At 39.7% G+C, this 121896-nt stretch overlaps 22 protein-coding genes across 34 annotated transcripts; 9 read left to right on the forward strand and 13 right to left on the reverse strand.

Moving 5' to 3' along the window:
- Positions 1 to 17544: 17544 nt before the first annotated feature.
- On the forward strand, positions 17545 to 43149 carry LOC6562836 (probable chitinase 10). The gene is given in 12 exon segments (XM_043214390.1): positions 17545 to 17570; positions 22889 to 23381; positions 25651 to 26221; positions 26940 to 27420; positions 27474 to 27559; positions 27657 to 28972; positions 35409 to 39230; positions 39291 to 39476; positions 39547 to 39826; positions 39906 to 41354; positions 41420 to 41615; positions 41769 to 43149. Coding segments are annotated over 12 exon segments (10287 nt in total).
- Positions 29594 to 30959, reverse strand: LOC6561825 (caltractin). 2 transcript variants are annotated; one of them, XM_032735892.1, is made up of 2 exons: positions 30602 to 30959; positions 29594 to 30472 (listed from the first exon to the last, which is right to left on the reverse strand). In XM_032735892.1, the coding sequence occupies exon 2, from the start codon at positions 30450 to 30452 to the stop codon at positions 29880 to 29882; it is 573 nt and encodes a 190-aa protein (XP_032591783.1). In that variant the 5' UTR covers positions 30453 to 30472; positions 30602 to 30959; the 3' UTR covers positions 29594 to 29879. The 2 variants fall into 2 exon arrangements, with proteins under 2 accessions (XP_032591783.1, XP_001988088.1); XM_001988052.3 differs by having other exon boundaries at positions 29594 to 30465; positions 30602 to 30920.
- Positions 43150 to 43602: 453 nt separating the features above from the next.
- On the forward strand, positions 43603 to 55074 carry LOC116805352 (transmembrane protein 65). Of its 2 annotated transcripts, XM_032736727.2 has the most exons (6): positions 43603 to 44411; positions 53194 to 53313; positions 53435 to 53476; positions 53540 to 53607; positions 53767 to 53970; positions 54039 to 55074. In XM_032736727.2, the coding sequence occupies exons 1-6, from the start codon at positions 44084 to 44086 to the stop codon at positions 54129 to 54131; spliced, it is 855 nt and encodes a 284-aa protein (XP_032592618.1). In that variant the 5' UTR covers positions 43603 to 44083; the 3' UTR covers positions 54132 to 55074. The 2 variants fall into 2 exon arrangements, with proteins under 2 accessions (XP_032592618.1, XP_032592619.1); XM_032736728.2 differs by lacking the exon at positions 53194 to 53313 and having other exon boundaries at positions 43946 to 44411.
- LOC6562837 (general odorant-binding protein 28a) lies at positions 44576 to 45216 on the reverse strand. Its single transcript, XM_001988051.2, has one exon. The coding sequence runs from the start codon at positions 45200 to 45202 to the stop codon at positions 44771 to 44773; it is 432 nt and encodes a 143-aa protein (XP_001988087.1). The 5' UTR covers positions 45203 to 45216; the 3' UTR covers positions 44576 to 44770.
- A 43-nt stretch (positions 55075 to 55117) lies between the features above and the next one.
- Positions 55118 to 57353, reverse strand: LOC6561930 (protein CNPPD1). 2 transcript variants are annotated; one of them, XM_032736726.2, is made up of 4 exons: positions 57191 to 57353; positions 56823 to 57122; positions 56104 to 56241; positions 55118 to 56033 (listed from the first exon to the last, which is right to left on the reverse strand). In XM_032736726.2, exons 1-4 carry the CDS (start codon positions 57230 to 57232, stop codon positions 55296 to 55298), a joined length of 1218 nt encoding a protein of 405 aa, XP_032592617.1. In that variant the 5' UTR covers positions 57233 to 57353; the 3' UTR covers positions 55118 to 55295. The 2 variants fall into 2 exon arrangements, with proteins under 2 accessions (XP_032592617.1, XP_001988085.1); XM_001988049.3 differs by having other exon boundaries at positions 55119 to 56033; positions 56823 to 57125.
- Positions 57354 to 57545: 192 nt separating this feature from the next.
- LOC6561929 (probable cytosolic Fe-S cluster assembly factor GH10760) lies at positions 57546 to 59356 on the forward strand. The gene is made up of 4 exons (XM_001988048.3): positions 57546 to 57684; positions 57747 to 57839; positions 57902 to 58559; positions 58627 to 59356. The coding sequence occupies exons 1-4, from the start codon at positions 57622 to 57624 to the stop codon at positions 59241 to 59243; spliced, it is 1431 nt and encodes a 476-aa protein (XP_001988084.1). The 5' UTR covers positions 57546 to 57621; the 3' UTR covers positions 59244 to 59356.
- A 369-nt stretch (positions 59357 to 59725) lies between these two features.
- On the forward strand, positions 59726 to 60829 carry LOC6562346 (60S ribosomal protein L9). The gene is made up of 3 exons (XM_001988047.3): positions 59726 to 59764; positions 60125 to 60375; positions 60444 to 60829. The coding sequence occupies exons 2-3, from the start codon at positions 60135 to 60137 to the stop codon at positions 60773 to 60775; spliced, it is 573 nt and encodes a 190-aa protein (XP_001988083.1). The 5' UTR covers positions 59726 to 59764; positions 60125 to 60134; the 3' UTR covers positions 60776 to 60829.
- Positions 60830 to 60841: 12 nt separating this feature from the next.
- Positions 60842 to 65486, reverse strand: LOC6562729 (protein aubergine). Its single transcript, XM_001988046.2, has 9 exons — positions 65296 to 65486; positions 64600 to 64684; positions 63404 to 63906; positions 63154 to 63346; positions 62954 to 63081; positions 62736 to 62890; positions 62285 to 62674; positions 62102 to 62212; positions 60842 to 62026 (listed from the first exon to the last, which is right to left on the reverse strand). The coding sequence occupies exons 1-9, from the start codon at positions 65389 to 65391 to the stop codon at positions 61126 to 61128; spliced, it is 2562 nt and encodes an 853-aa protein (XP_001988082.1). The 5' UTR covers positions 65392 to 65486; the 3' UTR covers positions 60842 to 61125.
- Positions 65487 to 65948: 462 nt separating this feature from the next.
- LOC6561583 (tubulin polyglutamylase TTLL4) lies at positions 65949 to 75302 on the reverse strand. Of its 5 annotated transcripts, XM_032736267.2 has the most exons (12): positions 74831 to 75300; positions 73728 to 74421; positions 72793 to 73475; positions 72625 to 72735; positions 72197 to 72550; positions 71782 to 72139; positions 71608 to 71732; positions 71112 to 71551; positions 70888 to 71058; positions 70546 to 70824; positions 66265 to 66419; positions 65949 to 66193 (listed from the first exon to the last, which is right to left on the reverse strand). In XM_032736267.2, the coding sequence occupies exons 2-11, from the start codon at positions 74369 to 74371 to the stop codon at positions 66345 to 66347; spliced, it is 3240 nt and encodes a 1079-aa protein (XP_032592158.1). In that variant the 5' UTR covers positions 74372 to 74421; positions 74831 to 75300; the 3' UTR covers positions 65949 to 66193; positions 66265 to 66344. The 5 variants fall into 5 exon arrangements, with proteins under 5 accessions (XP_032592158.1, XP_032592156.1, XP_043070509.1 ...); XM_032736265.2 differs by having other exon boundaries at positions 72625 to 73475; XM_043214574.1 differs by lacking the exon at positions 74831 to 75300 and having other exon boundaries at positions 72625 to 73475; positions 73728 to 74424.
- A 391-nt stretch (positions 75303 to 75693) lies between these two features.
- LOC6561582 (putative nuclease HARBI1) lies at positions 75694 to 77255 on the reverse strand. Of its 2 annotated transcripts, none has more exons than XM_001988044.2 (3): positions 76896 to 77253; positions 76073 to 76781; positions 75694 to 75999 (listed from the first exon to the last, which is right to left on the reverse strand). In XM_001988044.2, exons 1-3 carry the CDS (start codon positions 77223 to 77225, stop codon positions 75878 to 75880), a joined length of 1161 nt encoding a protein of 386 aa, XP_001988080.1. In that variant the 5' UTR covers positions 77226 to 77253; the 3' UTR covers positions 75694 to 75877. The 2 variants fall into 2 exon arrangements, with proteins under 2 accessions (XP_001988080.1, XP_032592159.1); XM_032736268.2 differs by having other exon boundaries at positions 75931 to 76012; positions 76896 to 77255.
- A 198-nt stretch (positions 77256 to 77453) lies between these two features.
- On the forward strand, positions 77454 to 82468 carry LOC6562039 (protein piwi). Its single transcript, XM_001988043.3, has 8 exons — positions 77454 to 77597; positions 79172 to 79882; positions 79946 to 80266; positions 80337 to 80491; positions 80569 to 80769; positions 80836 to 81027; positions 81094 to 81204; positions 81260 to 82468. The coding sequence occupies exons 1-8, from the start codon at positions 77532 to 77534 to the stop codon at positions 82137 to 82139; spliced, it is 2637 nt and encodes an 878-aa protein (XP_001988079.1). The 5' UTR covers positions 77454 to 77531; the 3' UTR covers positions 82140 to 82468.
- A 406-nt stretch (positions 82469 to 82874) lies between these two features.
- Positions 82875 to 83373, reverse strand: LOC6562038 (ATP synthase subunit g, mitochondrial). The gene is made up of 2 exons (XM_001988042.3): positions 83323 to 83373; positions 82875 to 83241 (listed from the first exon to the last, which is right to left on the reverse strand). Exons 1-2 carry the CDS (start codon positions 83360 to 83362, stop codon positions 82982 to 82984), a joined length of 300 nt encoding a protein of 99 aa, XP_001988078.1. The 5' UTR covers positions 83363 to 83373; the 3' UTR covers positions 82875 to 82981.
- A 346-nt stretch (positions 83374 to 83719) lies between these two features.
- On the forward strand, positions 83720 to 91047 carry LOC6561827 (wiskott-Aldrich syndrome protein family member 3). 3 transcript variants are annotated; one of them, XM_032736507.1, is made up of 6 exons: positions 83720 to 83938; positions 84993 to 85798; positions 87504 to 87584; positions 89217 to 89935; positions 90014 to 90257; positions 90325 to 91047. In XM_032736507.1, the coding sequence occupies exons 2-6, from the start codon at positions 85063 to 85065 to the stop codon at positions 90501 to 90503; spliced, it is 1959 nt and encodes a 652-aa protein (XP_032592398.1). In that variant the 5' UTR covers positions 83720 to 83938; positions 84993 to 85062; the 3' UTR covers positions 90504 to 91047. The 3 variants fall into 3 exon arrangements, with proteins under 3 accessions (XP_032592398.1, XP_032592397.1, XP_032592399.1); XM_032736506.2 differs by having other exon boundaries at positions 83787 to 83943; XM_032736508.2 differs by lacking the exon at positions 87504 to 87584 and having other exon boundaries at positions 83788 to 83943.
- A 403-nt stretch (positions 91048 to 91450) lies between these two features.
- On the reverse strand, positions 91451 to 92918 carry LOC6561826 (dynein axonemal assembly factor 4). The gene has a single exon (XM_001988040.3). It carries the CDS (start codon positions 92436 to 92438, stop codon positions 91665 to 91667), a length of 774 nt encoding a protein of 257 aa, XP_001988076.1. The 5' UTR covers positions 92439 to 92918; the 3' UTR covers positions 91451 to 91664.
- A 124-nt stretch (positions 92919 to 93042) lies between these two features.
- On the reverse strand, positions 93043 to 93892 carry LOC6561626 (exosome complex component CSL4). The gene is made up of 2 exons (XM_001988039.3): positions 93588 to 93892; positions 93043 to 93526 (listed from the first exon to the last, which is right to left on the reverse strand). Exons 1-2 carry the CDS (start codon positions 93822 to 93824, stop codon positions 93071 to 93073), a joined length of 693 nt encoding a protein of 230 aa, XP_001988075.2. The 5' UTR covers positions 93825 to 93892; the 3' UTR covers positions 93043 to 93070.
- A 417-nt stretch (positions 93893 to 94309) lies between these two features.
- On the forward strand, positions 94310 to 99593 carry LOC6562181 (nuclear pore complex protein Nup160 homolog). Its single transcript, XM_001988038.2, has 14 exons — positions 94310 to 94497; positions 94576 to 94678; positions 94743 to 95237; positions 95300 to 95469; positions 95553 to 95968; positions 96026 to 96698; positions 96775 to 96883; positions 96946 to 97107; positions 97184 to 97414; positions 97471 to 97589; positions 97664 to 98284; positions 98354 to 98854; positions 98926 to 99323; positions 99384 to 99593. The coding sequence occupies exons 1-14, from the start codon at positions 94410 to 94412 to the stop codon at positions 99513 to 99515; spliced, it is 4218 nt and encodes a 1405-aa protein (XP_001988074.1). The 5' UTR covers positions 94310 to 94409; the 3' UTR covers positions 99516 to 99593.
- LOC6562180 (replication factor C subunit 3) lies at positions 99592 to 100810 on the reverse strand. The gene is made up of 2 exons (XM_001988037.3): positions 100669 to 100810; positions 99592 to 100602 (listed from the first exon to the last, which is right to left on the reverse strand). The coding sequence occupies exons 1-2, from the start codon at positions 100726 to 100728 to the stop codon at positions 99592 to 99594; spliced, it is 1071 nt and encodes a 356-aa protein (XP_001988073.1). The 5' UTR covers positions 100729 to 100810.
- A 119-nt stretch (positions 100811 to 100929) lies between these two features.
- Positions 100930 to 102512, reverse strand: LOC6562617 (zinc finger protein 16). Of its 2 annotated transcripts, XM_032736509.2 has the most exons (3): positions 102054 to 102512; positions 101889 to 101996; positions 100930 to 101830 (listed from the first exon to the last, which is right to left on the reverse strand). In XM_032736509.2, the coding sequence occupies exons 1-3, from the start codon at positions 102492 to 102494 to the stop codon at positions 101015 to 101017; spliced, it is 1365 nt and encodes a 454-aa protein (XP_032592400.1). In that variant the 5' UTR covers positions 102495 to 102512; the 3' UTR covers positions 100930 to 101014. The 2 variants fall into 2 exon arrangements, with proteins under 2 accessions (XP_032592400.1, XP_001988072.2); XM_001988036.3 differs by having other exon boundaries at positions 101889 to 102504.
- A 474-nt stretch (positions 102513 to 102986) lies between these two features.
- LOC6562922 (MPN domain-containing protein CG4751) lies at positions 102987 to 108345 on the forward strand. The gene is made up of 6 exons (XM_001988035.3): positions 102987 to 103386; positions 103471 to 103828; positions 103994 to 104081; positions 104147 to 104316; positions 104388 to 104636; positions 104702 to 108345. The coding sequence occupies exons 1-6, from the start codon at positions 103048 to 103050 to the stop codon at positions 107830 to 107832; spliced, it is 4335 nt and encodes a 1444-aa protein (XP_001988071.1). The 5' UTR covers positions 102987 to 103047; the 3' UTR covers positions 107833 to 108345.
- Positions 108346 to 109275: 930 nt separating this feature from the next.
- Positions 109276 to 111306, forward strand: LOC6562846 (homogentisate 1,2-dioxygenase). The gene is made up of 8 exons (XM_001988034.2): positions 109276 to 109327; positions 109458 to 109727; positions 109787 to 109973; positions 110054 to 110174; positions 110341 to 110471; positions 110533 to 110814; positions 110883 to 111064; positions 111136 to 111306. Exons 1-8 carry the CDS (start codon positions 109313 to 109315, stop codon positions 111262 to 111264), a joined length of 1317 nt encoding a protein of 438 aa, XP_001988070.2. The 5' UTR covers positions 109276 to 109312; the 3' UTR covers positions 111265 to 111306.
- LOC6562011 (guanylate cyclase 32E) lies at positions 111295 to 120469 on the reverse strand. Of its 2 annotated transcripts, XM_032736332.2 has the most exons (23): positions 119672 to 120469; positions 116823 to 116956; positions 116630 to 116741; positions 116489 to 116563; positions 116328 to 116435; positions 116134 to 116257; positions 115900 to 116049; positions 115725 to 115833; positions 115450 to 115534; positions 115229 to 115381; positions 114848 to 114997; positions 114600 to 114781; positions 114428 to 114536; positions 114302 to 114368; positions 114135 to 114232; positions 113590 to 113900; positions 113355 to 113524; positions 113096 to 113279; positions 112884 to 113024; positions 112630 to 112822; positions 112365 to 112571; positions 111839 to 111997; positions 111295 to 111775 (listed from the first exon to the last, which is right to left on the reverse strand). In XM_032736332.2, exons 1-23 carry the CDS (start codon positions 119813 to 119815, stop codon positions 111410 to 111412), a joined length of 3531 nt encoding a protein of 1176 aa, XP_032592223.1. In that variant the 5' UTR covers positions 119816 to 120469; the 3' UTR covers positions 111295 to 111409. The 2 variants fall into 2 exon arrangements, with proteins under 2 accessions (XP_032592223.1, XP_032592225.1); XM_032736334.1 differs by lacking the exons at positions 115900 to 116049; positions 116134 to 116257; positions 116328 to 116435; ... (2 more) ...; positions 116823 to 116956; positions 119672 to 120469 and having other exon boundaries at positions 115446 to 115534; positions 115725 to 115772.
- On the reverse strand, positions 117056 to 117676 carry LOC116805281. The gene has a single exon (XM_032736335.2). The coding sequence runs from the start codon at positions 117657 to 117659 to the stop codon at positions 117090 to 117092; it is 570 nt and encodes a 189-aa protein (XP_032592226.1). The 5' UTR covers positions 117660 to 117676; the 3' UTR covers positions 117056 to 117089.
- Positions 120470 to 121896: the final 1427 nt, after the last annotated feature.

Below are 121896 nucleotides of genomic sequence, written 5' to 3' on the forward strand. Positions count from 1 at the left end.
GCCAAGCAGAACTCAGGAGAACTGGCAAAGGCAACAGTAGAAAAGTTGGTAGGGCTGCCGAAGCGAATCTTTGAGCAAACTGTGAAGAAGCCGGCCCAACACTGAGAGAGTGAGAGAGGGAGAGAGAGAGATATAGAGAGAGAGACACACACAACATCCGAAAAGGAGGCGCAACAGAAGCTGCTCGCTCGAACTCGCAGCTGGAGAGAGAGAGAGTCGATAAAGCAGATCTCGAAAAAAATAAGCGCAAAAGAACCAAAATTAACCAAAAAAAATTGAGAAAAAGAACCCAAATAAAATTAAGCAGCAAACGAAGTTTTTTGTTGAGACTAGGAAACTGAAAACTGAAGGGAGCCGGCAATGGCAACAGCATTGCACTTGTGCAAACAGACGCATCAGTCAAAAAACACAAACACACACAAAAATATCTATTTCAAGGCGAACACCTTCGGAAACAACCCAACCAACCCAACCCCCCTTTGTCTATCTATTTGCACAGCAGTCACTTCAATTTCACAAATCATATTATTGTTATTGTTGTTGATGTTATCTGAGCTGGCACAGCTTTAGATACGAGCGTGCGAGCGGCAGCGCCAGATAAGCGAGATAAGCTCAAAGAAAGGCCCAAAAAAAGAAGAGATGATAAATACAAAAAACACGACAAAAAGCCGACCGACCAACACCTGCCGCATGCAGCCAAAAAGCCGAACCCCAAGGGAATGACGAATGGAAGGTTCACATACATATGTATACGCATGTGTGTGTGTGTGTGTGTATTGGTGAATCCCTGGCGAGTTCTTGGCTCTGCTGGACCTTTTTCCTTGTGCGGCCTCTTTTGGGATTTGTTCATTCATGCATTTCGTGTCCGTTTCATTTGTGGTGCTCTTCTTTGTCTTGCATGCAAATTTTTTGCGTTTCATTTTCTTTCGGACGAGACCCAACATAACTACATACATACATACATAAATACACATGTTGTATGCACATACATGCATACATACATAAATAAGTGTAGGTAGAATTACGTTGAGTGTGCATGACAGAAATACATAAACCAAAAACCAAAAAATAAATAAATAAATAAAAATGTAAGAGAAAAAAATCAGACATACAAATAAAACACAAACCGCACAAAGCTCTTCGAACAATTCCTGAAAATGTCTGCCGTGTTGCCGTGTTGCCCAGGGTCAGGCCAAGTCACAAGCCAAGCGAGCAACTTTCATTAAAGCCAAACCCACAAAAGCATACTGAACCATTATTATATGTATGCTTATGCACTTACCAGCTTGTATATCTATATCTATATATATATATACATATATTTGTTACTCTGGCCGATCTATGGCACAGCGTTCAATCAAAGCCAATGTGAGCGAGCGTGTCAAAGATCAGAGTGGCAACAAACAATTTATGATTATAATGAAGCCCATATCCCAGCCACAACTTGGCCATTATGCAATTCAAAGAGTTTTTTATGCTCTGAAACGATTAGCAGTTTGTTCTAACTTAGCCGCTCCCTAACAAATAATTCGAGTTGGATAAATTAATGTCATTCATTTAGATTCATAGAACATAGTCTCAACTTTCAGTTTTCAATTCTCAAATCGTTTGAGACGGACTTCTGGCATATAATATATATGATATTGCTTTAACGGATTCTGTAAATTTCATACAGCTCGAAATTTAGTTGCTGTTTAGAAACTACTAAATGTATATTACAGAAAACTAGTTGTTGAAATAATAGATTTTTTTGTTTAACATTTTCATATATTTTGCCTTACATTTCGTTTCTGAATACAGTTTTCCACGGATTTAAAGTCTGAAATGTAGTGTATACTCGTATTTTCTTTTGTAGAAGAAAAAATAATACATTTTAAATACTAAGAACGAAACTTTTACGTTTGAATTTTACATTTGTTTGAGTAAGAAATAGTTATGGAGTTAAATCATCTCATATTTCTTAAGCCTCACATTTCATTTATTTTTTAAGAACATTGTGACTTTAGTTAATGTTACTGTTGTATTTGATTTTTTTTTTTTAACTTCTGTTGATTTTAATTTTTGTCTATTGCTTTTTGTTTAGTGGCCTTGACAGCGCCCGCATAAGCGTTAACCCGTAATTAACTGTCATTGGTTTGCAGTTTGTTTCTTGGCTTTTGGCTCATCGCCTAATTAATCATTTGTTCAAAATGCCAATTTGTTTTTTTTAGTAAATTTTTGCTTTTTTTTGGCATTTTTTGTTTTCTTACAAATAAGCAACTTTTGTGCAATTGTATAATAAAATTGTGGTCGTGTGTCTTTTGATACTCCTATCACAAAATTGCTGGCGCTTTGTGTTTTTTTTTTTTGGCTTATCCACGACGAGGTTAAACTTTGACCTAGTTATTCAATTTGAATTGTTGCGTCGCCGTGTGCCGCCAATTCATCATGTTGCAAAAGCCATTAAAGATTGTGCAAACATTTGCATAGCATGTCAAATTGGCAACACCAGCAATTAAATTGAGTCTACATATCGGAGTCGCCTCCCTTCTGTGTGAAAACTAAAAGTTGCCGGCGTATTCTATTGGAAAGAACTTGACCAGGTAAGAACTTGGCTATAAATAGCCAAGTTGGGCTTACACTTGGCATATAACAACAACAAACCGAAAATAAAGTTATTAATATATTAGTTATTTAAACAATGTGCAGAGCACAAAAGCCAAAACGAAATTAATAATAGCTATGAAGAGTTCTCAAGAGACACTCAAAGCTGTCAACGATCAGATTGTGTGTGGTGTGCGAAGCGGTGTGTGACGTGGGTGTGTGTGAAACTAGGTATGGCAGCTCGAATATCGATAACTATCGCATTGCAATCGATTAGGTAACTAAATTCGTACATCCTTTATTTATTTTTTTCATTTTATATCTTTATTTAATTACTCTCTCTTAATTGTAATTGTACCAACATAACATAAAATAAATGAATTCATTAAAATATTAGTTTCAGTTGAGATTTCTAGAATGATTATTTCTTAGCGGATTTATTATTCTATAGTAAATAACATTCTAATAATTTATTTGACTTTCTAATTGGCTTTTATAATGACCAAACAATAGCTGTTGTCAGATAAAATGTGTATAGGAAACTTTAAAATTCGATTTATTATACTTTGGACTTTAATTTATATGCACGTTCGACACATGTCTAAACAGAAATAGTTATTGTGCTTTTTACGCTGAAAATCAACCCAGTTGGTGGTGTCCAAGTTCTCTATTCATTCATAAATTTAGCTCTACTTTAGATATACGATATCATTAATCATTTGTTGAGTTCACACACTATATAGATCATCGCTGTGATGCCCCGAAATCCGTGGCTCGAATCGAATGGCACTTGTCAGGCAGTTTTCTTGAGGGCGTCGTTGGATCATTATGCCAAATTGGGCTAACCTCATATGGATGTTATTATACTTTATGCATGCACTCGTATTTCGGAGCACGTATTATTGTCGACCATTTGCGGAAGCAGCAATCAACAATATATAATAGTATATAACATAATACAATTTCACGCTTGAGACCAGGGCCAAGTTTTGTGTTGGCTACTGGTTATAGACCGGACAATTAGCCACCAAAATAAAATGTTTTGATTTGTTTTGTTTGCAACGGCACTTAATAGATCAAACTGGAAATAGTTGGCAACAGCAGATGTTGTGGACATAGATGGTCAACCATATATGAAAGAGAGAGAGAGAGAGAGAGAGAGATCCATGTTAGAGGTCAACTTGGCTAAGAATACAAAAGCCACAGTCAAGGCAATAAACTGTAACAACTTCTGAGCAATGAAGTGAAGTGTATCTAATTGGATTTACCAGCTAACTGCTCATAGTCGCCATACTTGGCTTAAACTGAGTTACGGGCGGACTGCAATTGGGTCAGTTTAGCTGGGCCGTTGTTCCGTTGTGACCATGTGAATGTCATGTGGAAATTATGTCACAAAAAAAAAATACTTTTGACAACTTGAGGAAATGGTGCTCCAATAAAATAAATAATAAAAACAAAAAAAAAAACAAAATAAAAACGCAACAACAAGTTTCAACTCTTCAATTCATTTGCGGTCATGTTGCAAACGGAAAACCTCGCTCTGTTATAATCACAAAATAATAACCAAAAACTCGGCAATCCAATGGCGTTACATAGACACAGACAATCCCCACCTACCCGCTACCGCTCCCTCATTCCATCCACGAAAATTGGGCACCAGCTGCGGAAATAGCGGCCAATAGCGGGATTTGGGGCTTTTGGGTTTCCAGACTGTGAGATATATGTACCTAAAGTGCCATCATAAACGTCATTTAATTGTACGAGTAGCAGCCAAAGCCAAGGGAATTTTGTCAGCGATAAGCCAACAGACGTTGGACAATTGCCTGACCTGGTTTCCATTCGTCTGTTTGTTGTTGTTGTTGTTGTTGAGGAGGAGCTGGAGATGGAGCTGGAGGTGACGGAGGAGTAGGGGGCGGTTGCAGAGTTAGGGTTATGTAAATGACTGCATTCGTGAGTGCACTTACCAAAATTAGTTCACAGCTTTGAGTTTTGGTTTCAATTTGATTTCATTTTACACTTACTAAGGGTATACACACTTTGCAAGATCACAAGCACAAAAAAGAGAAGAGCTGGTGTGGAAGCAAGGACGTATGCAGGTGGAAATATGCTGGGAAGGGGCAAGTCCACCCCCATATCTCATCTTTGCATGGATACAAAGTGACTTAGACTCAAATTTGTAAGAAAAATATGATTATAAAAATTAACAATAATGCATGATAAATTAAAATATCATAAATATTCATTTTTGAAGCTTAAAAATCATTATAAATTATTTATATTAAAATTTAGCAAACCCTAAAAGCGACTCAAGGCAAATATAATTTGTTTGATTTTATTCCATCTTCGATTTAAAGAGTATATGAAATTTGTTATGTTTACTGAAGTTTGTTGTCTCTTTAACGATTTGTTTTTGTTGATGTTTAAATTGATTGTTGTTATTGTTATTGTTTTTAGTCAAAAAGTTTGACTGTTTTACATGCGGCACACACACATTGCCTGAGCTCCAAATGGGTCAGCTTGGCACGATTTTCGGTGTAGTTCTTAAACGCAATGTCGTGCTATGAAATGCAAACATATAAAACATATAAAAAGCGATTTAAAATCGTGCTGCAATGCTACAAATATTTGGTAAATAAACCAAAGCCACTCAATGCCAAAGCGGAACCTGCTCAAAGATCCAAATGAGACAAGAGACAGAGAGACAGAGATATATATATAGATGGAGATTGAGATGAATGTTGAACGTTGAACGTTGAACAGCCTCAACCTGTGCCACTTCCCAGAGTCGCGTTGCTAATCAAACAGACGGCCGAGAAAAGACAATGCGCCAATGATGACGACAATGAGAAGCAGGCAATAAAATACAAATTGACAGCCAAGAATGAAAGTGGTGAAATTTATTTATTTCTTTGCTTTTTTCTTCTGTTTGGCCACGGTCCGGTCCGATCGCTGTCTCTGTCTCCGTCTCCGGCTGAAAGTGAGCGACAAATGACAAGCCACGGTGAACAGATAGCAGACCAGACCAGACCAGACAAGACCAGTCCAGATCCGATCCGATTCGAAGCGACCAGTCCAGACCAATTCAAAAGACATCATTCTTACAAAAAGCAAAACCGAAACCGAAACGTGAGAGAGTCGCCATGGCGACTTTCGTTGAGCGCGTTTTCAGACGCGCACAAAACGCACGCGGATCGCAACAGCTGCAGAAAGCGCGTCTAATTATGACAACACGAACCCGGCTCTAACTTCAACCCGGCAAGCGACAAGCGGCACGCGGCTCTTTTTCTAATGAGCTTTGTTCCAAACTGAATTCTAAACGGCAGTTGACAGGAGCAAATTGGGGCCAAATAGCTGACCAACCGCATGGTTCATACTACCGTTACCACCACCTGCCCCCCCTCGTCCTCGTCCCAATCGCGACGTCACAGGTCGCACTTTGTCCGAAGCTGTAATTAAATATTTTGTGACTCGTCATGAGCATATTTGTCACAGTTACAGTGCTGTAAGCTGACACTTGCTTCAGATTGGAGAGGGTTAGAGGTTGTTTTAGCAGTGATTTGGCAAAAGCTTGTTTACAGCTATAATTCAGCTTACAGCGCTTTACAGCAGTTTATTTTTAAGTCTGAGACATAAGTGCAAACAGTCTCTTATGGCAATTCTTTGAGAATCTGTATGTGATTCAAGAATTTTATGAATTTTTTATGATTTAATTAAAATAATTGCTTCTATTCTTAATTCAAAAGTAATTATATTTTGTCTATCGTTAAATATCGCAATTAAGCACGTCATTTGTTTTATTGATTATAATAAAATGAAATTAAGTATCAACTATTGCTCAATAAATATAATTAAGAATTATATGGCAAATTTTAACAGTAAAAAATACACATTTTTAAAGCTGTAATAAACTGAGTATAAGTTTATAAAAAACTAAAAATATTTGTAACTTCCAGGACTATAACAGTTGCCAAATAATGATATGCAATACTTAATGAATCTTTGAATCACTGAGTTTATTGCATCATATGAAAATAATATTATTGAATTTTTAATACTTACTTTTAATACTTAACTAATTTATTATTATTAAATACTACTGCTTGTATTTCTTAAACTGTTTATGACTACGCCACTGAACTCAATAACCGCTGTACTGTATTAGTTTATTTTTTTTTCAGTTTTATTTATTCAGACAATTTCGTGCCGCTAATTAGCAGCTAAGTTGTTTGGCCAGCCTTTATTTGATGGCTTTCCCGTGCAGGCCAAACTTGTGCGGAATGGCCCAGAACATGGGCCAAGAGCTCGTAGTGAGTGCGACAATAACTATGCTAAGTTATGCAGAAACGTGCAGTTTTTATTTGGTTATTTTATTTACTTGCTTTTTTTGTTTTTTGGTCATAAACCTTTTCACGAGCATTGCCATGCAAAAGCTGGCTGACACATAGCGGTGAACAGTGGATGGGGCAACTTGGTTGTTTCGCCGTTGTTTTCAGTTGGTTTTTTTTTTTACAACTGCCGGTTGTTTTTGTTTTACCGTTGTTGTTGTTGTTGTAGTGTTTGTTGTGTTTGTGTTTCAATTGTTTCCCTTTTTTTTTTTTATTCGTGCCGTGGCGACTTTAATGGCTTCTGTATGGCGACGTCGTCGAAGAATTGGTAGTCGGCTTGGAAAGCGTGGGTAATTTTCATTTCGCCTGACAATAAAAATATAATTATGACTGCGTTGTTTATGTTGCACAAACTTGTACTTCACAACCTATCTTGCATATGCAAATAAGAGTATATATATATATATATATGTATATGCTTAAAATGCTGTTTGGCAATTCGCCAGTTTTGTGAGAATGATGTCGAGTCACAGCACGTTGTGGCAGGGAAGTTGTGCAATTTATCTGGCCATTACAATAACCAAGTTGCCACATATATATATATATACATATATATCCTCGCTAAGAAAATATCTACGCATGACTGGCGAATAATTTCAATGTGAACAAAAGACTTTTAGTTTCCAATTGCTTTTGTTCCACATTTCTTTCTTTTCAATATACATGTGTATATATATAGACTTTTTTGTTATTGCATCCTGTTGCTTCCTTTCTTTTGGTTTTGGGGGTTTTTTTTTGTGTCTGTCTGGTTCCTCCTTCAGTTTGTATTTGTGGGCTCGCAAAACTCGTTTAATGTCAGGCAGTCGCCTTGCTAATTAGGTGATTTTTATTTCTTATACATTTGCCAAGGGTAATCGTATTTTGTTGTGAAGTTTGTAATGCATTGAAGCAGTTGTTGCCGGTTTTTATTAATTAATGTTAACCAAAAGCAGTCAATGATTTTAAAATGATTTCTAAATAAGAATTTAAAATTCAAATTGAGAAATTAAATTTAAAATTTGTAAATCAAAGAAAAAATATTACAAAATCAAGAATACAATAAACAAATGTTTATTGGAGAAAACCAGAAAAAACCCAATCAGACTTTAAAAAAAATTAAGCGTTAGCAGCAGAAGAAGAAAGATAAAGATCATCATCAATAACCGTTTGTCTGTTTGTCCCTAAACAAACATTTTCTTCTAGTTCTGAATTTTGAATATCCATTTTTCTTTTCTAGATACTATCAGTCTGCTTTTGAGCCTCCACAATATCTTTACCAAATACCATCTTTCAATTAATAATTCAATTTAGATGTGAGCCGCTGGACTTCTACAAGAGTATTTATTTTTCGGTGTGCCTAAACTGGCTGTTCTTACTTGTTTTCCTCCTTTTGCCTCAGTTTGAGCAAGTTCGAGCGAGTCTTATTTATTATGATTTTTATACGTATGTGGTACTTTACTTCGGGTGGGCGCTCACTTCTCGTCGTCGCCGTCTCGAAGCAATTACAATAAAATCAGCTTCAGTTCGTGCTCTTGCATTTTCAGTTTCCTGTTACCAAAAATAAAATAAATTGCGACGACTGATGTAGCACTTAATGAATTGCGCCAGCACCACGTCGAAACTCTTTAAACCAACGGCACGTCTTGGGCTCTTTACTGATTAATTGTGATAAAAACATACACACTCAGTCAGAGCAAGCGAGAGAGAGAGAGAGAGAGAGAGAGAGAGGCAGAGGTACTTTGGTGATGTTATAAATATTATATTACAACTGCCTGCTAAATGAAGTTGCCTTCCTTGTAAGGCACTAAATGCCTATGTCCAAAAAGAGACTACAGCTCAGCAGTTCCGAGGATCGGGATTCGCTGTGCTTCTGAGCGCCTTTCGAAAATGTCAAAATGCGCATTGGGCAATGAAAATCGTTGAATTTAATGGATGTTTGCTGCACCATTATGTAATCAACAAAATTAGCTGTAAAAATACAATTATAATAGCTACAAAATCGCAGAAATGCTTCACAATCGATCGTATTCAAAATAATTGACAACCTATCGAAGACTGCATAACATTTATCCATCTGCTTGAAAGCAGAAGCCTTTGATACCAACTTAACGATACTGCCGTCTACAGTATTAACGCATTACACAAATTTATACATAACTTAAATTTGCAAATCTTATTAAGTCATCAATTCGGGTCGAAGGGTATATTAAGTACATATTTAGTACTTCTAGCCAAGTCATCATTTTCTACATAAAATAACTTAAATCAAAGATATGCCTGTTCTGTAAAACTAAAAGCGATCTGTTTGAAAATTCATTCATATTTTTTTATTATTCGATCATTATGTTTAATTTGTTAATTCTGATAATTTTGAACACACCTGCAGGACAAATTTAAATTGTTTTTCTGGTCTGGTCAATAAATGATGCTTGGCCAACTGCAATGCACTAACTGGTTAAGTTGGCTACAAGCTGATTTGTAGCCTATCGTAAACAAAGCAAAAGTATTTCCGCCCAAAGCTATTCTATGACCAACTGCCAACAGCAGTGGAAAGAAGAAGAAGAAGAAGTAGAAGAAGAAGCAGAGATCGTTGGCAAACCGTAAACTCTTCAGTTGACGACAATCATTAGCTAGTTGTGGTATTTTACTCCGCCCATTTGAGACATATGCTTGTCTGGCTATTTGTTTGCCCTAAAGAAAGCCAGTTAACTTAACTCCCCATTTGTAAACCTTTTTCCGGTTCTAATGACACGACTTGAGGCCAAGCCCAAAAAGCTGCCCAACACAAACTGTTTGTGTGTGTGTGTGTGTGTGCGTGTGTATTTAGTGTGTACTCACATTACACTGCACAAACTCCATTAATTTCTGAATGCTATAGACAACTTTCAGCCATATATGGCTGGCAAGAACAACAAAGGCACCAAGAACCAAACACAAATAATTCTTATTGTTGTTTGTCTTGGCTGCGCTCTTAAAGAGGGTGGGGGAATGGGTGGGGAGGGGGGGAGCAAGTAAGCCTGGCTTGGCCACCCTAGTCTCGAGGCGCGTTGAGTCGCGTCTGAGTTGAGCCGCAATTGTGACTCATATGCACTTTGGTATTGTTCAATGAGGCACACAAAGCGGCACTAGCTTCATAAGTGGGCCGACAGAGACACGTGTGTGCTGTATGCCCCTCGCCCCCTCCCCCCTCTCCCTTCCCTTCTCTATCTCCCTCCCTCTCTCTCTCTCTCTGTGTGTAGCTGCCTGGCTGCACAGCAGCCCACATTGGTCTTGTGAGTTTTAGAAGGCAGTCAGTCGCATTCAAAATAGACTTGCAGTTCATTAATTTTCATTGTCAGCCATTTTCGGGGCGGCTATGCAAATGTCAAAAACTTTTAACGCTCAAGAAAAATGTCACAAGCCGATGACTCAGAGACCAGATGCGATACCCGGACTAGCCACAATATAGTCTCTCCCTTTCTGTCTCTGTCTCTGTTGCTGTCAGAGTGAACTGCATTTTTTTGTACAAGTTTTTATGGGTCGATTACATAAGTCGCTCAAGTTTCAGGCCCCTGTCTCTGTAGTCTCTGATCTGGGCATAAGTTTTAAATAAATTATGTAAATGTCGTTTAGCCTGCTTTTGTGTTGTTGTGCCACATGCGGCATAGTTCTAAGTCAGCACACTGTGTTGGCTCTTCAATGTGTATCTACCACAGATATTTGATAGTATTTCCCCCGTTTTCAAAGTTTTGGTTTTTGGTTTTTGTGTATCCCGCTGAGTTTTTCACTTAAATTGTTTGCTTATGCTTGTCTTCGTTTGCTTGCTCAATGAAAAATTCCTTAGTTTTTTTTTTCTTTTTTTTTTCGGTTGTCGTTTCTTAATTAGAGAGGTTCACAAAATATAACCATCAAGCACGACGGGCTGTCAGCGCATTTCTTCCAGACACTTTCTAAGCAAACTTTTCTCTCAGATAACAAGTCAATTTGGTCTGGACACGATTCGAGCATTATGTGTTAAACTGAGCATATGATAATCATAATAGTGTTGTCATTATGTTTGGTTTTTGTCAGAATATATTTTCAGATAATGTTTATTAGCATAGCTGAAATGTTGGTATTTGTTTAGCGTATTTAGGATAACAAAATATTTGGTATCAACAAATAATTCACACTTCACACAAAAGCTTACAGCTTTTCAAATGGTAACACGCATACCTGAAAGTAAACTTTAAGTTAGTAAGACCGACGCAAAAGCCTCTTTTGAGTATTATTTCGATTAATTGAGATTGAAAGTAAACTTTTAGTTGGCAGTATTGCTGCAAAAGCCCTTTTCGATTATGATTTCAAGAAGATTTTCAAGTTATCTTTGAGGTCAGTGGTAAAACTACTTTTTCTAGCATTACTCAAGCATTTTTTTCTTATCCAGCTTTCTAACAACTCTTTGGCCCTTTCAACAACATTTACCCATATTCTCGCTGCGCAGCTCATCCAAAACTCAATTAGCTGCATACATGCGGCGGGGGCAGAGATGTTTAGTGAAAAATTGCTTTAAATTAAGGCACAAACATACAAAAAAAAACGCACACAGAAAATGTTTTGAAAAACGCACAGAAACAAAAGTGAAAACTTTCACTTTTGATATCTGTGTAGAGCGCAACATTTATGTTTAGTCAGTTATTGTTGTTATTGTTGTTGTTGTTGTTGTTGTTTTGTATATGCTCTCGTACCACACGATTTAAAATCTGACTGGGCTGTGACTGTTATTTCTTTGATATTACCATAAATTTGAATATCGTTTACATCATCAACGAGTCGAGCGACGAGGCTACGTCGACCTCTCTAAAGAATAGTCGATGCGAGAGCGGGGAATGCGGAGCGAAGCCTCGGAGTAGGGGGGAACTGAGACTGGGTCTTTCTTTAGGCCGGGCCGGGCCAGGCCAGGCCACGCCATAACAGTAACACACACACTAGCACACACACACACACACACTGGCACAACAAGACGACACGTCGGGCATTGTGTGCGTTTTAATGCGATAATTTAAAACTTTTTCGCTTTCATTTCGTTTAAGCTTTAGCTATTAATCAGTTATGAGTCGACTCTTCCACTCTCGATACAACCCGACAATCTTTTTCCGAATGCCGCCAACGCCTGAAGAATCTCCCCCCAATGATACAAATGATTGCGCAAGTGAAAAAAAAAAAAAACTGATGGCGTGGGGGAGGAGGGAGTAGGGAGCGGGACCTCACAGCAGGCCCCATTTATCATAGAGTTTTTCAATTAAACTTTGCTTATTTGAAATGCTTCGTTCGTTACATGTTTGTTGCTCTCTGCATAGATAACATTTTAATATTTGCGCCCTGGCCGGGCTAACATGCATGCCAAATTGTTCAGATAAAAAGCACATTAAGTTGAAAACTATTTTGCGGAAATACAAATACAAAAAATGTGGACCTAGGGCTCTACATGAACACGTCGACACAGAACAAAGGAACATGTACATTAAAATTCTCTAGAAATCAACACTAAGATCTTTAACAGAGTGGTAGAGGTATTGTCAGTGACATGAAGCTGATGGATCAAAAGAAAATTACTTTAAATGAATGCTTAAGCAATCGTTTAGGAAAGCGAGTTTTTTCTAGCGCTTTTAGATTTGCATAGGTCGGTGATGATCGAATCGCATCACTATATAATATATCTGCTGTCGAAAGAGTAATTTAAAGTGACATATATGTCTACGCTTATATCTATCAGTTATCGACTGGCATCTACATTTTTGTTTGAGGTTCGAAATAGTAAGTTTTTGTAATGAAATTTATAGAATCTCAGAATTATACCTCTACCATTCAGAAAATTATCTATGCTTAAATAATACTTTATACAAATTTTCAACAAATCGCAATTTTATTAATTGTTTGTTAATCATTTTAATTGCTGTAAAAATTACTAAAATATTTAGTATACAAGGGTTCGATATCTGCCAAAAAAAAACCTTTCTTTGTCTTATATGTACTTTTATTTAATAAGTCAGCAAGTATTTAAAGCTAGTAACCTTCGTTTCTTGACTTGTCAGTTATCTATAGAACACAGCTGCCATTCTTTGGCGAATGTGAACGAACTCTGGGCAGATCCACTAGCAAAATACCCTTTTAACCCAGTTACAACAAAAGGCGACCACCAATGATACGCTGCATACAAAGACTATTTTTATAGCTTGGCCGACAGACAGTTGGCAATTTTTTCCAACCACTTTGAACATTTTTCAATGGAATTTCTTTCGGAACGACACCTTCACAGAGCTACACTCAGCTCAGCTCAGCTCGGCAGCCAGTCAACAATAATAGCCCTGAACTTTCGTTGAGTTGTTAATTTGCTGCTGATGTTGTTGTGTTGGTTGTTGTTGCTGTTGCTGTTGCTGTTGCTGTTGCTGCTGCTGCTGCTGTTGCTTTTGTGTTTTGTGTTGCACTCGCTCCACATGTGTACAGCTGTTTTTAATTTAAAACTTTATTTCGAACTGAAATGAAACTTGTTTTCCAGCATTTTGTTGTATCTTTTTGCAGTGGGTGCAGTTGTCACTCCGACTGCTACCAATATACATTTATATATATATATATATGAATATTGTTTTCTGTTACCGTTTTACGCTTTACGTATAAAATATAAAATATCCAAATATATAAAGTGAAATACATATATAAATAAGCAGCGACATTGTCGGCATTCATTTAACATGGTTTCGCATTTTTAATGCATTTTCCTTTGTCAATATTTTAATTTGTCGGAATTTTGAGTTCCCGACATATCCTAAGTGATCACTGTCTGTGTTTCTCTCTGTCTCAGTATCTGCCTCTTTCTTTCTCTCTCTATCTGTCTCTCTCCATCTGTCTGCTGTGTGATTGCCATTACTTGCCTTAATTTATGTGATTTGAATATGTTTTCGTTGGCTTTTTGGCTTTTTGGCTTTTATTTATTTTGCACCTTTTGTTTTTGTTGATTGTTTTTTTTGTTTTTTCATTAATTATGGTATTTATTTACTTATTAACGCATTTATTTGCTGCTATGTATAAATATTGAAAGATTGAAAGTGCTTATTGCAGCTTTTTCGTTATTTGCCATATTCGTTGAGCAGCGAAAGAATTTCAAAGTTGTGTAATCACAATTTCATTGAAGTTTTGCTTTTGGCTGGGAAATTTCAGTGGAATGCAAAACAACCAAAATGAACGTATAACGAAAAGACTTGCTAATAAAGCAAGTTTATTTGAGTTAAAATAACTTAAGCTATATATATATATATGGCTTATATGCTTACTAATTTAATTAATTAACAAAATATTCACAGCTTGTATTTATTTTTGAAGAAAATGTACGCAAACAAAAAAGCTAGGTACGCCCTTGAAGCATATTTCTGACATTTAATTTTATTTGTGCTTACTCGGCTTATTTTAGATTATATTAAAGGCAATTATTTTTACTTTTCCAAAAAGTATTAACTTTAGAAAAATACTTGTTGTACAAGTTAATAGGGGGTTGGTGTGGAAGTTTCATTTGAACTTTGTCTGCCTAATTTTCAGTCGTCACATTCTAAATTCTCGTTTCAAATGCTAAACGTCTGTGTCTACCTTTATGGCACAGTTCAGGCAAAGCGTATACATGTCTGGGCCAACAAAGTGCAGGAAGTATTATTTGTATTTGCCCAAACACTTGTCAAGACCAGTCCCAATGCCCCACCCCAGGCGAGGTTCGAGCCCCGATCTGTTGTTGTGGCAAGTGTGTGGTGTGGTGCGATATTGCATTGGGTTACCTGTGTGTGATTTTGTTGTTGTTGTTGTTGTTGCATTTCTTGTTGCTTGGCTTCGACTATATTTAAATAGGAAATTAGGGTCGACTATTGGTGTCTGTCTCTTTGCCGTTTGTCGACAGTCTGCTGTCTTTTCTGTCTGCTGTCTGTTGTCTGCTGTCTGCGCTTGGCTTCCGCTGCCAGCAACGCCCTGGGGACGGGGCTCCAAACTGTTGGTAAGACGAGCCCGAGGCGCTTTCACAAGGTTTCCCGCTTCGGCTTGGTTAGAACAGAGATTGCAGATGTGTCTGACTATTCGTGTTTTTTTTTTTTTTCAACCATGCTAATTAACAACAAACTTGTGTGCACATATTTATTTATTGCCCCGGTCCGTTGTAATTAACAGATTTTTACAGTTAGAGCTAAACTGGTGCAGTTAGTTGGCGCCTTGGCACATTAAAGGATGCTCGTCTTCTTGGCTAATGTTTACTATTTTTCCATTTTAATTGCAGCTCAGCAACGGCAATTATCGGTTCATGTGTGTGCGTGTGTGTGTGTGTATCTGTGTGGACAAGGAAGCTCATGTTAGAAGGTAAGCGATTCAGCTTGGCCAATGCAATGTTGACGCACTTGGCCAACAAGTTCTCGTCTTAATAACCGCAACCGTTGGCTCAGTTGCTGGTCATTTCAACATTTTGTGCAATCATCATGTGAAAACATATTTCACAATAAATATTCATAGATTGCCGAAAGTGCGAAAAACCCCAATTTGGTAGATGACACCATTAAGTAAATGTTGTCAGCATGACTAAGAACTGACAACGCATTCGGCTTGCAGGCAATATTCATCGAATTAAATCAAATTGTCCAAATTGCGAAAATTACAATGTTCAACTAAATGACAGTTGCCAGCAGCCTGCGGTGGAGAAAGACAAATGGGTGGGGCTGTGAACGATAAAGAAAAACAAAAAAAAAAAAAAGGAGTTCAGTTTTGGCTTCATTTGCATGGGAGTTGGAGTTTGAGTTGAGTAGGCCCGCTTTGAATACCGGTTAATGGAAAGTTACATTAACCGGTTTGCTAATCGTTCTGGCCACCGTCTTTTTGTCTTTCACTTAAATTGGCTAATCTCTTGCGGCTTACGCAAGGGTCGAACGTGAGTTCAACGTACCCCAGATGATTTCAGCTGTTATCTGGTGTCGTGGCCAAAGTTATCTGTCAATGCTTCTTTGTTGTGATGAGCAAATGGCAATGATTCATAGTTATTCATAGCAAAATTCATAATATCTAAATAAAAGCTCACAATAATGGACTTAATAACTTTAATAACATCTGTTAACATTTTTATATTATTGCTAAAACAATTTCCGAATTTCTGAGAGTTTCTTATTTATCATGGCCATTAATTTTTATGGCATATTTATTGTTTATTTTGTACAAATTTAATATTTACAATAAAGTTAGCTGATAGATCAACATAACTAAAAAGCCCGTATCGAGTTTACAATCACTTTAAATTCTTAGTTAAATTCTTAAATTCTACTCTCGTCATATATATATAAATATTTTTTTTAATATTTAACACTAAAGATAAAGTGTGTGATACAAATGATATTAATTACATTGTATTTTTTTGGCAGTCTACAATTTTTAATTATAATAATAAGAAACTTCTAATTCTCGCTTTGAAAGTCGAATAATAAACAGCCTTCTGCCAAAATAAAATCCATTAATTCTTTGGCCAAAGCATATCAATTACATTCCGTGCAAGATAGCTCCAATTTTCAGTGCGATGACTCGGCAATTTCTGTATTGCCAGCCGTATTTTGATTTGCAGTTATGTACTTTTAGCCAACATGCCAAAATGGCCAAGTTTTGTAAGGTTACCGCAATGCTCTTTAATTGGATTAGAAAAAGGGAAGAACGAAACAAAATGCGCATAATACCCGTTGCTGTTTTCGCAACGTTCTTGGGCTTTAATTAAATTAAAAGGTCAACGTACCTCGTCGTCGGCGTCGCTTCCAAGCCAAACACTTTATAACAAAAATATGTTGCGTATAACAGATATTTTTTCTTAGCCAAGAAATTAACAATTAGTTGGTCAGGAGGCGTATAGGAAAAAAAAATGTTGTAGATCAAGTTTTCGTATTTGAGATCTGGCGGGCATTTTGACTGAACTGTTGTCAGTTTGTCTGTTTTCTTTCAACCGATTTTGTTAATTCAAAAATTAATTTGCATTTTTGAAAATCATTAATTCGCCTGCTATTAAAAATTGCTAGCAACGAAATCTTGCGCTCTTTTATTTGTTTTTGTTTTTGTTTTTCTCTCTTTTTTTTTACAACAAATTAGCCGACGTGTGCGCAACTTATTTGCATTTTAACTTTTTTTTTTAAAAGTATTTGTATCGCATGTTTTTGGGCTGAGTTTTCGTAGTTTTAATGCAGCTAACAGCTCGTAAACTTTACACTACACGAAATTGGTGAAATTTGTAACGCCACAATGCATTCAACTTTCGTTTCTATGGCTATCCCTCAGTGGGCAAAAGAAAGTTGCTCAAAAAGGGATGAAAGCGCTTGAAAAGAAATTTCCTATTTTTAAATATAGAATTCAGGACACAAGCATTTAACTTGAGTTGTCCGAATTTGCATCAGATTGATGTGATAGAAACACAGTAGGCATTTGTAAGTTCTGGCTTTCGATGGGTTTACAACGATCGTCTTTACCCAGTGCGCATCTATATTGTATCCGTTATCAGCTCATCATAGCTCATCCAATCTGCGGGCTGGATGAAATTTGAATTTTCTTGAAGTTTAATGCTCGAAAGGGGACAAAGTCCATTGCGATGCACAATGAGCCGACATGGCTCAAGTATGTCGACGGAGGCTACTTCGCCCCGATGGCCGCCCGAAGCTAACCTAGCCTAACCTTGTTCCCCTTATCTCGAAAGATTTCTTTGCATTCTCATCTCCAAAGCAACTGTAAAAGGCATGGAAAGTAATGTTCTAAAGATGTTGATTTAGAATGAAAAGAATTACATATCAAGTAGTAAACGCCAAGATCTTATACCAAGACGTATCATCGGGCAAGTTTAGTTATGCCTCTGAGATAGCAGATCTGGAGACATGCGGAAGTCGCGTGGTTGGCCTGGCTGGCATCTTAACATATATGGTACCCGCCCAGTGCGAACACGCGTCACACTCAGCTCTCTTGGGCTAATCAATCAAGCGGCAAGCATTCACAAGTCTTGCGGCTTGAATGAAAGTAATTTGAATAGCGTTTGTCGGCGTGGGTCTCTCCTGGTCTCTTCGTATGTCGATTATGCTTGGCGATATTTACCTGTCTCTGTCTCTGTGACAGGTAGTTTTACAAACGCATTCACACTTTGCGAACGCTCGTCAATCAGTCAATCAGTTTGTCAATAGTTTTGTGCCGATCGCTGCACGTGTCAACTGTAAAAAAAAAATAATATCGAAGTTGTTTAAAGTTGCTCTCTCTTTCTCAACTTATGCCTATGGATAGTCGTCAGTACCTTTTGCACACTTGAGTTTTATGAGTTTTCCCAGTGGGACGACGAGTGTATTTCGGGCAAACTCAGCGGTCAGTCGCTCAGTGGGTCTCGGGGCAATAAACCGTTATGCAAGATGATGGAAGGTCTAGAAAAAGACGTTTTTGTATTTCTATTTTTCTTTCAGCTTTGTCACTCGACGTGATTATGTTTTTTTTTTTTTTGGTTTTTTTTTGTCAGTTTTCTTTTCGGCTTGCCCCAGAAAATCAGGTCAGAACTGTCAGACCCACTGACAATTTGTTAGCGCATTTTCCTGCCGCATTTCGAGCGCCCCCTTCGTTTTCACATAAAGATCGATGAATGTCTTGAAAAGCTGACAATTTAATTGCCATCTATGCTTGACCCATTTTCATAGCATTTACCGTTCATTGCATCATTTCGAGAACATTCAAAGTTTCTTTTAAGTATTCTTGTACATATAAGTATAGAGTATGTATATATCTATATAGAGGGGGTCACTCCCGCATACGGAGTTTTGTGTTGTGTTGTTTTTCTTTTGTTGTGCCTGGTGAGTTTCATTCGTTTGGGATCATTAGAGTCTGCGATCGTTGACTTTGATTACAGACTGTGTGCTGCTGCCGCTGCTGCTGCTGCTTGCCTCATTTACATTTTGACCCGAGGCTGTGTGACTAGGATTTCATTGAGTTTGCTTCATTTTTTTGTAATTCCCAACATCAATGGTCACTAATTAATGCCAACACATCAAAGTGTCAAACCTTGAAATTTGACTAGGTATAACTAGGTACCTGCTGCCAATGTGTGTGTGTGTGTGTGCTTGTGACCAGGCTAGAAACTACCAAGACTACTTCCAAGTAAATACAAACACTTATATATGTATGTATATACATATATATCTATATACACACTTATTTACAACTCAGGTAGTTTGTGCGCACATTGGAGTGTTATCATCATCGTTGGTTTTCGGTTTTCTTCTTTTCTTGATTTCTTTGGGTCCTTTTGTGTCCATATTTATGCAATGCTGGCATTCGGTCTCTTTGTTGTTAGACCTGCTCCTGCTACGCTCAAATATTTTTGCGTTTTTTGATTTATTTCGGACGGAGACAAAGACCACAAGCGGGCTTTGGTTGTTGCAATTGAAATTTGTCGGTTTCTTCGGTCTACGTCAGACGCCACCCAAGGCGAACGATTTTGAATTTGGAAAACTGTAGCACTCCACAACCACCCCCGAAGCGGCTTAGACGAAGCTGTCAAGCGTTGGCACGTCCACGTCCCGCATGGTGACAATAAGCCCCTATCCTTAAGGCATCGCCTCTGGCCATTAGCCTTTCACTTTTTATCAAACGCAGCTGGATGCAACTCAGTTTCAGGCTCGCCTGTAGGTGGTCACAGATTACAGAATTACTGAAATACCTGTACGGTAAAACCCAGACTCAGTTCGCCGTACCTGTTTATATTGCCGTAGTAGTAGTAGTAGTCAAAGCCAAAGCTAATCTTGAACAAATGTTTGGGCTTAGTGCTCACTTCAGTTAGTAAGTAGTCGAGGAGGCGTAGCTGGTGCAATATTTACTTTGTGCAAATCCGGCAGATTTGTGGCATTAAAGAGATTTTAATATTTCAATGCAAACGTTTTTACCTCCAGTCAGTCACCCGAAATCCGTTTTGGTAAACACAAAATTTGATTAGAGCATGGAACAAACAAACATTTTGTCGTCGCCGTCGGCAATTTGGCGTCGCAGCGTTTCGAGCCTAAAAAGGCTGGCCAACTCATTCGTCTTAGCCAATTAAGACAATTTGTTTAGACTGGCTCGCATGGCCGGTTAGTTGATCGCTTTGCCTGTCAGTCAGCGCTCGCATTTCTAATAAATCTTTGCAACCGTATGTTGAATCTATTTGTTCGATTATTGTGGCATAAATATTGTCTACACAAATATGGTAAATTCCAGTTAGACAAATGATTAGATGGACCCCCGACCCGTGCAAAAACTGTCCAGTCTATGGTCATATTGCGATTTAAAAATGCGATAATTGAGAGCCTCAAGTTAATATGTGAGCTTGCCTATTCACAATCACACAAAACTGTCCAACCAACTTGTATTTATAATAAACGATCTCTGGCTAAGATAAACTTCGAATAAATTATGCATAATTCTTTGCTTAAAATGGTAGCAAATGGAAATTTGTTGTAAGCCAAATGCTGAAATTAACATAAACCCAATTAGGAAAATTAACTATTTTTTTTAAGGGTTCTCAACAAAAAGTTTACTTAAATGCAGATTTTATTACAAGTGGATACCTGTTAATATACGACTTTCTTAAGAGAAATATTCAACATAAGTAATCTTAGAAATGTAATTCTTTTTATGCTTCTTTCTATCTAAAGATCTTATGAGAAAGTGCAATTCTTTAGTACTTAATGACTAGTCAATATTTGTTTTAAAAAAATATTTTTTAATCATTCATATATCGGCAACTTTCTAAATAGAATATTCCAACCTGCGTCTGAAACTCGTCTCGCATATCAAAAGACACTGGCTATCAGTTTCAGTCGAAGAGGATTTCATTTGAACATATAAAATTATGATTAACAGCATGATTTTGTGAAAAAAATTATACCCAACTTTCTAACACTCAAAACATTTGAAACAAACATAAAAAAGATAATAACAAAATCAAATATATTGTTACTTATGATACTTTGAATTTGGAAATGATTTCTGATATTACATTTTGTTGAATTTCTTTTGCATTGCATTATCATTATCGTCATCATCATCGTCATTGCTTTGCTTTTAATTGGCTTCAAGCACGCGCAGAAAAGGAAAAGCGACTCCGCTGCCAACTTCAATGAGTGAGCATGCGCAGCGTCGCAGTCGCAGTCGAAGCTCACGCTGACGCTGATGTCGACGTCGGCGTCGTCGTCGTCGTCGTCGTTGCGCTTGCTGAGCATTTTCTTGGCGATTTTTAATTGCCTTACTTTACAGTTCATAAATTTGTTATGGTAGCGTAACAAACCCTCAAAAATTGAGTAGCCAAAAAGAAGAGCGACAGTTATTGTTATTTAAGCAATTGCTCAATAATACAAGATTAGAGGGAGCCAGTCTATATTTATAACTATTATTATTGATTATAACACTTTTGAACTTGTTACAAATCTAATTATGTTTATGGCTTGCAAGCACTGCAACGATAAATCGGGGCCATAAAAGTTTACTACAAGAACCTTCGCTTGAGGTGCCACATATAATTTAACTCAAACTCACATTTCAAGGTTACGCTTACAACAAAGAGCCTCCGGCCTGCTACATACAACATCTATCAAATAAACACACAATAAACAACTTCTTTTTTTTCGTTGCTTTTTTTTTTTGGTAGCAACCAGAAAATCCCACCTTGTCGTCGACAATGAAACAAATTTTTCGGCTTGTTTGTTCAGAAATTAATAAATAAATGAGCTATTGTTACAAATTAATGTTGACTCCGACAACAAAAGACCAAAGCGAAAGCTGCAAATTGATAATTGATAAGAAAATTCAAATAGCAATGGACTTTAAATTAAGCAAAGTGGGATTAAAACAAATTCATAGGGTATTTGAGAGTTGAAGTTTGTCTTTCTACGATGATTTGGCTGAATTTAAGTCAGTATCTTACATCATTTATCAGAATACTAGCAAATCAATATGAGGCATCATAAATACTTATTTTTCATTAATATTTATTAATTTTGCGACAGATTGTTGGCATAAAATGATAAATGATAACAACATGTTCTGAATAAACCCAATAAATACAAATACCAAAACGTCTGTTATCAATTATTTATTTAATCTTAATCATATTTATGCCAGTCTTGTATCTGTCGGATAAGATACACCTGCAACTAACGAACAAATTATTATCTGATGTGCCTATATTCAACATTTAATAAAGAAATAATAAATGCCTTAAAATATATTCTCATCTATGCAAACAACTGGCATGCTTATTGATAATAACATCAAGTTAACAAATCAATCGAAAACCCGTGAAATATCTCCACATTGTGGACGTGGGTAAAAGTAATGCGATAAATATGTCAAATTGCTGTGACAATTTCATGATTGCCACATATCAAACAGTTGACACATTATAGGTAGCTAATTGACTTGGTTATAACACATACACATGTTTATCTCCGAGATACATATGTAACTATCTATCCACTTAGTTGAGCATAACTAATAATGCAAAGGAATTTGTATTGCACGATCGTTGCACACATTATAATTGAATTATTTTTAGATATGCTCGGCATGTATATAAGTTAGCTAATCTTTTCACTCTTTCTTTTGCTCATTTCAGTGCTTTTTTCAAGCCAACATCGCAAGCCATGAAGTTGCCGTTAATGAGCGTCTAATAGCAAAACTAGCCAGCCAGCAGCAGTCCCAAAAAAAAAAAAACAAAACAAAAGCAACAAAAACAATATGTTTAGTCTGTTAAGCAGCTCCCAGATCTATGGCCTGCCACAAACAACGACAGCGGAACAAACGACATCCCCGGATGAGAGCAGCAGTGGCCAGAAGAAGAGCAACAGTCTGCCACATAAGACTCAGAAGCAACAACAGCAGCAGCAACAACAACAACAACAACAACAACAGCAACATCGACGTTCGACGAGCAGCCTCAGCGATACGGGCGGCAAGTTCTTTGCCAATCTGAGCGCCAAGTCACCCAGCCAGTTCATCGAGAAGTTCATCAAGAGCGAATTGCTCAACGGCTACGATACACTCAAGTGCCAGGGCAGCGGCGGCGGTAAATCGCCAACGGAGAAGGACAAATCATCGGCGGAGAACAGTCCTCTATATAGCAATCTGCAAACGGATTGGGGCAGCTTCAGCTGTCTACAAGGCAGCTATCGCAGTCACGGCGACGGCGAGTTCTATGAGGCCGTGAAAGTTAAATCCTCCAGCCCTAACAACAACAACTCCAATACTAACAACAACGAACTAAATATGCGCTCCAAGTCCACAACGGGTGCGGCAACGCTGCAACATTACCAGAAACTGCCGGAGCCCAGTTTGGAGTCACACTTCAATACACAAGCAGCTGGACATACGCCTGCATATAAGAAACTTGGATTCGGTGCGAGACTGCAAAAGCAGAGTGCAGAGCATGTAAGTAATTCAAGGAATAGGAAGTGGGAGTGCTAAATAAGCTACTTGGTTGACTGCCACAATAATAATAAAGCTAACATTTCAAAGTTCCCTACAACAATTAGTTTGCAAATATAAAGATTTGTTTGCTTAAATATTTTATATTTACAATTTGAATAAGACTTTCGTTGGCTATGTCAGAGGTTTTTTATTATATCTATATATTGTAGGAAAAGGATATAAAAGATACACAAGAATATTTACAAAGAACAAACATCTCAAGTAGCAAACAAGTAAACAATCAAGTAGATTTTATTTAGTTATATTTAAGATGTGATTAGATACAGAATACTTTATCAATCAATTTACACTGTGGCGAAGTGAATTTAATGCAGTTATTTTTAGATATTGATAGAAGTAATTCAGCTATATTTAAAGATATATGTGACACACTATATATTTTGGGCTATCTCCAAGACTGATATATCATACGATACTTGGATTCTTCATTCAATATTTGAAGAGCACAAAGAAGATTTTCTTTGGTTATATTTAAGTAGTGATTAGATACAGAATTCATGATCAAACAATTTGCACTGTAGCGAAGTGAATTTAATATACGTATTTTTAGACACTGATAAACTAACTCAGCCATATTTACATTTATAAATGTATACACTTTCACATATTTAGTGTAGCCTTGTGACTAACCCAGAGTTTGCAGTAATCTTTTACTTTGTACATCATTTTTGCAACAAAGCAAAGCCACAACAAACAACTACTTAGTCAGCACTTAGTCTGCATCTTAAAGATACAACATGCAGTTAAAATACTTCAGAGCGTGCAACGTTGCCAAAAATGAGTTTTTATCAGCACGCGGCACGAGCACGCGGCTGGGCTTTGCTTATCAGCGAAATGTTTAAGTCAGCTGATAGATAGATAGTTGGCTGGCCGTGATTGCTTTCTTAGCTTTCTAATTGTGGTGATAAGCCCATTGTCTAATGCGCTGGCCAATTCGCCTTGGCACCAATTGTTTTGTCTTTTAATTTTGTTCTTTTTCATCGCCCATAAGCGAATCGCGAATTGCTTGTCGCATGTTTCGAATTTTTTGAGCTCACGCTGTCCAAGAATCTGTATCTGTTGGAACGTGTCATCATCGGAGCTGTACAGCTGCTGTCACAATTTCCATAGTTGGTCAATAGCACGCAGATGCCAACTGACTGTGCCAATGGCCTTCGATGGGGGTGGCTTGGCATGTGGCAAGTGGCATGTGGTGTATGATTCGGATTTTTGCAAAACAACAAAACGTCATAAATCTAAACTCATTGACGGATACATTAAATACGCTTCGGACACTTTTATTATTTGTTTGACAATAAGCCCAAACAGTTGATAAGATAGAACACACGCCAAAGCTGTTTGTGGTTTGTGCACAACTGAATGCTCTTTAAAAGCTAAACACCATTGATTGATGATAGGCTAATTGGGGTCTATTATAATATTTAGGTCAAGGTTTAACCAGGCAACCAAACTGAACGTGAATATAGACATTTATTGAAAGTGAAAAATCTAGCAAACCTAGGAAAAAGGATTGTATTCAATTAAAGAACACAGTCACTTCCATTCGATGCTCAATAAAATAAATAAAAAAGAATATTCTCATATATTTTATAGCCAATTTGAGTTTTTATAGCATACTCGTAGGGATATTTAAAAAATTCACCACTTTCTTATATTCCACATCGTACAAGTTTGTATTACAAGTTTTTTTTTTGAGAATTTTGAAATGATTCTTATATTTGAATAGTGTAGAAGATCGTTAGAGAATCTATACACGTTCTTAAATAAATTTCTCTTCTAAATGAGTACTTTTTGAAGCTTCAAGATCTAAATTAGGCTTAAAATTTAAACATGTCAGCTTAAAAAAGAGCAGATAATGTTATTCGTCAAATTTGATTTCAGTTATTACAAGTCATCGATCGCATTTTCCCAAAACACATACCAGATAACTACACTTAGCGACTAGCAGAATAGTTAGTGTGCGTCATGAGAATAAGAACCCACTCAGATAAGAGAATCGCACCACATTATCAGTTAGCCACAGGTGTCAGGGACAGTTGTCATTTGGAGCTGTCCAAGCAAAGTGCACAATCCACAACAATGGTGGGCAAATGGAAATTCGGGGGTCATTTTCATGTGCTGGGACATCCAAAGGTCTGCTGAGGCATCAACGATATGCTGCACATGAGCAACAATCACAACTAATTGATTTATTCGATTTCGCTTGCAGAACTCAGACAACTCGCAATCCTCGAGAAAAACGCATAGCAGCGGCGCCAGCAGCAGCAGCGAAGTGCAACGCAGCTCATCCGGCTCCAGTTCGTCGGGAGCACCTGTCGTGCCAGCGGCAGCCAACTCGCCGGAGCGACTGCAGCGTCGCCGTCTGCTGCAAATGATCTCCAACTATGATCAGCAGAACAAGCAGCTGCATCGCGAACTGGCCAAGGAGAAGCGGCGACGCAGCGAGGAGCTGGCCTGTGTGGTCAAATCGCTGCTCTGCTTCGAGTCCAAGCTGAAGAACGATATGAAGACGGTCAATCAGCGTCTGTTGGATCGGGATGCTGAGATCTGTCGTCTGTTGCGTCAGAATCGTGCGCTGCGCAAGCGTCTGGTCGATCATCAGCGGGATGAGGGCATGGTCGCCGATCAGGATCCAAATGCTGACGAGGAGGAGCACGTGGAGGAGTGCCTGGTGCTCGAGGCTTTGCAATGCAACAATTGCCGCAAGCAATTCTATGACATTGAGCTGAGAGCCAGCGGCACCCAGACCTGTGGCAAGGAGTTGGGCATCAGCGTCAAAGGTAAGAAGAAACAAAGTTCTCCAATTTGAAGTGTTTAAAGTTAGCAAGAGAAATGGCAGGGAAATCCCAAAAATACGACTCAGAAATAATTATTGTAATTATTTTCTTGATTACTTTATTCTATGCTTATTTTTGAGTTTGGGACTTTGCAAAGGCAGCAGTGGGATTTATGTTTCTAGATTGATTTAAATTTTACTTATCTGTCTTCTGCGTGTGTTCAGAGTTTACAATCAAGATAATCAAGTTTTATTTAAGTGTTGTATTTTTTTACGAACTGCTTTAAATTATTTGCATAGACAAACTGCTGTTTTTTTTATGATGATAGAATTTGAACTTGATAGATAATATGCTTTCGCTTCAGCTGAATCATCATGAAAGCTCAACAATATATGCGTGAAGGATAGGATATTTATTCTATCATACAAATATAATATATAATAAATATACGTAACTAAATTTGAGTTCAATTAAAAATACGGGAATTTATTCACTCTTTTTAATCAGTGTTTTAAAATAGGTTTGCTGATAATGCTATCGATTCTCCTTTTTTTTGTAAAAATATATAAAATAAATGAAATTATTAAACAAAATTTAATAGCTGATAGTTATTACAAGACTATTAATAAGTCCCCAATTGTATTAGTTGATTTTCTGTGATTTTCTAATTGCCTTCATCAAATCTTTTGCAATCGTATTAATTGTCTTCCCTTTGTTGCAGCTGAGCACGGCTCTTCCAGCGATGACACCGTCTCATCGTCGTTTTATGGAGCGAGGCGCAGTGTGCGCTACACAAGCAAGCGAACGGCGGGCACGTTCCGGGATTATATGCGCTCCCGGGCGATGCATATTGATGATGCAGCGCTGGAGCAGCAGTCGGAGGAGAATACGAGCAGCATCAGTCGCGAGGACTCGCAGACCAGCTACGAGCAGCTGCACAACTATGCCAGAGCCATGGAACGTATGCATGGCGTGAAGGCAACAGCGCTCCAGGATGGTGACTACTCCGAGCACAGCAGCTTGGAGCTCGAACAGCAGCAGCAGCAGCAGCAGCGTAGACGCAACAGTTCCTCCAGTCGCAGCAGCAGCAAGACGGCTTCCTCCGTGGCCGCACAGCTGGAGGAGGACGATGGCATTTTTTCGCCGACGCAGGATGACGAGGATTTCGATGAATTGGATCCGGAGCAGGAGCAGCAGCTGATGTCGCGCGGCGCTATTAAAATTGTGCAGCGTCGCTGCGCCGATTTCTCGGAAGCGTCACCCAAGCAAATCTATGAGACAACCACCGATGATTGGTATGCCAGCGCCTCGGATCAGGAGGAGCTAAGTACAGCGCCAGCGGTGGCCAAACCAAACTATGGCCAAGGTGCCGTCAATCCCGTGCTGGAGTGTGTCAATCAAATCCTACTCCAGCAGTCCATGGAGGAAACATCGCGAGAACCTACAACGCCAACGCCCAAATCCTCGCTGGCGCCCAAAGCATCATCGAATCTGCCACGTCGTAGCTCGCTGAGCGGACGCAGTGGCACAAATGGACGCAAGCGTGTGCACTTCTCCACAAAGAACAGCATGGTGCACGTGCCACGGCACGAGGATGTGGAGGAAACCCAATCCGACCAATTGATCTCACACTATCATCCCAGCGTTGCTGCCCCGACTACCGTCCCAAGTGATACCCTCAACTACGAGAGCATCTATAGCAATGAGTACGAGCCCATTGGCTCCGAACGTGCCTCAAATCTCTATGTGGACATGGCAGCCGCTGCAGCGGATGCCAGCCTGGCCACCACCAAGACGCCACACAAATTGCCGCCGGCTCTGCCCCCGAAGCCAGCGAATCTGCTCAAGTTTAAGAAATCGCTGCAACAACTGGAGGAGCAGCTGGAGGATGAGGCCGATTGTGCAGTCTCAACGACAACGACCAGTGAGCCGGACTACTGCTCCATTGCCGAGGTGGGCGTCACATCCGTGCAAATTGTGGCCGTTGTCCACAAGGCGCCCGAATCGAGTACGACAACGGATGCGGAACTGAATCAGAATCGCAATTGTTTGGATAATGCCGCCTCGCACAAGACTGAGGAAATCGAAGAGATTTTCGCCGACATACCAAAGCTACCAAATGTGGCGGCCATTATAGCGCCCAAGCAATCCGCTGACTATTTAATAATGGCACCCAAGACGCAGTTGCGTCTACAACTACCTTCCAACGCGCAGACGATGCCTTCGCAGTACAAGCGCAAGCATGTACCCAATATACTGGCCGAGATTAACAAGCGCATGAGTTTGCCCAGTTCACCAACGACGCCCACCACGCCCAAGAGCTTGCCGACAACACTCACATCGAAATCACTGCTCCAGTTGGCCGACGCCAGCAGTGGTCTTCCACTTCAGGCCGAATTCGATTGGTATAATCTGGATGCTGAGTACGATAGCAGAAACAATGAGGCGCCGAAGAGCTCTCAAAGTGATGGCATGCTGGAGGAGATTAGCGAGGATAACGAGTGTTTAGTTACCGCAGCGGACGAATACAATCTGGATGAGGAGTTTCAGCTGCAGCCCGAGCAGGAAGAGGAGGCAGAGCAAAAGGAGAATGAGAATGAGCAGCAGTTGCCAGAGGTGCTGCTAAAACCCGAGCCCGCCAAGACCAAGCAAATGAAAAAGAATTTAGCAAGCTTCGAGAAATTCATCGAAGGATCGGGTCTGAGCACCAAACCCTTGCCGAGCAAACGCAAAATCTACTTTAATGCGCCCTTCGTTTAGTACGCCAGTTCCCTAGATGTACCCACTATAAATGTGTATATTTTTATATATACATTTATTTATCGGTATATCAACCAATACTATATTATGTGTATGACGAATTTAAGTTTTTGTATGTGGTCCGTCTTTTTGTTTAGTTTTTAAGTCGGCAAAGTATTAAAATGTTTAGAGAATTTTCACATGAATAAAAGCAGATAATAAACAATTGCAAAGAGAAAAATGTACATTATTTTATCTTCGTCTTATCAATAACCGATTAGCTGTGTGAACTTTTCGGCTTATCTTTAAATTTGATCATTTTATATCATATTCTTCGGTTCTTAGTTGATTTGCGCTCTTAAAATATGGAGCATACTTTTAGGCACACAAAGACGGTGTGCTAAATGGCTCTAGATCGACCAAATCCTTACAGGATTTTGAATGAGATTATGCGTTACAATCGCAAGGACTAACTCTATCGAACTGCTTTCAAGGAATGTGGGGTCATCTACGAAGACAAACACAAACAAATATTCCTTTGTTTCGATTTTCGGTAAGCGTCATCAACTAGTTCAACACTTTCGACAAAGTTATTATTGAGTGGGAAATTTATCAGAAGGCATAACAGGACAGGAATAATTGACAACGTTAAATAGCTGATGTTTTATTCATCATTGAGATTATAACTGTGCGAACATTCAGGCGGTGCATTAGCTTATGTTTTACAATTATGGAAAGGAACACACTTAACACTTACATAAAAAGCAGCTCAAGTTGAGCAAATGTAGCAATAACTTGGCAATAGAAATTAGCTACACAAAAGCTTAAACTTAAACTTATTAAATAACGGTTTAAATTAGACAATGTGAATGTGAATGCAGCTTAACACTATGAATTCAATTGGAATCCATTATATAATTGATTAATACAAGCTGGTTTTCTTCATAATACGCAGGAACTCCTCCTGATTGACTTCGCCATCGTTGTCCAGGTCCGCCTCATCAATCATCTCGCGCAACTCCTCGTCCGTCAGGGTTTCACCAAGTTCGCGTGCAACGCGCTTTAAATTTTTAAACGAAATTTTACCCGTTTCGTCGTCATCGAACAAGCGGAACGCCTTCAAAATCTCCTCTTTGGTATCTTTTTCGGCCATTTTCATTGTCATCAGGTGTAGAAAGTCATTGAACGCAATCCGTCCGCTGCCGTCCTTATCGATTTCCGCTATCATCCGTTTGATTTCCTCCTTCTTTGGCTCAAAGCCCAGCGCACGAATGGCAACCTTCAGTTCCTTGACCTCAATGTAGCCGGTGCACTCGTTATCGAATAGATCAAATGCCTCCTTGATGTCCGATTTTTGTGCCTCGGATAACTCAAATTTCGGTCCAGACTTTTTGCGTCCCTGCTGCGTGCCGCGTTTTGAATTTGCCGCTGTCGTTGGGCCTGGCGCTGGTGTGGAAGCCGTGGCAATGTTAGAAGCAGTTACGCTTTGCTCCATTTTGTTATTGTTTCTAAAATCTAAGATAAGTTAAATCAATTTCACAAATTTTGTTTTGGATTCTTGAGGACAGCCGCCAATAAATGTAATTTCATAACACACGCAAATGTCAAAAATGAAGACGTCACGCGGTCGCTCACGGCGCTCACCTTGACTCTGACGGGACGATAGGCCTGTGACGACAACAACAACTGTAACTGTAACTGTAAATCGCGTATCCTTGCACTTGCGGTTTCTGCCAATTATGCGACGCCTACTCACACAGCTCACAACTGGGGGTGGTTGGTGGTTTTTTTATTGTTGTTGTTATTATGTTACTATAAATAAACAGCTGCAGTTTCCCTAGTGGCTGTTTTGTGTTACTCTTGGCTACACAAGTAGTTTGCTAACACCTGCTTGACATCCGTCGTCATTGGTTTTGTCGCGGGACGCCTGTTTTCGTTGTATAAATTTTCAACAATATTTGTTTACCAGCCGCTGCACACAGGTTGCTTAGCAGCTATCGATAGACGCGATGCGATGGATGGCATTGTGGTGGTAAAACGATAATAGCTATCGCCCCATGCGTCTTGGTAATTTTTAGTACCCTTAGCGGCTCTGCTTTAATTGGCGCCTCTTTTAAATTTTAAACTTATTGAGAATGTGATATTCATGCGTTAATGTTATTATGATCTTCAGATATTTAATAAAGTTACACTCTCTTTAATTTAAGTGTATTGTGAGTGTGAGTTATTTGTGGAAATTCTTCAACTAACTTTTTTATAGTTTAGAAATTTCTATTCAAAAGGCATTATTCAAAATTTAAGAATAATATTAAAATCAAATAAATCATAAATTATAAACAGATAACATAGAAATTCATGGCAGTATTCAAATATTCAAAAAATTAAAGATCTGCTATATAATGAGCTACCAATATCAGTAGATTGTTAACAATGAAATGATTGAGAAATGTACTTCAGTAACTAATTAATATTATGTTTGAGAAAGTCTAACCCATTTATCAAAGATGCGGGCAGCAGATCGAAAAAGAAGAAGAAGCTAATTAATTACGCTGCTTGATTTTGCTTGACAAGACTGCCGAAGAACTGGACCAGCTTCTGTTGGACGTCGACATCGGTAACTTATGAGACATCGCGTCTCTCACTCACCGGTTGTCGCTTTTTTTGTTTTTATTCTCACATTCGCGCATTAACTTCACAATGGTCGGGCGGAGGAGAAACACGCAGAGGGCAGAAACTGGTAACGGATTTGTTTTGATTTTTGTATGAATATGTTACACATGCTAACAATTTGAATGTCTTTTGATTTTTTGCAGTCATTGAGTGTCAATGAGATTATTACACTGAAAATGAGGTGAAATGTGTAAATCTGAAATGAAAATGAATAAAGTTAATGTTTAAGTGATCTGAGCAGCACATGTTAAAATTTTGCATTTTAATTAGCACAAATAAAATTGTTTTCAAAAATGAACTTATTAAAAGCACAGTAATTAAAATTTAATTTTTGTGGAATACAAATGTCTCTTCGCTTTTTCTAAACGATGTGGAACTTAACTGAGAATTGATTTTAAAATATCTTCATTATGGTATAACGAGTAGTTCTATATCATTTTAAAATATTTGTTTCATTTACTTTAAATATATTTTTATGGAATTTAAATGTCTCTTCGCATTTTCAATGTGAAATGTGACTTTAATAAGAAATGAAAGAGTATTTGGCTTGCGACAATTCAAGCCAGCTTACCCCTCCTGTCACTTTAACATTTTAGAACGTTTCTTCGGGCGCTTTTTGGTTCTTTTTTGCAGCACGCTTAGTTTGCGTATAAATAGGAGCCTCCCCAGTGCGATCGGCAACAGTTTCGTTTCGGGCGCGCACGCGCAAAGGTTCTCGCGACATAGAATTGAAAGAGTGAATCTCCATTGGAATATAGCTACACCCCTTTGGAATATATACATACAGCCGTTAAGTAAGTGCGGATGGATGAGTCAAGTGAAGTGAGAACGTGGATACTTTCTTTAAGTAAACCTTTGTTGCTGCTGTTGTGTGTTATTGTGTCGATTGTTCCAACAGTAAATGGATATCAGAATGCATATGAAGTGGTATTTTTGTGTGTCTGTACGTGAAGTGCATAAGGAATTCTTTGTGTTCGCTGAGTAGAGACTGTCCCAAATCCCAGCTTGTGGCCAGGCTTATGGATTTTTAATAGTGGCACATTAAATGCTAAAACTTTGCATATAATAAACTTTATATGTGGATGAAACTGATTCACGGATATGCACATTTATTGTTTTGCTTATATTTCTACATAAAAAATTAAACTGCTTGTATCAAAAGTAACTAATTTTAAAAATTAAAATATTTCTACATGATTCTTGATTTTTTAACAAATCTGCATTCTAAGAGCTTTTTTTTAGTAAATCAAACATTAAAACTGAATAGCAATTCTGTATTTAATGCACAACTGCACAAAATTCAGAAATAATTATATAAAACATATACATAAATAATTGTATAAAACAAAGTTACCCTTATATAAAGTTATCTATATCTCTACTATGCAGAAGCAAAAGAGCTTGTGCATTCAATACAAAATTCTTTATACATATATGTGCATTTAAATTGGTTTGTAATAAAAGATGAAAGTTCCACGCAAGCAGATAAATTCTAGTGGCTGCCTTTCACTGATGCACAATCTTTCGTTTTGCCACATCTTTAATTTGCGAACTGGGAGCAGGATCAATGCGTGATGTTCTTGGCGTTCAATGAACCCCAAATGAAAACCTGCCCTGCTTTGCTGCTGCCAGCTTATGAAATTTAAGCGCAAAACTTGTTCAACATCTTTTCACAAATGGAATTACATTTCTTTTCGATTACCATACATAATGTCGTCCATATTACGTCGCATTTCATTATCGTTCATTAACCGCAACCAGAACAAAGTAAATCCCGCGAAAACCGGTCAACATCGAAAAGCTCTTAACCTAATTCGGAAAACGGATTTGCATATTAGCAAATATATATATATATATATAAATATTTAAAATATGTTGGCAAAACAGAGCAAGCTACGCAAATTTAAATGGGCCGAAGAGTTGTAAAGGAAGATAATTATTCAAAAGCTATGAGAAATATAAAAACTAGAAACGGCGAAAGAGAAACAAAGAATAAGCCAAAATACAAACAGGCAACGTTTGTGGGTCATCAAGCTGAAGACACCTTGACAAAAATGTTAATGAATCACAATGCCTATTATTATTATTATTATTACTATTATTAATCAGTGTTATTTACACATCTCAGATACTTCACAAATATTTTCTATATTAAAACGCCCATAGCATTTTAAATTGAAGTTGAAAGATAGCATCAAATAATTGTTTTTTTTTTTTACATTTTCGATTGGTGTTCGAAAATTTTATTCACTTAATTATTGTAATAAAATGAAGTTTATTGAGATGCAAGGGATGTGTCACAGCTCCTACTCAACGGAACTTGTGAGCTAAAAATATTCAGCGAAGATTAAAATCACAACCTAATTTATGACGACCAATTCAAACACAACACTTTAAATTAATTCAATGTTAACAAGCCGATTTATGAAATTCAATTAAAATTTCGCTTTGGTAAATGTCTTAAAAACATATTTATAACAATATTTAAAAAAAAAAAAAACTGTGTGAAAGAAAGCCAATTTTAGAAACCAAACCAGAAGTACAAATATGCACATTATATTTTTTTTATCTATAACCAATGCAATTTTATTTTTCATTTGTGGGCCTGTGTCGATTTCGTGACATGCCTGGCAAATTAATTAAAAGCCTAGAAGACATTAAGTTCAATAAGTTCCGGACAACACGCACAACACAAAAAATGAACAATTACTTCCCAATTTGTCAGCCAAGAAAACGCAGCTCAGCCTTAACTCATTTAAATGTGCCGCACATAATATGAGAGGACAAAGCTGACGTGATAATGCGTGCGACTGGCTGTCTTTATAAATCATATGCAAAGCTGATTCAATGGGAAGTATAACAGCAGGCAACAAATAAGAAAAATGTTTTTCGCGCTAAACTCACTGCAGACTCATACCATGACGTAAACAAAACCCAAAACAACATCAAATATTTGGCATACCCACTTAAACCAAAATGATTTTGTTTCTTTTTTGCAGCTAAAAAAAAGCGCCAAAATAGAAGAAGTGAAAGGGGGACAAGCGAAAGCTTTCAACATGCGTAGAAGAGCTACGCTCATGGGGCTGCTGGTAAGTCAACCAATCACAAGTCTAATACTACTACTACTACTATTACTACTACTACTAATACTACTACTACTAATACTACTACTATCATAGCATACTACTACTGCTACTTTTAGTAGAGAGGTCATCACGTCACGATCAAATGTTAGCTAGATACAATAAAATTAAAACTCCTATACGAAATCTGCATATTTCGTAGTAATATCAAAAAGTAAAATAGAAAACGTAAGAACTAATAACAAAACAATGTTCTCAAAATTGGATCAAGACTTTCCATAATACAGAAAGAATATGAAATTTGCAAAGCTTTGAATAAAAATGTTAAGCATTCAGATCAAATATAATTTTGCAACAAAATGAAATTTAAATTTTTTCAATAAAAAATAATAATTCTCTTATTTTACAGTTTCGTTTTCTATCATCAATAATTTTGTATTATTCTACAGTTAAACATTTTGTCTAAAAAATACAATTTTAAATGTATTAAAATGCTTTGTATTTAGACAATGGAATTGCGATTTCACTAATAGGAAAATGTCATAAATACAGTTTTAGATTTATTTAAATATTTTACATTTAGACAATTTGGAATTTATTTATATATTTTGTGCTCAGATTTTACTAATGGTACTAATAATATTTCGTACTAATACATTTTGTACTTAAAATAAAAGCTCATTATGTGCTCATTGCAGTTGCTGTGCCTGTGGGCAACAGCTACAACGGGGCACATTCGCATCGAGGCGCCCGAGGTGCATGAGGCGTACAGCTACAAGCCAGCCTTTGTGCGTTCCGCCGTAGAGAGCATGCCCCTCGAGGAGGACCCGATTGTAATGAGTCGGTTCAGCATACGACCCACATTCGGGGACACCTTCCTGCCGCTGCGCAGCGCCGTGGAGAGTGTGCCCACCATCAATGAGCGGAACGTGGCCCAGTTGCGTGAATCTTCGCCACTTCGTTCCTTTGTGCGGGACTCCGTCGAGGCAGAGCCCAGCGACGATGACGATGATTATATGAATGAGAGTGAAGGGGAGTCGGAACAATTTGGAGCATCGCCAGCCAGTTATGTGCGCGACGCGCCCGAGGAGGAGCAGCAGGGAAAGTTCAGTCACCTCGTAGAACCGGATGCGTGGTCGGTGTCTGATAAATATGCTGCCTTTATAGCACCTAGCTCAGATGATGACTATCAGCCGCAACCTTATCGCTCGGGCTCGCCACATCAGCAACTGCTGAAGTCGGTGGACATTGAGCAACTGGAGCGCATTGATGAGCTCGATAACTTTACGGAGCCGCAATTCTATGGAGCACTAGCCCAAGCGAATCTCCCGTCAAATGGCGCTGCCTATGGCGCCTTATCGCAGCTGAAGACTACAACGGAGAGGAAGAAGAACTACAATACGTCATCCAAGGTGCTCTGCTACATGTCCAATTGGGCCTTCTATCGCAAGGCCGATGGTCATTTTGTGCCCGAGCAACTGGATCCCAAGCTGTGCTCAGCTATTGTCTATTCTTTTGCCTCACTGGATCCGGATCATTTGACCATACGCGAATTTGATCCCTGGGTGGATATTGAGAACCAGTATTATAAGCGTGCTGTTGCCTCGGGTGTCCCGGTCCTGATTGCCATGGGCGGCTGGACAGATTCGAATGGGGATAAGTATTCGCGGTTGGCTGGCGATGAGATCAAGCGCAAGGTGTTTGCCTCCAGTGCGGCAGGTTTTCTGCAGCGACATGGCTTCAGTGGCATACACCTGGACTGGAACTATCCCAAGTGCTGGCATAGCGATTGCTCGAAGGGACCGGCAAGCGATAGGCCCAATCTGACCAAGCTACTCCGCGAGATTCGCTCACAGCTGAATCGAGTAAATCCCAAGATGCAGCTGGGTGTGGCCATATCGGGCTACAAGGAGATCATCAGCGAGGCCTACGAGCTAGCCCCGCTTTCGGATATCGTGGACTATATGACAGTGATGACCTATGACTATCATGGTCCATGGGAGCATCAAACTGGTCATGTGAGTCCGCTCTATGGACGGCAGCAGGATAAGTATCCGCAGTACAACACAGATTTCACAATGCAACTGCTGGTGAAGATGGGCGCGCGTCGCGAGAAGTTAATAATGAGTATACCCTTCTACGGGCAGAGCTTCACGCTCGAGCAGAGCAGTCAGAGATTGCTGGGTGAGGGTGCTCCAGCCAGTGGTCCCGGCGAGGCAGGCGAGCTGACCAAACAGCCCGGCATGCTGTCCTACTATGAGATCTGTCAGCGCATCCGCAAACAGAAGTGGCAAACGGGCCGAGATGCGGATCGCAAGAGTGGTCCATATGCCATGTTCCGGGATCAGTGGGTGGGCTATGAGGATGCGGCCAGTGTCGAGGCCAAGGCACGTTATGCGGTCAACAATGATTTTGGTGGTGTGGCCGCCTGGACCGTCGACTTGGATGACTTCCAAAATCGCTGCTGCAGTGAAGCGTATCCCCTATTAAAGGCTATCAATCGCGCATTGGGTCGCCTGGACTCGGAGCCGCCAACGAGAAGTAATTGTGAGCGTCCACCACAGCCAGTTACGCCACAACCACCAGAGATGACGACGGTCAGTAGTGATGGATCACAGGGTGGTAATCATAATCATAATCATAATCAGCAAACGACTGCCTGGCCCAGCTGGGACGAGACGAGCAAGTCAACCACTCGAAGACCCATCAGCAGCTCAACCACTCAAAGATCCACCACAACAACTACCGCCTGGTGGACCAATCCAACAACAACCACAACAGCGCCCACCTGGTGGACCAAACCAACAACAACTTCACCTAAAACTACAACTACGAGTCGTCCGAAGCCCAGACCGACACCCACTAAAACCACAGCAAGACCACCACACACCACTATACCAGTGCCCGCGTTAGTTTATCCCGTGGTGCAAGCCTCCAGCTGTGAGGCTGGTGAATTCTATCCGGATACAAAGAACTGCAATGCATATTACCAGTGCGTTCAGGCGGGTGAGCTGCGTCAGCAACATTGTCCGGGTGGTCTGCATTGGAATAACGAGGTCAAGGGCTGTGATTGGCCTTCTTCCGCTCAGTGTGCGGTGAAGAACCAACAGACTACTGCGAGCAAGCGCACTACCATAGCAACCAGCACCACACGACGACCAACCGGCACCACACGACGATCAACCAGCACCTCACGACGACCAACCAGCAGCAGCAGCACCACTAAGAAACCCAGACGCACCACAACCACAGGCAAGCCCAGTCGCAAACCACAACCAATCACAACTCGTAAGCCACATCGCACCACCACCAAGAGACCACGTCCACACAATTCCTCACGCTGCAACGAGGGAGAATACTATACGCATAGGAACTGTGGCCAATACTACATCTGTGTGAATGGAGTCCTTGTGCCCAATGAATGTGGCGCTGAACTCCACTGGGATGCCATCCGAAAGATCTGCGATTGGCCACAGAATGTGCAGTGCCTCACTAGCAAGACATATTTACGCATTGCGCAGTCCAAGTCCAGTGAGGAGGATCCCTGCAATGGGGAGGAGCGTGTTCCATATCCGGGTGATTGCACCAAATATTTGTTCTGTCTGTGGAATCGTCTCCAGGGTGCAGATTGTCCACCTGGACTGCACTACAACGAAGCCTTGGGCAATTGTGACTGGCCAGTGGCGGCTCAGTGCAAGGAAGAAGGTGCTGCACCAGGAGATGGCTCCAGACCCACATCCAATCCCAAGCCACCAGCTGTGGCGAAACCGGCGCCAACGACACAACGACCAAATACGACGCCCAGACCCACCTATCCCACAGATAAACCGCAATTGGAGCAACTTGATGGTTATTACAAGGTGGTTTGCTACTTTACCAACTGGGCGTGGTATCGCAAGGGCTTGGGTCGCTATACGCCCGACGACATCAACACGGATCTATGCACCCATGTCATCTATGGCTTCGCCGTCTTGGATTACTCGCAACTCACGATACGCACTCACGACTCCTGGGCGGACATTGATAACAATTTCTATACGCGCGTAAGTGCACTGAAGAGCAAGGGCGTCAAGGTGAGTCTGGCTCTGGGTGGCTGGAACGATTCTCAGGGTGACAAGTATAGTCGCCTCGTTAGAAATGCGGCGGCTCGTGCCAAATTTATAAAACATGCCTTGGACTTTATTGAGAAATACGGATTTGAGGGCCTCGACTTGGACTGGGAGTATCCGGTGTGCTGGCAAACAGAGTGCAGCAAGGGCTTCCCCGATGAAAAGGAGGCTTTCACTGCATGGGTTCGGGAACTTTCGGAGGCATTCAAGCCACGTGGTCTGCTCCTCTCCACTGCTGTCTCGCCAAGCAAGAAGATCATCGATGCTGGATACAACGTGCCTGAGCTCGCCGACTACTTTGACTGGATTGCTGTGATGACCTACGATTTCCACGGGCAGTGGGATAAGAAAACAGGTCATGTGGCGCCCTTGTACCATCATCCCGATGACGATTTCGATTACTTCAATGCCGTAAGTCTACAACGAATAATTTGCAATTCATTTATTATATTTTTGCCTCATAAATTTCAGAACTTCTCGCTCAACTATTGGATAGATCAGGGTGCTCCTTCCCGCAAGATTGTGATGGGCATGCCCTTGTATGGTCAGTCCTTTACACTTGAGAATGCCCACAACAATGGTCTGAATGCCAAAGCACCAGGACCAGGTCAGGCGGGTGAATTCACAAAAGCAGCGGGCTTCTTGGCCTACTACGAGGTGAGTCTACAAAGAGCAGCTTAGGGGACCAGTCATAAGAATATAAGATTATTATTTCAATTCCTTGCAGATATGCGAACGTGTCAAGCATCAGGGCTGGGAGGTGGTGCAGGATGAACGTGGTCGGATGGGTCCATATGCGCGCAAGGGCACCCAATGGGTTTCCTACGATGATCCGGCAATGATACGCAAGAAATCGCAGCTGGTGCGTGCCTTGGATTTGGGTGGCGGCATGGTCTGGGCACTAGATCTAGACGACTTCCGCAATCGCTGTGGTGATGGTGTGCATCCGTTGCTGCGTGAGATTCATGCGGTGCTAAAGGATCCACCAAGCGGCTATGAGCCGACACGTAAGTCTATAAACATCATAAAATACTCAACTTTAAATTAAACTAAAACCAACTGCAGCTGGCCTCATCCCAGCAGAAGCGGAATCTGTGGAGGAACAAGCCATATCTGGTGAAGTGGGAACTGCTTCAGTTGAAGTAGATGCCGAGCAAGAGTCACAAGGATCATCTGGCCAAGCAAGCAGCGAGGGTGAAGACGTTGAAAGCGAAGCCGTAGAGGAAACGGAAGAGGAAGTGGTGGTAGCTGCGCCGCCCGCAGAGTCCACCCCTCAGGAGGCGAGCAATGAGTACGAATACTCACAAGAAAACGAGATTGATCCCAATGGCGACATTGAAGAAGGTGATTTTGAAATGGAAGCTCCTGAATCCAATGAGTACAAGGTGGTCTGCTACTTCACTAACTGGGCGTGGTATCGTCAGGGCGGTGGCAAATTTCTGCCGGAGAACATCGATGAAAATCTCTGCACGCACATTGTCTACGGATTTGCGGTGCTCAATCGTGAGAAGCTCACCATACAACCACACGACTCCTGGGCAGACCTGGACAACAAGTTCTACGAGCGCGTCGTGGCCTACAAAAAGAAGGGTGTGAAGGTAACGGTGGCCATTGGTGGCTGGAATGACTCGGCTGGGGACAAGTACGCCAGATTGGTCCGAAGTGCTGCAGCGCGAGCGAAATTCATTCGGCACGTGATGGAGTTTATGGAGAAGTACGGATTCGAAGGCCTCGACCTGGACTGGGAGTATCCGGTGTGCTGGCAGGTGGACTGCAATAAGGGCACCGCCGATGAGAAGCAGGGATTCACTGATTTGGTTCGGGAACTCTCGCTGGCTTTCAGGCCAAAGGGTCTGCTGCTCTCCGCTGCCGTCTCGCCGAATAAAAAGGTCGTCGATGCTGGCTACGATGTGCCGGAGCTCTCAAACTACTTTGATTGGATAGCGGTGATGGCCTATGATTACCATGGACAGTGGGATAAGAAGACGGGTCATGTGGCGCCCATGTATAATCATCCCGAGGGCACCGATACTTTCAATGCCAACTTCTCGATCAACTATTGGCTTGACAGTGGGGCGGACCGTAAGAAAATTATCATGGGCATGCCCATGTATGGACAATCCTTCTCACTGGCCCAGACCAGCGACATTCAGCTAAATTCACCCACCTATGGTGGCGGAGAGGCAGGCGAGGCAACGCGTGCCCGAGGATTCCTGGCGTATTACGAGATCTGCTCGTATATTCAGAAACGGGGCTGGAATGTGGTGCGAGATGCAAGGGGTCGCATGGGTCCCTATGCCTATTCGCGGGATCAGTGGGTCTCCTTCGATGATGCGCCCATGATAAGGCACAAGAGCGAGTATGTGCGTGCCATGGGTCTGGGTGGGGCGATGATCTGGGCCCTGGACTTGGACGATTTCAAGAACGACTGCGGCTGCGAATCGTATCCGTTGCTTAAGACCATAAATCGAGTACTACGCAATTATCCGGGACCGCATCCCAAGTGTGCCCTGGAGTCGCGCGACAAAACAATGAGTAAGTGAGGTGGCAACTGAAATTGAAACTCAAATTTAAACTTGTTATTGTCTGTGATTTTGCAGTTGCTGGCGAAAATGGCCACTTGACGTCGACCAAACCCACCATAAACACAGCAACAGCAGCCACCTTCATAGCAAGTACTCCAGCCAAGCCAGATTATGGAACTCCGCCGGATTGCAACGGTCGCAATTATGTACCACACGATCGTGACTGCAACAAGTACTATATATGTCAATATGGCGAGCTAATCGAACAAAGGTATGAGCCATGTTCTCTATCATATAATCCATTAAGTTCTCTTGCCAAACAATTTAATTAACTCTCTTTCAAAGCCTTACTAATTAGCTAACTTTTCAATCAATTTTTTAACTTGATTCCCCCAATTTTTAACCACATCTTTCACTCCGTCAGGTGTCCGGCTGGCCTGCATTGGAACGAGAACTTCTGCGACTGGCCCAACAATGCGCATTGCTCAGTTCGAGCTGATAAAACCACCCAGGCACCACTAGTGCAGCGGCCCAAGCCCACCAGCACGGCAGCACCACCCACCAAACCCCCAACAAAGCCCACAAAGAAACCGTGGACGCCACCCAAGAACCCCATAACACGTCCAAAACCAACACCATCTCCACCACTGGGTAGCAATGAGGATTACAAGGTGGTTTGCTATTTCACAAACTGGGCATGGTATCGTCCCGGTCAGGGCAAGTATGTGCCCGAGGATATCGATGAAAATCTCTGCACCCACATCGTCTACGGCTTTGCGGTGCTCAACAGCAATACGCTGACCATAAAGACGCACGATTCTTGGGCCGATATTGACAATAGGTTCTACGAACGTGTCGTTGAATATAAGAAGAAGGGATTGCGAGTAACTGTCGCCATTGGTGGCTGGAATGATTCACTGGGCAGCAAGTATGCACGCCTGGTTCTCGATCCTCAGGCACGGGCACGTTTCATCGAAAGCATTTTGACTTTTGTGGAGAAGTATGGATTTGAAGGCTTGGATCTGGACTGGGAGTATCCGGTGTGCTGGCAGGTGGACTGTACCAAGGGCTCAGCAGCGGAGAAGCAAGGATTTGCCGCACTCGTCCGCGAGCTATCCGAGGCATTTAAGCCACGTGGCCTGCTCCTCTCCGCAGCCGTTTCCCCGAGTAAAACGGTCATCGATGCTGGCTATGATGTGCCCAAGCTCGCCCGCTACTTTGACTGGATTGCCGTGATGACGTACGACTTCCATGGACACTGGGACAAGCAGACGGGTCACGTGGCGCCACTGTATTATGTTGAGGGCGATTCGAATCCGTATTTCAATGGCAACTTTAGCATACACTATTGGCTGGATCAGGGCACACCGGCTAGCAAACTTATCATGGGCATGCCACTTTACGGCCAGTCCTTCTCGCTGGCGAATCCAAATGCTCGCTCGCTCAATGATAAGTCCATTGGACCTGGTCAGGCGGGCACCTTCACCCGAGCCGGTGGCTTCTTGGCTTACTATGAAATATGCGAGAAGGTCAGCGGTGGCGGCTGGAGTGTGGTGCGTGACGAGGAGGGACGAATTGGCCCATATGCGTACAGTGGCAATCAGTGGGTCTCATATGATGATGTCGCCGACATACGACGCAAGGCGCAATTTGTACGCAATTTGCGTTTGGGTGGGGGCATGGTCTGGGCTCTGGATTTGGATGATTTCCGTGGTCGCTGCGGCTGCGGTAAGCATCCACTGCTGCGCACTCTCAACCAGGAGCTGCGGGGAATTCCCGGCCAGCGGGCCAACGATTGCACATAGTAATATACAGAGTATATATTTATTATATATATTTTATCTTATACATTTATGCCAATATCATTGCTGCTGACTAGGCTCGCAATCTGTTCTCAAGATTTTTGCCAATTAGTTGTAAGCATATACACATACAAACACACATACAAACTATAAAATACAAATAAAATACACATTTAAAATTTTACATACGTTTTTTTTTTAGCGCGCACTACTCTAAAAATACCAGCAAAAAATACACACAATTAAGTGTGACCATGCTCCTCAAATCGCTGCCAATTAGTCTGACACGTAGCGACATAATAAATATATTTTTTGGTTTTTTTTTTACGAACATGTATTAAATTAATATGTTAAAATTAAATGGATATTTACAGTTTATTGTAAACTTTCGGTGATTTTACTGCATGACAAGCAACAATATATTTGTCCAATTTGTAACGTGTGTGGGACGTGAAGACGCTGTTCATTGTCGATTTGCCATCAAAACAGCTGTTGCCTGCTAGAATTTTAGTCGCTAAAAAGTACTTGCGAACTTTGGCGAGCGCACGAGAGAATTTTGCGAACAAAGCTCTATTTTTTAAGCTCGACAACGGTGGGCCTGTCGTCATCGGTAGCGTCGCTGGTCGTCTCAGTCGAACGGGCAACGAAGTTGCATACGCAACACATTTATTGGTCTGTGGGTCGCGGCTGCTCTTGTTTTGTGTGGCTGCGGTTTTGTTTTTGTGCGTGGCAGACGGAAGAGGCCAAAGTAAAGCTTGTGTTTTTGTTTATATACACACGGACGCGCGCGCGCACACAAACACAACACACACATACGAAAAACGAAAATTAATGCATACACAAGCACACACCTGAGTGACGTCACAGGTTTTGATCGTGTCTCTGCAACTCAGCAGCAGAATATAATTGTATAATAAGTGAAATAAAAATAGCAAAAATGAGACAACAATGGCGCGACACCTTCAGGCATTTAGTGCGTCAATACCACACACAGTCAAAGCGGGCGCCACTTTTGGCCAACAGCAACAGTCGCAGACTCGCCTGCAACAACAACAGCAGCAGACACAACAATCTGAGGCAGCAACAGCTGCAACAGCAGCAGCTGATATTGTTCGCCAATAGCCGCAACTACTCCAAGTTCGGTACACACCTGAGCAGCGAGCGTGCCATGGAGCTGCTGTGCAACCTGGACGAGGACGAGCGCCACAATCTGCGGGATGCGATGTTCAAGCTGGAGGCCGACAAGGTGAAGAAACAGTTCGAAAGTAAGTGTTCAAATTTTACATACCAACAAAGCAAACTTCAACCACAAATTATCATCTAAAATGAACATAATAATAATAATATTAAAATTAATAATATTAATAAAAATAAAGAACAACGAAATCTGAAACATTTTTCTTGCCACTTTTAATAAAGAAATTTGTAGTTTCTGTTCTAATACTTTATTTTCCCATTTTTAAAAACTAGATTTTTCACATTCACACAAGTTGGCAGCACTGTAAACTGCATAAACATAAACTATTTTAAGCATAGATATTTAACTACAAAATTGATTGGGTCTGCGAGTTAAGCCTGGGGGATTTGTGCCTGTGTCCTTTTTTGCGTTCATCCTTTGAGCCATTTACTTGAGGCCACGTTTTTTGGCCTCCGTCGAGAAGCACATGCTGTATGCCTCGGCAGCGTCGCAGTGATCCGCTGGAACAGTAAGCGCCGCACAGATATCGCCAATCTCGATTGCCAACTTTAGCTTTTCGGGATTATCGCCGGTGTACTGCTTGGCCTTCTCGCGGCCGGCATCCACATCCAGTTTGCCATTGTCATCCATTATGTGGAAGCTCTTCATGACACAGGCACGCAGGCATTTGCCCTCATGCGTTGTGGAAGGCTCATGTTTGATGGCATTCTCCATATCACCATCCGATGCACCCACCTCGCCTTTGCACTTCTCGCCCGCCTCCATGAACTTGGCCATGGCAGCCTTTTCGTCAAAGGCTCGAACCAAAGCTGCGCCGAGCAGGGCGACAATTACCAGCGAGTAAACCAAACGTTGCATGTTGAAAACCTGAATGAATTCCAAAACCAAACTGATGAAATTTACGGCGAAACAGGCGCGTTTTATAGCTGCCAACTGTAGTCTGTCAGCTGTGAAATTACAGAGTTCAATCCGTTTAGCAATTTAACAAATTATGCAATTAATAGTCCAAATCTCTAATTAGTATAATTTACCAGTTTTTGTTTATTTTCCACAGACCTATTCCAATTTAATTGTTAGTAGGAGCGACTCCCACAGCAAATAAAAATAATCTGCAAGTCAACTCAGTCTAAACACATGTTTGTGCCTGTTTCCAAGGCAGCGCACAGCTTTTACTACGTACGTGACTCCAAACAAGACGAGAGACATCAACAAATCACCGCACAGATTTCCCATTTCCTGTGAGCTCATCCTGCTGGGATCTCTCTTTATCCTTATCTCGCTCTACCAATCGACCTGTGCAACATGTGCCGTTGGCGCATCATTTATTCAATTGATGCATATCGCAGTGATTTCGCTTTCGGCAAGCAAATCGATGGGCAACATTTACATATCTTATAGAACTAATTTCAACCTAAGCTATAACTTTTGTCGGTCCTTGCCAATATGGCTGGATAATGTTTATTTTAGCGCTACTCTTTTGTATATTTTACTGGCAGAGTTTGCACATTTTTAAATTATATATTTATAAATACATTTGACGAAAATTAAAGCTTTTGGGAAACTTCCTTTTTTGCTAAACTTCCTGCGCCAAAGGCTCATTGTTGACATAATTTGATGTTCGATGCTAAAAATGCAGAGTTCTCAAATTTGAGCAGCAGAAACATATTGCCAGGCAGTGGCAACATTTGATGTTTGATTGGGAGCAACTTGCTTGCTGCCTCATATCATTGATCGATAAAAATCCGAGCTTATAAATGTTGCAAGCAACCCAAGCGTTCCAGTGATTTGTCATTTGGCAAAATTGTAACTATAACAACTTAACGCTGCTAACTTAAATACAATTACTCTTCGTTTAACTAAGCATTCCAACAAGCTCTTTAAATATGCGCATTTAGTTATACATTAATGCGTATCTGTTTGCATATGGCATATACATATTCGAAATTCAGGCAGCCCATTTCGGGCTTTTTTTTTCTTTGTTTTTCGTTTGTGGCTGATGCTCATTAAAATTTCATCGTACAACAACAAACAAAATAGACAACTTTGCGCTGCCTGCTGCTGGTTGAAACTGCTTTACGCACTGAGCATTTCGCTGCTGCCGGCGTAGAAACTTTCGCTCTTGTTGCTCTTGTTGACAACACTCTTTATTTTGCAAAAAGTTTGTTGATTAGTTTATTGACGCGTAAGTTTGTCGTTGCTCTTGACTTCTGTAAAATTGGCTTATAACAATAAAAAAAAAGAACAAAAACTGCACTTGCCAAACGGTTGACGCCAATTTGCCACGATTGACTTAATCAGCTGAAGAAGTTTCACGAGTTTGCACACGTAATTATTTGTTTCGCGATAAGAGCGTGTTGAGTGATTTGATAAATATTTAAGCAACACAACTATTATGTGAAGCAAAACTTTTAATCACGTTGCTGATTAGTGTCTGACTAGTTCTTATTAAGGTAAAGAAAACTAAAGCGTAAACATTAGTTTCTGGATGGAATGCCAAATAAAAATTTAGAAACAAAATGGGAAAATAATAACTAAAGAAGTAAAGAAAGAAAGAAGGGAAAGGACATAATGTTATAAAAGTCTATTATGGACATAAGAAGAGTTAAGACAAACCACAATGCATAAACTTTCATAAGTTCGTAATAATTTTCCTGAGGTCTTCGTAACCTAGAAAGTCGATAAATCAAATATGTAGTATTCAGCATCAAGTATAAAAGTTAAACCAAAAATGTTTTAACTGTTGCATTTATGTTGGCCAAGAGCAATAAACAAAGCTTTGCGTTATGGACATTCGCCTCTAAAGCTTATGGTACTTGAATAAAAAAGCCAAGTTAATCAAATTAGCGGTTGGTGGGCACTCAAAATGCCAGCAGCAGTCATGAGAAATATCAGTTAAGTAAAATGTACAACAATATCTGCACCAACCACCCTGCACAAAAGGCAGAAAACTCAGAAACAGGCAATTCGTTTGCCATTAAGGGTGGTCATGCCTTCTGCTTATATACACACCTCCAAATATATATCTAACCACACCCACCGCCCACTTGTCTGCCCTGAGCGACCAAGAGCCCGAGCACATTGAATGATGTTCATTGTACTGTACGAAAAAGTCATCAGCCTTGAAGCGAACATCTGCTCAAGGAGCCTTACCTCTCTCAACACTCGCACTCGCACTCCCTCTCTCTCTCTCTCTCTCTCTCTTTCTATCACTCTAACTTACTCTCTCTCTCTCTCTCTCGCCATTCCCTTTCACTGCGTAAATATATAAGGAAACCTCCTATTTGACCCAATTTCTGTCTTAACAACACATTGTATCCTGTATAGAGTTTACATTTATCTGGGGCTCCATTTGTCACAATTAGCAAAGCACACACAAGGGCAAAGAGTCGAGCACATCTGCATCCCTCTTAACAGCTGCATCATTACTAAACTAACCACTGGATTTATGGGCTGCAAATGCATCACTCGATTATACGTCAAACTGAAAAACTTCCCACTACAAACAAGCAGCCAAAAGGGTATATATTAAGAGTTAAAATATTTTGTAGTGAAACATTGAAGCAGCAGTTAAACTGTTATACCGGTTATAAAAAACAAAAACTTTATAAATTCAGGAAATTAAAAATCTTTAAGGCAGTTGCAAAAAAATTCAAAATAAATTAAACAAAAACATTAAATGTACTTTACTTTCAAGTAGAAAGAGCAACAGCTGTCTAGGCAAATAAAAAATCCCTTATGCCATTATACATGAACCATAATCCGGCCATAAATAAAAAAGAAGCCGTGCTATAAAACTCAATTTAAGTATCAAGCATAAAATTGCTTTTTCTCTTGCATATTTTAAGTGCCCACAAAATTCACAAGACGCATTTTATATTGGCATTTTATACACGTGTATTTATTAATTAAATTGTAGAACAAACTGCAAACTGCGTTTTAATTTAAAGTTTAAATAACTCTCGTTAGAAAAAGTTTGCTAAACGCGCCGGAAGAAATTCAGAGTATAACTTGGTTGAAAAATGTGGAAGCAGCTTAAATATGATGACCCAACAGAAGTGTGAGTTGAGTATCTACATGGCTTATATATACATACATTTACAGATGGCTGCCAACTTTTATGACAGCATTTCGAAAGCAATGCCAATGCCCCCGTCCTTGCCCCTAATGGAAATAATTCAACAGTAAATGAGCCATTGATGACATAGCGCTGCAAAGTATGCAACATTAAGCGAAGCTGCGAGTTGCCCTTTGCAATTTAAATCAATTTAGCTACTGTTGCTGCTGTTGGCTTTGCTGAAGCACGTGCCGATTTCTTTGACAGCAACACAAATTTACCAGGCACCTGCGCCAGCCCAGAGATGCCAGTGAAAGTTTCTCAGGCTCCCAGGCAACAGGCTGCTGCTGCTGTGTATATACGTGCGTGTGTGTGTGCGTGTGTGTGTGCGTGTGTGTGCGTGTGTCTGTATGTGTGCGCTTGAAAGTCATAAAACAAAGCACTCATCGCTCGCAGAAAATGAAACAGACAAACAGACAGCACGTCAGTGTTAGCCAACAAATTGGAAGTAGCATAAGGAAAATAAAAGCGAAACAGAGCAAGAGAATGAGACAGATAGAGAAAGAAAGAGAGAGAGAGAGAGAGAGAGAGCATGGAAAGGCAAAGCGATAAATTGAAAAATGTGTACGTTGAGCTCTCGCTGAAGCTGAAACCTAAGCCCAGGCAGGTGTACATGACTAAATACGTGTATACACACACACACACACACACACACAGACGCACACCATTTGCAGCATATCTGACAGCTTAGTTTTTACGTTCTGTTTTGTGACCTCCTTGATTGTAACACATTGTTGCCGCAGGATTAATTGTGTTTACACATCAAACAAGCAACTACCAAAATGTTTTCAATTACCAACCATTAGCAGAATACGGTAAGGCAAAGAACGTATTTAAGCCACTTGGCGGAAAGTTAAATGAATTTTATAATTAAGTAAAAGAGTTATAATTGCAATTCTGGTGTAATAAATTACTAAACTGAAGACAAACGCGTCGAAAGTATACGTTCAGATACGAAAAAGTTGGTATTAAGAATATATGTAGAGAATTCGGTATATTTATTTAGATTCCATTCCGATATGTATGTGTTTATATACATAAATTCACATTTAATTATGAAGATATTCTCTTTTAATCAGAAGATATGTAAAAACGAATATAATTGAATTCTTGTTGAACCCATTTATGAAACACATAACACTTTAAAAAGATTTACATCTAACTGCAAATAGGAAAATACCATCAAATTTAGAAGTACTTTTCTACAACTATAATTGTAAATTGTTTTGCCATGCGAGACTCTTGTAATTTGCAAGCAATACAAAGGAATACTTAAGGGACACAAGGCACATTCAAGACAACAACGATGATAATTATAGTGCTGCCAGAAACGTAACCTTTTTGAAGTCAATTACATACAGCTCTTTTGACTAAAGCAACACACACTCGCATTTACATATTCCTACCCATTCCACTCACACACACCCCCTGCAAAAATGGGAAACAGTTTCCAAGGTCTTCAGTTCATGTTGCCCATTTTGTGTAGCGTGCTTTTGAGCTGACCTCAGAAACGACATTTTTTATTTTACATGCAAGCTAAATTTTCGGAGCTTCTACTGTGGTTAAATAAAGGAAAAGTGTATGCATACTCATAGTTTTAGTCTATTTAAATGTTAAACAGGAGTACACAGCCAATAAACGATACTAAATGTTATGCAAATTGTCTAAACACATCTTAAACGGCATATACAAACTCGTAGGTGAATTGTGCTGGAAAATGGAGTCTGTAGTGAAATTCTCGCTCGGCTGGCTTGTCAGCTAACACAGTACACAGACCCACAGACACTAATTCATGCATTCCTGTTGCTTCTTTTATGGCATCAGCTCCCAGCTGAAATTACCCTGGCCAAGATAGCAGCACGGTTTGTCATTTGTGGCCTTGCCTGTGGGTCTAGAGTAAAGCGAAAAGAAATAAAAGAGTAGGAGGCAAACCAGTAGAAAAGTTAACTTTCAGTGCGCCTCTCAGATTTCAGTTCAAGTAAAGTTCGAGTGCTGCCTACTCTCAGGCGCACTTTCAATTTACGCTCGCCACGCAAACCAAACCTGTAATTGTATGTGTGTGTGTGTGTGTGTGTGTGTGTGTGTGTGTGTTTGTATGTGTGGGCGTATGCACACATGTCGCAGAGTAAGGGAAAGCTCGCTCCAAAAATATATAAGAATGAGAGAAGCAAGGCCAGTTGATTGCCCTGTGGCCTCTTTATGTCAATACCCGCATTTGTGGTGTGCATTGGGCATATTCCCACGAGCATTTAAAAATACTTAGTATGTTTAAATTAAATTTTTCAAAACGGAATCTACGACTACTGAAAACTCTTCGGGCTCCCAAGATTTATAAATTTAACTGCAAACTTCTTAAAATTGCAGTATCGATTTACTTTGACTTCACAATTGAACTGAAGCCCAGATTTAAAAAACTCACAAACATTTTGTATTAAAATAACTTAAATTGAAAGAATATATTATAATAATATTGATAACCACATTTATTGTGTACGCCATAAGATAAGTTTTTTTTTTTTAACATACCAGATTTAGGGTATTTGCTAAGTCGAGTATTGACTATAAACTTAGCATCGCATGTTTTATGACATGTTTCTTGTGATTCGGTAAATCAAGTGAGAATTTCATGCTCAACACTTAACCGTCAGCTAAACGACATAATTGCCTCGAAAATTGCTCGGTAGCCATACATAAAACAAATGCTCAGCCAAACCATGGTTGGGATTTTTATGGCCAAAAGAACAACACATGCCCAAGTTCATATATACACACACATACATATATGTGCTTATCTATGTACATCTATCTGATGTGCGTCAGCCTGTGGCAAACAACTAAGTGCGTCCTTTATTATACCCCGTACTTAAGTTACAGCTTCTTAAATAACAACGTATAATGAAATTAACGACCACAAAACTATTGCAAACTCAGAAAGTCTTATAAGAAATTCATCTAGCAGTATTGATTAACTTCTTATAAGTATGCCAGTATGTAGTTGAGTTTATTATAAAATTGTATAAGACATATTTACCATTTAATACTGTCTATGGGGTATCTATACAGTACAGCATTTATTTGAATTTGCCGTCCACATGCAGGCAACACAACAACAATGTCTTTTAATGTCTCCCAATGTAATTGCTCTGCGAGTAGCTGTTAATTAATTGTGCTCTTTGGGAGCGATAACGAAAATTACATTAATGTTAATGAGCACTGTTTTGCTTAGGCAAGTGTTAAGCATTCTTGCTGTTGATTTTCGCTTTTCGCTTTTAAGCGTTATTGTAACTCGTGCAAAGTGCTGTGTAAACTAACGTCACCCAAAGTGGCGCTTACACGCTTAAACACACAGCCGTTGCACACTTTACACACACACACAGGCTGGAAAGTGAATGCATTTGCTGCGCGTGAAAGTATGCAGAGTTAAAAGGGCGACAACTGAGGCCATTGAAAAATGTTAATTGAGTTTCACTGCACTGTGCACTGTGGAGAAAATGACTCCTGTTGGGTCATAAATTCACAGAAAGGTCAACAAATATATATTTACTTTTAATATAAATCTATTTTGACTGCTTTTATTTATGTTTGCCACACATGCTCTATAATATAATCATGATTCGACTGACAACAGTCTACAATATGTAAATTATGTTACGTTAGTATGACAATATCAATGTCACAAACAGCTGACATTTCAATATAAGAGTCTTATTTAAATCAAGTAATACATTCGCCACTCACATGCTAACGTCCACTGAGACTCATAATGGGCGCTCGAAATGTTAGTGTTAATGGGAAAGTTTGAAATGTTGTTCATAGTGGAATCAGGCTACAACATTACACTATAATGTATTTTATTTTTTGCTGCTTCCCTTTTATCAAGTTATTTTTTTTTACGACCTATCTTAATTTCTCCACAGTTCGTGGAAAATTGCGCGCTTGCTCACACACATGTACAAACGGACACACACACAGATGTGCACAGGCATCCAGCTAAATTTAGAAATTTTACGAACTTTTTGTTTGGCCTTGCAATTTTAATGCAATTTTTCATGTGTAAATTGAACAGCAGTTGAGTTTGTCAGTGGGGGACAAAGTGCATATATACTACATATAATGCGAAACGTTGCTCTTATATTAAATGAATTTATTCCTTTTTCAATTGGCGTTGAGTGCGTATTGCATATAGAGATGCACTACAAAGTGCATATAAGTTTTAATTATTTTTTATCTGAATAAAATTGAAATACATTTTAACAAATTTTTATTATTCACTTAATAACACATACAAAATAATAGTTACACTTACCACCAGCTACTTGAAAATTCAGGAAAGACATAATGACATACTCTCTCTCTCTCTACATACCCTGTATTTTTCAAATACTCGATTATTTAATTAGTCATATCATCTGCAATCTTTATCAAAATGTCTATCATCGCAAGACTTTCAAATAAAACATAATATGATTTCACATTTTATTGAATTTAATTAGTTAGTTTATTTAGTATTAGCATGATCGCATAAGTAATTATAGAGTCGACGCATCTGTACTCTCATATTTAATAACTATAATCTCTTTTTTATTTGCATACGTAACTTCCTCCACATGTGTTTTGATTTTGAACAACAACAACAACGACACATTTAAACAACAACATACAACAACAAAATAATTACAACTTTAAATATATACCATAAACACCGAACAACACTCTGTCTGCCATCAAATTAAAGGTCAACTGGCTGTTGGCAGTTGGCGGACACGCTTCGGAAGACTCTCCACAAAGGTGGGCCAGGTGGATCCGAGCGGCACTTTTTGTGCGGTGCCCGATGAATGGCTGAAAAAGAAATTGGGTAAAAGCAACGGCAATAATTAAGGCTCGCTTGCTCAAACGAGGAACTAAAAGAAAACAACACTCCAATTCCAATTTAAGTTGAAAACTGATTCAGTTTGTCTTTGTTCTTCTCTTCACAGTGGAAGCGGCAGAACCACCCACCGCCAGGCAATTGTATAGCAGTAAGTACAGTGAAATTACAAACTTTTCCTTGGTTTTTTTAAAATAGCTATATTCATTTTCAGTTTTCTTTGTGAATGCCGTGCCCTTTGTAGCCTTTGGTTTCCTCGATAACTTCATTATGATCATGGCCGTAAGTAACTTTTGATAAATAAATTAATATTCCCTTACAATAAGAAACTTTTACAAATGTGTATAGAACAGATAGATGAAGATATCCTACAGGGCGCATTCTTATATATACTCCTTTCATATCACAAATAAATTCAAGCTATTTTCATAATTTTCGCAGGGTGAATACATTGAAAGCACACTGGGTCATTTTATAACTCTATCGACCATGGCTGCCGCTGGACTTGGCAATACTATAAGTGATGTTATGGGCATTACGATGGCCACCTATGTAGAGGAAGGCTGTCAGCTTTTGGGACTCAAGCCGCCCCAGATGACGCCGGCACAGTTTGAATTGAAATCGAGCAGACGAGCTTCCAGTTGGGTACGCATAACATTGCTTACACAGACCATATCCTATTATATATATATATAAATTCTTGATTTTTACAGGGTCGTATTATGGGCATCACAGTTGGCTGCCTAATCGGCATGTGTCCCCTATGGTTTATGAAGGAAGAACCGAAAGCGAGCGCAAAGGATTAAGATGACGAAATCGATGCTAACATAACTAATGAAACAGTCAATTTTATGGGGAATCCTAACAAAATGCAATCCGAATGCTAAGTGTAATTATAATAAATTTACAAAAATTTGCCATTTTCCTGGGACGCCGTATAAATGTTAAGTTTATATCATTGTTAAAATCAGACAATGATTTGCATTGAATTTAAAATTATATTTGTATTTACATTTTTCACGCCATGTAAAACGAATTCACATAACACTCAAAGTACCTACTAACTAACTACTATTAACGCTCGTCTAGTTCATAAAGTTAAGATTAAATGTGTTCTAGCTAATTAGTCTACAAATTATGCAATTTCAAGCTCGCACTGATTCTGACTGCACCTACAAATCATCTTGCTTAAGTTTTCATAACACGGCCAACATAATAAACAAAAACCAAATAAATAATAATAATTTGGTAATTCTCGGATTGATAATTAAACTAGTGGTAAATATATATGGCAATGTAATGTAGCTGCCAAAGGTCCAAATGTAACACCCAAAATCAAAATAGCCAGTTTTGTAGAGAAATTAACTGAAATAATTATTCAATTTGTGTCGAATATTAATTGCCATTAAAATGTCTGATTTAAAATAAAATGGCTTATGCTGTATGCCAAGTTCCAAACTCATCAAATAAAGTAAAACCCGCCAAGTCTTAAAATTCACACAAAATCAACGATCAAAACGCAATTGGCTATCCGACTTTTAAACTCGCCACACTGCAAAGTGCCTATGAAATGCTTTAAATATATACATGCTTACATTTCGAAGCTGTTCCACCCACATTATATTGAATGAATTGGCTTAAAGTACATTGAAAATAAATCAGTAGCAAGATATATACACATATTATGTACAATATTAAAGTCCAAATTGTAGAGCTTACCAAATAAATAAACCAAATTGAAAAATAAAATTGTTATTCAGACTTATAACATGCGTAAAAACGAAATAAAATACTTTATATATATATCAATTTATTTAGATTTTTAGTTAGTTTATTTTGAAAAAATACAATTTATTAGGCAAAGTTAAAATTGATTCGACAGTTGAAAAGAATTGCAATCTCGCTCTAAGTCGAAGAAAGTGAATGACATGTGAAAATTTTGAATTCTTCAAATGCTTCAGGTCAGTAGCTTAGAACAACTTTGACCACAACTCCGGCCAACGCACTAGAAACGACTGATGCGATATAGCATCACTGAGCGCTTGCCAAAAAATAGATGCATTCTTGACATGATCCCAATTTCGTGTGTATTTCATAATAACGCGATCCTCAATGCCATCGCTGTACTGTGACTTGATGTTGAGCCAGTGCTGCGTGTCGTCTTGCTGCGTGGTGTCCAGTTCCATACGATAATTGGGCGGCAGCAGTGGATTGGGCGGTCGCTTCAAGCGTTGCCTGCGTTTCAGTTCTGTCAGTCTTGCCTCGGCACAATATTGTTGCTCCAATTTTAAAAGTTCCGCCTCCACATTCATAGCACTGCAATTTTGATTTGATGCGACACCAATAGCGACCTCATCGCTAACAACGGGCGCAGCTTCAGTGACATTGGGTGTGATAATCGGAGTCGTAATTGTTGTGCTAACCGCTGCCGTTGCATGCGTCGCGGTTCGACGGTGCCACAGAGTGCCCGGCACTTGGCTGGCAATGAAAAAGGCGCCCGCAATTGTGAACACACTCGCCGCATAGCTCAGCGCCAGCACAGCCAGGTTATTTAACAAAAATCGCATTATCGTAAAATCGGGCAGCAGCTGCATCAGTTCGCTATACGTAAGCCAGCCGCGTCGCAATCCCTCGCGCTCCGCAAGCGTTCGTTCCACGCTGGTTAGCTTCTCAAAGAATTGTTCGTTCGATATGTATATGTTCCAGTCCTGTATGAGAGTAAACGAAATCTATATATTAACAACAGTCTATATTTTAAATGATGATATTTGCATTTACAATGGCTGTCAGAAACTCGAGTTCCATTTCCTTAAGTTTGTCCTCGGTCATGTTGCCCTCTTTTGCCCAGTCATTCACACAATATAGATAGAAATTGTAACGCTCATCGTAGCCGGCATAGAGTTTCGTTGAAATCATCTGCAAGCAAAAACATAACAAATAATCTTTAATTAATGTAAATCTAAATTCGTTAATTATATTTATAGCAAACTATTTGTATGAGAATATTAGTAGTTTATGACAATAGCTGCCTCTAAAACAATAATAAACATTTTTAAAAATGCCAAACTTGATCAAAATTATGGTAAGTAGTGACGTCATCGCTTTGGCATGGGCTGCGTTCAATACAACAAGTGCTTACATAAACAAAAAAATATGCTGCCATTGCAGTTTCTTATCAGCGTTGCCAGCTGTCCTCATTTAATTAAATATATATGTGCTAAAGAACAAAAACAAAGCAAACAAATTTGCTGGCGATCACCAATACATGTCTAACTGCATACAATACACACATACATACATGTATGTATAATACGTATAGTACTGTTTTAGAACAATTCGCTTTATGTCAGTGTATGAGTGTGCGCAGATGTACATATACACACACACGTCTGTATATGTGTGATTGGGCTAACGGTGGATTATCAATCAACAGGTTTTGTACGCTTAGCTCGTGATGCCAACATCAATACAACCTCCACTTACACACACACACTCACCATTGAGACAACAAAGAGCTCCTGTGGCGTGATTCTGTAGCTATAGCCCGGATCAATGATGTTCAGGCGATCCAAGTAAATTAATGCCATTATCAGGGAACAAGGTGTTGAGTGCGATTTGCCCGCAGCAATCGAGCTCAGACGGTGCAGCGAGTGACCGCGATGTGGCTCCGAAAACAGATCGGCTGCGTACTCGGCGAAAGGCCTGGAAACCTCCAAGGTCTCCACCTCCGCGGTGTCGACACTTCCATAGTAAAGCGTCTTTCGCATGCGGTTCATGAACTCGCCGTGCTGCATCACCTGCTGCAAAACGGATAAATTCGATTAGCAATGAATAATTAGGTGTGTCGATTGTTGCTTTTGATTACCTTTTTTGGCGTTGAGGTGACGAATTTACTTCTCCACCCCATTGAATTGTTTTGCGTTTTCAGCGTGCAAAAATGAAATGTCTTCGATGAGAATGTACAGCGTTGCCAGATCGGTGGAAACCAACTGTTTTGTCGCTTGCTCAGAGTAGGGCTGCCATTGGTAGCAGCGCAGATTAAACGCAGCGAAATTTAACATATATTTACAAGTTACGGTTACTATAATTGTCGAATGAAAATTTAAAATTCTGTAGTGTATGTCAAAAATGCTCGGTTTATGCTATCAAGCAATGGTATGACGACTATTTAACATTGTGCTGCAAGCGATGTTGCCATTCGCTTGTTCACGCGCAAAACATATGGGCAAAGTAAAAACATTGACTGGTCTGCGTTATTTTAAAGCTTACAGAGTTTAATCCAGAGAATACCCAAGCATGTCGCGTTTCAGCGGAGCTCTGCAACTGACCGACCTGGATGACTTTATAACTCCCTCCCAGGTAAACTTGAAATGTGCAGCAAGCGATAAATGCATAAATACCAATTTAATTTTTGACTTCAGGAGTGTATAAAGCCCGTAACGATAGATAAGACAAAGTCAAAGACTGGCGCTAAAATTACAGTGGAAGCTGATGGCTACTACGAGGAATCTGAGGTGAATATTAAGAATTAAATATGTATGCTGAATACAATGACAAACCTATATGCCCACCACAGAGCGGCAAGCAGAAGCTACAGAAAGTTGAGATCACACTACAGGATTGCCTTGCCTGCTCCGGCTGCATTACGTCCGCGGAGGGGGTGCTGATCACCCAGCAGAGTCAAGAGGAACTGCTCAAGGTGCTGCGCGAGAATCAAACGCTCAAGGCCTCCGGGGACAATGAACAGGTGCGCACAATTGTGTTTACAATCTCGGTGCAACCGCTGCTGAGTCTGGCGCATCGTTATGATCTCAGCTTGGAGGAAGCGGGTCGCCATTTGGCCGGCTATCTGCAACAATTGGGCGCCGATTATGTGCTGTGCACAAAGATAGCCGATGATCTGGCGCTCCTGGAGTGCCGGCAGGAGTTTGTCGAGCGCTTTCGCAACAATGCCGAGCTGAGCATGCTGAGCTCCTCGTGTCCCGGCTGGGTCTGCTATGCGGAGAAGACGCACGGCAATTTCATTCTGCCCCACATTGCCACCACACGTTCGCCGCAACAGATAATGGGTGTGCTGGTCAAACAGTTGTTGGCCGAGAAGCTGGGCGTATCCGGCTCACGTATTTACCACGTGACAATTATGCCATGCTACGACAAGAAACTGGAAGCATCCCGCGAAGATTTCTACAGCGAAGTAAGCAGCTCACGGGATGTGGACTGTGTAATTACTGCAAGTGAGTGAAATCAGATGCTTCCTTGGGGGAATTTCAGTGGACGATTCTAATTGTGTTGTGCTTGCAGTTGAGGTGGAGCAAATGCTTCAGGCCGAGGAGCAAACCTTGCAACAATTCGAGCCAAAAGATCTGCACTGGCCATGGACGGATCAGCAGCCAGAGTCGATGCTCTGGGCACACGAGTCAACAATGTCCGGCGGCTATGCGGAGCACATATTCAAATATGCAGCCAAAGAACTCTTCAACGAGGACACTCCCACTGAGCTGCAGTTCAGGGCGCTACGCAATCGGGACTTTAGTGAGATCTGCTTGGAGAAGGAGGGCAAAGTACTCCTCAAGTTTGCAATTGCTAATGGCTTTCGCAATATCCAAAATCTAGTACAGAAGCTGAAGCGTGGCAAGGGACCGGGCTATCAGTTTGTCGAAGTGATGGCTTGCCCCTCCGGCTGCATCAATGGTGGCGCCCAGGTGCGTCCCACAACGGGACAGCATGTGCGCCAGCTAACCCAACAGCTGGAGGAACTCTACAAGCAGTTGCCGCGCTCCAATCCGGACAATACCCACACCAAACAGATCTATGCGGATTTCTTTGACGGAACACATACGGACAAATCCGCACAGCTTTTGCATACCAGCTATCATGCCGTGGAAAAACTAAACACAGCCCTAAATATTAAATGGTGATGCAGAATATGTTTTTCTTCTTTTTCATCCGAATCCGATGGAGAAATGTCTTTGAAAGTTGCTTGTCAGCTTATATTTTACTTTGTTTGGTAGTAATAAATATTTGTATATTGTGTGATTTTGTATTAATTACTAAGACAATTTCATAGAATTAAAATAAGAATTTTGGTTTGAGATATGAGCTCAAAGCATGAGCTAGGAAATAAAAGAATATTTGAATGCAATCGTGCCAATAACCTCCGTTAAGTTATCAACAAAACGAGGTCATATTATTGTCAACCATAATTAGCTCATGATAAACTCATTTGTTTATTAGAATTGTATTATATTTGCAGTTACCAATCAGGAAATTTTCAGTAGCGATATTTAAATTCGATAGGTAAAGTAGTTTCTCGCAGGTTGGCAGCCCAAAAAAATTGCCGAAGAAAAATCCCAAATTAATTTGCCTGGGTGGCAACATCAGCATAAACGTCAAATAATTCCTTTCTTTTTTCAGCCTCTTTCCGGTCGGTCTGCAGTGTGTAAGTTTCTAAGCAATTTGTATACAAAAATAATTTTAAAACATCAACTCAATGGATGTGTTTTATCGACCGCTAAGTGTGTTACATTCATGACATGACAATGAATGTGTTACAAATGTTATTATTTCGCACTCTCTGCCTCAACAAATGGCCCATATACCAATTTAAAAACACGAAACGAAAACATATCCATTGAAGTAATTTTTGTTTATTCTTCTGCTAGGTGCAAAATGTGAAATTAGCTTAGAAACAAAATGCAAGTCAAATCCAACTGTTGAGATTGTGAAATCTATGGATTTAATAATGAATTTTGGCATAATTATTAATTTGAAGTGTTTGTTTACGATGATTTTGTTGCAGTGTCGTCAAAATGCGAACGATCAACTCGAATCAGTGTGTCAAGATCCCCAAGGATATCAAGGCGTCGGTGAAGGCGCGCGTGGTCACGATCACCGGCACCCGAGGCGTCCTCAAGCGCAGCTTCAAGCATCTCGCCCTGGACATGTACATGTCCGACAAGCGCACCCTCAAAGTCGAGAAATGGTTCGGCACCAAGAAGGAGCTCGCCGCCGTGCGCACCGTTTGCAGTCACATTGAGAACATGATCAAGGGTAAGCAAGCAATATAACATAAATTACAATAACAACAACATTGACTTATAATCCTTGGATATTCACAGGTGTCACATTCGGTTTCCAGTACAAAATGCGTGCTGTGTACGCTCATTTCCCCATCAATTGCGTTACGTCCGAGAAGAATAGCGTGATTGAGATCCGCAACTTTTTGGGCGAGAAGTATATTCGTCGCGTGGAGATGGCACCCGGCGTGACCGTGGTCAACTCCACCGCCCAGAAGGACGAGCTCATCGTTGAGGGCAATGATATCGAGGCTGTTTCCGGATCAGCGGCGCTCATCCAACAGTCAACCACCGTCAAGAACAAGGATATCCGTAAATTCTTGGACGGTCTGTACGTGTCCGAAAAGACGACAGTTGTGAAGGTCGAAACCTAATGCGCTTCACTTAAAAGTTTTTAATAATAAAGGAAAACGCTGATGAAAACTTTACAATACATTTGGTTCATGTATATAGTTTTGATTAAAAATCGTTCACTTTATTGGACCATTTTCGTAATAATTAAAAATTAAAAAAAGAAAATTACACAAGCAACACTTCTGCATTTAAAGTAAAAACCAAATCAAATTAATAAACATAAACGCAATAACATTTGTAGAAATATGCAGTTTGTGAGTCAGCCATCTTCATCAGCCTTAGAATAGAAATCAAATATTTTTGATTTAGTTAGTCGTACATTCTTCTAAATGTACATTAAATTTAAATGTTTTGCAACTCAGGCAAGGACTTATAGAAAGTAAAGTTGATTCTCGAGGCCAGCCGAAGGGGCTCGGTGTATGCTCTCGGCCACAAGGAACGCCAATTTGTGGGCATATTGACACACGGCTGGCACGCGACAGGTGCCCGACCAATTGTAATACATGTGGGTCATCTTGTAGGAGAGTATTTGGAGTTTGTCAACGTTCAAGCCCATGTTGTCTTGGATAACATTGTAGCTGGTGGGTGAAACCGTGCCCTGTCGCACGGACTGGGAGACGAGGAAGAAATCATAGCGCTCGGGCAATGTGATGATGTCGTCGACAACAGTTCCCGGTTCGGGATTGCGCTTATTGACAAAGTAACGTGTGTTGATCCGCTTGCTGACAACAATAAATGCCATCCGACATCCGTCATCTTTGCCAGCGGACTTGTAGATTTGATCGAGATGCTCCTTGAGGAACTTAATCTCAGTATTCACAACCTGGAAGAGCTGGCCATCGCTAACGCCATCGCGGAAGAATAGAATGCGTTCGGGCAATGTGCCATGAAGCTCTCGATATGCCTTCAGAGCACATGTCATTTTCACTGACATTTGATTTGAGAGCTCCTGGCCCTTCAAGTGCTCTGTGACTGACGAGTAGTAGCGTGTGGATAATTTCATGTCCATTGTAGCCACAAGGGCGCCATACGATTTGTTTTTATCCTTGGACGAGTGGCAAACATCAAATCCAACAGTCATTAGGCCACGCAGCGGTAGCTCAATAATCCATGGTGCCCCCATTATTTTGGCGTTCATCTGAATCACAACTTTAGTTGCGATCGACATTAGGCCACTTGCCCGATCCGGTCGTGGCGCAATTGTGCGCAGTGTCACCACTTGCGATGGCACTGGACGGTCCACACAAGCTCGTTTCTTGATACAACTATATCTGTTAATGCAAAATAGAACAAAAAATGGTTAGTAAGAGTCCCCCAAATATATGTACATATTTTTAATCGTTTACTTTTCCTCATTTGGTGACCTCAAAACCAGCATTATAATTTGGGGATCCTTAGAGACTGCGTTATCGATCGATTGGGAATAGTTTCCATTGCGCTCATCTGGCATTTCATCGCTGCAAAAATAATTACATTTTAGAGTCAATAACATAGTGTGATATTAAATAGGGTTTTTTTTTTATACATACTATCTCGGTTCGGCAATGTGCATTCGCATGCCGTTCGCTACCCGTATGCAAAGCTTGACAAACTCCTGGGCTTCGCGTACGTTGCGCCGTGGTGTTATCACGTACCAGCGCTTTATGTCCACACACTTGTACATGGAGTTCTTGCGGAACTCGTTCGTCCAGTCAGTGTGAGAATCGCATACGTAGCGTATCTCATTGCCAAAAACAATTTTCTCGTGTGGCAGAACGCGACCGGTGACCTCCACCAATTCCGAGTCAAGTTTAATATCCCACGACTTTAGGACCTCCATGCTCTCAGGCGATTTCTGCAGGCGCTGATGAAAAACGCGCAAGCGATCAATGCGGCGATCAGGCGCCAACCTGGTATGTTCGCTCATGGCTTTCATTAATCTAGAGCGATTCACTTAAGCAAAACAAAGCAGAGAAAGCCAAATCAAAACTAAAAACTTACTGAAAGTTAGCACGCATATTATCTGTTAATCCTGTAGCGCGAGCCAATTCTGGAATCAACAAAATAAGTTGATTTTCGCCACCACGCATATTCTTCTCCGTTGGTCGGGACACGAGCAGCGGTTGTTTAATGTCCCGAATTACAATATTATATCGCTTAATAGTTAACAAAAATATTTAAAATTAATTGGATATTCAATATACAAAATATATAATTACCTTCTTATAATATTCCACAAAGGAAATGTCGCCGTTCTTGCTATTGAATGTCGACAGTGGAGACACTGCGAAATCAACATCATCGATGCGATAAGTGCGATTGTTGTAATCAGTCAATACAATGCTACCTAAAAGAGCAGATTCAAATATTACATACCTTAAATTCTACTATATCAAACAGGGGGGACAGATTAGCTTACCGATCACCTCCCGCTTGAATGCCGACTGAAAGTCATCGCTTTCCCGTATGACTTTAGATAAGACATGATACAAAGTATCATTTCTCATCACCTTATGAGTGATATCAGCACATAGGAGAATGTCCGACTCGTGTCCACGTATTGAGGTCTGATAACCTGGCCACAATTCCAAATTGAATTTATCCAAGACAATCTGGATATATACATAGTATTATAAACAGAAATAAAATAAACAATGATAAAACTTTACCTTTGCTTTTGGATCAAACAAATTTCGAGAGACAAGTTGAAGCTTGAGTCCCTCCATGGCCCGTCGTAATATCAAATTAAGGACCTGAAACTGTTGATTGTCCACTGCTTCAACGGTCGCAACCAGTTTAATCCGAATGTGTATATTTTCGCCCGCTCGATTCTTTGTCAGCAGCTCTAAGGCGTATGAGCTGCCAGGCCTCTCCTCGAACTTGGTGGTGCAGAACAAAGCGGATCCATCAAAAATATAGCCACCTAGAAGCGCTCGGTGCTCACTTAATAGGCCGCGACGCAGTCTCGTGTTATCAATCTCAGGACAAAAATCGACACAATATTGGTAAAGTGTCCAGTTTTGTCGCTTGAGCAGTCTAAAATAATTCGTCGTCACAATGACCTTACGGCCACTAGTACCCAATTTCGTCGTCATTCCTCTCGGACGTGATGGAACCACTTCGGTAATTACACGTCTTCCACGCACCGAGCCTCGGGCATCGCCGGCTCCTCCTGCATTAAATTAACAATATATTTCAATTGAGTTTAATCATTTGCACATACCCTGAACCCATTGAAAATGTATAAAAAGAGTAAAATGATTTATGCAAATGTGTGCAGCTGGCAAAAGGAAGCATCTCCGCCGCTTAAGTCAGTCAATGAATTTTTTCCTGTGTCGAAAAACTTTATTGCCCGTAAACAGAATGTATAATTTTCGTTTTTAAAATTTCACAATTATTTAAATGACCGAATCTTGTTAATTTTTTAGTTGGTCTTAAGAAGTCCACTTATTAAATTCATATTATAAAGTCAATAATAAAATACTTTTTTTTTGGCAAAAGAAGTTAGAAAATATGAAATTTTTCCTGTGTACAAACATTTTATTGGCGGTATCCGCCGTTCCGAACTTCAAATTTTAAATATAGGTTCACTATATATATTGCCGATTCCTTCATTTAATCGATAATTGCCACCGGTTCGCAAATATCGATATTTCGATAGCAAAAAAAAATACACAAATTTAAAGGCAGACACTAAGGCTAGAATATATTAAAAGCTGGGTTCAGGTTTCAGTAAATCGCCTTATTAAATATAAAGTCTTTGTCTTTCTAAATTTCAGAAAAATTCACCATGAACTTTAAAAATGATTTAAGGCGATTTTTTTTTGCGTGTCTTGTTCTGAATCTGAAAATTGTATAGACTTACCATCGGCACCCTCCTGGCTGCCACTTGGCTCGGGCTCAACGGGACGTGATTGCTGCGGTACCGGAGACTGACCAGATTGGCCCCCCTAAATTAAAATATATTTTATATTATGCGTGGGTATTAGAAGTATTGGGAAATCACATAGCCATAAATCAATTTTCTCATTACTTATTTGTATTGGAAAAAAACATAAAAGTAAATAGAAAATTATATGGTATTTAGAGAGTTTTCAATTCGATCACATATATTGGGCATTCTTAAAAAAAAACCTAACTCGATTTTTAACATATACCTTCCTTCTGCGCGAAGTGAACTCGTCGCCATAACCATCTTTATGTATATACATATATATGCATTCTTGTGTGCATTTACATATGCACATACATGCACATAGACATTTTATGTTAATGAGATTAATTTCCTATTTCCAATCAATGATTATTCTATTCGCTGTATTTCGCACATTGATTTCATCTTCCTTATGCGCTCACATTCTGCTATGCAAGCATACATACAATCGAACATTCGAACTACAGTTAGAATGGCGTTCAGCAAAGCACGTGCAAGCAATGTAAAATTTTAATTGAATACGTATACATACTTAGTAGTAAAAAGAAAAAGCAACGGGAATAAGCATAAGTTATGCTTATACATATGTACACCTCTACGAGTTTTCATTTAATATCATTTACGTACCAACTGAGGGGTCAGTCCTCGATTCATCTCCTCATTACGTTTACTTCCGCGACCACGACCGCGCGAATGGCCAGAATTTGCCGGTAAATTATACATTACTGTATTTTAAATAGACGCGTACAACACAATGTATCCTGCCAGAATGTCACAGCACAAATTCAAAATTGAGTAGAAGACTGAAACGTGACTTCGAATTGCGAACTTCGAATAAAATTATTCGATTTGTCAACTGTCAAAAATGTCTGATGCTTTATGTTACGAAAGTATCGATATGTGCTATTTCATTCTTTGTCTTTCAACATTTTTGTGTCTTTAAAATTTACGTAGGCAATAAAGCATGCACAATCAGCACTTTACTTGCAATCTGTGATAGAAGCAAGCTAGATTTTGTCGATGAATTCATTAAGTGTGGATCCTTTCAAAATGGCTCAATGTCATCTTACGAAAAGTATCGATATACTTTGTTTTAAGAGGAAAAAGAGAAGATTCACCCACTGAAGTTTTAACACCGACACTCAACTGCCGTTGCAACAGACCGCTGGCCGTTATTATTCAAAATTTTAGTAAATTTTGATGCTGATACAAAAAGTGAACACGGAAAAATAAAAGTGTACAAAACAAGCATTAACAAGCTTTAACATTTAGATTTTGTTTCTCATAAATAATATTGTAATATATATTTTATTGGCGTACTTTCAAATTTGGTTCCTAGTCAACAATTACATAAAATTTTATTAGTTTTCGAACACATTGAATACGCTTTGAGCCTTAAAACTTGACCTTATGATTTGATAGACCGACATATTTGTCCGACGACAAGTTACTTTCGTGTGCCAACAATTAATAAATGATCCATTATGATCAGTCTTTTGTATAACAAGATGAACAGTTTGTGAATCTATAAGTAGAGAAATAATCTGATTTAGTTAAGTTAATCAATCATTGACAATTGTAAATTGCACAAATTACCATAACATTTTTGATTCAAGTCAATAAATTGTTTACTTAAATCTTCGTTCTGATTGCGTTTATATGACTGACATTTACTGTTATTCATTGGTATCTTCGTCGCAATCACTCGGTAACTTCTGGGCGGTGTTTTCCTCAGCGCTAACGTTCAAGTCCTACATTTTAGAAGTTCGATTAGTATATATATGTAGGACATGCGTGATGAGAACAATGAATGGGAAACAGAGCGGATAAAACATAACATAACAAAATTGGTTGGAAAATACAATGTAAATTTGTCAAATTTTACCTTACACATATAGTCCGTTTATACGAAAGTTCCTTAATTGAATTTTGAATTTTTCAAATGCAAAAATCTGCTTAAAACATAATGATAGTAGTATCCTTGAAATCATAAGGATGTTGTTTTATGTTTACAAACACAATTTCAATTTTTTTTTAAACAAATTCTAATGCAGATTTGGTCATTTCAAAAATTGTTAATCAATAATAGCGATATGTTCACATAACAACGTATCATAAATATTCATATAAATTGTATGAATATTTTCCAAATCGATCTCAAATGCATAAATACATGTGTTGCTGGTATTCCAATTATACTTTCTTTATATTTTTTTTTTATTTTAAGAAATAACAGCGACTTAAGAGTCAAACTTTAAGTAGCTTTGCTTTAACGGTAAATTTATGTGTATATTAAAGTAGACTAAGTATTTATAATCATTATGGACTCAACCAAACAACACATGTGAAATGTAAATTAAATAAAATATAGAGAGCATGCCTGATATATGTGAACTCACGCTTATACTGATTTGAAGTTATAAACGCAGTATATATGTATGTAATTGATAGATAAGTTGGCAAAAACAAAAGGCTAAGTACACACACAGACGATATCGTACAATCGATGTAAACATTAGTTATACTTATGTATCTACTTTAGAAACATGTGACACTGGTGGAATGTTCAGTTATTGGGTTTACAATATACATATATATTATGTAACAATACAATTTGCATAAGATTTATTGTTTAATTGGTTGTTCTTAAATTTCAACACTAATAGCACTAACAGCCAAGTCAATCATACATTTAAATATCTTGCTTCTGCTGCCACTTAATTAACAACAAAAGTTAAGTAAAGCTAGTCGTTGCAACCAGACTATGAGTTAACTGTATAACATTCTATATATCAAATTAACTCATTACTCTATGTGTATCTATGTATATTTAGACCCCTGTTGATAACGAAAATCAGAATACTTTCAAATTTCTTTATTTAATTGATCGCTTTAAGATAAGACATCAAAGCGTTCTTGCTAACAGCAAACTAACTTGCTCAAATTTTGACTTGTTAAACTTTGATATCGAAAGTAGAAGAAGGATTTAATAAATGTAGTGGGTAGAAATTAATGTGGCTATCTTTGAAGGGACTTACTGGTAAGCTTTCCTTCAAGGATAGCCATATACCTCCCTAAATACCTCCGTCACCCCAATCACTTCAGTCCCAAAATCGGAAATACCCTCCACAGTTTCATCTTACCTAGTTTTTAAGATATAGTCTCCAAATATTGAATTTACCCCTTAGATTTCCCACAAGTTAAAAGCTACATATATAAATAAATTCATCTGCCCTCAGCCTCCTCCTGGTGTATCAGAGTACTCCACAGTCGGTTATGCTCGACTGCAACATTCTCATTTTTTTATTTAAGTACAGCTATCATGGAACAATACGCTCTGGCCTTCCCTTTAAAAGAATTGTATGCTAACAAATAAACAAAAGGAAAAAACCCGTTCAAAACTAAATTCAGATTTTCCATTATCAAATTATTGTTGCAGTCAGTATGTACAGAATTTACATTTTTTTTGGTGTTGGATTTGAAATAAATAATTACATCTAGAAAAAAGCTTATTCCATAATTGTTGGGTTAATAAACTATGTATATATAAAAAAAAACAATAAGGAACCACTAAAAATAACATCACAATGTTTTAAGACGACCTTTAAGTCTTACAATATCAGGTACTTAAAACAGAGAGTGGTGATATAGCGTTCAAGTATTGAAATAATGAATAAACTAAGATCAGAACAGCTAACTACGTAAAGAAATTGGAGAAGCGATTAGAGAGGCAAATCTGTAAAGAGTGCAGCAATAAAAGGCTGCTTAAAATCATTACTTATCATCTACAAGGGCTACAAGGTGAAAAATCAATTTCTTCTCAACACAACCAAATCACAGATTTGCTTCTTTAATAACAATTTTGATTAGTAATTAGTACGTATATTGTTTTGTGACCCTGTATGCATATGTATGTATGTAATTTAGATAACAGCGGGACATACGCTGATGTATGTACATCAACACTCAACTAAATACCCTATCCATATATGTATGTATATGTATGTAGTATGATGGTGCTTGTACATTTTGATATACGCTCACATTAAATCTAATTGTAATAGAAAAAAATTAAATGTATAAATTATTGATACTTATGGAATACATTTTAATACTGGCTTATCACTAGATTGTTGGTTTTGCATGTATGTATGTATATGTATGTATATGTACATATATACACGTGCAGTTAAAATTAATGAAAATTATCTATTAAATCACTAAGAGACCAATACAAATACGATAGCAGCGTTTATCACTTTAATATCCATCTCATTAATTTGATGAAGTAGTCCTGCAATTTTACAATTACAAAACATTGATTGTAAATTGGTTGACATTTGACTTTGTTGTGTGACACAATAATAAGAATGTACAACAGCAATGAATGGAAAGATCTAAATTATCATTAAATTCTAGTTATTAAATAAAATTAAATTAAATGAAACAAAACGAAATCGTGTTTGTTGTTATTGTTGAAAAAGTGTGAAAGAGAAAAACTAAGATGCATTTTTCTTTGGTGTTCTAAAGATTTCTAAGCACAAAGTCTGTTTATATAATTAGATTAAAGTGGATTAGATATTCTAAGGTGTTCTTTTTTGTTTTTATCGTTTTAACCTAATAGTCAATATAATTTATATGGTACATTAAGAAAAAACTGCAACAGCTAAGAACAGAATGGACATACATATATTTTTATGTAAGAATGTCTTTCGAAAAAAGAGATTAAATATATTATTTTGTTTCCGACCATGAAATAAAGTTATTATATATTGTCCCATAAGCACGGCAACTTTTCTTATTTAGTTTTTGACTTAGCCAGCTTTTAATTTCGAGTTTATTTAGTTAAAACACTTACTAGCTAACTAACTTGATTGATTGCAGATACTATATTAATGTTAAGTACAATTATTTAAACGCGGGACCTAACTCTACTTAAAAACACTAGCAGAAACATAACGACAATTAAGAGTAACTAAACTTTAAGTTATAGTTTTAAAAATTAGTGTTAGCAACTAAATGCCAATTAAATACTTGTACAATTTATGATTATATTTTGGAGAAACAGCTGCAACGGAATTACGTTCTTACTTTAATCAGTACTTTGACCTAGGCACAAAAATGAACAAAAGAAAAGAAAACAATATATATTTTTTTTATTTTGAACAACTCAAATTTACTTTATACCTTTTTTTAATTTGCTTTGACGCATTTTACGTAAAACCTAATTTCTGTTGTTATATATAAATATATATATATATAGTACTTAAGCACAATATACGACAATGGAATAGAAATGTTCAATATATTATACTTATATTCGATTAAATGCCTCTACATACAATTTAAATATATACATATATATATATATATATATATATATATGTAATAACAATATTATTCTACCTAAATGTATACATTTGTGGTTAGCAACTTTGCATTTGCGAGCCTACGAAGTTTATCTATGGGGTCAACAGATAGAACTTACGACAATAAAGAGCACGACAGCGCCAATAAAATGATTGAATAGCTCGCCAACAGCCCTCAAATTCAATGGGATTAAGAACGTAAATATTTTGTTTGTAAATAAATGGTTTTTCTGTTGATCTTTGTACTTATTATTATTAATATTATATGCATTGGCATTGCCAATACAATAAAATACAATACAATATCAATGGGGTGGTGGTATGCAACATTGCCAACATTGAGATTATTATTATACTATTTTGATCATAAGCTGGTAACAGATTTCGATTTCAGAAAAGCCTCAATCGTTTTGTTTTCGTTTTTGTGTAAGGTGTACATGAGTAGTGAGCACTCTATAAAGAGTACAGATATTTCTTTTGTTTTTGTTATTAATCAATTAACACTTACCTTTTTGGCAGGCGGCGCAGGAACTTGCAAGTGAAACTTGCTCTGACAATAATCTCGCAGTAGAGCAATGCCCTCTGTGCGATTATTGGCGTATCGTGACTCCCATGCATCCAAGAGGCGATTATAGTAGCGAGGCGTGTCATTGTATTTGAGATACTTGTGCGTCTGATCAGTGGGAAAGATCCGCTCAAGTGGTGCACAACGCGCCAACTCATCCTCGGCGATTATCAAACAACGGACATCATCAGGCGTCAATTTTTGAAGTATTGCATCGATGTACTAACAATTTTATAAAGCGACTTTAACATAATGAATAAATATTAAATAGTTGCATTCATTTACCTCCTCACGACTTTCCATGGATTTGCGCGTGAAGTTGGTGTGCTTAACTTTTTCCTCGCGCGACAAATAGTTGATGTATAGTCGCTTATCATAGCACAGTTGTGTGCCACTTGGAAATGACAGCTCGGCGGCAAGCTCCTTTTGCTTTTCCTGACTCAGTTTCGGGGGTATCTGTGTGAATAGATGGTTATAGAAGTATTTGTCCGTCAATTGTGAATGCTTACATTATACAAGGCAGTGTTGAGAACACCTTGAACCAGAGGTGCCTTAACGTGTGCATCGAGTGGCAACTCGGAGTGCAAGCTAGGCGATATATTGACCTCCAGTAGCCAGGGCACCAGATCCGAGTCCAAAATCACATCAAAGCCAAACAGTTCAAAGCAACTATATTTGGACTCGACATTCGCTCGAATCATGCTATTTATGCCATTCTCGCCGGCCAATATCGTGCGCAACACTAGACTTCTGAGAGCCTCCCAGAGGCCATCGGTGCGCACACCACGATTGGCCAAATAGGTCCATAGCGATTTGATGGTCCACTTGTGGCCATGGCATGCATTCACATCCTCGTTCTTGGAGTAGTTGGACGAGAACTTATTGATGCTATAGTTGGTCAAATGCATGCAGCGATCGTTCAATGTATCCGCCTTGGCGCTGTATTTAACTACGAAGTAATAAAGAGTTAAGTTGACATAATAAATGGCTGAGATTAAACCTTACCCGATGCAAACCGCGCTAGTCCATTGTGATACATGAACACCCGCAATGGATTCACAGACGTCACCAGTACATACAGCCGCAAATCGAATTTGCTGCCATTGATTAACAGCGGTCTTTCAATATATCTGAAATAAATTGTAATTATTAAATGTAGCTATAGTTGTAGGTACGCACCTCTGCACGATTAGGGGACGACGTTTGGGTATCTGGCCCCAACGATTAACCACACGTATTCCAGCACCACGGGCACTTGCTGGCGGCTTGATAATCCATTTTGTATTGCGTTGCGCATACTTTGGCCAACGTTTGCGCAAAGCGCATAGATCGTTGGGTATAACATATGTGCGCGGCATGAAGCCAAACTCTCGGTTGCTGTGCTTCTTCATTTGTCGCTGTAAATTCTTCCAGCATGAATCCTTGCGACCGATACGAAATGATCCGGGCAAGTGATTGATCTTCTGATACGAACGAATTGTCTTAAAACAGGGCGACTTTAAATGCTTGCCCCAGACGCCCATCCAGTCATTGGTTTCTATAACAAATGTGAATTTCGTTATTATTGATTGAGACTTGAGTGTAGGCAACATACTCTTCAACATTCGCATGCCGCTGTTGGCCAAGATAAGTCGCACAACTTTTGGCATTATGTTTGTCACGCGCCACTTTAGCACTCGATGCAGCTCCGGCGGCACACTGGGTCCCTTTTTGGTGTTGGACGAGAAGGATAGATAGGGTGGAACGTATGGAAAGAGACTGGGCACCAGGACTGATTCCGGATTTCTTAAGTCCTCATCTGATGACTGTGACAGTAGCAAGGATGTGGAGTCCTTCGGCGATGATAATAAACGATCGCCCGAATGCGTCATCTTATACGCATGCGCCCGATAGCCATCTTCAGTGTCGGAGCTAATGCTCACCGTGTCGCTCTCATCAAAATTGGAAACTGCGGACAAAGATAATGCAAAATAATCAATATGCGCGAATCGAGCACTTTTCAGATAGATGGATGGCACTTACTGTTATCTAAATCGTCATCATTATCAAAATCGACATCACGGAAATCGTTGCTTTTAAAATCTGGTTCGTCTAAAATATATTTAGTTAATTGAACTCCACCTGCACTATGACCTTTTGGATGAGGGTTTTTTACAGCCTGGTTGCGCATATTAGTCGACTGATGCTTACGTGCCAAACGGGGACTTTGACTATTATAAAGGAGAACACGGTGCACAGTGGGCAGTACCTTCTTGGCAGTTGTTGTTGTTGTTGTTGTCGTTGTTATTGCTTGTCCGCCTCGGATCCTCTTCGGCGTCAACGGCATGCGAGGCAGAGCGGGAGATTCGGTGGCATTTCGTAGTTTCTTCGATACATTATTATTGATTTTCACGACGGATTTTCCATTTTTGCTTAAGTCATTGTTAGTATCACCATGCTGGACGTAGCGACGATGGGTTTGTATAGTTGGATCGAATTGATCATCATTGTCATCACCATCATCATCATCATTGATTACTTTTGTGTCATAAACATCTTTAATATTGATTATTTCCAAATTTGTCTCGTTGACGGGTATATCATTCCAATCGCTATCATTATAGCCGAAAGGCATTGCATTATTTTCTTTCAATAAGTAACTATCATATTCTACATTTTGATTATTATTATCATTGGATATGCCTCGACGACCATTATTGGCATTATTGGACGATCGCTTAATGGGCGTCTCTTGAAATAAGCTCATTTGTGTTTTGTAGCTGGATGATTGCGGGGCTTTGGACAGCTTCTCAGCTCCACGATTGTAAAAGTAGGAGAAATAGTGCTCGTAGTGCTGATCAGTTGAATGGAAACGCGTTGTTTGGCGTTCAGGGCTACAATTAGAATTAATGTGGAATGTAAATGGATTAGAATGGAATGCAAAAGCAAAACAAACAAAATTAAAAATTCGTATGAGTGTTTATAGTAAAATGAATATTAAAAGTATCGTAAACATGTAAAAATAAAAAGGGAAAGTAAGCATTTTCTAAAATAGAAATTATAATTAGTGTAATCAACTATAAAATGTATAACGCAATGGGGATATTTGTTTTTGGGTTTTTGTTCTTTTTGTTTTTAGCAATTACGTTATCGAACTCCATGTTTGCTCCAGCGCGGGCGATCTTCGGTTATGCGAGTAAGTGGAGCCCTCATCCAAATATTCGCATTTATTCCGGACTCTGAGTTGCCGCTTGAGCTGATCCTTTTCAATGGTAAGCTGAGGATACTTCGTTAGCTCCTGGGTGGCAGGCGCATTATTGGTTTGTGCATATTGTCGCACTTTATGCTGGGCGGGACCATTGTAGTAGTCGGCTTTCTGTCTATGCTGATAAATGTAACTATTGTTGTTGGCAGCAGCAGCAGCAGCTGTTTTGCGGGCTGGTGCATAGGAATTTGCGTAGGCATCAGAGTATTTCACTGGATCCAATACAGGTACTGAATAGCTGGCTCTCTCGATCTGTCTGCCGACGATCTCCTTATTTTTCGATGGACTCGGATTGGATGCACGACTTGGACTGTTTAGATTCCAAGACGGAGCGATGGCGCTTGCACTCTTATAGTAATTAAATGCATTGTCAACACTGCAATAGCGTACATTATGTTCATTGCGATTGTTGCTGCTGTTGGTGTTGTTGTTGATGTTGTTATTGATTAGGTTGTTAGGCTGGCTATTGTGGTGCTTTTCGGGTGGAGCTCTTCCATACACCTCTGATGCGTTATACATGAACATATTATACTTATATCTAGATAGATTCGCGCATGCAACATGTGTTGTCACACCTGCTGAATAAACAGAATAGAGAACAATACAGTTGTGTTATGATTAACTGGAAATGTTAGAATTGGCCAGCAAGAGAAACTTAATTTTGAGAACATTCTAATACCATAACAGCTGGTAAACATTATTAGCCGATTAAACAGAAAACACTTAGTTAAACAATTACAATTTTATATTCGAATCACTGGTTTTTTGTTTCGAAACTTTTTAGCTTCGATTTCGAGGATTCTTCTATAACTAACCGATTAAACATACATATTTGAATGCAATGGTATTTGTATGTATTCACATATATTTATCTCATCAATTACAAATGTACACATCTTTATTGTAAACACGTGTTTTTATTTCATTTATATGTTGCACATGCTTTAGCAACGAAATTCAATTTAAAGATATTCATTTACATACCGCGTCCGACTTCGTTCGGTGACCTTCACTTTTTACGGCTTGTGCTACTTTTGCAAGTGGGTATCAGCTGTTTGTGTGTGTGTGTGTGTGTTGTATTCGTATTGGTGGTAGTTAAATTTAGGTCACAAACATAATATCCTTAGAAAGGTTTTATAACTCATTTGTATAGTATGCTGCAATTTTCAAGTGCAATCGTTATGTTGCTTGTGAGTCGATTGGTTAGTCAAAAAATCGACGTTGAAGCTTATCAAAAGTTTGAAATACTGTTTTTATACCTTAAAAACTCAATCAAAGGCGATTTGTATGCAGATTCACAATATCTATTTACCGCTACTTCTTTATTTGATAAGCCAAATACACTTGTGTAAAATTTGTAAACGATGATGCTTAAGTTCCGTTTGTTAAACTTGTAAACTTATAATTACGAAAAAACACAGTGCCTTAATTTTGATGTAAATTTCAATTGTAGATAGAGCAAACAAAACAAACAATACACAAAACCTGCGACCTCAACACGTGTAGTTCACTACTGAACTAACAGTGTGGTTCTTCGTTCGCAGCATGAACGCCAAGAAGATTATGAACATTTACATTCCCTGTTAACTTAACAGCGAGAACAAATCCCCGCCTTTTTCCGTTACCTGTGTTTGAGCTTTGCAAAATATTAAGAATTATGCATTTTATTGTTTCATTTTTAACTGAAAAGAGGGCACAATTTCTTCTTTGTAGTTGGAGCTATTTTGATGCAGAAGTGAAATACCAACAACAGCGGCAAGGAATATGTTCTATTAGGATGCACACTGGTGGACATAATAAAGGGCAAACTTCTTCAACGGCTCAATTAGGGGTAAAAATTTGTATAAGTGTGGATCCTATATTTCAAAATTACATTTATATTATTATTCAAAATGTATAATAAAAGTGTTAGTGTAGATTGCACATATATTAAATAGTATAATTTAAATTAACATTACTTGCTTAAAATTAATTGAGTAAAATTAAGTTTTATACAAATTAATATTCTTTCCATTTATGGATTAATAATGTTTAGTTGCTGGCGAAATGTGATTTAATAAAATACTTTCTATTACGTTGTTCTTCGACCAGCGATATACCAGGGGCATAACTTAAAAAGTTGGGCTTGTAGAATGAGATAATGCTATCGGCATCTGAAAACAGAGACTGGAGATTAATACATAAACAAAACTTGATATGAATGATATATGGATAGAATAGTCTCACCTATACTTGGATCGTTCCACTCCATTGCCATATTATGAAGCAGAGCCAATGCGGTAATTGTTTGCTTTGCAGATCCAAATGTGCCCAAAAGTTCACTGTCGAGAATTCCAAAGCGACGCATCCATATATTGAGACATTTAATGGCCGGCGCAAAAGTGAGTGCATGTGCATGATTATAAAGCTCTTCAGACTTGGTTTTTGGATGCTGCACGGGTGTGAAGAGACTGTTGGAGCAAGAAAGCGAATCATTGCCCAATAAAATGCGTCCACGGAATTCATTCTGTTCAAAACGTTCTTTAATTCGTGATAGCGAAAACAGCTCAGACGCATTGTTGAGATCAAGCTCCTCCGAGAGATGTATGTCCAGATCCCTGATCTTAAATTCGCCATCTGAAACCAGCTGCAAATGCAACAGTTCCTCGGTTGGCACCGATGATTCAGATTCGGTTCCACTGTAAGCGCTTCGGTTAGCCTGCGCCCGCGAGCTTTCCAGCTGTAAGTGCACAGTGGTTTGGACGAGAGCCCCAATCACTTGGGGCATATTCGATAGCGCCTGAAAGGAGCGCATCATGCGTTCCTTTTCGGAGAGCGTTGTCGGCATTCGAATATAGCTGGAAGCCTTCGATGACAGCACGGAGGCAACACGACGTGTTATCTTTGCCAGTGTGTGCAGTGTGACCCCATGCGCCATTGCCGTCAGTTGGGGATGCTAACAGAATGCAGACAGGCAGTCAGAGAGAGAGAGAGAGAGAAAGAAAGAGAGAGAGCGAGACAGACAGGGTTTAAAAGTGTGTGTGTGTTTGTACGTGTGTATAACATTTACCTCCGTGCCACCGAAGAATCGAATGGCCGATAAAATTTGCAGGTCGATGGGCACTTGATTTCTTTTCATTGACTCAAAGTAGTCAACTTCCAGATCGTCGCGCACAATTTCAATAATACGCCGCATATTCTCTTTTGTGTAGCGATATTTTTTACGGAACTCAATTTCATTCATTTCATCCAGCGGATTGAAACGTCGTCTCTTCACTTTGTTAATTTCTATGGCGTTGATTTGCTTGCTGGGGAGACCAGTTGCGTTTTTAAAATGCTCAAAGTCCTTGATATGCTGCATATCATTCAGAAATCGTTGAACTAATTTGATATCCTCCATTTTGGTTCAATAATTGTTTGTTTCTTTTTCTTTTCGACTTTCCTCCAATTGCGCTTTTTCTCAGTTGAACAGAAGAAGAAGAATGTTATTTCTGTTGTCTGTTAACTTAACACGTTCTCAACATGTTGTTAACATAATTTGTATTATCGACACTTCAAATATCGATGTCGCTTAAAAACCGTACATCGAGTAGTGTTTTAAATTTGGGAATTCGAGCATCGTTCATTCTAATCTCACGTCTTCGATTGTGGGGATCTTGTTTTCTTGTGGTGAAGAGCTTTTATAACGGCAAATTAAGCGTACGTCATGGGTGACCAAGAAAGAGGACGCCGTCGTCCATTGGACGTTCATCAAAGATCAGGACAGGAGCCGGTAAGTTATATTTATATATATATATTTCATCAGATGGCATATTATTGTTTTGGATGTATTTGTATATGCACATTATATACGTAAGCAAACAAATACAGTCATACATACATATGTACACTTGCGAGCGCGTCGTCGTAAGCCGTTTCGAATTCCGTTATCTGTGCTTGAGAATAGTGTATCGTTGACCCACTCAAGTGGTTTTTTTTTTTTGAGGTTTATTTTTGCTGATGCGGATATTTCTCCTTATAAGTTTGAATTTGTAAAAGAGAAGCAGTTTTCAAAGAGTAAAATGCATAAAATAAATAAAATGCAAACATATATAAGTATGTAGTCCAGTTAATTCCTGTACATACACACACAAGTGTTTTAAATGTGTGTGTGTACGTGTATCGTTCTCACTACTCTTAAAAATCATACATAAATACAAAATACAAACAAACCATGTGTAAACATAGCTTATAAGGCCGAGTAGACACGATCAATAATTTTTGAATCTCGACAATGAAACGTACCGTATGTCAAGAGTGTTTGGACAAAAAGTTTTCTATTTACGAATTTCGCCAATATGGTATACAGAATATGTTTACCAAAGTCACAGACAAAAGAAAAAAACGCGAATTTCTAACGGAATCTGCGAAAAAGGGAATTGCAAAATATGCGCTGCGCAAAAATAAGTTCTAGACTTATTCGTGTTGCGTTGACGGCGCCTGGCCGGCCGCATTGCCTGCATATCATGCAGCTGCTTTGCTTTTTATGCTAATTTCAACCAATGTGAAAACCACATTTCCCAATTCCTCTCGGTGATCGAGGATATATTCCAGATGCGTAGTTTTTTTTAACGCTCTCTTTTCTCGTCGTCTCTGTCTTACATATATACACAGGGAACAGTCTTTTGGACAACCGACTGCGAAATACTTTGATACCATAAGTAATACCAACTGATAACTAGTATCAAATAACAGGGTGAGTGTAGCCAAGAAATACCGTCCAAGTTGGCCTTTCAAATTGCAGTAGATATAGGCTTCTCTGAAGTTTGGTAACTAGCTCTTAAATTACGGGAGATATGGGCTCTGCAAATTTTAGGAGTGGGCATAGTAAAAATTATAGAGATGGTTCTTAGTAATTTTCCTTCCAAGTTTATTAACTGTAGATCTTAAATTGCGAGATATAGGCCTTTATTGTTTTTGGGAGCAGGAGTGGACGTGGTCCAAAATTTGTTTTTCGGATTTTTGAAGGGTGTTACTAACAATATACCTTGCAAATTATATAACTTCTTTTCAAATTTTGTGAGATATATGGTCTTATCGATTTACACTAGAGAGACGTTATCATCCAGACTAACTTCTCAATCGAATCACTATTAGAAAACCCAAATTACACTGGCTGGTATTAGGCACATTTCAAATTAAGACTCATTGTTATCCAAATGAGACTTACAGTAGGGACACAATTATACATCCCGATATAACTGAATCGCTCGTGAGATTGCATATATCAGTAAAGTTAAACAATTTTACACAGATCAAGCTAGCTCAAATAGTGAAAATTTGATTTTAATGTTTTTTCTTTAACAGCAATCGAAGATTTTTCGAAATCAATCTGACAGGCATACCCCTGGCGACAGAGATAGATCGGATGTTTCGAGTTCACGCAGAGCGTCCACATCCCATGGAGCTTCTACATACCATGGAGCATCCACATCTCGTGGCACTGGTGATTCAACATCTCGTGACGCTTCCACATCGCGTGGATCTGATATTCCAGCAGTTAGTGTTTCACATAATGCGCCAGTTCGCGGCGAAGGCAGTGGCCCACAAAACGCACGCAGGCGAATTGATCATTATGAGATTGTTAACAGCAGACCGGCGGATGTGCTCACAAAACGTGGAGAGGAGGGCAAACCCATCAAATTGATATCGAACTTTTATAGTCTGAAAACTAGACCGCAATGGCGCATTATACACTATCATGTGAATTTTGAGCCTGAGATTGCGGTGGTGCGGGTGCGCTGTGGCGTGTTGTCTCAGCACGCTCCTGCCTTGGGCACTGGTTATCTTTTCGATGGCATGCAGCTGTTTACGACCAAGAAATTCGAGCAGGATGTTACTGTGCTGAAAGCAACCTCAAAGCAAGGCGTCGATTATACTATTACCATCAAAAGCGTGGGAATTATATCGTCGGTCGAGCCCCGTTTTCTGCAGGTCTTGAATTTGATATTGCGTCGCTCCATGAAAGGTCTAAAACTGGAGCAGGTCGGACGTAATCTTTTCGATCCGCACGCACGGGTAATGTTTGAATTGAGAAACTGATTTATTATGATCAATTTCATTTGGGACATACTTATTCAGGTACCTCTGCGTGAGTTCTCTTTGGAACTGTGGCCCGGTTACGAGACCTCAATCCGTCAGCATGAAACGGATATATTACTATGCGCTGAGATCACTCACAAGGTAATGCGCACCGAAACAGTCTATGATATTATGCGTCGCACCTCTGCCAACCCCTCAACCCATCAGGAAGAATTCCGCGTCAATGTCCTGGGCTTAATTGTACTCACTGATTACAATAACAAAACTTATCGCATCAATGATGTTGACTTTGCACAAACGCCGCGAACCACATTCAGTTGCAAGGGCAAAGACGTTAGTTTTGTTGAGTACTATCAAACGGTAAGTGCTTGTGCTTGCACACTTGGAATTTGAATAATTGCCCAAATTGTTTATTGATCTTGAATTATAGAAATACAATATACGCATCAGGGACCAAAACCAGCCTCTGCTTCTTTCAAAAAATCGAGATAAAGCCCAAAACAGCAATGCCAATGAAATTGTTATCCTTATACCCGAGCTGTGTCGCGTAACTGGACTCACCGATAGCATGCGATCAAATTTCCAGTACGTCTCTCTTATTCACTTGCGTATCATATCGTAGATTTGAAATCTAAAACTATGCGTTTATAAATTCGCTTTAGACTTATGCGCGCGATGTCCAATCATACACGCATGAATCCAAGCAGACGCATTGAGCGTTTGCAAACTTTTAACCAGCGATTGCAAACGACAGCAGAAAGCAGCAAGGTCTTGACCGACTGGAACATGGAGCTGAGTCAGAATCTGGTACAGGTTCAGGGACGTGTGATTGAGCCACAGAACATTGTCTTCAAATCAAATAAGTATGTTTTGCCTATTCGAATGTCCCACTTCTCGCAGCAGTAAAAAGAAACAATTATTTTGAGCAGGGTCTGTGCTGGGGAACAAGCAGATTGGACGCGATACTTTCGGGATCAACAGATGTTTACAACACCCAAGAATGGCTTGGATCGATGGGCTGTGATTGCGCCGCAGCGCAACTTGCGTGATTTAAGACAACTATTGGAGAATCTGAATCGCGTTGCAAGAGGCATGGGTTTTCAGATAAGTAGCCCTCGAGAGTAAGTCTTCCAATAGAAGCACCACAGATGTTCTGTAACTGTAATGTTTATATTTTTTTTTTCTAGAGTAATGATTTATGATGATCGCACAGGCAGCTACATACAAGCCTTGGACGATTGCACTCGCAGTGATCCAAAACTGGTTCTCTGCATCGTGCCAAGCAACAATGTTGAAAGGTTCATATATATTTATCAAAAATCAAATTGAATTTTCAAATATATCCCTTTTTAGATACTCATCGATTAAAAAACGTGGTTGTGTGGATAGATCTGTGCCCACCCAGGTGGTAACCACCAGGGCTAATCAGAAAGGCATGAGCGTTGCCACTAAAATTGCCATACAAATCAATTGTAAGCTGGGCTACACACCATGGATGATCGCTGTGCCGATGGCTGGCCTGATGACGATGGGCTTTGATATTGCCAAATGTACGCGTGATCGCAACAAAGCCTATGGAGCATTGGTGGCTTCAATGGACCTACAACGGAATGCCACTTTTTTTAGTACGGTCGCTGAGTGCAGCGCGTATGATGTATTGGCCAACAATTTGTGGCCAATGGTTTTGAAGGCCCTCAGGAAGTATAGAGAGGAACAGAATGCACTGCCAGCTCGTATTATATTTTATCGCGATGGCGTTAGTTCAGGCTCCTTGAAACAGTTGTTCGAATACGAGGTGAAGGATATTGTCGAGAAACTAGATGCTGAATATCAAAAGGCTGAGGCAAATCCACCAAAGTTCGCCTACATAGTAGTCACCAAATCTTCAAATACACGTTTCTTTGGCGATCGTAGGGAAAATCCGCCACCGGGCACGGTTGTTGATGATGTGGTCACGTTGCCCGAACGTTATGATTTTTATCTCGTTTCGCAGACAGTGCGGCAGGGAACAGTTTCGCCAACCAGTTATAATGTTCTCTATAGTAAGATACATTTAAGTCCCGATCGTATTCAAAAGCTTACATACAAAATGTGCCATTTGTATTACAATTGGTCGGGAACTACTCGTGTTCCAGCTGTTTGTCAATATGCTAAGAAGTTGGCAACACTTGTTGGCACTAATTTGCACGCCATACCACAGAATGCTCTTGAGAAAAAATTTTATTATCTTTAAGAACACTTTTGTCATTATTTTTAAAGTTTCTGAAGAATAAATTCTACTACCTCTAAGTTCAACTAGGTTAACCTAACCTAACCTAAGTTCAACTATGTTTATTTTTTGAAGATGCCATTATTTTAAAGTCTTGAGAAAGAAATATCCTTATGATCAAATACGTATATTTAAGAACGTTTGAAGCAGCTATCCATCTTTTTTAAGTTATCTGTCAAACAAAAAAAAAAAAATTTTTAATTTGAAGCAAATTTAAAACTACACCTCTGAAAATAATTTCGAAATGTAATAAAATTAGCCGAAGGTTGCTATTTGATTTTTGAATATTATGATTAAAACAAATCTTAAAAATTTATCATTTTTTGAGCTTGGAATTAGTACTCAGACATGGTCAAAAGTTCTACTATAATGTAGATACATTGGAGCGGGCAAATTCCTATTATAATAAAGCTTCCCTAGGAACAGTTGTTTGAAATACTAGTTCGTACATGCACAATTTTTGCTTATCGAGTTATCCGAACCAATCTCAAAATGTACGCTCCTAGCATTTGAATAACAAATTGTGAACATCGGATTATTTATCATATAGCTTTAAAATGGAACAATCGATTGCATATTTATATATGTCAACAGATTGACTCCGCTACTTTCTTGCTTAGCTGTTCCTACTTCGTTTAAGTTTAGACTTGCACTAATTGATTATTCGCGACTTTACCACTTCTAGGATATTCACTTACATAGTTATATGCACATTTATTTATTACATTTAATGTTGAATTTTTATTCGTTCACGTACATAATCGTTAGTGATAAGTTCGTTCACTACATTATTCGTAACTGCAAATTTAAACGTTGTAGCCAACAATATGACGCTTGCCGATGCACTCGCCAATGTAGAACCAGAATATAACCTCAGCGGTGACGAGTGTGTTTAGCCAAGCCTCCTTAACGGAAAGGTTTTTGTAGGATCCGGTCTTTGCACTCTTGACCAGATTACCCATGCTTTGGCGAATCGCTGGAATATCACCCGGTGTTGGGGGAGTAAGCTCCACCTTGGCGTATTTTAAGAAGACATCCAACTGAGGCCTTGCTTGCACAAGCAGCCCTATTAAAGTGAAACATTACATAATTTATGAAAAAATTCATGTCACGTATTCCACAATTGTAGCCGAAGAATATATCTTACTGTTTATGAGACCGGATCCTTTAGTAGCTACGCTCGCCATTTTATGATAATCTTTAAGAAAACAGAATTTTAGTGTTACGCAGCCAAAAAATTTATAAAGAATGTGCGAAAACCTTACCCCTGCAGAATGCAATGAAACAGGGTCGTTCTACTTGCTCATTTGTGCGATATATTATCGATAACGATGTATGAAATAAAAACCGTATATAAAATTATTGCCTTGCTGACAGCTGTTTTATTTGCATAATAACTCAAAAATGAATAATTCTATGAAAACTATAAAAATTTGATAGAATTATAAGATTATTGACTATTTTATCGAAAGCAACTCTAAGATTCCAACTTGAAATTTCTTCAAATATATTCGATTACACATCGATAACTGCAATGCTAATGCAATTGTGCACCACTACAATAAAGGTGTGGAAATCCAAAAAGTTGACAAAAAGAAAAGCAAAAATACACATATTTAGTGCAAATTATATTATAATCAACTTTCACAAATTACAGTAAACATAACTGTAATGTTAAGGGATTTAACAACGTACAGCAAAGCCTCAAACTGATATTGTTGTGAAGTGTGAAAAGAGTGCGCGTGTGTGTGTGTGTGTGTAAGGTGAGGTGAGTTGCGAGGGGGTGACGGAAACCAAATGAAATTTTAAGTGCTATCTAGTTTAACAACTTGCCAAGGAAGTTGATCATTTTGAAAGTAATATGTGCGCGTCTGTGTGTGTGTGTATTTGTGAATGTGTGTGTGTGTGCGAATTTCAATCGAAATTTACATAGCCTTCATTATAGTTATGTCTATGTGTGTGTGTGTGTACATATTCACACACACACAAACACAAGTGCGGCGGGGCTCCAGTTGGCAAAAAAAAAAAACAACAACTATGATATATATATATATATATATATATATATCTTTCGTTTTTTTTTTATTTTGGTGGCAGTAGCGAACGATAAAAGCTGAAAGACGCAGTCAATAACACAAGATAATATTATGCTGTAGAAATAGTTGTGCAGGGTGTATTGGTCATTGGGCTTATCACAATTTCGGTTCATATCTCGTGGGTGTGGTCCAGACAAAACGACAGACGACAAACGATTGGCTATAAGTGAACACATTCTCAAATACACAAACAAAATGCAGAGGGTGACTTGGCTTTTGCAAAATGTGAATACATCTTGAAAAATTGTTACAGTGTATTTTGATTTATGTCTCATGCAAAGCTACAAACCCACCTACAAATTATTGGTGTTTCGGCTCACGGTTTTTTTTAAATTTTATTATGGATGGATTGATTTTACATATCCATAATAAATGATGGAATTTTCTTTTTTAAATAATACTTTTTCGAAAAATGCAAATTATGAGAAACAACATTTAAAAAACTAAATAACAATGCTCAATTTTCAATTCGGTTCATAGATTATAAATATGCTCGAACCGGTTCGGTTTAAGCTCGGTTTGCAATCTTAGAATTAAACGCGATATAAGCTCTAATAATTTAAGGAGTTTTCTTTTGAGCGCATTGTTAAAATATGTAGTCAAAATCATTGAGCGGAACGCACTTGCAGCTTTCTGGTTTTCGCATCTAAAAGCGGGTTGCGCAGATTTCATAAGAATCAATTTTTTTTACTGATTTTTTTGTTTTGTTTGGAATTTGCAGTCAATGAATACCCGTTAGACGGCCAAAGTGTTCAGTTGGAGGACTTTACGGATCTAAAACACACAAGAATATGCCGTTGCCCAAGCGATCCATTGAGCCCGTGCATGTGGCGCGATCTGTTTACCAGCAGGATGAGCTGCAGTCCGTGGAGCTGGAAACGGTGACAAACACAACACTGACAAATATAATACGACAATTGTCGTCCCTATCAAAGCACGCCGAGGATGTCTTTGGCGAGTTGGCGCGCGATGTGGGCAACATTGGGGATCGGGCGAATTCGCTGCAGGCGCGCATCGATCGGCTGGCTATTAAAGTAACGCAGCTGGACAGCACCGTCGAGGAGGTTCCACTCACGGATATAACGCGCAAGAAAGCGTTCAAATCGGCAAAGATATTCGATCAGCAGATCTTCTCACGCTCCACAATGCCCGCCCCAATGCTGGAGACATATGCGTTGTGCGACAAACCGCCGCCATTGGACAAGCTCAACGTGTATCGGGACGATGGCAAGGATGGCCTCAAGTTCTACACGGATCCCAACTATTTCTTCGAGCTTTGGCGCCAAGAGATGCTCAAGGATACGGAGCGTGTAATGCACGACAAGGGCAAGAAGACGCATCGTCCACGGCAGGAGGGCGCCGGCGGCAGCGGTCCCAACAATCGACACAAGAAACGCGTCCGTACACCCCACAATACACGTGAACAGCAGCGACAGAAAGCTCTGGGACACGGCGAGACTCTGATGCCCAACAACGTCATCTATCGCACGCCCAATGCAATGCCCAATGAAGAGGCCGGATATGACAGTAAGTAGACAGACGGACTGAGTGCCCTTTATCTTAACTAGACTTTTAGAACTAGTAAGGCATTTTATAATGTGCTGTAAGTGTCTGTGTATGTGTCAAATTGGTTGTGATGATATCATTAGTATGTCAACTATTTTGTGTGTACAACTTCAAGGAAAAAATGTTTCTATTGGAAACAAATCGAGTGTAATCAAATTGAACACCTATTGGCCATACAAGCTTATTGACTAAGTACCTGAAACTCAAATAGCTTTTGTCAGCATTCAAATGTTAGTAAGATGTTTTGCACAACTGTTTAATGCAATGTCAAACTCAAGTTTTAAGCTCTTTAGAAATTTCTTTCAACCAAATTGCAACTCAATTCCATCAAATCGGTATCACAGAAACTCGTTATGTTGCTAGAATATTGACTAGAGATTTGTGGGAAAAAAAAACACCTGTTATTAGAGAAAGAAATATTAAATGACTTTTGTGATTTGGCTTTGTCAACAAACAGCTGAAATTTGCAGCGCCTAATTTCCTGAAAAATTCTGTAGCACACCCCCAATTATAAATGTGCACCAATCGGTTATCCGCTATCTCAAATGGAGCAGAAAAAAATACGTATTTAGTAGTGTAATAATTTTGAAAGTGCTTTGCTCGAACAACATTCAGAGTAACATTCAGAATGTTGTCACATTGAATGCTGTTGGACACTGTTTTTAACGCCCATGTATTATGTATGTTATGTACAATCCGTATGCACATTTAGCCCAGCTAGTCGAAATCCAAACTGTAAACGCTGACAGCGATTTGCAGCTGGGGACTTTGGCGCGTCGAAGACCCGTTGAACTGCAACTAGAGCTACAGCAACAGCAGCAGCAACAACAGCAACAAGAACAACAGCATCAGCTGGCGTATATCGATGATGATGATGATGATGAAGATAATAATGATGTTGATGTGCAAGTAGGTACGGCATCAGTGCTTTGCAGCCTCGTCTGGCGTTCAAGGACTGTGCGCACTTCTTGGCTTTCGTTTTAGTTCTCATTCAAAAGTTGAAAAATGTTTATCGAAATTAGTGTTACCCAAAGAGTTTCATGTAATTTGAATATCCTACAATCGCTCGCTCGCTCGCTAGCTTTGCAAAGCGCCCGCTCGCCAATCGAATATGATTCATTTCATTTGTACAATCCTATATAATATAGTGCATACATATGCTCCGCACATATGTACATAGCTCTTCTCGATCACATCATACTATATACATACATATATACCCAGTTACATGCTTAAACTAATATTTTTTACTTTGAAATTGAGCACAGCTCATCAATATGGCAAGCCTCAGCTGCTGCTTTCAATTCGAATCCTTCAACAATCTATATGTTTCCCATGCGATAATACTAAGCGCAGCAGTTGAAATATTATTGTATGTACAGTTGGCACATTGACGACATAAACTACATATATGTATATATATATATATACATCTATATATATATATATATGGGCTAATAAGTTTTTTTAATTGTTGAAAACGATTCATTGGGAACCAACGAGAATTCAGATATGTCATTGTTGTGTGTGTTGGTTAGTTTTGTTTATAGCTTTTGTTTGTTGTTGTTATTTGTTGTAATAACTATATTTTTTGTGTATACTCTACATATTCAATTTCAATTTCAAGTAGCTTAAACGAACACCGCATGATCATCTCCATTTCCAGATTCAGTTAAGCCCTATAATATGCTCTCACATTTGGAGAATAACAGTAATCTCACAAAGCAAACGGCTATCGCTATTACAGGTCAGATTTACAGATTAAATGCAAACACACACACACACGGTCAATTGTGTCTGTATGTGTGTAAATGTTCCTTCATCTACTTCTATCGTACTTACTACTACTACTACTACAACTACTACTACTACTATTACTACTATTACAACAACTACAACTATAACTTGCCACTTTAGTCGCTCCCCCCTCCCACCTACAATATAATACAATCAATATATATATATATATATATATGTATATGTATATGTACCTATCTACCCATCTATACACACCTATGTGTAATTAACTATAACGCCTCTGTTGATTTAGGTTCAGATGATATATATGATAGAAAATATCGCACAACAATGAAAACAATTATTTTTGTTTTTTGTTGTTGTTTAAATTCGGAACAATCAGAAAATTAAAAGAAAAATTATTGATTTTACTGTCACTAAGTAGTTTATGGTAATTACTTAATAATAGTACTCACAAATTGGCAACCAATTGGAATTTATAAATTTTTACATCAAAAATAACACCCCATATCAATGACACTCCCGTCGCATTAGTATTCGCTCTGATCCCACACAATGTTTACCTAAACAGCTTTTGTTTTCCTACTACTACTACTACTATCTATATAAAACTTATCTGGCAAACAGCTGTTGATAGAAGTTCGCCGGTATTTGTAATCCTCTTTTTGGCAAATATTACACTATCATAACTCGTAAGACTCATAAGACGGGGCCTGAAATTGCTTTCCTTAGCGTACACTTTGCATATTGTACTTATTATCTGGAATATAAGTATATTGCTGATGAATCTTTCGTTAGAGAGCTAAGATAATGTAGAGATAAATTACATTAGAGTGGGTGCAAGATAAGAGAGAAAGGAAATTAACCTGATAAAAATAGAGAGAGAGAAAAAGAGTGCTTCTGATAGAGACAGAACGAGTCTTGCTGAGAGAGAAAGTATCTCTGGCAAAGATCGAAAGAATCAAACTGGGAGACCATATGCTAAGATGTGAGAATGACTGGGAGAGAAAGGGATTGACTAAGTTTCTGAGAGTAAGAAGATTAAACAGAGATTGGGAGAGCTAGGAAACGGTAGGACTAAGAGAGAGTGAGCTGAGGGGCAGAGAAAGAGTGGGAGCTGCAATAGTTAACATATCACGAGCACAAAACACACACTATCACCGACTAATAGAGGAGTGCATTTTGAAAATACGTCATTTCGTTTTTTAAATTTTAATCATAACATATGTAGTAGTGCAAAATGCAATAAAAAGCTTCTCGCGCCTTGGCCAGCAATTTCCAGCCTTGCTCATAAGTCTTACTTTGTTATGCCACACGACGCACTTTCCGTGACCCTTCGCAATAATCGTTCAAAATATTTACATACTATTTATATTTATTTATTTATTTCGTCGCATTTTTTTCTCAGCTCTACAAAAATATAAATATAAATCTGTTTTTTGTTTATTTTTTTTTTTGGCTTGCAAACAATTGTTTTTCCTGTTTTGCATATTTGTGTGTATCCTTTTTACCTACTTTGGATTTCTATTTGTTTCCAATTGGAGTTTCTTTATTTTTGTGTACTACAATCGTATCAAATGAGTAATGAGGATATTAATGTGAGTTCTGTGCATATTTATAGATATGGGCATATACGATTCGCGCCCACCGCGACCAAATTCAATTGAGCTGCGGCGCAGCTACCAGTCCGAGCAGATCGATGGCACCGGCTATGAGCAACTCACACCACAGGCAGCGGCCAATCAATATGCAGCCGCATACGGCACCAACGGCATCTCGGCCTCGCCGCATATGCATCTACAGCAGCAACATCATCATCAGCAGCAGCAGCAGCAACTTTACGACGGCACGCTCTATCACCAATCGCATGGGATCTACGGCCAGGGCGGACAGGGCGCAATGTCGCCGGAACAGATTTATGGGCCGGGAACTCCGTCGCGCAATAAGCCGCGACCATCGCAGCCGCCACCGGCGCCTCCATCAAATGGCAGCGGTGGTGGCACACCGACCACATCGAACGCAAATACACCGACACGCGGTCGAAGCATGTCGACGAGTCGGGATGCTTTGCCACCGCCACCGCCCGTGCCGGATGCGGTGTCGCCATTGTCGGCCATGAACGGCATGGCCAGTGCCCACATGGCGGCCAAGCTGCTGGGCCGCACCAACAGCACATCGCGAGCTGGTTCTCCGCAGATGGCGCCGAGCAACAGTGCACAGAATGCCAACGACATGGTGCTGGCCCAGCTGAACAACACTTTCAACAACATGGGCATTGTGAATAGCAATCAGTTGAACTCGCTTAGCGATTTGCCACCACCGCCGCCCGTGCCCGACCAGGTACGGCAATTTCTATATCAATAATAATCATAAAATTATTCACATTTAATTTATATTAATTGTTTTGCTTTTTTTCAGCACTCACCAAAAATGTCGCCGCCTAATGTAGCGCCACCGCCGCCACCACCTCCACCACCGGTTGAAGATGGCATGGGCGCTGTCCAAATGCAGTCGCATCCACACCAAATTCTGCCCAAGGCAATGACCAATGGGGAGCTGCAGCTGTGCCAGCCAAATGGTGGAGCGCACCTTGTGAGTGCTAAAAAGATACAGCCTCCAATTTATGATCCACGCAACGATTTGATGAAATCCATACGAGATGGTTAGTAAATGTCAAAGACAATTTTAAAGTAACCCCCCATATAAAACGAAACAATTTTCGATTACAGGCATTATACTGCGAAAGGTGGAAAAGTCGGAGCTAAAGGAAATTGAACGTAATACGGCAATGCTGGATGTGGCCTCAATATTGGCCAGGCGAGTGGCCATCGAGCTGTCGGAGTCGGAGGACTCCGATAGTGAAGATGACAGCGAGGGTTGGATGGAACCGAACGAAACCTCCGCTTGATCTCTGATGGCTTCGGTTAAGCTGGATAAAATTACGAAAAACAAAAAGAAAAAGTAATTCCAAAGAAAATAATTTGATGCAGGGGTTGGGCTCCCAGCATAGACAGGCAGTTGGGATTACGACAAAGCGCCAAAGCTTTTTTTTTACCATACTTTATAAGAGTATCCCTATACCCGATAAATATCTACATACTACACACTAAACCTTAAATCAAAATATTAATCGAATTGTATATATATGTATTAACCCGCATATGCGCATACCAAGAGTAATTATGGCTAATAATGTATATGTAATCGCTAATGAAATCATATATGATTTCCAATTACATATGTATATGTATATGTATTCATATATTCATATTCGTAGCATGGCTAAGCCTAAGGCCTCGTGAGGGAATAAATACTCGTCTCGTTGATACAGAATGCAAATAAGAATGCAAATTGCTAACTCTTGTCTTCAGTTTGCTTTGGAGCGCTACCCATGTCAAGGATTTAGTGGTATGGGCGCAAAACAGAAACTAAAATAAAATACAAAACAAAAAGAAAAAAAAAACATACATTCATATGTAGATATTGACTTGCTTTTTCGATATTAAACCGATATTAAATAATCAATTATAAACTCGAATTCAAAATGATCATTAACAATGATAGCAAAAAAGGCATATTAAATACGTAAAGAGCAAGCATTAGGTTAGAAGATTGTAAATAGAGAAAAACATACATAAGTACGTAAAAAGAAAAACAAATATTTCAAAGAAAGAAAGTCGAAAGCATTTTACACACGCTATGGAACCGCAATATCTAAAGTATATACCGTATAACTTACATACATAAATATGCAAGTACTATATATATATACATATATATTCTAAATAAATCATAATCTTAACTGGAATTTCTAAACATTGCTAAACATGTACTCGCTACGGTATGTACATTAATAGTAACAATACCGTGTATTATTTTTTATTTGAAAAGCTTATTAAATATATAATGGATATAATGCATATTTAATAATTGTTGTATATTTTATCTTATTTAAAATAAAACTATTCCAATTGAATCATACAAATGCGAGCGGATTTGAGCTTATGTTTTATTAAATAATTGTTACACCCTTCCACTCATCCTCTGCCCCTAAAATATTTTCACACTTTCACTCATCGAGCGTCTCCATTGGTGTCTTTTCTATGGTCGGCGGTTTGCCATTTAATCGATCTTGTATGGTAAATGGCATTTGAATGCCCGCCTGAGATTCACGCTTCGGCGTTTCCATCTTATGTTGGCCCGAGAAGGACACATTAATGCGTCCATTGCCACGCACCGCTGACATTGCCGACGGTGGTTGATAACGCACCACCGGAGTGGCCTGTCTGTAGTCCGTTGCCGACTGCTGTTGCTTTTCCTGTTTATTGGTGCTTTTGATGTCATTGTTGCTGTTGCTATGTGGCTTGGCGTGGGTCTCTTTACGCACTCCTACCATAAGTGCCTCCTGGCAAGAGGCTTCCTGAAACTTTTTGACGCGATCTTTCATGTCGCCTTCACGCTTGACTTCCTTCTCGATTTCAGTGCGGCGCTTGTTCTCATAACGCTCCAAAGCCATTTCATCACGTTTCTTATTGCGTTCCACAATCAGATCGGCAATCTCGAGTCGCTTTTGCATTAGCGCCTCTCTGTTGAGCTTCTGGAACAACTCCGGCCAGATGCCTGGCTGCTTTTTGATCAGCACAATGCGTGCCTCATGCTTGAAAATGCGACAGAAACTGGCCATCTCATCAATCTCCTGGGCAAGATGCCGCTCAAAGAATATCGGTGGATTATTAAATTTCAAATACTGTGGCAGCAGGACAACATCCGGTTTACGCGTGACCAGCCTATTAAGCTCAATTGAAATTTTGATATCCTCCTCGGTCTGCGAAATCTGCACCATTATTATTATAATTATCAGCTACTACTAGTTGTCGTTGTAGCTATTTTGTGAATGAGCACTTGTCGAGCATTTGATTTCGGATTGTTGAGACAGTGTCTACTGCCACACAGAGTTCATTTAAATATCATATTTGTTTTTATTTATTTCGATTTGAATATTAACCGGCAAACGAGTTTCGTTGCTTATCGATCAAACAATGATTGGCTATCCATCCCCCGTGTATATTGGACATATTGGTGGTGGGGAGGAGTCCTGCAAGTGCTGAGTCCACTCACGCAAGCCTCTTTTTTTGTTGCGCACACCTGTAACTCGACTAATGCCAAGTTATTTGTAGCATCAACTTAGTCATTGACCCTCGAACCTACTTATTTGCAACATGAATTGAATTAGTTACAACTCCTTTGTTGAATTCTTGCGCACGCGATCCGATTTGTTTGTTGGCAGCATAATTTCATTGTTATTGTTATTGGTTTTGCCACCAAATTGACAACTGACTAATGTTTACTTAATGTTCTGCACGAACCGGACTATTTATTATGGCTAACAAATTATGAATTATAGCCATACTCAAGAAACGAGACTCATTAAAAAACAAGTTCGAATATTCAGGGCAAAGTTATTTAGAATTATATTTATGGTTCAATTTTGATTAAACTTTCGGGTAGAACCTTTGCTACCTTTCTGGGCTCCTTTATCGTTGTCTGGGGACACTGCATCTCGCCCCAACCAATGGGCACCATGGGTATGCGGTGTTTCCGTATATCACTCGCATAAGAAACCACAACACCGAGCTCTGCTTCAGCTGTGCTCAACGTGAAGGATTGTTCCATTTGATTGATGACGCGTGCCAGTATGATATCGCCAGGCTTGAATGACTTGTAGATGTCCACTCGATCCTTTTCCGTTTCGCGCACATCCTCCTTACGCAGCAGGCCACGATAGCTGCTCTCGAGCAGCACGTTCCTAACGCAAAATATCGCACACTTTGCAAATTTAGGTGTCGTCACAAGAACGCGTGCCGTGACAACATCTCCCGTTGCCGGAATGGTCAAATGGAAGCCCGGCTTGTGAACACTTACAATTTGGCACTAAAATGGAAATCGGTTGTAAGTACATGAGTACCGCATTATTATTTATAGGCATACTCACCTTTTCCGTAGAGTCATCGATGTTGACTATTCCTGATTTGCAGGCATAAATGTAGCCGCCCTGCTCGTAGGTTCCCTCACCAACTATAACATTATCCTCTACGCGGCACAAGCGTTCACCAGGTAGGCAGATTAATAAATCCTCCTCATTGGGAGACATATCTGCTGCAGGTGTATTCTTGTCAGTCATATTTGAATTTTTTAAATCGCACAATGTTGATTGATGACTTTTGTTCATATAAATAAAAACAACAACAGGCACATGGCTTTGGCGTCTAGATCTTAACAGATTGATGAAATGTTATTAACAGTGGACAGCTGTTTAATTGAAAATTTGACCGTTGCTTTCTATAAAATAAATTTAATGTATACTATTTGTGCGATTTAATGAAAATCGATTAAAATATATTTAGTTATTAAAGGTAGTTTCAGATCTTAGATCAGCAGAAGAACTGAATTTAAATGATCAGCCGAGAGTTATAAACAAAAATAGGCCTGCTGTCAATTTGTCGATTTATATTATCTGAATAATATATCGAATAGGTTTCAATATACTGTTGGTAAGAAAAGTATATGCTCAAGAGAAAGAAAGAATAATTTAATACAATAGTGCGCAGTTTTATAAATCAAGATAATATTTAAACTGTTTTTAGGCAATTCTTAAATAATAACTTACTATTAAAATATCGACTCTAGCTGTTGGAAAGGTAGCACCATCACTAATCATAGTAATCGACAACCGATAGGACGCGCGTGTTTTTTTTGCCGGTGTCCGTATATGTGTTTTTTTTAAGGATAATTTTGATTTAAACTATAATTCAAGATGAACAGCCACACAAATATGAGTTATAGAGAAGTCATACCGAAAAACATGAATCCAGAGGAATGGATAGAAGTCGAAATAAATACAGGTTTGTTGTGTGCCTTGAGCTGAGAGAAGTGTTTGCAAGCGTCTTCGTCATAATGTTTTCACTTGCATTTCTGGACAGGCACACAAAGTACGTTGCAGGACATAAAGACATTCGGAAAGTCAGGAAGCCTGTGCTACGATTGTCACGCAAACAGCCAAAACAGGAATCGTTTCATTTACTGGTAAGCAAATTGAAGACAAATTGTGTCGGCGATTCACATTTACATTGCAATTGTTGTACATAAGGCGTACATATCAAGATGTCTTGGAGCTGTCAGAGGTTAGCCTGGATATTACATTGCTGCGAAACCATCTGCGTCTACGCTTTACGGACTCCGCCGTGCTAAATGTCTCGCTGTCCGAGCAGGCAAATAGCGTCACATTGTTAGTGGTCACAGTTAGCAGCGTGCATCGAATTCTGTTCCCATTACGAGGCGATCCATCATTAAGCGCAACAGCAGGAGGCGATTCGCAAACACATTCAATATTTTACGATGCGAATGAAAAACTGAAGGATCGCAGCATGTTGTATGTGCTGGATGGGACCATGGCAATAAGTGTGCCGCATCTCGCATCTTCCGAGATGTGTGAAGATAGCGAGGAGGCATATTTTGCGGTCGACAACCATTCAAAACTAATGCTTTACATTATGAACTGTCGCACTGGACATACGATTTCGCATGAGGTGAAGGAGCCCAATTTAATGCCACGTTTCTTATCCAACTTAAAAGGCGCTATAACGTAAGTCAATTACAAATAAAATATAATATATGTATATAAGCGTTTCCCAAATGCAATTTCAGTGGACGAGGTGAAAACTTGGAGGCAGCCATTTCCATGGCATTCAGTCGCATCGAGGGCGAGATGTATCTCCTGGTGCTCTACCGGGATAATAAGCTACGGTTGTGGTCAGTGGCCAATTTTCAATGCGTTGCCCTACTTAGCTGTGAAGAATCTGAAGGACCTCAGGGTCGTAAGTACAACTTTTAGATTTATTTCTATGTATATATTTGCATTAATGCGTTATATCTTTTTATTTGTTTTTTCTTTTTTTAGCGCAAAATAGTTTACTGCGTAAAATAGATGATCACAATTTTTGTGTATTTTTGTCGCATGAAAAGGACGCTGAATTCGTCTGCCTTAGCATTGCACGCAATGTAAGCGATGTGAACACAAAAACTATAAGCATGACCGTGCATCATAAGGTTACTGCTCCTCAAATGGATCTGGCTGATTTCGATGCAACGTCCTCACTCATTTGGACGCTGTGGAGCAATTCAGAGGGTGATTTCAATGTGTCGGCGTTTTTCATGGGCACCACGAATATTCATTGGGTATCGGCTGCATTGGAGCCACCACCGGACAGGTATTGCTTGACCATTGAACAGGGTGTCGATCCACGCGAGGCGCACTGCTCCTATATATTTCATCCCGGCCGATTTGATCGTAATGTGATTGCCAAGGCACTTTATGTAAGTTGTCTTGGTTGTAACTGTGATTATTTCTAATTACGAATTTTGCTTCTGCAGATGTTCAGACGCGTCAACATGCAATTCGATGTGAAGCAACTGACAATGGCCATGCTTAAGGAGCAGGTGTGTCAGGCTGTCGAAGATGAGATACAAAATGAGTTGAAAGACTTCGATGTGAGCGACGAGGAGTATTTAGAGATTGCAAACAAACTCTGGGAACGCTTCTACTCTTGCTGTGAGCAGTATCATATTAAGTTCTCTGAGCCCACGGGCCTGGCCGTTCTCGGCGACATGAATGCTGTTTGCATTGTGAGGAGACAATCATTTGCTTTGCTTCGGCCATGTGAAATGCTGGAACACCTTATGATTCTCGGTGAGCACGAAGAACAAGTGGCTGCATTTGTTGCACCTTTTTGCCGCAATGACTCCAATATGGCTGTGGGATTCATTGACGTAATGACCATCATCAGTCAGTTGGAAAAGTTTCTACCCGGACATATTAAAATGAATATTGATCAGAAATTGTACCAGCGGGATACAAGCCTGATTAACAAACTGCTAATGCGAATCACCGGAGGCGATGAAGACGCTAATGGATTTACGTTGTCAAGCCAATGTGTGATTGATATCCAGAGAAAGCTAAGGACAATAGTAGACCTTGATGCGGCCATAAATATGCTACTCGATTTCCTTGCAATTGTAGACCAAGACGCAGATCAAGATCCCACAGGTATATATATAATATATATTATCACAAACGCAAATACATTTATTAGATTGCTTAATGACAATTGATTTGTATTTAGGTGGCCCTACAAAGTCGACGCGCTTTCTGCAATCAACTGGAGCATTGTTTGGCAGCGAATATGGCATTTCCATTCTAGCCGAGTCAGTCAAGCAAATGGCAATGATACGGTGAATAATCTTAATCTTACTACACAATTTAATGCTCCTCTACTAATTGGTAACATTTTCAGCTTTGCTGTGTGCCGCAATCTTTTAATTTTACAATACATAATCCATCGATCAGCTGCGGCTGAGCAGTACTCAGTCGTTACCAATATTAATTTCTTGAACTCCTATTATACACTCGTGTGGATCTGTGAAACACCGATTTCCCTCAATGCGCCAGTTAATTTGTAAGTATATCATATTGATTTCCCTTTCGTATCCTGTATTTAAATTTAATTCTGATATATTACTTTGCATTTGCAGTGAGGTCTCAATACAGCGTCTGTTTCGAGCACAACTCTTTAGTGGTTATACGCGACCTTATTCAAGTCAAATGCGTTTAAATAGTCAGACAACTTTGCTGTGCTTGTTTCTGCAATCAAAGGGTTTGTTTAGTGCTCTTTCAATGCTGCTAAAGGATCAGAATCAGTTGGAGGATCAATTATCAATGCGACAGACGCTGCTACAGCTGGTTGGATTTGTCAATCAGATGCTGTAAGTTGAATGTATTTTGGTCTTGGTATAAACATATATTGGGGAACATTTTGCAGTTGGCCCGATGCTTGGAATGATGTATTCCCTGAGTGGCTTTTTGGAACTTGCCATCACATTATTATTCAGGACTATGTGCGCCTATTGTCTGGCTGGTGCACCGAGAAAACTGATTCACGTATGTGTTTTGCTTTAAATATATTAACATCAATTCGTATATGGTAGTAAACATTTATTTCTTGTTAATTGCAGGCCGATTTATGTTGGCCGTTTCTCAACTGGATTGTGGGGAACCGATAAAAGCGATTCATCTCTTTAAACAAGTTGCCGACAGCGTGCTAAAGGAACCATTTTTATTTGAGCAAGTGCTGAAAAACACACCGCTCTATTCTAAGCTTGCAAGCATTTTTAACCAGCCGGACAGTAAGCCAACAGAAGAGGATGCCAAAAATGCTTTTGTGCATTATTATCTGAAAGTTATACAATTATTCGAGCAGAATTCGGCATCGGATTATATCATTCAATTGGCTGAAAGTGCAATGAGCAAACTGGATGTCGAGGACCCACAGTTGCCCATGTTTCAATCGATAGTATTTAACAATCATTTGCAACTGGGCCATTATGAGGAAGCCTATCACGCTCTGGCCAATAATGCTGATACGTCGCGACGCAAGGATTGCCTGCGTCAATTGGTCATAATGTTGTTTCAGTGCAATCGATTCGATCTGCTCATGGAGCCGCCGTATGAAAATAACTTGCAAGACGAGTTCGAGAGCATTGTGGAATGTCGCGCTCGTTCCCTGAGCATCGATCAGAATGAAGTCTATAATTTTCTGTATGCATTCAATGCCAAAAAAGGAAATATGCGCAAAGGTGAAGTTTTGTTTTTAATTTTTGTATCTAATAAATTGCAATTTATACGAATTTTTCGTCCTCCAACAGCTGCCACTGTTATGTACGAACAAGCGATGCGCCTCCAGGTAGACAGCGAATCGCCCGATGCTCTGCAGAAGCGCTTCAACTCACTGCTGGTTTGCGTTAATTGCTTGTATTTGGTCGATGAGCGATATAGATGGATTGCAAAGCCCACAATTGGTGACGAGAAAATTGTCATCGACCAGGAGGATCAAGCGGATGAACTTACTAGCCAAGAAGTCGTTGTACTCGAACTAGTCGATATACGACGTGAACTGCTGCACGCAGAGGCGCTGAGGGAACTGTCTCACCATCGCAAAGATATAAGTGCCTATAAGCTGACAGATGCTAAAGAACTTTCCTACCTTTTGGCCACCTGCGGCCTGTATACAGCGGCACTAAAGCTTGCTCGCGGAAATAATTTCTCTATGCTGCCAATATTTGAAAGCCTGACAGCTGCATGCGTAAGCATCACAGAGGAGAAATCTAAGGATGCTTGGGCTTGGCTGCAAATCAATGATTTGGCAGGTAGGATAACAACACATGCTAGTTGTTTTTCTCGGTCTATTTTATTTTCACTTGTTTGCCATCTATTGTAGATCTTCCACATCGCAACAATGCAGCGCACATGGCTTGGTCATTGCTGCAGAAGTTGATTGTTGACCATGAGCTCAATGAAACAACTTCAATACGCAAGAGCGTTGTTAACCGAATACTAACATTGAGTGCAACTGTGCCACAATGGTTGCACAATTCCTACAAATTGGCCAACACACGGGAGCTGCTCCATCTCTATGTTAAGCACAACCATTTGCTCGATGCCGCCGATTTGGCATGTGAAATGATTGGCGGCATGCTGGGCGCAGGCAGTGAATACTTTGATTTCAAGCATTCGGTGAATGTTGCAAGTCCACAACTCGCATTTCCCGTCCATACAATTGATCTGCTGTTGCATGGCCTGAAAGTCAATGGTGTCAAGCACACTGAATACGAAATGGTAATGTAGATGTCACCTTATCTATTGTTTGTCGTCCTAATGCATTTCACCCTTTTGCAGATGCGTATCAAGCTGGAGGACGAAGTCGCAAGATACGTTGAGACTGTGCAGCGCACAACAGAGGACAAAATGAAATTAGCCATACTCAAGGAAAGGGAAAACAAACAACAACAGCAACAACAGTTCGATTAGGCGCTTTTCATTTATTATTGTGTAGGCTCATTAAAAAAACAAATAAACTAATATATTTTTATCAATGTAAGAGCAGCTAAAAATCATCTGTCATTACCAGTTCGGCCAAAAACTTCTTGTAAATATTCATAAATTGGGCCACAAATGCCTCTAAATGGAATATATGCTTGGCACCGTTTTGCATGCGATGCTCGTATTGTGTGGCAAACTCCAGAGTCTTTGCCTTAATGGACATATCACAGTTGTTGACCAGCTGCTCGACGAGGCCGCGAAAAATGAGATTTGGCGGTACACCCTGCGATAGTAGCTCGTATAAGCGATCGCGGATCTTCTCCAGCTTTGCGGGTGTTTGTTCGCTCACAATTTGCGTGGCAGTTTCACGCAGATACACCTGCCAGTCCAGCTCGACGATCTCCTGCTGCGCCGTGAACGGATATTGCTGCACTTTGGATGCCTCCAGCATCAGTAGGGCTCGTCGCATGTTCCGTTCGGATTTGTCCACCACCCGCTTGGCCAACTCGGGCGGCAGGACGAGACCCTCTCGCTTGCATGTGTTTTGCAGAACAGCCGCCATGTCGGACTCGCTGGGCGCTGGCACCCGAATGCCCAAGCAACGCGATCGGATAGCCGGAATGATACGGGATGTGGAATTGACTGAGAGTATTATGCGACATGTGGCAACGTACTTCTCCATGGTGCGGCGCAGCGCATGCTGGGCGTCCTTAGTCAGTTCATCCCCCTCCGAAATGACAATCACCTTGAATTCCCGCTGACCGTTAATATCAATTTGTTGCGTTTGCGCCACCTGTTTGATCAGGTCGATGACAACGGTGCGATCGTACATGCCAGCATCCGAGGGATTCACCTCCAAGTGGTAATTGCTGCCGACAGTCATCACCTCTATCTTTCGATTCGATGGCGTTGTGAAGTTCATCGTCTCGTTGCGAAGCCTCTCCACGCCGGCACCGTACATTTCACGCAGCAGGCACATTATGCGCGTCTTTTTACCAGCGCCAGATGGTCCGTAGAACATCAGATGTGGGAAATCGCTTTGCTTGCATAGATTACGCAGATTCTCGGCCTGATCCTAATTACACAAATTTTGCAGTTGTATTCGTTGCTTTCACAATGAATGCAAAAAATTAATACTTACCTTGTGATAATCCAATTTGGATAATTCACGGGGCCGATATTTGTCAACCCAGAGTGCCATGAAAGCTTACTTCTTCACCATGCAAAACAATTATAGTAAAATATACAAAAATATGCCAGCTTCCCTGAAGCAATGCGCGCTTTTTTTGCTGCAAAACAATCGATAGTCCATATTAATCGATATACACTGCATGCAGTATTTTTGCTTGCCGAATGGCGGGTAATCGCAATCGAATAAGTTGATTTAAAAAATTAAATTTGATTTGCCAATAAAGAATTGTATTTTATTGAAGGCACAAATTTGAATTATTAAACTAAGTGGAACAGAGATTTATTCCAAGACAGTTTCAAGTATCCTCGGCTTTGACAACCGTCTCACTGTGGGAGAGAGAATGACGCAAAACATTTGCCTTACTAGAAAATCGCTTGCCACAAATATTGCAATTGTACGGAGAAATGCCCGCATGTGATTGCAGATGTATTTGCAGAGTGCGACGAGCGGCGAATGCCTTTTCGCAACCATCCTGGCTGCATTTAAATGGACGCAATTTCAGATGGACCGCATTGTTGTGATCTTTTAGATGGCATAGCTTTTTAAATTTCCTGCCACACGTGCTGCACTGGAATCCATCCTTGTTGTTGTGTCGCGCCAAATGGGCGTCCAGATCTTCTTGGCTGGCTTTGCCATGCGAGCAAATTGGACATCGAAACTGCGGTACCGCTGCGTGGTCATCAATGTGAATCCTGAGATCAGTCTTCTGGCGGAATGTCTTCTCACAAATGGTGCACATAAACGGACGCTCATTTGTGTGACCCATCAGATGGATGCGTAACGTTCGGGCCAATCCAAATGAGCGTTCACAAAACTCACATTTGTGTGCCCGAACGCCTTCGTGCACCAATCTCACATGATCCGTTAAGTGATGTTTCCGCTTGAACGCCCTTTGGCAATATGGACACTTGTTCTCCGCCTTGCAATGCACACGTCTCGTGTGCACACGCAGCTGGGCTTCTGATTTGTACTCCTTGTGGCAAGCTGAGCAGCAAAGCTGATTTGAAGATTTTGAGCTGCTCTCAGTGAGTGGAATTCCGTCCATTGAGTCGAAGGGATCACCACTCCTCTCACTGGCCGAGTCAATCGGATTTATTTTGCTCTGCTCTTTCTAAGAAAATGTATTCATTTATTTGTAGAAAATATATATATTCTAAATTTATAATTACTTGATTGTATATTTTATTGCTCCCAACACATCTCGTTAAATCGTTTGTTTTTGACAATATGGTGGATTCCAGATATTTTTGGCTTTCTTGTAATGTGCTTTGAAATTCCTGAAAAACTCGACATTTTTGAGAGCAAGGCTTGCAAATGTTATTTCCGTTCTTAACTTTTCTTTTGTCAATTCCTGTAAATATTAAGCGCAACAAATTGTGTGCAACATGTGCATTATCAATCGGTACAACATTATGGTCCGACTTAAACGTAAAACATGTTGCACAAATCATTTGAAATTTGGCACTGTCTGTTAATTCTTTCTGCTCGACAGCCAATTCATTCAGTGCAACACTTGTGCAGATGGACATCTCTGCAAATTTGCAGAACATGCTAAGTTTTGTGTAACAGGAATGGCACAAGCGGGTTGGCATTGCCAAATTTGTAACAGTTCTTATCGTTTGTGGACCGTCATCTGCCATTGCCTCCAGAATGCGTAAAAATTGCGGTTCATCTTTTAAGTCATATTTCAGGTCTTTTGTGCTATTGCATTTATCTAAATTCTGCAAACACACTCTGCAAAAATGTTCAAGTGTCGCACGCGTTATTGGCAACATCACTAAAGATGTTTATTTATTCACAGACGTTTACATGTTGGCGTTAAGCACTGGACTGAGTTTATTTGACTAATTTTCTCAATTTTGGTGAGAAACATAACATGTTCGCAGAGAGCAAGATGCTTAGCCGATAAAAAATTTATCCTAATTTCCTCAAATTATTTTATCGATGAACGCTAAAAACAGCTGTGTTTGGAATGGCTATGTTAAAATAAGTGTAGCACCTGTTATATTTATAATTTCTCAAATTTTAAGCAAACTTGGTGTTTTTGTTGTTCTTGGCAGTTAGAATGATTTTAATCCTGTTGAACTGAGATGATTCTATAACGATTAACTTAACCATTTATTTAATTTAAGCAAAGCGATGCAAATAATCGGTACGGGCTGTTAATAACATTTTATTAAATGTTAGTTAACAGGCCAACAACAATATTCGTTTGAGGCACGAAGAAGAAGAAGCGAAGTCGTGGAATACATACATAAATTCTGCGGCTGCTGCGGCAAATTGTGATTTTTTAATAGGTTTTTTTTTAAAGCGCTAGACAAAAGGCGCATGGAAAACGGTGTGGAAAATGGTTTATTGCCCGATGGCGACCAACTAGGAACGCGTGAAAACCAAATGGGCAGCAGCACAGACGGCGAGGGTGAAGCCGAGGGCGATGCGACGCCTCTGCCGCCGCAAACAACAAATGACGATGTAAGCGACGGCGATGCGGATGGGGAACGCGATTTGTCTGTGTCGGACGCGGCTGAGGCAGAAGCCGAAGCAGAAGCGGACGCAGAGACAGCGCCAGCCGAAAATGTGGCACCATGTCGCATTTCCATTTTGGAGGACAGTCTGTGCGAAAAAGATGTAGACAGCGATGTGCCCGATGACGAGAATGATGATGAGGTGACTGTCCCTATATAGTGCAAAAGTATTACAAACCAAAAGCTAATGTATCATATATTTTTTCCTTTCAATTTTTGGTAACAGGCAAAGGAGAATTACGAGGGATTTAATGGCACTGGGCGCACAGTTACGCTACAAACACTCATGGCTGCCAATGTCCTGCAGCCAGGCAAATCGCTTATGACTATAGATTATTTAGGGCAAAAATTTGTTGGCGACTTACTGCCAGATGGTAAAATTAAATCTCAAGAGACTGAAACCATATTTCTAACACCAAGTGCATGGGCCATGCACTGCAAACGGATCATTAATCCCGAAAAGAAAAGTGGCTGCGGCTGGGCATCCGTTAAGTATAAGGGCAAAAAACTGGATGCCTATAAAAATACCTATTTGCGAAAGTGTGCATTACAAAAAGAGTCGACACCCGAGGACGGTGATCCAGGTAATATATAATATAATGCCATGCATAGCTTTAACTTATATGCGGCAGTTCAGAAAAATAACCTATTTAATACAGTCATATTGCAAATAAATAAAAGTAGTGCAATGCAAACGAATAAGGTGCCAAACTGAGACATGTTCATAATATTTTTTTCACTTTGTATAGATGCCGAACGAAAAACCGATTCGCCAGATCTGGTCGTGAAGCGTACAGTATTTCCGCACAACACTGTCGCCAATCGCAATATGATTCAGTAAGTTTTAATTGGGTGTTTGTTGAGTGACTGGAGAATCTGATTAATGTGTCTTTTTTTTGCAGTGATGCTAATATGCTGATCGAGGCCGTGCCGTTCTCATCTGTTGGTAAATTGCAACCGTTTCTATTGACCATCACGTCCTCGGCTCTGTTATTGGCCGACTTTCATTGCCATTTGACCGTGCGTGAGGTGTGCGGCTATCTGGGTGGCACTTGGGACATGAACACGCACAGTGAGTCCGGCCCTAAGAATTTCACATATCTATCAATTGCCTTTCTAAACTTCTGCATATTTACTTTGTAGCATTGACAATTACGAAAACATATCCATGTCGCAATACACGATTCGATCGACAGCGTGCCGCGGATGTGGAGCGCGATATACAGAAGATGATGGTACAGGATCAAGTGCTGCTTGTCGGCTGGTATCACTCGCATCCCAAATTCCAGGCTGAGCCCACTCTTCGCGACTGCGATGCCCAACTTGACTATCAAATTCGCATGCGCGGCGCCAGTGATGTCACATATACGCCATGTGTTTCACTGCTCATTTGTAAGTTTGATTTGAGCTGCTGCGCTTTGTTACACATTAATTAAACTGTTCTGCATTTATTGTAGCACCCTATTATGAGGAGAATCCCACTTTGGAATCGGTGGTCAAGTGCATATGGATAGTGCCACCAAATGAAAATAGACAGTCTATGGAATATGGACGACCGATGCTAATGCAATATTCGGTGCTGCCCGATAAAGAGATACCCGAAGAGGTGCGCACCGAAATTCAGTCCTGCGTCGATTACTACACCCAGTATCGGGGCGAGATTGTCAAGTTTCGGAACATCTACAGCAATGATGTCACCTACAACGAGAAACTGAAGAACACGCTATATCCGAAATTCCCATCGAAGCAGAGTGACAAGGCGTTGTGGAATTGGTTGTGTGCCGTCCTGGACTGTGAGCAGGAGGATGATTTTATACCACCGAAAACCATTAAGATCATTGACAATGACACAGATAATGAAGTTGTTGTTAAAACGGAGACGCACTCGCAGAACGACACGCTCAACGAAATCAAACTGGAGCAGCAGCCCAAGGAGGAGCCAATGGGCGAGTGCATTCAATTAAATTCCGTTGATGATGTCGCCGCACGCAACAAAGCGGAGGAGGACTCTTCCCTGCAAGCCGAACAGAAGGCGAGTGAGCTGAAAGTAATGTCGCTGCAGGAGCAGCTTTGCATGCCTTCGGGCCTCAATATGAATCCAGTGCGCATGCTATCACCGCTGGCCACACCAAATCCCACGAATCACACCACGCCAGCCGCGGCCTCGAATGTCGTGGCGCCACCCATGCCACTGAATGCAGTTGCTGCCAGTCAACTACTACCACCACAAGCGATGACACTGAACAGTGGTACACTTCCAGGAGCAGTGGCTGCAGCAACTGTCGCACAATCCGCGTCGCCGCGTGACAGCCCAACAAATCTACAGTTACAATCGAATGCCGCCAGTCCCGCTAAGTTTGAGCTGCCCGTGCGGGCATCGCCATCGCCGGCTAAATCGGATGCTTCTTCGCACACATCCCGCACCCGCAATTCGCCAGCGCCGAGTCCGGGCAAGTTCAGTGTCAGCGACATTGCGCGCAATAGCCCGAGCATAACGCCCAATAAATATGAGACGCTGGCCACACCGCTGGTGCCGCCGTCAGCTGCCTGCTTGCCCACGGCCAATGATCTGATGGCGGCCAGCCTGGCTCAGCTGGCCGGACAATTGCCGCCCAATTTTCTGCAGGCCGACTTATCGGCGCTCTTCCAACAGCAGCGCAAGGATTATGGCAGCTCATCGCTCAATCAACTGGCTGCCGCGGCAGCCAAAGTTGGTGGCTCCAAGCAGAGTAGCAATGCGTCAGCTTTGGGCAATCTAAACGATCCCAATGTGGCCGCAGCAGTAGCTGCCTATTCAAATAGCTTCAACATGCCGTTGCCATCGGTCAGCAATAACAACAGCAACATTGGCAACAGCAACAACAATAATAATAATAATAGCAACAACAACAGCAACACTAATAATAATAGCGGCAGCAAATCAAAGATGGAACGCTCCAAATCATCGGCGTCATCATCGTCGTCATCCAACTCGAGCTCATCCTCAAATTCGTACAAAACGAAGCTCATGAAGGAGCTGGACGAGCTCAAGAATGATCCATTAAAAATGAGCGAACTAATTCGATCGCCGGAGTATGCAGCGCTGTTGCTGCAGCAGGCGGAGGCATTGGGTGCCACCACCTTGGGCACTCTGGGCTTTGGCTCCGATTTGAGTTATCTAACGGGCACTCCGTCAACTGTTGTCAATCCCACAAGCAGCAAATCATCGAAATCAACGTCATCGTCCGCCACATCATCGTCGCAAGCATCGGCAGCAGCAGCTGCTGCGGCAATCAGTGCCGACTATAACAATTTAATACAGGCATCCAAATTGCTGGGCTATGATTCCTATATGCAGCAGCAGAGCAAACAGAGCAATGACCTCAACCTCAACGCGTTCCTACAGCAACAGATGGCTGCAGTTGCGGCTGCCTCGATACCACCGCCGCCTGTTTCCACCAGCAGCAGCAGCAGCAGCAACTCCAAGAAACAGCATCAGCAACAGCATCAACAGCAGCAGCAACAGCAACAACAGCAGCATCAGCAGCAACAGCAGCAGCAGCAATCAGCTGCCGCCCAGGCGGACTACACAGCCTTGCTGCAGACCTATACGAAGCTCTTCGATCCGAACAATCAGTTTGCCGCTGCGATGGCTTCGACGGGCAGCATGCACATGAGTGGTGCACACAATGAGTTGTCCGCATTGCTTGCCGCTGGAGCTGGTGGCATCTCCGCTGCTGCTATTGGTGGCGGCGGCGGTGGCGCTGTCAGTCTCAAGCAGAAGCAGAAGGACATGCAATCGGAGATAAAAGCTCTGCTTTATCGCCAGAATAAGGCAGCGGCCGATCTGGATGCACTGTTTGCAACGCCATCTGGCGCTGCCGCTGTGGCAGCTGCCACTGGGAATGCCAACAATAAATCGGGCAGCAGCAGCTCAGCCGGATCCGGTGCGGGCACAATTGCCACGGGCATGCCATCGCCATCAACATTGACCAATTCGGCTGCTTACTATAATGCGCTGGCGCAGGAGAAAATGCAAGATTATGCGTCATTCTTTCAGCAGCAGCACGGCAAATATGGCATTCCAGATCCACTGTCGAAGACGACGTTAGCGGCTAACAATATGTTTATGTCGCCATCGGCGCTGTTTAAAATCCAGCAGGAATCACTATCGGCCATGATGATGAAGCCGCCAAAGTCAACAACGCCATCGTCGGCACGCACCCGTGAATCGTCCGCTTCGCCGGCACTCGAACGGCTCACGCCCACCAAGTCCATCAGCAGCAGCAGCACCACCACCGGCGGAGGAAATTCGAATTCAGGCGGCAAGTACAACTTTAGTGCTGTTGATCTGGCTATATCAAGTGTGCCCTCGAACACACCATCGCCGGCACCATCGGATGGCAGCAGTGGATCCTCGCACCGTCGACCGTCACCGGACTTGAGTCGCTTGTACAGCGAATTGGCGCCACCTGGCGCCCTCCTCGGCAATGCACTGCCCAAAAAGCGCATGGAGTTTGCCTCCGTTGCCGATTTGGCTGCACCGCCACCGGCGAAGATACCGAAAAATAATATTGCCGATGATGTGCTAAATCTATCTCATGATTAGGAAAGGCGATTCGCAGGGGGTTGTTACAGCCTACCAAGCGCACTATGTCCCAGTGAATGCAGTATTTCCTCATCAGTATTTACAACTCTAGCCCCAAATGCAGCATAGCATTCAACTAGCATACATCCATGTGTATCTCAAGCGAATCTCCCCAAAAGTCATAACATAATTCCCAACTCGATACGCCGGTTATGAGTGAAATGGGCAAATGCTGCAGGAGAATGTATATGTACAATGAAATAGAATTAGATGACGGGATTCAGTATTTCCAGCGTTACATTTCGTAATTGTTTTTAAGCGCATGCTAAACAAAATCAATTTATTTTTATGCCAATTAAATATATAATTTTATACTTGCAACCAACAGTGACAAGAACAAGAACAAGAAACAAACAACAACTCGTAAATACTTATTGACATCCATACTGCATCGCTGATCGTTGTAAGCAAAAATTGTTGTGCAACAAACCAACAATATAACCAGAATGTAGATAAATACATATACATATATATATATATATATAAATATATATACATATGCATATACGCGTGCAGCCCCAATCGTTGTTGTTGGGTGCAAATGGAATTTTTGTAAGTCTCTTAAGCGCTTGATGTCCTTAAACATATAATTTATACTATTTTAGGTTTAATTACTGCACAAAGGTACTTTAAGTATTTTAAAAACATAGTACATACAGACAAACACACACTCAAACACACATACACACACACACACACACAGAGACACATACGTATAAATTGTAATACACGTAATAATTTCGAATTGACTTTGCCGCAATAAAATATATATTATAAACTAGGTATTTAGTTTACAATATTAAATAGTAAATACAATTTTGAATGCTTTTCTTATCATGTGTGTTAGGCAAACAACAACACCTGTTGTTGGCCCCCCCCCCCCCCCCCCCCATTTGCTTACCGGTAAAACAGAAATACCGGTTCCAATTTTGTTGTGATCCATTCGAGTAAATCGAGAACTAGAAGAACTACTATGCAAATCATTTTTGGTATGGTTATCTTGTTTCCACAGAATATACACGAAAAACAACAGCAATCGAGAAGTGTGGCAATGATAAAGATGCAAAGCTCACTTCTAGGAGCAGGTGTATGCATGCCGATTAGCTCTCTGGGGGGACCGGCTTATCGCAGCGACTAGTTTCTCCAACGGCATGTTTACAAAATATGCTAAAAACAAGATATCGAAATTATTGCGAGTCGTGACTGTATGATACCCTAATCCCATACTATTATCTATCTCTAATTATAAGTCGGTAATCGTTAAGGTGCTTGGGTTTGTCAACCAGTAAAAATGGATCATTTTGGCATTTAAAGTGTTCTAGTATACCCCAGCTACCTATGATACGGAGTATGAATCAAGTGACTTATCATATAAATAGCAGCGATCAAAGCTCAGGCGACTTTAGTCTTTTATTCAATTCCTCGCAAAGAGAATCAACACATGCCTCAATACAAGGTATAAAAATAAGATCGTTAAATATTGGAAAGAAGAAATCATTTCTATTAAAGATAATAATAAAATACAATCAATTCAGTTAATTTACAATCCGATAATCTTAAAGTTTCAAATGACTTACAAATTACAGTATCTGTCGGGATTTGGTTCCCATTTTTCGTCAGAGGACGAACGCTGCCCCAACTCGTTGCCTGTGGCACAGAATTCGCCACAGCAGTGCCCCTACGGTTTGTACGCGGAACAGTTGTCCGGTTCGGCTTTTACTGCGCCACGTAATGAAAATGTACGCACCTGGCTATATAGGAAACTGCCCAGTGCGGTTCACATGCCGTTTCAACCGTATAACAATGCCAAGTATTTGACGCAAAACTGGGATGAGCAGCCTCCAAATCCAAATCAGGTTGTTGACCATTAAACTGGATTATTTTTTGTTTTTAATTTATTTTTTATTTTATTCAGATGCGTTGGAAACCATTTGATATGCCTGCAACTAGTGGCAAAGGAGTTACCTTTGTGGAGGGAATTCACACGGTTTGTGGTGCGGGCGACGCAAGGGTGCGCCACGGATTAGCTGTCCACATATACCTGTGCAACGTCTCCATGAATGATTCGGCATTGTATAATAGCGATGGTGATTTTCTCATAGGTGTGTTGCTATAGAATTCAATCGTTCAATTTCAATTTCAATTCAATCTTATTTCTTACAATATTAAATACCTTTAACAGTGCCACAAGAGGGCATTCTGGATATAACAACTGAGCTCGGTCGCATGACGGTGGCACCGAATGAGATCTGTGTCATTCCGCAGGGCATACGGTTTGCCGTTAAGGTTAAGGCACCAAGCAGGTTAGTATATGTATTTCTATTTATATATTCAATTTTCTAAATCTGATTTTTATTTTATTATCATGCATTCTTAAATATATTATTTAAAAGACCATCAATTTTCTATTAATATTGTTTTTTGTTTGCTATTTTTTTTGTATATCTAATCGCTTATACAACATTTCAGGGGCTACATTCTAGAGGTTTATGATGGACATTTTTGTTTGCCCGATCTGGGTCCAATTGGCGCCAATGGTCTGGCCAATCCCAGGGACTTTGAGACCCCAGTGGCTTGGTTTGACAATGCAGATGTGAGCGGTAAGCTTTCTACTCATTTACCAATTGTTCAATTAATAAACTTAATTTTCTTTGCTTAAAGAATTTAATGTAATTTCCAAATATCAGGGCAGCTTGTTTGTGGCAAAGCAAAAGCACAGCGTTTTCGATGTGGTTGCCTGGCACGGCAACTATGTGCCCTACAAATACGATCTATCGAAGTTTATGGTCATCAACTCGGTTAGCTTTGACCATTGTGATCCGAGTATTTTTACAGTGCTTACTTGTCCGAGCTTAAGGCCGGGCACGGCTATTGCCGATTTTGTTATATTTCCGCCGCGCTGGTCGGTGCAGGAGCACACCTTCCGTCCACCATATTATCACAGTAAGTGTTCCTTCTATTTATTAATAGTCGGCCCCAGAAACTAATCACTTACTTGGATTGTGGTGCAGGAAATTGCATGAGCGAATTCATGGGACTCATATTGGGTCGCTACGAGGCGAAGGAAGAAGGATTCGCTGCTGGCGGTGCCACTTTACACTCCATTATGACGCCCCATGGTCCAGATGTGAAGTGCTTTGACGGTGCTTCGAAAGCCGACCTTAAACCGGAACGCATTGCAGAGGGAACTCAGGTTTGCTGTTTGCCGCACAAACTTTTGTAAGATCTAACAAAAAATGTATATTTTTTATTGAAATTTGAAAGGCATTTATGTTCGAGTCATCGCTTAGCTTGGCTGTGACCAAGTGGGGCGTGGAGACGTGCCAGAAATTGGATGCCCAGTACTATGAATGCTGGCAGGCGCTCAAGAATAACTTTAAAATTGACAATTGATCCATGTAAAACTATGCATTAAAGGTTACGGGTTAAAGTTTACATTTATTTTGGTATTTCTTTTGTTGCAATGATACATTTATAGCTGACAACCTTGTGGTACAATTGCTCCGAAATTGATCTGTTTTTTTCTCCTTCTAAATTCTTAAAGTCTAAATGTGATGGTGGGCGCAGATCGTGGACTTCGATTGTTTAACAGCTGACTGCCGTTCAATCGACAGACGCACAACTGGTTGCAATTAATTTGCACGGATTCGCTGATCTTCGTCAATGTAGAGTTGGTGACATTATCGTCGGAGCGACGACTGTACAGGGATTTGGTGGCACAGTTGCACGAACCTGTCCTCTGAAACTGCAGCAGCGGCAAGTCCTCGCCCCTTGTCTTTGAGCAGCAAACACTGGAGGCATCCACAGTACTTATAAGATCCGGTGCCCAATCGTTCATCAAACGCGATCGTGCTTCCGGTTGCAAGCGCTTGCTCAACCAATAGGTGCGCATATCACCCTTGCCCTAAATGTGAGAAGACACGCTTTCATTAGTTGTGATACTCTCACTTCGATAGAAAGGTTATACCTTGATGCTGATAATTCCACGATCGACGCACATATAACCACCGACATCCTGCAGCAACTGGTAGGTCAATTCAGAGATGTGAATTTTCATTGCTTCGCCGGTGCTCTCCATACGCGAAGCAGTATTCACAGTATCGCCAAATAGGCAATATCGCGGCATCTGTTAGAATATATAATATTTTGTATTAGAAAACAAGTGGGAACGTTTGATATCTGATATCAAAAAGTAATCTCATAACAGGTCCTACATGATATTCGAAAGAGGTTCAGAGTAATCTAAATTGGGGCAGATATAGGCTTTTGTGAATATATTATGTAATATAAAAATAATAATAGTACTAGGAAAGTGGAGCCTCCTGGGAGGGATATATTTTAGAACCACTAAGCAGACAATATTACAGAATTGTATGCTTACTTGAGCAAAATTAGATAAAAGATAGACAGACGATGTATCGAATTTCGAATTAAAATGAATAGCTTCATTTGCTATTTGCATTTGATTAGCATTTATGAACCGCAGACTTTACCTTTTGGCCAACGACACCAGCTGCACAGGGACCCGAGTGAATGCCTATGCGAAAGTGCACCGTTTCCGTGGGCTTGTGGCGAATTTTGAGATTTCCAACAGTTTCCAGCAGATGCAGTGCTAACGAAGCTATCTCCCCGGCATGTCGGTTGCCATTTTTTAGCGGCAGCCCAGATACAACCATATACGCGTCTCCAATCGTCTCCACCTAATTGAGTATTCCAAACTTATCATTTTGTATGAGGAATGAATGTTGGTGAAATAACCTTATAAACATCATAATTGGATATGATGGAATCGCAGCATGTATACAAATCGTTCAGCATTTCGACAACCTCAAATGGAGTGCTGGTAGAGCAGAGTTCGGTAAAGCCGACAATATCACTAAATAATATGGTAACACAATCAAAACATTCGGCCTTAACTGGATCACCAGTTTTTAGTAGTTCCGCTACCGTCCTAGATAAAATACACATAAGACTTTTTTTCAACTTCTAAAATGTTATATAGATCTTCCTACTTGGGTAGCATTTGATAGAGTAGCACGTCCGTTTTCTTTTTCTCTTCGTATAGCAAATTGGTGCGTTCTTGGACTAAGCCCTCCAGATTATAGGCGTATTTTTCCATAATCGCCAGCATGTTATCAAATATGTTGGGCTTTCTGCAAATGTCGTAATCATAATATATATTCATATCATAATAATATTTTCACAAACAAATATTGCAACCTACAATCCAGCCTGCAGTTCCTTTAAATGCATTCGCACCAGTCTTATATCCGGACGGACTTCGGCATCTTCATCCCAGCAGAGACGCAAACAGCTTCGTATATAATTTGGTATATCCAAGTAGGTGAGGGCTGGTCGAAATACGCCATGCTGCAGTAGATCCGGACTTATTACAAACTTTATTATCTCTAATTGGCAAGAATCAAAAATTTTAAATTAAAAATATTATTATTAGCCAAAAAATGGTGATTATTGATTAATACCCTCATTTGTATAGGCTGTCTCGCCCCAGGGTCCCTTTCGGCCAATCATCTCGTATAGCAGAATGCCAAATGAATAAATATCACCCTTCTGGGACCCACGTGCTGGCCGATAAGGGTCTCGCAAAAGCTCGGGCGCCATTGAGAGAGCACGTTTCACTTCGAGTTCCGCTCTTTAAAAAGTCAAATGCTAATTTAAAATGTATTCAATTAGAATAATGAGTAAAATTTGTAGTACTTGTTTGGCTCGTCCTGACCCGCTTTAAGTTCGTGCAGGCCAAAGTCAGCGATTTGGCATACCCATCTGGAATCGATGAGACAGTTACTGGATCGTAAGTTTCCATGTGATATTATCTCCGAGTCGTGCAAGTATATGAGGCCTTTCAGTATATCCGAAACCAGGGACGAGATGAACATATGATCCAAATGCAAATCCTCGTTGGCGAGCACATCCTCAAGACTGCCCCGAGCACAGTATGTTGTGAATATTATCACAGACCCATGGTCAATCGATGCTCCAATAAAATTAATTATATTCTCATGTCGAACCTAGAAAATCATTTTTCAAATTTCATTCAACAAATAGAGTCTGCCAGGCTGTAAGCCAAGAAAACTGAGCCAGAATTTAATCTTTGGCAAAGGTTATAAAATACAAATTGGTTTTGCTAGATTGTTGATAAGTAATTCGGGTCACGGTTCCATTAAAACTATGAAACAAGCTGAAATTTGATTTCAAACCGGTTTGGCTGGCAGCCTTTCATACATATTTCATATATGGCTCACCTCCCGCATCAATTTGAGTTCTTTACGGATTGAACGAGTTATGTCCACATTCTTTTTATGAATCTTTTTCATGGCTACGATATTACCACGAAAAAGCGCTATAAGGTATCATTAAGATATTGTTAAGTATTATTAATGTTTTTTACTGTGCCCGATCGGAGACCTACCAATATTTGTAAATGATCTTTTGTTTGGCTCTCCCACAACAAGAATACTTTGGCGGCATATTTGCACCTTAAATAACAAAAATGGAATTACTATTAAGCACTGGAAAATGTGAAATTCTTACGCACAATATTCTTATGGCTTGGATTGTTATATTCGCCCAAGTTGATAACAGTCACTTCCTTCATGTCCACCTTCCACAGCAGGCCAGCCAATGTCTGCTCATAGCGATAGTGCCTTTAAGAGTACTCAGTCATTCTCTCTCTATATGTATATATATATAATATTGATTGTGTTTACTTGACCAATAGGGCAATAGCGATGATCAAAACGAAGGCGCACAGTGGACCAGTTACTAAATAACGCCAGTCCATCTTTTTGCGAGGACACAACTCGCCATGGAAACCGCACGTTGGCTCCGCTAATGGGGGTCGTCCATTAAGCCATTGAATGGGTCTTCCATTTTTGATGTAACGAAATTCCTTGCGGCATATGTACATAAAGTGATAAAGTGCTAAATGTATCACTTATGACGTAGTCTTACTTACCGGTATTACGGAGTCCTTGTTGTAGACAAAAAATCCAACTGGTTGCATGGACATCTTGGCCAGTGAATTTCCAGATCCTCCGCTAGCATCGCTTTGTAAAGTGATAACCGTGTAGTTCCCCTCTGCATCGCCATTTGAGTCAATGAATACCTGCGAATATAACACGATTATTCATATAGAGCAGTATCAAAAATAGCACATAGAATTAAAGAAGAATTACTCGAAATAAATTAAAAGAGTGTTGACTTAATAGAAATAAGTATGTAAGCTTAATAAGAGTTTAAATTAAAAGTATAAATTAAATTTTAGTTAAAATTCAAATACCCGACTCTTAGTGGAATATTTGCTTATTTTCTTTAGTCTCATGCAAAGTTCACTTACATCAAAGCCTTGTATTGAGTGATAGGACCTGTTAAAAATGTGGCTCATAACAAGACTTCCATCGTTGATATTGCCGCCGATTTGAAGAATTTCGGTTATTGCACGTGCATAGATCATCACACTATCGTACAGATGTAATCCAAAAATGGGCACCTATATATACATATTTATATATTTGATAATATTTTAGAATGAATTAATGGCACTCGAGTATTACATACGGATATATTCTCGAAAACTCGTTGATGGTAGGGCACCAGGAATGGGGCTTTACGTGCATATTCTTTAATTTTCGCGCAAATATCGCTGAAATGAAATGTATGCATGTATATTTAAAATAAACAAAACTGTATTCATTTAAAAAATATAAAGAAAAAATAAGTCAAATATGGTCTTGATTTATTTTATATCCACTAGTTAGATTAATAATAATTATGTGTATGAATATATATAATAACGATAATGATTTATACCAGGTGTTTGATCATAAAATTACCGAATATGAGGGTTTTGTGGATATGTCATGCTTATTTTTATAACTGAACGAAATGAGATTTTATCCAGTGATTTGCTCTTTTCTTTTCTAATATAAGGATCTAAGTAATCTGCAATAAGATGTTGCATGCATTAAACCTCAAGAATTAACCAGTTCCGCTATGCAATTAACTTACTCCGCTCCATAATGTTCACACGACGATTCGAATTGTAGATCTCATCATCCACGGATACGACAATATAATCTCCGCTCTCAAGGAGCTTACGATTTTGCAAGCCACGAACAAAGTCCACCATGGCGATGTGTTCTCCAATAAATACGTATACTTATCGAGTATATGAGTAATATACATAAATAAATTAAATAAATGCCAAGTGAATAAAAAAGAAAACGTCAATAAAAAACTTACTTCGAGTTGTTGCATATGTTTCATCAATGATTTTGTCGATTTGTGACAAGGTTTTCTTAATTGGTATATAGTCCGATATGTATTTTAAGTGCGTTATGGTAAAGTTTCTCGATTCAGCAAGTTCCTTGTTCGTTGTTAAATAAAAGTGATAAAAGTGTTATTTGTAAGCGAAATGTAATTCAAAGATTTATTACCTGAATAGCGTTTGCGACATCGGAACCCCAAATTGGCTTTGAGCTCACAACGATAGAAAATTTCTTCCAGTCATAGGCATTTAACAGACTTATCACACTCTTAGAGACCTAATCAATCAATTAAAGAACCAATAATTATTGCATTTAATATAAATATTTACCTTTGAGGCAGGGGCAAGGGTTCGTGCAAAGGTATGAAATGTACTCTTCTTGGATACAATCGAGTCTGAACATTTCTAGAATTCATTTGAAATTTGTTTCCTAAATACTTGATATCCATTTCACTCATTCGATTTACTTACGAACGAGAGCATTGGTGTATTCCAGGCGGAAGCTAGCAACGCCTCAGTTGTGCAACTCTCGTCGGGTCCTATAAATGCCTTCACCTTCTTTTCCCTCATTTCAGTCATAAATCTAAATATAATAGGTAAAAGGTGCGTCCATAAGACCAGCTGCGGATTTTTGGTGGACGTTTTGATAATAATTAAATTATACCTTAACGGCTTCACTCGATATGGCCCAGTTTGGTGACCTATGTCAAAGGGCGTGAAGGTAAGTGTTTTGCCTGGCAGCAAGTTAACGTTTTTATTGACATCCTCGACGGCGAGCGGAAGGCCACCAAGAGTTATCTGATAATATAAATAAATGCAATAAATAATTAATATTCAATTATATAATATGCGTAAACTTGAATATTCCAAGTACTTATTTTTATTGCATTTCGGCACCTGAGAAAATTAAAACTTCATTTCCAGGAAACATTTATCTTGCATTAATTTGAATCATTTCGAAGCCAATTGATTGATTGAGCGCTTGAGCATAATTACGAAGTTCATGATTTTCTCTATCCTGAGTTATCTGCAGAGCATATTTTAATTTTTTGAGATACCCAATGGCAAAAAAGCAACCAGCCATAAAGAATGTAAGCTGTGCAAGAAAAATTGTTAAGCCGCAAAACAAAAATAAATAAGACACAAGTTCGGGATGGGTAAGCAATTTCCATAAGTGCGACGACTGCTCATTTAGTTCTAGACAGATTTTAAGAGCCCAAGGAACAATCATTAAGAAGTTGAATCGTAGCCAAACACTCAGGCTTGCTCCACACAGCCGGCATAGAAAATCATTAATAGGTCCTGCTGAACGCAAATGTATAATGCCATATGCGTAATAGAAGGAAGTTAATGCAAATCCTGTGTATAATAGACTATATGCCAGTTGAAACGGAATGTTATAGTTATCACGCTCATTTATTGGCTGTATTATGCCCAAAATTTGGGTGGTTTCGAGTAGAACACAAATCAAGCGAATACGATTTGCAAATGGATCACACATTGTTTGCCTAAGACTGATTCTCATGTTTTTTGTTTTGTTGGATATAAATACTAATTTTGGAAATAGATTCTGAAAGTTTAATAAGATACTACTTTAATTAGATTATTTAATATCCAAGAGCGTAATCAATTCAGTTTTGGCCGGTGAATCTATGATTGATTGCTGTTTGAGATTTAATCTCACATCAGCGGAAGCGAATTAGACGCCCACAAACAGCAATTGATTAGGAAATAAATTTATTGGCTCTATCTATGAAACGTGTTCAAATATATTTGTATACAAGGATTTTATTTAAATTGCTTATGCGTTCATAAACTTTTTTTTTCTATTTAACCTGTACCTTTAACTTTCCCGCTGCGGTGATATTTATTTGTTATATAGCAAAAATTACGAGTCCTTTGAGGCTTTAAACTTTATACAGCCTTTTTTTCTGGGCTGTGTGTTTAATATTACGGAAGGCTGAAAAAGACTTAACTCTGCACTTTTAGCTACATTGCATTTATATGACTCAATTGAAAGGATGCCACTTTTGATGAGGCTGCAGCTGACGTTGGATCTCTTTCGGTATCGTTGCCATGCCAATTGATTCCTAACAATTTAATGGAGGGTCAGTTTAAGGTTCGGTTACCAGTTACTGGCAGATAACAACTTCTAGTTTTGCGTATCTCCATGCAATTTTGATAAGACGGTGAACAAATATTGTCTGTTGTACAAATATTGTCTGTTGTGCGGATATAAGTAAGTGCTTTACGTATGACAACAAGTGAAAATAAGCTGAGAAAAGTGCACGAAAAATGTCTTGGATATATTGATTACACATTTTTAATATTTATTTAGGGAAATGCGTTCGCTGCTTTTGCAGATTTTCTGCATGTGTCGGATGTATTTATAAAGAACTACGCCACAGACAGAGGCAAGGTCTTGAAATACAGTGTTTGAGTTAAATATTTTCTACGACAGCCTGAACATCATCATCATCATCGGTAATGATTCCATTACCAGTAAGCAGCCTTTGAAATTGGTAAAAACCAAATATAAACAAATATGCATTGACAAGCAAAATGAACGTAAATTTGGATTTAAGTAAAGTATGCGCAATAAGAACACATTTTATTCATAAAGTCCGTGCTGCTCATAACTAACTTTATTTTGTTGCCACTTGTTTGTTTCTTTGCATGAAGCAAATACCAAGCGAAGACAATTTTGGCAGCAGGTCGACAATGTAATTCAAATATAACGTCATATACACGGTCATGGCCATATAATATAGTTAGGATCGCAGTATACTTTCAGGCATAATTTAACGGAGTACATCGAACAGCCGGCGCAATTTAAAGTCCGATAATTCGAGCAGAAAATCAACAGTAAAAATTGCAACTGAAGCGTGCAAAGTGCATCGGTCAAAATGAGAGCATTTTAATATCAGTATATTGTACAAAGGCGGCAGTTCATTAAATATTCCAAAAAGAAAAAAGCCAAAAACAAAAAAAAAAAACACATCCTGGCAGATGGAACTCCAGCTCCTCACTTTTAAATTATATTTTAAATTTAACAAATCAATTGGGGGGCTATTTTATATTGTAGTCTGATGTGCAAATCTTTTAACTAAAATGTTAGTTATGCAAGATTATAAAAAATATAAAACATATAGCACTGTAATATTCATGCACCTACTTTATATATGTTTAACTTTTTTACTTTTACTTTTACTTTCTATTCATTTACCTAATAACTAAATTCTTAGCCACATCTAATCCTCACATTCCAACGGTCTGCCTTGGACCCATTCCATTCCAAGCCAGTTCCACTTTAGAGAGTAATTTAATTCAATAGTCTCAAATGCATTCAATTGCAATTGTATTGTAATATTCTTATTTATTTAAACTTTCTGTCATTTGTATAAATAAATAGTTAAATGTCTTTATATACATTTACAAATGTTGTATAATAAAATATACGCAAGAAACGTATTTCAATTGAAGTAAATTTAAAGATCAGCATTTGGAACTTACACGCATCTGAGAATACTCGGCAAGGAATCCTATATTTATGGTGTCTTTTGTGGCAGCTATTTGAATGTAGTTTCGCTGACATGACATCAGTGCTGTTGCCACAATCAGGTTGCGGAGATTGGAAAAAATGCTGTTGTGTGCCATGTTTACCGGATACTTTGCAGCGGGAAAAATGCCAAGTTAATAGCAATAAAGTTTTGTAATCGCGACACTGACACCGACTCCGACACCGACAACGACTCTGAGAGAATGTTGGGGGCTTACAAGTGAAGAACTGCACAATTGCAGGCCATTGCGGCAGCACGAAATGCGTACAATGTCATAGTCCGTAATCGTTATTCACTTGTTGCTCCGTCGCGCTGTAGTTGTTCGAGCACGGTTCCCATTCAGACTGCGGCTCGGCGGATGGCTGCTGGATCCTTTTTATGCTGTCAGCTTCGGGTGGGGACACTTCGTAACGGTCCCGGCTATGTCTGTGGGTGGCCTGCCGCCAAAATGAAATGGCGTATGACTGACAAGAGGTGCTGCTGCTGCTGCTGCTGCTATGGCTAAATTTACGAACTGTGGGTGTTAACTGTTTGGCCCGATCCCCAAAGTATTTTGGTCTGATTTGAGCTGTAAAAAAATTCTGCGATGCTTTTAATTAAGAGTGACTCAATGATTAAGTATTCATTTTCAATTTAATCAAATTCTATTTCAAGTTTCCCATCAACTAGTTTTCAGATCTTTATATAGAAATCCAGGTGCATCAGAGTTGTGGGTGCTCAACTAATGCGCTTACGATTGGACAATAATGAATTCGCTGCTATGCCATTTGCACTAGTTCAAAGTCTGGTTACGGGGATTAGCCGCACGAGTGTATTTAACACTATTTTTGAATTCTGACCAAACTGCACTTGGACTCCGGTGCGAATTTGCATTGCAAATTGATTTAATGTGTGGTAAATTGGGAGAGTTATTATGGGCACAAATATATATCATTTGAAATATGCGACGTATACTTTGTACTTGTATAATTTCATTTTGCTGCATAATTAACAAATCGAATTTTGAACTCATTTTGAAATACACAAATATTTAACAACTGGTCGGGGGTTAGACGAGGAGTTCCAATTTAGATAAGCGTTTTTGGTCGATTCAAATGACATTCGATGAAATTAAATTTCATTCATTTATAGCATTTATGTCAAATTTCAAACAAATTCATATCACGATTTTGCTCATCTCAAATTGTTCTTTTGGTATATATGTATATATATATATATATATATATATACGTATATTCATATGTTGTCTGGATGTGTAACTGATATGATGTTATTTAATTATATTTGTTAATATTCATTTGTTGATCCGGGACACTCTCTGATACTTCAATTGCTTGTAATGCATTCTTGCTCATCCTATCAGTCAACAAATAAGAAGCACTTTATTATATAATAGACATGTTTATTAATCATCAACAATTAATATGTGGCATTGAACAATCAAATTAATTGCAATTTTTATTAGTGTAAAGTCGACTCTGCTCAAAAGGTTCCTTAGAATGCAGCACAACATCAACGTTACTTGAAGCGTATACTTTACTGCATGAATTGCTGGCCAAAATCAACATTTGCCTCTGCGGTGCATCCACAGGATGATGGATGAGTGCCGCAGTGCGGCCACGTGCCACAATGGCGTGTTTGTATTCTGATATAAGATCTGTGCGATAGAAAGCAAACGACTTAAGATTCAAAATAGCTAAGCCATAGAACTGACTTTTAGATGCAGATATCAAAGAAATGCGCGCACAATTATATATTCAGCCAGCCAGCGGATTAGTGTTCTCTAAAGTCACCTATAGCCTGCGTCTTAATTAGCTAAAAATTAAGAGCAGTGCGAATTCAACTGCTACGCTTTTAACCTTTTAACCCAGGTCTTCATTTGTATTGCTACTTTGCATCAAAATTCCAGTGTTTTTCCACACAGCACTGTGCTGTTATAGAGTTTCCTATTATATTCCGGTTGGTGCCGGTTGGTGAGATGGGACGCGTCAGAGCGCCAATTATAATGCATGTCAGTTCACAAGCCGAAAATGAACGGCCGCCTGGTGTGCTAATAGCAAAAGCGTTCCTTTTTTTTTTCTGTCTTCTCCTTCCATTTCAGTTAAAAACACACACCCAGCTCACCAAATCGTGACCAAAACGTGGGAGGTGGGTGCGCATTGGGTTTGGGGTTGGTGA

Source organism: Drosophila grimshawi, unplaced genomic scaffold (genome assembly GCF_018153295.1).
Source record: "Drosophila grimshawi isolate 15287-2541.00 unplaced genomic scaffold, ASM1815329v1 contig_1377, whole genome shotgun sequence".
Lineage (NCBI taxonomy): Eukaryota > Metazoa > Arthropoda > Insecta > Diptera > Drosophilidae > Drosophila > Drosophila grimshawi.

What these genes read in the sequence shown, in the direction of transcription:
- LOC6561825 (XM_032735892.1), bottom strand. Translation starts at nt 30,452, where the DNA reads ATGGAGCAAAGCGTAACTGCTTCTAACATTGCCACGGCTTCCACACCA.
- LOC116805352 (XM_032736727.2), top strand. Translation starts at nt 44,084, where the DNA reads ATGAGACAACAATGGCGCGACACCTTCAGGCATTTAGTGCGTCAATAC. An exon ending in ATGGCTGAAAAAGAAATTGG is followed by an intron (nt 53,314 to 53,434) that starts GTAAAAGCAACG and finishes TTCTCTTCACAG; the next exon opens with TGGAAGCGGCAGAACCACCC. An exon ending in GCAGACGAGCTTCCAGTTGG is followed by an intron (nt 53,971 to 54,038) that starts GTACGCATAACA and finishes TGATTTTTACAG; the next exon opens with GGTCGTATTATGGGCATCAC.
- LOC6562837 (XM_001988051.2), bottom strand. Translation starts at nt 45,202, where the DNA reads ATGCAACGTTTGGTTTACTCGCTGGTAATTGTCGCCCTGCTCGGCGCA.
- LOC6561930 (XM_001988049.3), bottom strand. Translation starts at nt 57,232, where the DNA reads ATGGGGTGGAGAAGTAAATTCGTCACCTCAACGCCAAAAAAG. An exon ending in TCACCTCAACGCCAAAAAAG is followed by an intron (nt 57,126 to 57,190) that starts GTAATCAAAAGC and finishes TCCGTTTTGCAG; the next exon opens with CAGGTGATGCAGCACGGCGA. An exon ending in AGCTCTTTGTTGTCTCAATG is followed by an intron (nt 56,242 to 56,822) that starts GTGAGTGTGTGT and finishes TTTTGCTTGCAG; the next exon opens with ATGATTTCAACGAAACTCTA.
- LOC6561929 (XM_001988048.3), top strand. Translation starts at nt 57,622, where the DNA reads ATGTCGCGTTTCAGCGGAGCTCTGCAACTGACCGACCTGGATGACTTT. An exon ending in GCTACTACGAGGAATCTGAG is followed by an intron (nt 57,840 to 57,901) that starts GTGAATATTAAG and finishes TGCCCACCACAG; the next exon opens with AGCGGCAAGCAGAAGCTACA. An exon ending in GGACTGTGTAATTACTGCAA is followed by an intron (nt 58,560 to 58,626) that starts GTGAGTGAAATC and finishes TTGTGCTTGCAG; the next exon opens with TTGAGGTGGAGCAAATGCTT.
- LOC6562346 (XM_001988047.3), top strand. Translation starts at nt 60,135, where the DNA reads ATGCGAACGATCAACTCGAATCAGTGTGTCAAGATCCCCAAGGATATC. An exon ending in CATTGAGAACATGATCAAGG is followed by an intron (nt 60,376 to 60,443) that starts GTAAGCAAGCAA and finishes GGATATTCACAG; the next exon opens with GTGTCACATTCGGTTTCCAG.
- LOC6562729 (XM_001988046.2), bottom strand. Translation starts at nt 65,391, where the DNA reads ATGTATAATTTACCGGCAAATTCTGGCCATTCGCGCGGTCGTGGTCGC. An exon ending in TTGTGGAATATTATAAGAAG is followed by an intron (nt 62,891 to 62,953) that starts GTAATTATATAT and finishes TTAACTATTAAG; the next exon opens with CGATATAATATTGTAATTCG. An exon ending in AGGTCACCAAATGAGGAAAA is followed by an intron (nt 62,027 to 62,101) that starts GTAAACGATTAA and finishes TTGCATTAACAG; the next exon opens with ATATAGTTGTATCAAGAAAC.
- LOC6561583 (XM_032736265.2), bottom strand. Translation starts at nt 74,371, where the DNA reads ATGTTCATGTATAACGCATCAGAGGTGTATGGAAGAGCTCCACCCGAA. An exon ending in CGGCATGCGAATGTTGAAGA is followed by an intron (nt 72,140 to 72,196) that starts GTATGTTGCCTA and finishes CATTTGTTATAG; the next exon opens with AAACCAATGACTGGATGGGC. An exon ending in CTGCGCCGCCTGCCAAAAAG is followed by an intron (nt 66,420 to 70,545) that starts GTAAGTGTTAAT and finishes TCTAAAATGTAG; the next exon opens with GACTTGAACGTTAGCGCTGA.
- LOC6561582 (XM_001988044.2), bottom strand. Translation starts at nt 77,225, where the DNA reads ATGGAGGATATCAAATTAGTTCAACGATTTCTGAATGATATGCAGCAT. An exon ending in GATTCTTCGGTGGCACGGAG is followed by an intron (nt 76,782 to 76,895) that starts GTAAATGTTATA and finishes GCATTCTGTTAG; the next exon opens with CATCCCCAACTGACGGCAAT. An exon ending in GTGGAACGATCCAAGTATAG is followed by an intron (nt 76,000 to 76,072) that starts GTGAGACTATTC and finishes CTCTGTTTTCAG; the next exon opens with ATGCCGATAGCATTATCTCA.
- LOC6562039 (XM_001988043.3), top strand. Translation starts at nt 77,532, where the DNA reads ATGGGTGACCAAGAAAGAGGACGCCGTCGTCCATTGGACGTTCATCAA. An exon ending in TTTTCGATCCGCACGCACGG is followed by an intron (nt 79,883 to 79,945) that starts GTAATGTTTGAA and finishes ATACTTATTCAG; the next exon opens with GTACCTCTGCGTGAGTTCTC. An exon ending in CAGATAAGTAGCCCTCGAGA is followed by an intron (nt 81,028 to 81,093) that starts GTAAGTCTTCCA and finishes TTTTTTTTCTAG; the next exon opens with AGTAATGATTTATGATGATC.
- LOC6562038 (XM_001988042.3), bottom strand. Translation starts at nt 83,362, where the DNA reads ATGGCGAGCGTAGCTACTAAAGGATCCGGTCTCATAAACA. An exon ending in AGGATCCGGTCTCATAAACA is followed by an intron (nt 83,242 to 83,322) that starts GTAAGATATATT and finishes TCACTTTAATAG; the next exon opens with GGCTGCTTGTGCAAGCAAGG.
- LOC6561827 (XM_032736507.1), top strand. Translation starts at nt 85,063, where the DNA reads ATGCCGTTGCCCAAGCGATCCATTGAGCCCGTGCATGTGGCGCGATCT. An exon ending in CGCCGCCCGTGCCCGACCAG is followed by an intron (nt 89,936 to 90,013) that starts GTACGGCAATTT and finishes GCTTTTTTTCAG; the next exon opens with CACTCACCAAAAATGTCGCC. An exon ending in GATGAAATCCATACGAGATG is followed by an intron (nt 90,258 to 90,324) that starts GTTAGTAAATGT and finishes TTTCGATTACAG; the next exon opens with GCATTATACTGCGAAAGGTG.
- LOC6561826 (XM_001988040.3), bottom strand. Translation starts at nt 92,438, where the DNA reads ATGGTGCAGATTTCGCAGACCGAGGAGGATATCAAAATTTCAATTGAG.
- LOC6561626 (XM_001988039.3), bottom strand. Translation starts at nt 93,824, where the DNA reads ATGAACAAAAGTCATCAATCAACATTGTGCGATTTAAAAAATTCAAAT. An exon ending in TCGATGACTCTACGGAAAAG is followed by an intron (nt 93,527 to 93,587) that starts GTGAGTATGCCT and finishes TTTCCATTTTAG; the next exon opens with TGCCAAATTGTAAGTGTTCA.
- LOC6562181 (XM_001988038.2), top strand. Translation starts at nt 94,410, where the DNA reads ATGAACAGCCACACAAATATGAGTTATAGAGAAGTCATACCGAAAAAC. An exon ending in AGGAATCGTTTCATTTACTG is followed by an intron (nt 94,679 to 94,742) that starts GTAAGCAAATTG and finishes GTTGTACATAAG; the next exon opens with GCGTACATATCAAGATGTCT. An exon ending in ATCTGAAGGACCTCAGGGTC is followed by an intron (nt 95,470 to 95,552) that starts GTAAGTACAACT and finishes TTCTTTTTTTAG; the next exon opens with CGCAAAATAGTTTACTGCGT.
- LOC6562180 (XM_001988037.3), bottom strand. Translation starts at nt 100,728, where the DNA reads ATGGCACTCTGGGTTGACAAATATCGGCCCCGTGAATTATCCAAATTG. An exon ending in CCAAATTGGATTATCACAAG is followed by an intron (nt 100,603 to 100,668) that starts GTAAGTATTAAT and finishes TTGTGTAATTAG; the next exon opens with GATCAGGCCGAGAATCTGCG.
- LOC6562617 (XM_001988036.3), bottom strand. Translation starts at nt 102,494, where the DNA reads ATGTTGCCAATAACGCGTGCGACACTTGAACATTTTTGCAGAGTGTGT. An exon ending in GCAATAAAATATACAATCAA is followed by an intron (nt 101,831 to 101,888) that starts GTAATTATAAAT and finishes ACATTTTCTTAG; the next exon opens with AAAGAGCAGAGCAAAATAAA.
- LOC6562922 (XM_001988035.3), top strand. Translation starts at nt 103,048, where the DNA reads ATGGAAAACGGTGTGGAAAATGGTTTATTGCCCGATGGCGACCAACTA. An exon ending in GCCAATCGCAATATGATTCA is followed by an intron (nt 104,082 to 104,146) that starts GTAAGTTTTAAT and finishes TTTTTTTTGCAG; the next exon opens with TGATGCTAATATGCTGATCG. An exon ending in ATGTGTTTCACTGCTCATTT is followed by an intron (nt 104,637 to 104,701) that starts GTAAGTTTGATT and finishes CATTTATTGTAG; the next exon opens with CACCCTATTATGAGGAGAAT.
- LOC6562846 (XM_001988034.2), top strand. An exon ending in AAGGTTAAGGCACCAAGCAG is followed by an intron (nt 110,175 to 110,340) that starts GTTAGTATATGT and finishes ACAACATTTCAG; the next exon opens with GGGCTACATTCTAGAGGTTT. An exon ending in CCGTCCACCATATTATCACA is followed by an intron (nt 110,815 to 110,882) that starts GTAAGTGTTCCT and finishes ATTGTGGTGCAG; the next exon opens with GAAATTGCATGAGCGAATTC.
- LOC116805281 (XM_032736335.2), bottom strand. Translation starts at nt 117,659, where the DNA reads ATGTGTGATCCATTTGCAAATCGTATTCGCTTGATTTGTGTTCTACTC.
- LOC6562011 (XM_032736332.2), bottom strand. Translation starts at nt 119,815, where the DNA reads ATGGCACACAACAGCATTTTTTCCAATCTCCGCAACCTGATTGTGGCA. An exon ending in ATCCAAGCCATAAGAATATT is followed by an intron (nt 114,369 to 114,427) that starts GTGCGTAAGAAT and finishes TTGTTATTTAAG; the next exon opens with GTGCAAATATGCCGCCAAAG. An exon ending in CCAATTATGATGTTTATAAG is followed by an intron (nt 112,572 to 112,629) that starts GTTATTTCACCA and finishes ATACTCAATTAG; the next exon opens with GTGGAGACGATTGGAGACGC.